Source organism: Somniosus microcephalus, chromosome 2, assembly GCF_052327205.1.
Source record: "Somniosus microcephalus isolate GS21.2 chromosome 2, FLI_Smic_1.0, whole genome shotgun sequence".
Lineage (NCBI taxonomy): Eukaryota > Metazoa > Chordata > Chondrichthyes > Squaliformes > Somniosidae > Somniosus > Somniosus microcephalus.
Window position 1 is genome coordinate 126,898,354 of NC_140988.1, and position 144,179 is coordinate 127,042,532.

Here is a 144,179-nt window from a genome sequence, read left to right on the forward strand (position 1 = left end):
GCTAATGCTCACCCGTATGGGGGAGCCTGAAGACCATTTTGGGATGGCGCAGGCGATCTCGATCGGTTACGCATGTGCCTAGGCTCCGGAGAAGCGACTGGAGAGGAAACCAGAAATGGGACCTGCCGAAGCATGTTGCCTTGCCAAGCCTGGAGCCTTGCTGCCCGGGGTGTTTGAGCTCGACAATACTGATATAACCCACAACAAAAAAAGGCAAAAATGTAGAGCAGTGGAACAGTTTGTGAAGATTTAATAAAAGGATAGGGATTATTTGATTAGAAAATAATGAGTGAGTTCTTCAACTGATTGATGCACCTCTATAAATTATCATATTACTCATTACACATTTTCCTACAATTTGACCATTTGGTAGTTTTATAATTACATACAATTATATCTAAGATGCAACATAGTTAATATGCTCCAACTACAATAAATATGGTTAGATTTCACTACTGTTATGAATCGGTGTATTGTACACCCTCCCCTTCCCCCCCCCCCTCCACACACACACCCCACGCACACAGGCACCCACAACCCACACATGTGCGCCCAGACACATGCAGTCCACAGACACGCGCCCTACAAACGCGCGCCCCCCCACACACACACCCCCCACACACCCATCCCCCGCACACTCACACACCCCCCTGCACATACATGCCCTCCTGCATGCTCGCAGGCGCATGCGCACCCCCCCCCCCCACACACGCAGGCGCCCCCACCCTCGTTGCAGACTAGTCCCTCTGATTTTTTTCTTCTTGAACTTTGAAACAATTGTTTACAACTGGGTGGTTTGCTAGGCCACTTCAGATGGCAATAAAATTCAACCACATAGTGTGGGTGAAATAAAGAATAGATTGCCTTTCAAAAGCTAGGCTTTATTAACCTTAAAAAACCAGCAAGTACATGTTGAGCACCCAGTCTCAACCAAACTGTAGAAAACTGAATTTAAGATGGCCACCACAGGTCACATGGAATCAACTAACCAATAAGTTTACAGCATATATCTCAAGGCAGGAGAACAGGCAACCAATTACAATGCTTCTTATAAAACAAGAATAATCACCACATTCACCCCTCCTTTTAAAATATACTTCAACCTAGGTAGCCTTTACAGTTTACAATTAGTTATTTATGACTAGAGCAATACATGTATAATGCCTTCAACAATTTTAAAATTTTACTATTAAATTATTAATTATTTTAAAAGTCCATTTTTAATCAGTCGACCGGATATCTTGTTCGTGTCGACCTTCTTAGCCTTGGTGGAGTTCCTTGCCCTCCCACACCAGGAGACACAGAAATATCTTCTGCAGGGAGGCTATCAATATCCCGATTATCAACGGTTTCCGGATTGGAAGTCGCATTAGAAGGTAGACTGGGAGGGTCATGAACATCCATCGGGGGCAGACTAAGAGAATTGTAAGTGTCTGCAATAGGATTGGAAATGTTCGTAGTATCTGTGACGACATCAACATTATCTGAATTATGGCTATTGTTAATGTCCTCAGGAGAGGGCTGGCCACCACAAGGAGCTAAGTCTTTAACTGAAACCGTACTTTCTTTCCCATCTTGGAATCTAATGTGAGCATATTGAGAATTTGCCTCCAATAGCTCCACCTCCTCCACTAAAGGATCATACTTTGACAGTCTAACATGGCGTCGGAGCAGCACAGGTCCCTGCATAGTCAGCCATGAAGGTACCGAATATCCCGTAGTGGATCTCCGCGGATAGTTGAAGAGCCTTTCATGGGGGGTCACATTAGTAGCCGTTGAAAGCAATGATCTAATGAAATGCAGGGCATCAGGCAGCACCATTTCCCACTGTGTATTCTTAAGGTTCCGGGATGTCAAAGCCAACATAACTGCCTTCCAGATCACCCCATTGTATCGTTCGCACTGTCCATTACCCTGGGGATTATACGGGGTAGTTCTGCTAGTAGAAATTCCCCGACTCTGGAGGTATTCCTTCAACTGGGAAGACATAAAAGAACTTCCCTGATCCGAATGGATATACGCAGGCATCCCAAAGATGACAAAAAGTTGAGTCAGACATTTAATAACTGTAGCAGCTGATACATCTGCACAAGGAAAAGCAAAAGGGAACCTTGAAAACTCATCCACAACAGTAAATATAAATCGATTCTGAGTCGTTGAAGGAAGAGGCCCCTTAAAATCAACGCTCAGGCGTTCAAAGGGAGAAGTAGCCTTTATAAGATGAGCTCGTTGAGGCTTAAAGAAATTCGGTTTACACCGGGCGCAGACAGAGCATGACGAAGTCATCCGCTTGACGTCTTCAACTGAAAAGGGCAAATTCTTACTGCGTACAAAGTGTATCATCCTCGTAACACCAGGATGGCACAAAGCATTATGAAGATTAATAAGCGTATCTCCGTGAAGCACAGAACAATAAGCCCTCGACAGCGCATCAGCGGCAACATTATCCTTCCCCGGACGATAGACTATATCGAAATGGTAGCATGCCAACTCGATCCTCCACCTCATTATTTTATCATTCTTAATCTTTCCGAAATGTTTGACATCAAACATGAAGGACACAGATTTTTGGTCAGTTATTAACGTAATCCATTAATAAATGCATCCCGTACCGACTCTTCCCTATGTTCTTCTGCAGACACGGCCTTATAATTACAGTTAGCACCAAGGCGCCGGAGTGCTTGTAAATAAGCATCCAAGGATTCTCCCGCCTGCTGCCTACAGGCAGATAAAAGGTGACGTGCAAATACCTCATTTTTGGGTTTAACAAAAAAAAATTCCAACGTAGCAATAGCCAATTCATAAGTTTCACAGTCCAAAATATACTTATACACATCCGGAGCAATGTAGTTGATTAGTATATCCAACTTATTTAGAGATTGCTGATCCAACACACCCAAAAAGTTTTTTAATGTACGATACCAATGTTTCCATTGATCATCCACTCCTGCAGAATTAGGGTCAGCATTAAATCGTTCTGGTCGAAGATATCGTTCCATTATAGCAAAAGGTTAATAAATTGAAATAAAGAATAGATTGCCTTTCAAAAGCTAGGCTTTATTAACCTTAAAAAACCAGCAAGTACATGTTGAGCACCCAGTCTCAACCAAACTGTAGAAAACTGAATTTAAGATGGCCACCACAGGTCACATGGAATCAAGTAACCAATAAGTTTACAGCATATATCTCAAGGCAGGAGAACAGGCAACCAATTACAATGCTTCTTATAAAACAAGAATAATCACCACAGTGGGGTTGGAGTCACATAGAGGCTAGACCGGGTAGAGGTGAACCAGTTGGACTTTTACAACAATCTGGGTGTTTTCATAGCTATTTTTCTGGTGCATAATTTAGCAGATTTATTAAATTCACACTTGGTGGGATTTGAACTCATGACTTTTGTGTAACTAGTCCAATACCATTACCACTAGGCTACAGTACACAAATATGGTCTTGTCCCCAGAAACTTTAATATGGCCGAAAGACACTAATGCATCTGCTCTGTAATAATACTCTTTGGGGTCTATTTTGACTTGTGGGCGACTGACTGGCAGAGTGCGCTGATCAACTGCCCATTCCGCAGTGAAGAGGACCCTGCGATTTTGAGGCTCCGGCTTCGTTTAAATCTGGCAGGCAAGCTGCAGGGCATCAATCAGGCGTCCCAATGCAACTCAACAGACTAAGGCTTCAAGATCACTCCTGCTCTTCCAAGGCCCACAAAAATAATTCAACACTTACCTTTAGCAGGTCTCTTCAGTTTCATCACCTGTGAAACTGTATTGCGCAGGCTTCAACCAGCTCCAACCTAAAATGGCAATCAGCGCTGACAAGTTTCTGGGAGGGGTCCTTAAACAGGCATTAGGCCCCTCATTAGCAAATGCAAATCTACAAGATGCACTACAGCTACTCGCCAAGTCTTCTTCGACACCTCCCAAACCCATGACCTCTACCACCTAGAAGGACAAGGGCAGCAGACGCATGGGAACACCACCACCTCCAAGTTCACCTCCAAGTCGCACACCATTCTGACTTGGAAATATATCGCCGTTCCTTCATCGTCGCTGGGTCAACATCCTGGAACTCCCTCCCTAACAGCATTGTGGGAGTACCTTCACCACACAGGCTGCAGCGGTTCAAGAAGGCAGCTGACCACCACCTTCTCAAGGGCAACTAGGGATGGGCAATAAATGCTGGCCTTGCCAGTAACGCCTACATCCCGTGAATGAATTTTTAAAAAATGGCCTGACGCCTGTTTAAGGTGGCTGTCAAGGATGTCTGAATATCATCTGAACCAAAATAGCATTGGACATCTTTCAGGCATCCTTGGGGCATGGAACTTGTTTCACATCCAAAAAATGAGTGCAACAAGGTCCAATTTCACGCTCATAGAGCTGTTCCTGATGTTCCTCAAGCTTGCATTGAGCTTCGTTGGAACAGTGTCATAGGCAAAAGACAGAGAGGTCAGAGTGGGAGTGGGGCGGGGAGTTAAAGTGCCACTGACTGCTTCTGCCACCTCCCTCCATACTGTTTGTACCATACTATTAAGGCACTCGCAAGAATCCTCCTTAATCGCCTTCTCCCACTGGCTGAAGAGCTCCTCCCAGAGTCACAATGCGGATTCCGCCCACTAAGGCGCACAATGGACATGATCTTCACCGCGCATCAACTACAAGAGAAATGCAGGGAACAGCAACAACCGCTGTACATGGCCTTCTTTGACCTGACAAAGGCCTTCAACACCGTCAACCATGTGGGATTATGGAGTGTCCTCCTCAAATTCAGCTGCCCTCAAAAGTTTGTCACCATCCTCCACCTGCTTCACGACGACATGCAAGCCGTGACCAGTGGATCTACCACAGACCCAATTCACGTACAAACCAGGGTCAAGCAAGGCTGTGTCATCGCACCAACGCTCTTCTCGATCTTCCTAGCTGCAATGCTCCATCTCACCCTCAGTAAGCTCCCCACTGGAGTGGAGCTAATCTACAGAACAAACGGGAAACTGTTCAACTTCTGTCAGCTCCAGTCCAGATCCAAGGTTGTCCCATCCTCTGTCATCGAATTACAGTATGCAGACAACGCTTGCATCTGCGCACACTCTGAAGTCGAACTCCAAACCATCATCAACACCTTCACCGAAGCGTACGAGAACATCGGCCTTGCACTAAACATCCATAAGACAAAGGTCCTCTACCAACCTGCCCCCACCACACACTACTGCTCCCTGATTATCAAAATCCATGACGAGGCCTTGGACAATGTAGACCACTTTCCATACCTCGGGAGCCTACTGTCAACAAGGGCAGACGTCGATGATGAAGTCCAACACCGCCTTCAGTGTGCCGGTACAGCCTTTGGTCGCCTGAGAAAGAGAGTGTTTGAAGACTAGGACTTCAAACCCAGCACCAAGCTCATGGTTTACAGAGCAGTAGTGATACCCGCCCTCCTGTATGCTTCAGAGACATGGACCATGTACAGCAGGCACCTCAAAGCACTGGAGAGGTACCACCAACGCTGCCTCAGCAAGATCCTGCAAATCCATTGGCAGAATAGGCGCACCAACGTCGGTGTTCTCGCTCAGACCAACATCCCCAGCATCGAAGCTTTGACCACGCTCGATCAGCTCCAATGGATGGGTCACATCGTCCGCATGCCCGATACGAGACTCCCAAAACAAGCGCTCTACTCGGAGCTCCGACACGGCAAGAGTGCCCCAGGTGGGCAGAGGAAACGCTTCAAGGACACCCTCAAAGCCTTCTTGAAAAAGTGCAACTTCCCCACCGACACCTGGGAATCCCTGGCCCAAGACCACACAAAGTGGAGGAGAAGCATCTGGGAAGGCGCCGAACACCTCGAGTCTCTTTGCCGGGAGCAAGCGGAAGCCAAGCGCAAACAGCAGAAGGAGCACACTTCAACCCAAGCACCCCACCCACCCCTTCAACCACCATCTGCCCCACCTGTGACAGAGACTGTAGGTCCCGCATTGGACTCATCAGTCACCTGAGAACTCATTTTTAGTGTGGAAGCAAGTCATCCTCAGTTCCGAGGGACTGCTTAAGAAGAAGAAGGACTTCTTATTCTCAGTCCCCAAGAGGCCAACCCTTCTAGGCCTCAGTTCTGCAAGTGGAATATCCACAAGTGCATCAGAAAACTTTGAGAATCTTCCTGCTGGCCACTGCCCCCTCTCCCAAGTCTTCTTCCTCAGTCATTTTTGTAGTGTTTCACTTCCTGTGGTGTGGTTCAAAAATGGACAAAAAGCACATATACCTTTAGTTCTGACAACGTACATGCACCATAACCCCATCCCATCCAACCCCAGACCTCCCTTCTCCACTGTTACACAATCTCCCAGGAGAGGTTAAAGAAACACAAGAAAAAAGTTTAGGCTAATTTTGGAAATTTCTCTCCAGCTGCCAAAGACAATCAAACAAGCTCTAGGAGTCCACGGTGTCACTAGTCCCTGTTTAACACACCAAACTTCTATAACTCGCGATATCTTTCACTTGTGGGAACTCATCCCACTCCTTTTTGAATACTCCGTTATAAACTAGAGCACACCGTCATTCGTTTAAATTAGAGCAAAGAGATTTGTGGTGTAAGTTTTTAGAGACTGCTTTCCCTGCGTGGAATCTCGCTCAGTGGGAATGCAGATCAAGAATTGAGCATGTTGACCTCCACATTTCTAGCAAGTAAAGCTCCGCAACGGCTGTCCAAAAATGTATTCTGTAGTGAGGTAAGCTAAAACACACTTTTAGACAAACTAGAAAATATGCGTCATGTGAATTAAGGAGATCACAGTGATGAATTAGAACAAGCTGTGTTATGTGAAAACCAGGACAGTGATCTGAAATAGAACACAAATAATTACAGACTGGCGGGCATACTGAGGCAAACTACAACGCACACTGACATAAACTGCAATGCTGTGTGAGACATACTGGAGTATATTCTGATATACTAGAATAGTGGTATAAACCAGAAACGTGATATAAATTGGACCACAAAATTCTATAGAACCACGAAGGTGCTTAAATCAATGTAGTCAGGAAGCATATCGTGATGTCCTCAAAAAAAAAAGGAAGATAATAATAAAATCTGTACTTTTAATACAAACGGAACTAACAACACACTACCTTAGCTCAATAAATAGACTGAATCCTGGATCAGTCTGCATAATATGTGCAAACACTCTTGTGATTGTGAAGTGTGGGAACATCAAACGGCACCAAGACTCCAAGGATTCTGATCTTGATTAGTTTCTCTCGTTTATGGTTGGAAGTGTACTTTTGAAGTATGGATATTAAATTGACACCAATGACAATGCAGGATAAGGTAACTGAAGCATCAATGAAATGTGAGTGGATTTTGGCAAAATGCAAGGAGCACTTGACTAATGCAGACATCAACAACGAATGCGCGGTTGCAACGGCAGAGCTTTTGTTTGACAGGAACAAGAAGGATATTGTAGAAGTTGTCAGGCAACTCCCTCCATCAGACAAAGCTGCTTTGTGTGCTTTTTGGCAGGCAACATTTTTAACCAGTTGCATCAGCAGTTAAATCAAAGAAGTTCTCAATGGCCATGGATGAATCATGTGATATGGAAATCCATCTGTTCAGGATCTACTGATGTTGCTACTGCACAGAAATTGCACAACATTTGAAGCTTTCAACAGTTGAAGCTTTCTTTCACTTGACAGCAACTTTATTGACGATTGAGGGTATCAATGTGATTCAGATGTTGTTCATCACAACCTAGTGACATACAGCAATAGAAGACTTACTTCTGAAATACTTTCAGCATGCTTTCATATCATTGCATTGTCTACCAAATTGACCTATATGAGCAGTGAGTACACTGAAATGATGATGACCCAGATGGTCAGCTCCCTGAGATCAAACTAAACTTTGAAACACAGGCAATGCAAGTCCACATACTTCATGGCAAAATGTTTGGCAAATAATTTTTTTTCATTGTTTATGAAGGGATGATCCAGTAACATAAATCGCTTTAAATGTACTGTCGTATTCATTGCTTAAAACATCATTCAGATGAAAATGATATTTGATTATTCTAGCTCGTCTCCATCCCCAAATAAAAAAACTGATTGTCAAACATATTTTCTTTAGAAGAAACTGGGCCCAAGATTCCACACGCCCTTGTAAGGCTGCATCACCAATCCCGGGGACGGGGGTCATTTTAACATTGAGGCGGGTGACTCACTTGTAGATGCAAACCAGAGGTGCCTGCCCTGAATTGCTGATGCAACATTGTAGTGGAACTCTGCTGCACTGAGATGGGAGGCCAAGGCCCTTATCAGGCCAACAATTCAAGTTTAAAAAAAACAATTATTTCCTTCAGGGAAAAGTGGGGCAGCATTCAGAAGGTAATTGATCTCTACTGCTGCTGGGATGTTGTGGGGAATGGGCAGAATAAGTCCTGCCCCCCACCCCCCCCCCAAAATCAGGATCTGCAACGTTGAGCAAATGGGGTGGTAATTTGGCAGATTCAGGTTTTACTGCAAATTGTGACCCTTCCCATTGGTATTGTGTCCTATTTCGACCCTCCCTAGCACCCGATATTTAAAAATGCATTGTCTAAAGTTATATCTAACCACAATGCACTACTGCTACACAATGGCATCTGCTAGATAAGCAAGAGGTTACCCCCACATGTGAACTGCACTCCAGAGCTCCCCCCAGGAATAAATAATTATTAACCTATACGAAAGCTGTACCCCCTATCTGATATTTTGCTTTAAGTAACCTATGTTTGAATTAATACATAGCTTATTTAGAATATTGCATGCATGTCTGGGCAACATACTTTCCAAATCAGCCATGCAAGCAATATTCTAATATAATAACAATGAGAAGGATAGTAACAGACTTCAGGAGGACATAGACAGACTGGTGAAATGGGCAGACACATGGCAGATGAAATTTAATGCAGAGAAGTGTGAAGTGATGCATTTTGGTAGGAAGTGTGAGGAGAGACAATCAATGTTCCCTTTAAGCTGCACGGCTGCACCGCACTCTGCAGCTCCCACGCAGCCAGTTCACCAGCTTTTAAATAGGAAAAGCTGCGCATGTGCAGTATTTTGAATGGGCCGTGCAACCCCTTAAAGGGGCCGCGCACCCAAAAAAATTAAAGGGAACTTTGGAGGCAATATGAATTAAATTCATATGCTGTAGATGCTGAGAGGCTGTTTCCTCTGGCTGGAAAGTCTAGAGCTAGTGGTCTAGAACTAGGGACTTTATGAAATACTGGTTAGACCTCAGCTGGAGTATTGGACAACATTCAGACTTGGGCTGACAAGTGGCAAGTAACATTCACACCACACAAGTGCCAGGCAATGACCATCTCCAACAAGCGAGACTCTAACCATCTCCCCTTGACATTCAATGGCATTACCATCGCTGAATCCCCCACTATCAACATCCTGGGGGTTACCATTGATCACAAACTGAACTGGACCAGCCATATAAATACTGTGGCTACAAGAGCAGGCCAGAGGCTGGGAATTCTGCGGCGAGTGTCTCACCTCCTGACTCCCCAAAGCCTTTCCGCCATCTACAAGGCACAAGTCAGGAGTGTGATGGAATACTCTCCACTTGCCTGGATGAGTGCAGCTCCAACAACACTCAAGAAGCTCGACACCATTCAGGATAAAGCAGCCCGCTTGATTGGCACTCCATCCACCACCTTCAACATTCACTCCCTTCACCACCGGCGCACTGTGGTTGCAGTGTGTACCATCTACAAGATGCACTGCAGCAACTCGCCAAAGCTCCTTCAACAGCACCTTCCAAACCCGCGACCTCTACCACTTAGAAGGACAAGGGCAGCAGATGCATGGGAACATCACCACCTACAAGTTCCCCTCCAAGCCACACACCATCCTGACTTGGACCTGTATCACCGTTCCTTCGCTGTCGCTGGGCCAAAATCCTGGAACTCCCTACCTAACAGCATTGTGGGTGTACCTACACCATATGGACTGCAGCAGTTCAAGAAGGCGGCTCACCACCATCTTCTCAAGGGCAATTAGGGATGGGCACTAAATGCAGGCCTAGCCAGCGACGCCCACATCCCATCAATGAATTTAAAAAAAAACATTCTGGGCACCACACTTTAGGAAGGATGTCAAGGCCTAAGAAAGGGTGCAAAGGAGATTTACTAGAATGGTACCAGGGATGAGGGACTTTAGTTATGTGGAAAGACTGGAGAACATAAGCAGATGGGGTTGTTCACCTTAGATCAGAGAAGGTTAAGAGGAGATTTGATAGAGGTGCTCAAAATCATGAAAGGTTTTGATAGAGTAAATAAGGAGAAACTGTTTCCAGTGGCAGAAGGGTCAGAAACCAGAGGAAACAGATTTAAGGTGATTGGCAAAGGAACCAGAGGTGACCTGAGAAAACATTTATTTACACAGTGAGCTGTTGTGATCGGGATTGCACTGCCTGAAAGGGTGCTGGAAGCAGATTTAATAATAACATTCGAAAGAGAATTGAATAAATACTCGAAGGGAAAGAAAAATACAGGGCTATGGGGAAAGAACAGGGGAGTGGGATTAATTGGCTAGCTCTACCAAAGAGCCGGCACAGGCACGATGGGCCGAATGGCCTCCTTCTGTGCTGTATCATGCTGATTCTAAATGAACTTGAGCTAATCAGAGAAAAGAACATTTTGATGGAACATGTTCAAGGTTTATAAAGTGCTGAAAACCATGGATTTCCAATATAGAAGGTAAATTGTTATTTAACTAGGATTATGATGAATAATAGAGTATCACAATCTCCCAGTGCCATGCTGATCATCTCAAGGGGTTAGGCAGTAATTTCCCAGATTTTTTTCCAAATTGGCTGCAGAATTTTTCTCATTTGTTTGTTTGCCTTTCCCAGGAGATTAGATGGTTAAGGAATGGGTACACGTGATTACACGGTATTTGGATGGGGTGGGCTTGATGATATTTTCCCATCTTTTTCCTATTGTTCATATGCTTCTATAATTAAATATGCCAGGTTATTTAAGTAAAGGATGTGAGTATAAAATTAACAAGCCTGAAGCAAAACAAGAGATCTAAAGATTTTTTTTTTGCCAACAGAATATAAGACATGTGAAATAGACTGCCACTGAAAAGCAATGGAATGGTAATCAACTCTTTTAAGAGGAGCCAAATAACTTTTTTCACAATGGGACTGAAAGAGATGATCATCAAATACTATATGGAGAACTATAGATCTAGTCATGGGATCAAGGAAATAGAAACATATAGAATACTCCTGGTTGGAATTGAAAAGTGTGGGTTGTAATGTCAAATTGATATCCTGATGTTTTGTTTGATTACTTTTGGGGGTGGGGGGGAGGCTGGTCAGAAAAAAACTCTCATGCCCTGAAATCCCGCAGAAGTTGAGACATTGTTTGCCATTTCCCTAGGGGACAGAATTCCTGTGGAAGACTGGTAGAATCCCTTTGGAATTTCAGGATCGAGAACTTTATCGTCTTAGAAGTTTTGTCTGCGGTTATTCACTTCCTGCAGGAAATTGATTGAATTGATAAAGCCCTCAACGGTACACGTTTGACATGGTCTGTGGAAAGAAAGAGCTTGAAAGGCCCAATAGCCTCCTCACATTCCATGCTTTCTTATGTTGTCTCAGACCTGGTTGCACACTTTTTCCATCAACCGCCACTAGTTCATCTACATCCTAGGCATCACTTGAATCATGTCGGTAGCAAAATACTGCAGATGTTGGAAATCCGAAATAACAACAGAAAATGCTGGAAAAACTCAGCAGGTCAGGCAACATCCGTGGAGAGAAATTTGAGTTGACGTTTCGGGCTTGACCCTTCTTCAAAACTGGAGAGAAAAGGAACTAGATCGAAGGCAGGGCTGCGATCGGACAAAAGAATAAAAGAACCAAAAGAAGTAAAAGAGATTAGAAGCTAGACGAGATGGTAATAGGCTGGGATTAGGTGTAAAGTGTACTGGCAGGGCAAAAGATAGCTGCCAGGTGTGAGAGAGAAACAAAAGGAAAGGGGGGGGGGGGAGGAAAGGAGTGGAAAAATATAAGTAAAAACGAAATAGGGGCCGAGGTTATGATCTGAAATTGTTGAACTCGATATTGAGACCGGAAGGCTGCAGAGTGCCTAATCGGAAGATGAGGTGCTGTTCCTCGAGTTTACGTTGAGCTTCCGTGGAACAGTACAAGAGGCCAAGGACGGTGAGGTCCGAGTGGGAATGGAGCGGTGAATTGAAATGACAGGCGACCGGAAGCTCGGGGTCACCCTTACGGACTGAACGGAGGTGTTCCGCAAAGCGGTCACCCAATCTGCGTTTGGTCTCCCCAATGTAGAGGAGACCGCATCGTGAGCAGCGAATACAGTATACTAGATTGCGAGAAGTACAAGTAAATCGCTGTTTCACCTGGAAGGGGTGTTTGGGGCCCTGGACAGTGGGGAGGGGGGAGGTATAGGGGCAGGTGTTACATCTCCTCCGCTTGCACGGGAAGGTGCCAGGCGAAGGGGAAGGGCTGTTTGGGGTGATAGAGGAGTGGACTAGGGTGTCTCGGAGAGAGCTGTCCCTGCGGAATGCTGAAAGGGGAGGGGAGGGGAAGATACGTTTGGTGGTGGGATCACTTTGGAGGTAGCGGAAATGCCGGAGGATGATCCGTTGAATGTGGAGGCTGGTGGGGTGAAAGGTGAGGACAAGGGGAACCCTATCGTGGTTCCGGGAGGGAGGGGCAGGGGTGAGGGCAGAGGTGCGGGAGATAGAACTGACACGGTCGAGGGCAGTGTCCACCACGGTAGAGGGGAATCCTCGGTTGCGGAAAAAGGAAGACATGTCTGAAGCACTGGTGTGGAAGGTGGCATCGTCGGAGCAGATACGGCGGAGGCGGAGAAACTGGGAGAATGGAATAGAGTCCTTACAGGAAGCGGGGTGGGAGGAAGTGTAGTCCAGGTAGCTGTGGGAGTCAGTGGGCTTGTAGTAAATATTGGTCGATAACCTATCCCCAGAGATGGAGACGGAGAAGTCGAGGAAGGGAAGGGAAGAGTCAGAGATGGACCATGTGAAGGTGAGGGAAGGGTGGAAATTGGAGGCAAAGTGAATGAAATTGTCAAGTTCGGGGCGAGAGCAGGAAACGGCACCGATACAGTCATCAATGTATCGGAAAAAGAGGTGAGGGAGGGGACCCGAGTAGGACTGGAACAAAGATTGTTCCACATAGCCCACGAAAAGGCAGGCATAGCTAGGACCCATGCGGGTACCCTTGAATCATGTCACTTGATCTCGCCAATCTCTTCCTCCCTCACTCCAAAAAAGTGCAAAGCATCAATCGTGCACCAAAGTTTGAGTGTTATTTAACATGTTCTGGTTTGCTCTATGAAAAAAAATGTCAATACAATATCATTATTATGTCACTCTAGAGGTCACAAACAACATTTAAAGCTATATAATGCACACTATGGGATTATTTCCAAAAGAAATTCAAAGACTTAGGCCGGAAGTTTCACATTGGAGAGTGTGCAGGTTTGGGGGCGGGTCAGCGATTAAAAGCACAGAAATTGACAGCGCATCAGGAACCCACTGTCATCCCGCCAACTTCTGCCTTTAACTCGGGTGCATTTCGAGGCACAACACAGACCCGCTCAGGAGAGACTGGTGATCTTACTGAGGTAGTTAACTGTTGATTTACAGACCCTTAACTACCTTTTTAACATCAGGTTTGAATTTTAACTTAATGTGCACGGGATTCACACACCTCAGGAATTCCCTGGGAAGGGGAGGTGGAAGCTCAGTGGCCATTGTGCGAGTTCATTAAGTGACAGCTGGAAAAAGAACATAAATACTCGCACCTTACACCTGCTTCCTTGCCTAATGGAAAGGCTTTTGCTGACAGCATTTTGTGCAGAGATTTAGCTGTCAGCAGTTTGCAGGTGATTTCTGCAACCTCTGAAGCCACTCTCATCACATTGCTAGTCACTCCCAGTACATTGGAGGATTGTGCCTCTGATCTCCACTTTACCTGCCATTTATTAGATCAGCATGGGTGCCGCTTATGCTGTCTCACCTTGGACCTCAGAATCGAACCAAGATGAGCCCCACCACCAGCCACACCAGCAGCAGCAGCAACCATACCAACAGCCTTCTCCTCACCGACCTGATGCTCCACAACATAGGGTATACATGCAGAGGATGAGCTTCCTCAACATGACTGAGCCGCAGTGTTTCAGGAGGCTCAGGCTATCGCGCCAGGTCATTGCAGACATTTGTAGCTTGCTGCAACAAGACCTGCTGCCCAGAGAACCTGGTGGACATGCCTCACCAGTGGCTGTCAAAGTCACCACCACCCTCAACTTCTTCACCTCAGGCTCCTTCCAGGGATCTGCAGCAGACATTTGCAGGATCTCGCAGTCGGCCGCCCACAGATACATCACCCAGGTGACCGATGCCATGTTACACAAGTCAGCCAATTATGTAAACTTTGCCACTGATGAAGGCAGTGTTACTGAGTGGGCGCTCGGCTTTGCGGCTCTGGTTGACTTCCCACAGGTGCAGGGCATCATCGACTGCACACATGTGGCCAACAAGGCACCCCACATAACCCAGGAGTGTTTGTGAACCGCAAGGGCTTCCACTCCCTCAATGTGCAGTTTGTCTGCAACCATAAAAAGATCATCATGCATGTGTGCGCCTGATTCCCTGGCAACTGTCATGACTCTTTCATGCTGTGCCAGTCCACCCTCCCTCAGCTCTTTGCACCTCCAAACAGACTTTCCAGCTGTCTGCTTGTAACAAATGTAATGCAATAATTGTGGGGGACTTTAATCTTCATATAGACTCAACAAATAAAATTGGCAAAGGTAGTCTGGAGGACGAGTTCATGGAATGCATTTGGGACAGTTTCCTAGAACAATATGTCATGGAACCAACCAGGGAACAGGCTATTTTAGATCTTATATTGTGTAATGAGACAGGGTTAATTAGCAATCTCATAGTAAAGAATCCTCTGGGGAAGAGTGATCATAATATGCTGGAATTTCACGTTAAGTTTGAGAGTGCCTTGCCTAAGTACGAAACTAGAGTCTTAAACTTAAATAAAGCCAAATACATAGAAATGAGGAGCGAGTTAGCTAAGGTAGATTGGAGAAATAGATTAAAAGGTATGGTGGTAGATAAGCAGTGGCTAGCATTAAAAAAAAATTTCATTATTCTCAACAAAAATACATTCTATTGAGAAACAAAAACTCCACGGGAAAAGAGATCCATCCGTGGATAACATTAGATTGAAAGAAGAAGCTTATAACATTGAGAATAATAGTAGAGGATTGGGAGAGTTTCAGAAACCAGCAAAGGATGACCAAAAATGTGATAAAAAGGGAATAAATAGAATGAGAGAAAACTAGCAAGAAATATAAAAACAGATTGTAAGAGCTTCTACAAGTATATAAAAAGGAAGAGACTGGAAGGTAACAAATGTAACACCGATATTCAAGAAAGGAGGGAGAGAGAAAACTGGGAACTGCAGGCCAGTTAGCCTGAAATCAGTCGTCGGGAAAATGCTGGAATCCATTGGAAGTGGTATCAGGGCACTTAGAAAATCATAACATGATTAGACAGAGTCAACATGGTTTTAAGAACATAAGAACATAAGAAATAGGAGCAGGAGTAGGCCAATCGGCCCCTCGAGCCTGCTCCGCCATTCAATAAGATCATGGCTGATCTGATCCTAACCGCCAATCTACTATCACAGAACCATCTCCTGAATCTAACAGAATTAGACACACGAAATAGGAGCAGGATCAGGCTACACGGCCCCTGGGCCCGCTCTGCTACCCACAGGGCCATGACCGATCCGAACCTAGACTCATGTCCAAATTCCTGCCCGCTCCCCGTAACCCTTAATTCCCTTTACTTCTAGGAAACTGTCTATTTCTGTTTTAAATTTATGTAATGATGTAGCTTCTACAGCTTTTTGAGGCAGCATATTCCATGGACCTACCACCCTCTGAGTGAAGTAGTTCCTCCTCCTCTCAGTTTTTAAAGAGCAGCCCCTTATTCTAAGACTATGCCCCCTAGTTCTAGTTTCACCCATCATCGAGAACATCCTCCCCACATCCACCCAATCCAACCCCTTCACAATCTTATATGTTTCAATAAGATCACCTCTCATTCTTCTGAACTCCAATGAGTAGAGTCCCAATCTACTCAACCTCTCCTCATATGTCCATCCCCTCATCCCCGGGATTAACCGAGTGAACCTTCTTTGTACTGACTCGAGAGCAAGTATGTCCTTTCTTAAGTATGGACACCAAAACTGTACGCAGTATTCCAGGTGCGGTCTCACCAATACCTTGTACAACTGAAGCAATACCTCCCTATTTTTATATTCTATCCCCCTAGCAATGAAAGCCAACATTCCATTGGCCTTCTTAATCACTTGCTGCACCTGCATACTAACCTTTTGAGTTTTGTGCACCAGGACCCCCAGATCCCTTTGTACTTCAGTACTTTCCAGTTTCTTGCCATTAAGATAATAACTTGCTCTACGATTTTTCCTGCCAAAGTGCATAACCTCACACTTTCCAGTATTGTATTCCATCTGCCAAATCTCTGCCCACTTACTTAACCTGTCTATGTCCCCTTGCAGGTTTTTTATGTCCTCCTCACTCACTACTTTCCCTCCCATCTTAGTATCATCTGCAAACTTTGATATGTTACACTCGGTCCCCTCCTCCAAATTGTTAATATAGATTGTAAAGAGTTGGGGACCCAGCACCGACCCCTGCGGAACACCACTAGTTACTGATTGCCATTCTGAGAATGAACCATTTATCCCAACTCTCTGCCTTCTGTTAGATAGGCAATCCTCTATCCATGCCAGAATATTACCCCCAATCCCATGATTTTTTATCTTAAGCAATAATCTTTTGTGTGGCACCTTGTCAAATGCCTTTTGAAAGTCTAAATACACTACGTCCACTGGTTCCCCTTTATCCACCCTATATGTTACTTCCTCAAAGAACTCCAGCAAATTTGTCAAACATGACTTCCCCTTCATAAAACCATGCTGACTTTGTCCTATTAAATTATGATTATCCAAATGTCCTGTTACTGTCTCCTTAATAATGGACTCCAAAATTTTACCGACCACAGATGTTAGGCTAACCGGTCTATAGTTTCCAGCCTTCTGTCTACTGCCCTTTTTAAATAAGGGCGTTACATTAGCAGTTTTCCAATCTGCCGGGACCTTTGCTGAGTCCAGGGAGTTTTGGAAAATTATTACCAATGCATCCACAATCCCTACCGCCACTTCCCTCAAGACCCTAGGATGTAAGCCATCAGGTCCAGGTGATTTATCTGCCTTGCGTGCCATTATTTTACTGAGTACCACTTCCTTAGTGATTTTGATCGTGTTTAGCTCCTCCCCCCCTTTAGCCCCCTGTTTGTCCAGTGTTGGGATATTCTTAGTGTCTTCTACTGTAAAGACTGATATAAAATATTCATTCAGTGTTTTTGCCATCTCCATGTTTCCCACCATTAATTTCCCGATCTCATCCTCTAAGGGACCAACATTTACTTTAGCCACCCTTTTTCTTTTTATATAACTATAAAAACTCTTACTATCTGTTTTTATATTTTTTGCTAATTTACTTTCATAATCTATCTTCCCTTTCTTAATCAATCTTTTTATTATTTTTTGCTGTCTTTTAAAGTTTTCCCAATCCTCTATCCTCCCACTAGATCTAGCTACCTTATATGCCCTTGTTTTTAGTCGAATACTATCCTTAATTTCTTTACTTAGCCATGGATGGCTGTCTTTTCTTTTACACCCTTTTCTTCTCAGTGGAATATATATTTTTTGGAAGTTGTAAAATAACTCCTTAAATGTACACCACTGATCATGTATCATCTTACCCTTTAATCTATTTTCCCAATCCACTCTACTCAATTCCGCTCTCATACCTTCATAGTCTCCTTTATTCAAGCTTAGCACGCTTGTTTGAGATCCAACCTTCTCACCCTCTAATTGAATATGGAATTCAACCATGTTATGGTCACTCATTCCAAGGGGATCCTTTACTAGGACATTTTTAATTAATCCTGTCTCGTTACACAGGACCAGATCTAAGGCATTGTCACCCTGCAGCCATGTTTTATGAAATGGAAATCATGTTTGACAAATTTATTCGAATTTTTTAAGGCTGTAACTAGCAGGGTAGATAAAGGGGAACAAGTGGATGTAGTACATTCGGATTTCCAAAACACATTCGATAAGGTGCCACATAAAAGGTTATTACACAAGATAAGGGCTCATGGGGTTGGGGGTAATATAGTAGCATGAATAAAGGATTGGTTAATGGACAGAAAACAGAGAGTAGGGATAAACGGGTCTTTTTCAGCTTGGCAGGCTGTAACTAGTGGGGTGCTGGAAGGATCAGTGCTTGGGCCTCAGTTAGTAACAATCTATATTAATGACCTAGATGAAGGGACCAAGTATAATGTATCCAAGTTTGCTGACAATACAAAGCTAGGTGGGACAGTAAGCTGTGAGGAGAACACAAAGAGTCTGCAGAGGGATATAGATAGACTAAGTAATGGGCAGTAAGGTGGCAGATGGAGTATAATGTGGGGAAATGTGAGGTTATTCACTTTGGTAGGAAGAATAGAAAAACAATATTTTTAAATGGTGAGAAACTTTTAAATGTTGGTGTTCAGAGAGATTTGGGTGTCCTCATGCAAGAAACACAGAAAGCTAGCATGTAGGTACAGCAAGCAATAAGGAAGGCAAATGGCATGTTGGCCTTTATTGCAAGGGGGTTGGAGTATAAGAGTAAGGAAGTCTTGTTACAATTGTACAGGGCCTTGGTGAGACCACACCTTGAGTACTGTGCACAGTTTTAGTCTCCTTATCTAAGGAAGGATATACTTGCCTTGGAGGCGGTGCAATGAAGGTTCACTAGATTGATTCCTGGGATGAGAGGGCTGTCCTATGATGAGAGATTATGTAGAATGGGCCTATACTCTCTGGAGTTTAGAAGAATGAGAGGTGATCTCATTGAAACATACAAGATTCTGAAGGGGATTGACAGGGTAGATGCTGAGGGGTTATTTCCCCTGGATGGAGTGTCTAGAACTAGGGGGCATAGTCTCAGGATAAGGGGTAGGCCATTTATAGAAACATAGAAACATAGAAGATAGGAGCAGGAGTAGGCCATTCGGCCCCTCGAGCCTGCTCCGCCATTCGATGAGATCATGGCTGATCATCCAAACTCAGTACCCCGTACCTGCCTTCTCCCCATATCGCTTGATACCTTTAGTTCTAAGAAATAGATCTAACTCCTTCTTGAATATATTTAAAGACTTGGCCTCAACCGCCTTCTGTGGTAGAGAATTCCACAGGTTCACCACTCTCTGGGTGAAGAAATTCTTCCTCATCTCTGTCCTAAATGGCTTACCCCTTATCCTTAGACTATGACCCCTGGTTCTGGACTCTCCGACCATCGGGAACATTCTACCTGCATCTAGTTTGTCCAGACCAGTCAGAATTTTATAAGTTTCGATGAGATCGCCTCTCATTCTTCTAAACTCCAGCGAGTATAAGCCCAATCGACCCAATCTCTCCTCATACGTCATTCCTGCCATCCCAGGGATCAGTCTTGTGAATCTTCGCTGAACTCCTTCCATGGCAAGAACATCCTTCCTCAGATAAGGCGACCAAAACTGCACACAGTACTCAAGGTGTGGTCTCACCAAGGCCCTGTACAACTGCAGCAGGACATCCTTGCTCCTGTACTCAAACCCTTTCGCTATGAAGGCCAACATGCCATTTGCCTTCTTCACCGCCTGCTGCACCTGCATGCTTACCTTCAGCGACTGGTGCACAAGGACACCCAGGTCTCATTGCACTTCCCCTTCTCCCAATCTATTGCCATTCAGATAATAGTCTGCCTTTCTGTTTTTGACACCAAAGTGGATAACCTCGCATTTATCCACGTTATATTGCATCTGCCACGCTTCTGCCCAATCACCCAACCTGTCCAAATCATCCTGGAGTTTCTCGGTATCCTCCTCGCAGCACACACGCCCACCCAGCTTTGTGTCATCTGCAAACTTGGAGATATTACATCTAGTTCCCTTATCTAGATCATTAATGTATATTGTGAATAGCTGGGGTCCAAGGACCAATCCCTGCGGTACCCCACTAGTCACTGCCTGCCACTCGGAAAAAGACCCATTAATTCCTACTCTCTGCTTTCTGTCCACCAAGCAGTTCTCTATCCAAGTCAATACCTTGCCCTCAATCCCATGTGCCTTAACTTTACATGCTAATCTCTTATGCGGGACCTTATCGAAAGCCTTTTGAAAGTCCAAATACACCACATCTACTGGTTCTCCCTTATCTATTTTCCCAGTTACATCCTCAAAAAATTCCAGTAGATTAGTCAAGCACGATTTACCTTTTGTAAATCCATGTTGACTTTGTCCGATCCTGTCACTGTTTTCCAAGTGCTCAGCTATTACATCCTTTATAATGGACTCTAGCATATTCCCCACTACCGATGTCAGGCTTACCGGTCTGTAATTCCCCGCTTTCTCTCTACCACCCTTTTTGAATAGTGGGGTAACATTAGCTACCCTCCAATCCATGGGTACAGTTCCAGATTCCAGTGAATTTTGGAAGATGATCAGCAATGCATCTACTATTTCTAGAGCCACCTCCTTAAATACCCTAGGATGTAGATTATCAGGCCCTGGGGATTTATCGGCCTTCAATCCCATCAATTTCCCTAACACCATTTCCCTACAAATACTGATTTCTTTCAGTTCCTCCCTCTCATCAGACCCTATGTTCTCCAACATCTCTGGGAGGTTATTTGTGTCCTCCTTTGTGAAGACAGAACCAAAATATGTATTTAATTGGTCTGTCATTTTTTTGTTCCCCATTATAACTTCCCCTGCTTTTGACTGCAAGGGACCTACACTTGATTTCACTAATCTTTTTCTCTTCACATATCTATAAAAGCTCTTACAGTCAGTTTTTATGTTCCCTGCAAGCTTACTTTCATATTCTATTTTCCCCTTCTTAATTAATCCCTTTGTCCTCCTTTGTTGAATCCTAAACTGCTCCCAATCCTCAGGGTTACCGCTTTTTCTGGCCAATTTATATGCCCTCTCCTTGGATCTTATGCTATCCCTAATTTCCCTCGTTAGCCACGGTTGAGTCACCCCTTTTGTTTTATTCTTATCCCAAACTGGGATGAACAACTTCTGCAGTTCATCCATGCGGTCTTTGAATGTTTGCCATTGCCTATCCACTGTCAACCCCTTGAGTGACATTCCCCAATCAATCCTACCCAATTCGCCCCTCATACCATCGTAGTTTCCTTTATTTAAATTCAGGACCCTAGTCTCCGAGTCAACTACTTCACTCTCCATCCGAATGAAGAATTCTATCATATTATGATCGCTCTGACCCAAGGGGCCTCATACAACAAGATTGCTAATTAATCCTCTCTCATTACATAATACCCAGTCTAAGATGGCCTGATCTTTGGTTGGTTCCTCGACATATTGTTCCAGAAAACCATCCCGTAAACATTCTAGGAATTCCTCCTCCACAGTATTTTTACTAATTTGGTTAGCCCAATCTATATGTAAATTAAAGTCACCCATGATGACTGCTGTGCCCTTACTGCATGGTTCTCTAATTTCCCTTTTAATGCCATCCCCAACCTCCGTATTACTGTTTGGAGGTCTATATACCACTCCCACTAACGTTTTCTGCCCCATGATATTTCTCAGTTCTACCCATACAGATTCCGCATCATCAGAGTTAATATCCTTCCTTTCAATTGTGTTAATCCCCTCTTTAACCAGCAATGCTACCCCACCTCCCTTTCTTTTTTGCCTATCTTTCCTAAATACTGAATATCCCTGGATGTTGAGTTCCCAGCCTTGGCCACCCTGGAGCCATGTTTTTGTAATCCCAATCAAATCATATTCGTTTACCTCTATTTGCGCAGCTAATTCATCCACCTTGTTCCGAATGCTCCTTGCATTAAGACACAAAGCCTTCAGGCTTGTTTTTTTAACGCTCTCAGACCTATATGAATTATTATTTACTGTGACCATGTTTGATTTAAACCGTTGAGTTCTTTGCCTTCTAATTTTGTTTTTCTCCTTCCTGTCTTTTGCTTTTTTCCTTGTTTCCCTTTCCTCTGTCTCCCTGCTCAGGTTCCCAACCCCCTGCCACTTTAGTTTAAACCCTCCCCAACAGCACTAGCAAACACTCCCCCTAGGACATCGGTCCCGGCCCTGCCCAGGTGCAAACCGTCCCGTTTATACTGGTCCCACCTCTCCCAGAACCGGTTCCAATGTCCAAGGAATTTGAATCCCTCCCCCTTGCACCATTCCTCTAGCCACGTATTCATTTGAAATATCCTCCTATTTCTACTCTGACTAGCACGTGGCACTGGTAGCAATCCTTAGGTTACTACCTTTGAGGTCCTATTTTTTAATTTACCTCCTAACTCCCTATATTCTGCTTTTAGGACCTCATCCCGTTTTGTACCTATATCGTTGGTGCCTATGTGCACCACGACAACTGGCTGTTCGCCCTCCCCCTCCAAAATGTTCTGCAGCCGCTCCGAGACGTCCTTGACCCTTGCACCAGGGAGGCAACACACCATCCTGGAGTCTCGATTGCGGCCGCAAAAACGCCTTTCTATTCCCCTTACAATTGAGTCCCCTATCACTATAGCTCTTCCACTCTTTTTCCTCCCAGCCTGGGCAGCAGAGCCACCCATGGTGCCAGGAAGTTGGCTGCTGCTGCCTTCCCCTGATGAGTCATCCCCCCCAACAGTATTCAAAGTGGTATATCTGTTTGAGAGGGGGAAGGCCACAGGGGATTCCTGCACTACCTGCCTGCGCCTCTTACTCTGCCTGCTGGTCACCCATTCCCTTCCTGCCTGTACACCCTTTACCTGCGGTGTGACCAACTCGCTAAATGTGATTTTCACGATGTCCTCAGCATCGCGAATGCTCCAAAATGAATCCATCCGCAGCTCCAGTGCCGCAATGCTGTGAATCTTTGGAATTCTCTGCCCCAGAGGGCTGTGAATGCTGAGTCTCTGAGTATATTCAAGGCTGAAATAGATAGATTTTGGACACTCGGGGAATTAAGGGATATGGAAATCAGGCAGGAAAGTGGAGTTGAGGTCGATGATCAGCCATAATCTTATTGAATGGCAGAGCAGGCTCAAGGGGCCGTATGGCCTACTCCTACTTCTGTTTCTTATGTATGTTTCTTATGACAAGGGCTATCCACTAAAGATGTGGTTGATGACATGGTTGAGGAGGCCAAGTATTGAGGCCAAGGAGCGCTATAATGACAGCCACATGTACACCAGATATGTCATAGACCAAGCAATCGGCATGTTGAAGATGCGCTTCAGATGCCTTGACAGATCTGGAGGAGCCCTTCAGTACGCACCAGCCAGGGTCTCCAGTATCATCGTCGTATGCTGTGCGCTGTGCTGCAGGGAGGGTTGGAGCTGCAGGAGAAGCAAGGCGCAGAGCATGCAGCCTCTTCGGAGGAGGAGGAGGAACAGGTGTAACACAAAGAGGAGGAGGAACCTGAGGTGGAGATGGCACCAGCAGCGGCACACATTGCTGTCCAGGATGGCCTCATAATAGCCCTATTTACCTAGCTTACACCAATGCACCCATTTGGCTCCCAGATACTGTACCAATTCCCCTCTGCCCCCGCAACACCACAAAGCAGTCCTACAATGACCAAGCCATTCCTGTCACCCAAACCCCCATTGCTCGAGGCTAAGTAATATCTCTCCATTCACTCTAAGTGACAAAGCCACTTCCCAGGTAGCAGACAAAAATGGAGAAGACAGGAAAATAGTGGAAATAAACAAATTTATGTGCGTCATAAATAGAACTGAAGCTTAACATTAACATTTGGAAGACATACACGTGCATACCCTTGTACATCCATGATTGTGTCTTTTTTCATTTCCGCGTGCTTCTATGAGGTGTAATCCCAGTGCCTTCAGCAGAAGTAGAGGCAGGTTGCTCACTTCCCTGCTGCGACTGCTTTGACACTTCTGGTGGACGTCCTTTGGGTTTTAGAGCCTGTGAGGGCCCCACCAAAGACTGCTCCACCTGCAGACTCGGCCATCAGGATCCAAGGCAGCATGTGGGTCTCTGACTCGGGGAGGCAACAGGGAGAAGTGGGAGTGGTTTGAGAAGCACCCCCACTTCCATGTACCCTCTCACCATCATCCCTCTCATGGGCCAGTCGCACTTCCCTGCTAGCAAGGAGCTGGAGAGCAGCTTGCTGCACATCAGTGGGGTGATGAATGTCCAAGTCTACTTGGTATCCTTCCTCGAGATGAGATCAATGAGTGTCTCCAATCTGTTGTCCACAGCAAGCATATTATCATTCAACTGGCGCATTCGCTGCTCCATGCAGGTAGCCATCCTTTCTATGGAAAAGCACATCGTCACCATCGCCTGCGAGATCATGGTGCTCATGTTGGAGATGGACTCCTCCATTCTCTGTACAGTCGCACACATCGCAGCTGCAAAAGCTGCTAGAGCCTCACACATTTATTGCTGCTCCTCCAAGATCAACCTCTTTCTTGATGGCCCCCAAGGTTCAGCATCTGCATGCAGCTGAGAAGAGCTGGGAGCATCCTGCGCCCTCTGGCGAGGAGTCTCTATTGCTGTCCCCGTCTCCAACATCTGCTCTTGCTCACTTGTGATCTGTGACAGACCAGGTGACAATACTATCTATGTCTCGCTGGTCCAACTGAGGTGTGCGTATCTGCACTGTTGCTGGGTGCGCTTGAGTCTGGTGACGGTGCAGCCTCAGAGGCTGCAGCTTCCTCTGAGGAGTCGTCTTCCTCCACTGGCTGGACAGTGGTGGTGGTGGGGAGGTGGGGGGCACTTGATGGACCTGTGGGAGAGTAAAGAGATTAATTAGACCTCTTATGATAAGAATGTGTAATGTTACCATGAAACACATGATGACATTTCACCGGCTGCTGACATCAAGTCACCATATGAATGAATGTTGCATGCCATGTGGCTGTATGAGATTTAATTATGTCACCAGGTTGCTGGGAGGTCCCCTTTTCTCCATGTCCCACCACCAGCAGCTCTGCAACTTCAGTAGTTTCAAGTGCCTCCTCCTATGCTGGAGTCAATTTGGTGAACATTGGAGGGCCACCTCCGCTTCTCTGTCTCTCGCTGTTGTTCTGCACTCTCTTCTCCTGCATGGAGGGAAAGAAGAGAACATTGAGTGAGAGTGATGGAATGAGTGTAAGGGATGGATGGGCTACATCTGCAGAGGGTGACTATGAGGGAGTGGCATGACATTGCCAAATGGCCTCCTACTGTGGCCTATGATTGCATTAGGATGAGGGTGGTTAGTCAGATGGGGATGTGAGTAGGTGCATAGAGAGAGAAGGATGGGTGCACCTTGCAAGGTAGGTTGGTGTGGGGATTGACGTGCAGGAGTCGGCTTGGGAAGGCAGAATGATGGGGTTGGGGTGACACGCACATCAGGATGTAGTTGAATGTGGCATTGCACTCATCTTTCCTGACCTCATGAGATCATTAAACCTTTTCCAGCACTGGGTCCAGGACTGCCTTACTGCTGACCTCCTCCGTGATCTCCAGCCATGCCCCCTTGGTTTCTCTGGCTGCTCTTTTGCACCCATCCCCAGGGAACAGGACCTCCGTGCATGCTCTGACTCTCTGGACCAGCACTTCCAGGGAGGCATCTGAGAATCTGGGTGCAGCCTTCTGTCTGTGTGACTCCATGACCCACAGAAATCACTGTGATAGCCAACAATTTCCACATCTCCCAACCACCTTTATCTCTCCTCCAACAACCTTCAACTGGGATGTGTGCAAGGCTGCTTTAAATATCCAAGCTGAAAACGAGTCATCAGTGATGTCAGCAGACCCGCTCCATTTAATTGGGCTGGGAAACCCGCATGACTGTTTCAATTGATGTAATTGAGTTAAACGCGCAGTGCAGAACGCGCTGTTAAAAAGTTTGGGATGGCGACCCGCCATGCGGCCCACACGCACCCGCCCTGACGCTCAGGTAAAGATTGCGGCCTTAATCCCTAAGAGATTGGGACTGAGCTGCTTGCTTCTTTTCCTCACAAATAATAATGCAAATGCACAACGGTAATAAATATTTTTATTTATTTTAATGTTTATTTTAGAGGTGTATTTCATCTTCTTTGGTTACATACACATGAATTAATACATTCATGATAAGTGGAACAGAATAAGGGACAGCAAGAAGGTTCCCAGTGTTTATGTACACAAATAAAAGCTAAATATTGGCCCTGAAATTAGGATCGGGGGCTTGCCGCGTGTGCAAGCCCCCGATCTGCACTCACCCTGCGCGCTGACATCTGAAGCCCGGGCCTGCTTGCATTTCCTGTCACTGGCCCGGTTCAGATGTCGGCGCGATGTGCTTACCTGATCCAGCGGCGTAGTTAGTGCGATGTGCCGGCTGGGATCAGGTGAGCACTGTGCAGCCAATCAGGGGAGGGAAAACTCATTCATGAGTTTGATAGTAAAGACTGTCAAACTCATGAAAAGTACGGGCGCCCAAAAGACTAGTTTAACTTTAATTAAAATTTAAAAAAACATCCCAATAATTAAATAAACTATAAATAACTTTAAAAAACTATTTAAAACAATTAATAAAATTTTTGAAAAAAATAATTTTTTATGAATTCGGGTCTAAAAATAAACTTACCTTACTGTACAGTCCTTAAAAACAATGAAGCTGTGGAAAAAATGTAATAATTTTAAATAATAGACCACTTACCTTCAAGAATCCACTACTTACGCCTCCTTTTTTCATTTCCAAAAAGTCCAGGCCCTTGCACACGCGCAAACCTGTCAAAACGAAGGAAGTTCAACGCATGCGCGCAGAGTCCTGCACGCACGCGTTGGACCTCTTAACCCCTTAGTTCGATGGAGAGGAAATGCTGGTTTCCCGCGCATGCGCTGTGCATGCTGGAATCTGGCAATTCCTCCGGCCACACGCGTGAGTACACCGTCCGTACTCACGCATTGGGAACGGAATTACTGGCCCATTGTAACGTTGATTATTCCAGTCCCGCCCTCGAGGCAGAATCAGGCATTTATTGCAGGAGTGATGGAAAAGTTCTCCAGCTTCTTCGCCATGGTGGCTGCCTGAGATGTGTCCCAGTGGTGTGGGCACCTGCCAGGGCCTTGCAACTGAAGGCATCATCCCCTGACCACACAAACCTTCATGGCATCACCAGTGGAGGTCTGCAGGGGGATGGGTAACCCAAGCATAATTGCTAAGATCGCTGGCCCACACTTTTTATGGGCTGTAACATCTGTAATACTATTTACTGATATTATTTAAGCAAATAATAATATTGTAATATTTAAGCAAATTTAGAAAATTAGTATAGATCTTAGTAACTCTGCTCTGCCCTTCCCAAAAAACTCCTTTTCTCAGTTATGTATGGTATGTAATGTATATGTTTTTTGCCCAACCTCCCACAGTGTATTTTGTTGAAATGAAAATGTTGTTTATTTGTTTACTCATCAGTTTTACCTCCCCCAAAACCTTTTTTTCCCACTTTTTTGCATGATTATAAAAGGTATTTTTGTAGTTCTTGCTGAAACGATCATTGGTATATCACTGCACCAAGAAAGTTCTCCTACTATCAAGTCTCCGATGACCAGGACCTTGAATTACTTTCATGCCTTTTCTGCCAATAACGCCTGGGCCCGTTGCATGAGCAGCCAGAGGGTCTCGAGAGTTTACGCCCCAGGTGCATCAATATTTCAGAATACCTGGGACGAAATGTTCTGCTTTGCTGCTTGTGATACAAACCAGGAGCTTTATCAAAGAGTCCCCCACCCATGGCCTCTGATTTTCTGATTACTAACTTTAATTGTCCAGGGTCGCAGATTGAGTTTGAATGGAAAATCCCAGCCTATGTTATTTTGTTGCCCATGAACTCTAATCAGAGTGTTAATATGGCCTGGACGTTATGGGAGGAGATTTCACCAGCGGAGAAGGGTACGGTAGCGCAGTAGTTATGTTACTGGGCTAGTAATCCAGAGGCCTGGACTAATGATCCGGAGATATGAGCTCAAATCCCACCACGGCAGTTGGGGAATTTAAATTCAGTTCACAATGTCCTTTAGGGAAGGAAATCTGCCACCCTTACCTGGCCTGGCCTATATGTGACTCCCGACCTACAGCAATGTGGTTGACTCTTAACTGCCCTCTGAAATGGCCACGAGCAAGCCACTGAGTTGTACCAAACTGCTACAAAAAACAATAAGAATAAAACCAGACGGACCCCATGGCATCAACCTAGGCACTGGCTTCCGACACAACAACAGCACACCCAGCCCAGTCGACCCTGCAAAGTCCTCCTCACTAACATCTGGGGACTTGTGCTAAAATTTGGAGAGCTGTCCCACAGACTAGTCAAACAACAGCCTGACATTGTCATACTCACAGAATCATACCTTTGCCAATGTCCCAGACTCCTCCATCAGCATCCCTGGGTATGTCCTGTCCCACCGGCAGGACAGACCCACCAGGGGTGGTGGTACAGTGGTATACAGTCGGGAGGGAGTGGCCCTGGGAGTCCTCAACATTGACTCTGGACCACATGGCATCTCATGGCTTCAGGTCAAGCATGGGCAAGGAAACCTCCTGTGATTACCACCTACCGCCCACCCTCAGCTGAGGAATTAGTACTCCTCCATGTTGAACACCACTTGGAAGAAGCACTGAGAGTAGCAAGGGCACAGAATGAACACTGGGTGGGGGACTTCACCAAGAGTGGCTCAGTAGCACCACTACTGACTGAGCTGACCGAGTCCTGAAGGACATAGCTGCCAGACTGGGTCTGTGGCAGGTGGTGAGAGAACCAACACAAGGGAAAAACCTACTTGACCTCGTCCTCACCAATCTATCGGTTGCAGATGCATCTGTGTTGAGTTTCTGGGTTTGATTTAATTAACCCTTTCACTCGTAGGTTATGAAAGATCTAGCAGCTCAAAACTGGGCATCCACGAGGCACTGTTGGCCATCAGCCGCAGCAGAATTGTATTCCACCACAATCTGTAACCTCAAAAGTAGAGAAGTTATGCTGAACCTTTATAAAGTGCTGGTTAGGCCACAACTGGAGTATTGCATCCAATTCTGGTCACCACACTTTAGGAAGGATGTGAAGGCCCTTGAGAGGGTGCAGAGGAGATTTACCAGAATAGTTCCGGGGATGGGGTATCTTAGCTACAAGGACAGGTTGGAGAAGCTGGATTTGTTTTCATTAGGGCAAACGAGGTTGAGGGGTGATTTGATAGAGGTGTACAAGATTATGACGGGTTTGGATAGACTAGACAGGGAAAGGCTGTTCCCACTAGTTGATGGTACAAGGACTAGGGGACACAGATTTAAGGTTTTGGGCAAGAGATACAGGGGGAACGTGAGGAAAAACTTTTTAACGCAGCGAGTGGTGAAGACCTGGAACTCGCTGCCGACAGAAGTGGTGGAAGCGGCAATATTTTCAAGGGGAGACTGGATAGGCACTTGAGGGAAGTAAACTTGCAGGGGATAGAGCGGGGGAATGGGACTGACTGGATTGCTCTACAGAGAGCCAGCACGGACTCGATGGGCCAAATGATCATCTTCTGTGCCGTTATGACTAATGGCCCAGCATAACCCTCACTCTACCATTACCATCAAGCCAGGGGACCAACCCTGGTTCAATAAGGAGTGTAGAAGAGCATGCCAGGAGCAGCATCAGGTGTACCTAAAAATGAGGTGCCAACCTGAGGAAGCTGCAACACAGGACTACATGCATGCTAAACAGTGGAAACAGCATGCTATAGACAGAGCTAAGCAATCCCACAATCAACGGATCAGATCAAAGCTCTGCAGTCCTGCCACATCCAGTCATGATTGATGGTGGACAATTAAACACCTAACAGGAGCAAGTGGATCCATGAATATCCCCATCCTCAATGAAGGCGGAGCCTAGCACATGAATGCAAAAGGCAAGGCTGAAGCATCGGCAATCATCTTCAGCCAGAAGTGCTCCTCCTGACCATCCACCAATAGAGTACCGAGAGGATGATCCATCTTAGCCTCATCCTGAGGTCCCCACCATCACAGAAGCCAGTCTTCAGCCAATTCAATTCACTCCACGTGATATCAAAAAACAGCTGAGCACACTGCATACTGTACAGGCGATGAGGCCTGACAACACCCCGGCTGTCGTGCTGAAGACTTGTGCTCCAGAACTAGCTGCGCCTCTAGCCAAGCTGTTCCAGTACAGCTACAACACTGGCATCTACCCAACAATGTGGAAAACTGCCCAGCTATTACCTGTCCACAAAAAGCAGGACAAACCAAATCTGGCAAATTACCACCCCATCAGTCTACATTCAATCATCAGCAAAGTGATGGATGATGTCGTCGACAGTGCTATCAAGCAGCACTTACTCACCAATAACCTGCTCACTGATGCCCAGTTTGGGTTCCGCCAGGACTATTTGGCTCCAGACCTCATTACAGCCTTGGTGCAAACATGGACAAAGGAGCTGAATTCCAGAGGTGAGGTGAAATTGACTGCCCTTGACATCAAGGCAGCATTTGATCGAGTGTGGCATCAAGGAGCCGTAGTAAAATTGAAGTCAATGGGAATCGGGGGGAAAACGCTCCACTGGCTGGAGCCATACCTAGCACAAAGGGAGATGGTTGTGGTTGTTGGAGGCCAATCATCATAGCCTCAGGACATCGTGGCAGGTGTTCCTCAGGGCAGTGTCCTAGGACCAACCATCTTCAGCTGCTTCATCAATGACCTTCCCTCCATCATAAGTTCAGAAGTGGGGATGTTCGCTGATGATTGCAGAGTTCAGTTCCTTTCACAACTCCTCAGATAATGAAGCAGTCCATGCCCACATGCAGCATCACCTGGACACCATTCAGGTTTGGGCTGATAAGTGGCAAGTAACATTCGTGCCACACAAGTGCCAGGCAATGACTATCTCCAACAAGAGAGAGTGTAACCACGGCCCCTTGATGTTCAACGGCATTACCATCGCTGAATCCCCCACCATCAACATCCCGGGGGTCACCATTGACCAGAAACTTAGCTGGACCAGTGTTGGGTGAAAATAAATTCACATCTAATCTGTGGTAAAGTAAAAGGTGCAGTTTATTGAAAACAGAGCTCTGGGAGAAGCGTCTCAGACTCCGCGGTCTGTTCGAGCACCTTCTCCCCGATCAACAAAATTCACAAGCTTATATACAGTACAAGACTGGAGCACATCGATAGCCTTGATTACATTACTTATTCCTTGGCCAGTCTGGCTTCGTGGCAACAGCCGCCCCCCTCCCCAATTATATTCCTTCAAAAACAACCTAATTATAACTTTACATCGTTAGCTAAGCCCCTTCTTTTAGTTCTGTCTTTTATCTAAGTTTGTCCAGTTATCTGGACAGCAGGGTCCTTTCTTACTTCATTGTGGCTTCAGCCGATCAGTGACTCGTGATTGGACATGGCTAACCTTGTTATTGCAGCTTCTCATATCTCCACATGCTTAATCACTTTTGTAGTTCAGTCCATTGTGTTTTTAAACTAGTCTTGACTGAAACTAGGTTGTCCTGCTGTGTCGCTCGACTGCAACATTCAACTGGTTCAAATCCCAATCCTTCAATCCCTCCTATTGGTCCCGGTACAAATTTAGATTTTGCCCCGGGATACCAACTTCCAATGCCGTTTCTTGCCATCCACCGGGTAGTCACCCTGTATTGAGGGTTGGGCTCAATTGTCCTGAGCTCGTCCTTCGTTGCTCATCATGTGACTCTTTACATGTGAGACTCGTTGTCCTCGTCGTCGTCTCCTGTTGCTTGCAGTTCGTCTGTCGTTGATAGCCAGGGTTTTATCGCATCTCCAGATGCTACTGGAATGCCAGCGAGGGCCAATTTACAACATACTTTCAAAATCGTTGTCATAACACAACATATTGTCATCACTACAACAACAATTATAAATCCATGTATCAAATACGATCCCCTTGATCCTCCGAAGAGCCAGTCCAACCAACCCTCCCCTGAGGTTTGGTGTAATTTCTTTACCTCCTTTTGTATATGCTCGGCCAAATTGGTTATATTCTCTGAGCTATCTGGTATGTAGGTGCAGCACTCAGCGCCTATCATTGCGCATGTGCCACCTTCTTTAGCTAGGAGATAATCAAGGGCCATCCTATTCTGGAGAACTATTGTTCTCATAGCCACCATTTCTGCACTTATTTCAGACAGGGCTTCAGCTGTGTCATTAGCTACTTTCTCTAATACCGATGCTACGAGTCGAATTTCCTTTATTGCCCTAGCCATCCCATACCCGGGGAATAAAATAGCGAAGAACTGCTCTGTTTCTGTAATTGCCCTTTTGGAGCGATAATGGTGATGATCTGCTAGGGAGGGCAAGTGATGGATGTATGGCACCACACATCCCAAATAGCAGGACCCAGTCCAATTTCGTGGAAGCCATGGGTATGCCTTATGTCCGCAAATAAAATAGGTCCCATTATAGGCAGTTAGGTTCATATTCGTTGTGAATGTGGAAAAGCCAGACTCGCCGTTACTCCCTGTGATTCCGTTCCATTTCCTCCCACTAGTGAGGTTTGTTAAACCAGTTGTGTTAAACCACCAAACTTCTAAGGGTGAACCTTGTTCGAGGGTTGTCCAATTATGTTTACAACGACTGTTTCCTGCTTCCAGATTCCCCTCTTCCCCTCTGCTTACATTCCTTATCCAACATATCGCCCCAACGGGTCTTCCTACCCCAGTTGTGTTTGTGAGGATAAGTGGCTTTTCGCTTATATTATACACGGGTTTGTACCATCCTTCAAACATGTTTAAGAGATATCCTGCACTCCTGAACTGTACTCTTTGTTCCTCCCATTTTCTGCTCTGGGTGTCCTTACCATTAGTACTACTGCTCGTATTGTTTCTACTAACTAACCACTCAGCCATTTGAATTACATTCAATGGTATTGGTCTAAGAGGGATTCCCCCTCTGGAGTGGATTGGGATATGGCTACATACCCAACATGCACTTTCTCCCTTGTCCCTTGCATACACATAACTCATATACAAAAAGGTGTTAACATGTAATTCTCGCTTTTCCCATGCTGGGTGGCATGTCACTTTGGTCAATGCCACACATATTCCACAAAACAATACTATAGTCAAATACATTTTAAAGACGTATTTGTGGCGACACGCCACCACTGGACATAATCCGCTCACGGCGGCGCGGACAGTTTAAGCAGACGCCCCCAGCCGGGGGCCCTTTCCTCCAGCAACTTGTTTCCCGCAGGGACAGGCTGCCGGGAGCACTTCCTGTCTGGGGAGTATTTAAGTGGTTGCGCAGGCTTTTCCAGTTCCTCTTTGCCATGAGGTTGATTAAAGCAGTTGTGTTTCACTAACTCTGGTCTCGACTCCCACGTTTGCCGCGGCATCTCAACACTAGTGACCCCGACACTCAGGACGAATCCTAAGCTAGCATGGCGGATACAAACGCAGTCACGGTTAAACTACCGGACTTTTGGGAGAACCTGGCCGAAGCCTGGTTTGTTCAAGCCAAGTCCAGATTCCGGCTGAAAAACATTACAGTCGACGCCACGAAGTACGACTACCTCGTCGCCTCTCTCACCTACACCACAGGCCCCAAGGTTTGGGCAGCGCTGCAGGAGCCACCAGTGGAAGGCAAGTACGAACATCTGAAGGCTGCGCTCCTTAAAAAATTTCAAACGTCCTCTTACCAGCGCAACTGCCAACTCCTCGACCTCCCCGGCCTTGGTGACGCTTCACCGTCGGATCTGCTTTCCCACATGCTGCCCCTCTCAGACGACAAAAACACCGGCGCCCTCTTTCGCACGCTTTTCATTCGGCAGCTCCCCGCCAGCATCCGCCCGCTCATTGTGGAATCTGGCTCCACGGACCTGAATGAGATAGCCGAAAAGGCCGACCGGCTGCTCTCTGCGCAGTCCGCCCGCGACATCACGCCCGACCTCACGGCAACGACCACGCGGTCTTCCCGGCCCACTAGGCCCGACCGCCCTACCACTCCGGGTCACTGCTACTACCACACCCGTTTTGGCACTAGGGCCCAACGCTGCACGCCACCGTGCACTTTCAAACCCCCCCCCGCACCGGCCCCCACGATGGCCGCGGGGCAAAAGGGGCCTCTACTGTACATCACCGACGACAGCACCAACCGCCGATTTCTGTGCGACACAGGGGCCCAGCACAGCATCAACCCCGCCTCCGCCCTTGAAATCCAACGCAGCGCACGGGGTATCACGCTGGCCGCAGCCAATGGCTCTGACATCCGCACATATGGCACCCGCATGGTCACGCTTGACCTCGCAGGCCGCCGCTACCGCTGGGAGTTCCTCACAGCCAGGGTCCTCTGCCTACTCATCGGCGCCGACTTCCTACGCGCCCACGGCCTCCTTGTCGACATTCCGAGGCACCGCCTCATTGACATCAACACTATGGCCCCCATCCCTGGCGCATTCACCCCGGCCCGTTCGGCTGGCCTGATGACCTACTCCCTCGCCAGAGCCATGGACGACTACTCGGCACTTCTAGCCGAGTTCCCCGCCCTCACTAACCCGACCTTTTCGGCCAAAGCTGCCAAACACGGTGTGGAGCACTATATCCCCACCACCGGCCCCCCGGTTTCTGCCCACGCCCGCAGACTCAACCTGGCCAAGCTGGAAATCGCACAGGCCGAGTTCACCACCATGGAACAACTCGGCATCATCCGCCGCTCCAGCAGCCCTTGGGCCTCGCCCCTCCACATCGCCCCCAAGCCCGGCGGAGGCTGGCGCCCTTGCAGGGACTACCGCCGCCTCAACGACGCCACCACCCCTGACCGATACCTGGTGCCACACATCCAGGACTTCTCGGCCCGACTGGCTGGACGAACTGTCTTTTCCAAGGTCGACCTGGTGCGCGGTTACCACCAAGTCCCCGTACACACCGCGGACATCCCCAAAACGGCCGTCATCACCCCATTCGGCCTGTTCGAGTTCTTGAGGATGCCCTTCGGCCTCAAGAATGCAGCCCAGGCTTTCCAGCGCCTTATGGACTCAGTCCTCCGGGACCTGAACTTCCTATTCGTCTATCTAGACGACATTCTCGTGGCCAGCTCCTCCAAACAGGAACACCTCGAACACCTTCGCATCCTGTTCGGGCGCCTAGCCCAACACGGGCTCATCCTCAGCCCGGCGAAGTGCCAATTCGGCCTAACCGAGATCGATTTTCTCGGTCACCACATCAACCCTGCTGGGGCCGTCTCCCTGCCCAACAAGGTGCAGGCCGTCCAGCAATTCCCCCGCCCCAAAACCATCAAGGGCCTCCAGGAGTTCCTCGGGATGGTGAACTTCTACAACAGGTTCATCCCCAGAGCTGCAGCCCTCATGAAGCCCCTATATGACTCCCTCCGAGGTAAATCCGGCAAGATGGCCGTAGCCTGGACCACTGACACGTCAGCCGCCTTCGACGCCACCAAAAACGCGCTCGCCGACACCACCCTGCTCGCGCACCCGAGGGCCGATGCCCGGGTCGCGCTCACCACCGACGCCTCCGACCACGCGGTCGGAGCCGTGTTCGAGCAGTGGGTCAATGGCGCGTGGCAGCCACTTGCCTTCTACAGCTGCCAACTGCGCCCCCTGGAGGTCAAATACTCTACTTTCGACCACGAGCTTCTCGCGCTCCACCTGTTGGTCCGCCATTTCAGTTTCCTCCTGGAGGGCCGCCCCTTCACCGCGTACGTGGACCACAAGCCGCTCACATACGCGATGGCCAAGCACACCGAACCCTGGTCCGCTAGGCAGCAACGCCAGCTCGCGGCCATGTCCGAGTTTACTACGGACATCCAGCACGTCTCCGGTAGAGACAACGTTGTCGACGACTGCCTTTCCCGTCCCGCCATCTGCGCGAATCACCTCACGGTCGACTACGCGCAACTAGCAGCGGCCCAGCTCACGGACCCAGACCTCCTCTCGGCGGCTACCAGCCTGCCAGGGCTACGCCTAGCCAAGGTCGCGCACGGGCCCGAAGCCACGGCAGTCACTTGCGACGTCTCACTCGGCCAACCAGGCCGGTCGTCCCTGCAACCTGGCATCTTCGACGCGCTACACGTGCTCTCCCATCCGGGTGCCCGCGCATCCGTCAAACTCCTCTCCCAGCGTTTCCTCTGGCGCGGCCTCAGCAAAGATGTTCGGACTTGGGCCACCTCCTGCCTCACCTGCCAATGGGCTAACGTACAGCTACACACAAAAGCACCCCTGGGAGACTTCGAGGTACCCAGCCGCCGCTTCGACCACGTACACGTCGACATCGTCGGTCCTCTGCCGCCATCGCAAGGCCAAACTTATCTCCTCACGATGGTCGACCGCTACACACGCTGGCCTGAGGCAGTGCCGCTGCCCTCCACCACCACAGCCGACATCGCCAGGGCGTTCGTTAACACCTGGGTCGCAAGGTTCGGCGTACCAGCCGACATAACCTCTGACAGAGGCGCCCAGTTCACCTCCGAACTCTGGACGGCCACAGCACGCAACCTCGGGGTGACGCTCCACCGAACCACGGCGTACCACCCGCAGGCCAATGGGCTGTGTGAACGCTTCCACAGGTCACTCAAGGCCTCACTCCGCGCCGGCCTGCAGGACAGTACCTGGACTGACCGCCTACCGTGGGTGCTACTAGGCCTACGCACCGCGGTCAAGGAAGACCTCCAGTCCTCGGCAGCGAAGTTAGTCTACGGACAACCGCTGCGCGTCCCAGGCGAATTCCTTCTGGAGGCTACCACGCCTTGGTCGGATGAACAGCAGAGGCTCAACTCTTTCTCTTCCGCTCAACAGTTCGCCCCACTTCCGGTCAACCGACACGGCGAACTCGCACCTCACGTCCCGCCAAACTTACAGCAGGCACGCTTCGTCTTCGTGCGACACGACGCGCATCGCGGACCCCTGTGACCCCTGTACGACGGACCATACGAGGTACTACAAACCGGGGACAAGGTCTTCAAGCTGCGACTCGGGGACAGGGTCGACACAGTCTCCATCGACCGGCTCAAACCAGCACACACAGAACCAGGGGAACAGGTCCCCGTGGCCCGACCTCCAACTAGAGGCCGTCCCGCCAGCAAGCCAGCACAGTCGGCAGCGAACCGCCCAGCCCCACCAACTAGACCGGCGACCACTCAGAGCCGCTCCGGCAGAACCATTAGACCACCGTCACGACTTGTCCGCTCCTCCTAAGCGGATTCTGGGGGGAACTCTGTGGCGACACGCCACCACTGGACATAATCTGCTCACGGCGGCACGGACAGTTTAAGCAGACGCCCCCAGCCGGGGGCCCTTTCCTCCAGCAACTTGTTTCCCACAGGGACAGGCTGCCGGGAGCACTTCCTGTCTGGGGAGTATTTAAGTGGTTGCGCGGGCTTTTCCAGTTCCTCTTTGCCATGAGGTTGATTAAAGCAGTTGTGTTTCACTAACTCTGGTCTCGACTCCCACGTTTGCCGCGGTATCTCAACATATTAACAATTTTCCAAAGGGTTATTGAGATTGATTGCAGGTATCACCTGTTAGATATACAAATATGTATTTTAGTCCTTGTAGACCTTCAGTTGAGTCCAATGTTTCCACCGCCCCATCCCCTTTATATCTATACATGCGCACGTATCCCCACTAATAAGGACTTGATGCGGTCCTGACCATTTTGGGGCAAAGCCTGGTTTTTCTGGTAAAATTTTAACCATTACCTTAGTTCCCGCTGGAGGGATATGTGGAAGTGCAGTCAATTCCAAATCTTTATCTCTTTCCTCCTGTCTATCCCTAGTTTGCTGTCTCATTTCCTTTAACTGGTTACTTAGTTCCAAGACGTACCTACGGACTCTATCTCTCAGAAGGCCTATATCCTCTCCTCCTGTTATTATTCCATGGGGGAGTTGCATCGCTCTCCCCGTCATTAATTCGTAAGGGGACAAACCCGTCGTTCGGTTTGGGCTCGCCCTTAACTTCATTAACACGGTTGGTAATACATTTACCCATTGCTGTTGCTTTTCCCCTAACGCCTTGGCTAAGGCTGTTTTCAAAGTCCGGTTCATTCGTTCCACCATTCCTGAACTCTGGGGATGGTAGGGAATATGGAATTTTTGCTTTATTCCCATCCATTCGCATATCTTTTTCATTACTATCCCTGTAAAATGTGTCCCCTGATCTGAATCGATTTGGATTGGTACTCCCCATCGGGGAATTATTTCTTCTGCCATTATTCTTGCCACTGTGGTGGCTGTGCAGTCCCTAGTAGGGAAGGCCTCGACCCATCGAGTAAACTGGTCTATAATTACCAACAATATCTCTTCCCCCTGGAACTTGGTAATGGTCCGGTGAAATCTATTTGTATCTTTTCCCAAGGGCCTCTAGGTCTCGGCTGGTGGGCCGTTCGTATTTTTACTGGCCGTCCTGGGTTATGCTGGGCGCATGTCAGACACTTTTGACAATACTTTGCTACATCCCTTCCTACACCTGGCCACCACCATTCTTGTCCTACCAGATGGGTCATCGCCCCTCTGCCCACATGATCTATGCCATGGTGTAACTCCAAGAGTGTTTGTCGAATACAAGCGGGGGCTATTACCTTCCCGTTCTTTCGCCAAACCCCCTGATCATCTGCTCTACCTCCTACCCGATACCATTCCTGCCTTTCTCCCGGCGCGGTATCCTGGTGCAACCTTCCGATGTCTATCTGGTCTACCTGTGTACTTGCTACCGGTAGTTCCTGTTCTAATGCCTGCTGCGCTGCCAAATCCGCAGCCCGATTGCCCTCTTGTTGGCGGGTTTCTACCTTCTGATGGGCTTTAATTTTTACTACTGCTGCCTGCTTTGGTGCTTTTGCAGCTTCCAAGAGGGCCCCTATTCGCTGTTGATGTCTGATAAGATCTCCTCCTGCAGTGACAAATCCCCTTCTTCCCCAAGCTATCATATAATCGTGCACCACTCCAAACGCATATCTACTATCTGTGTAAATATTTACTGTTTTTCCTTCTGCCAGGGTCAAGGCCTCAGTGAGTGCTACTAATTCTGCCACTTGGGCTGATAATGCCCCGTCAAATCTGCCGGACAATACTGTTTCTAATTTTTCATTTACTGCCCACCCAGTTCGGGGAGACCCGTCAACATATTTTCTGGAGCCGTCCACGTACAGGGTAAGCTGTGGGTCTTCCAGAGGATCTTCCTCCAAAGGATCTCCGTCTACTTCCTCATCTACTTCTGCACATACGTGGGGTTCCCCTGATCCCAGGATCCCTTCCGCGGGATTCTCCCCCGTATCCCTAACAATTACCACTGATTCGTCCTTAGATATTAGGACCATCTCCCAACGTGCCCTTCGCATGTTAGATACTGACCGTAGCTTATTATTATTTAACATTTCTACTATCGTGTGTCTGGTATGGAGGATAATGTCCCCGGTCATTACTGTGGGCTCGCTAACCTTTACCGCCCACGCTGCGCAATCCAGTGCTGCTACACATCGTGATAATCCAGCGGCTACGGATGACTGTTTAGTGGAGTAATATGCTACCGGCCGTCGCCTGTCCCCATGTTGTTGGGTTGTCACGGCGGCGTAGAACCCCCCTTTGTTTTCACAATGAATGTGGAATGGTTTCCTCATGTCGGGTAGACCGAGGCCAGGGGCCACTATCAGCGCTTGTTTTAAACTCCCATATGCCTGCTCCTGTTCTGGTCCCCACTTTACCGGGGTATTACCGGGACTCCCCCCTTTCACCAATTTCTGGATGGGTTCCGCTATAGCTGCAAAGTTCGCTATAAAATTCCTACTATAATTAAAGAGACCTAAAACCTTCCTGACTCCTCGTACTGAGACCGGTCGGGGCATCTCTTGTATGGCCTTCCGTCGGTCACCTGGCATGGCTCTGGTCCCCTGTGACAATTGTTGTCCCAGGTAAATAACTGTGCTCTGCCCGATTTGAGCTTTCTTAGGGTTTATCTTGAACCCTCCTATTTCCAGGGCTTGTAGGACTTCAGTTAATGCAGCTGCATGTCCATGCTCATCTTCCGAGGCAATTAACAGGTCATCCACGTATTGCAATACAGTGCTGCGGTACGGGTTGAGGTTCACTGTTTCTAACAGTGAATTCATTACCCGGTGGAATACCGCCGGGCTGTTATGGAACCCCTGAGGTAGCCTAGTCCATGTATACTGTCTTTCCCCGACCGTAAAGGCAAACTTATTCTGGGATTCCTGGTCTAAAGGTAAAGACCAGAATCCATTAGTTATGTCCAAAACTGTAAAAATCTTGAGCTCCGAGTTCAAGGTATTTAAGATTGTGGATGGGCTGGCCACTATTGGGTGCAATTTGGGCATTACCTTGTTTAATTCCGTATAATCAATAGTCAGTCGGAATGATTTATCCGGTTTGGTGACTGGCCATACGGGCGAGTTGGTCGTGCTTTCGGTAATCCTAATTATGACCCTTTCTTCCAGATCACGGACTATTTCTTGTACCGCTTCCCGGGCTTCTGGTTTAATAGGGTATTGCTTATGGGGCTTGTGTTCCGGACCTGGAACCGTGATTGGCTCCATTTTTACCTGTCCGGTGTCCTGTTTTGTCTTAGCCCAAATCCCTTTCATAATTTTGCATATGGTCTCGTATGGTTTCCGTTCTAGTTCCCAATCCCTGCTCAAAGATGCTGCACTCCCTACCCTAGCCAAATTGGTGCATGGTTTATCTATACTGACCTTGGACCCATCTCCTTTGGACCAAACAATTTTATTTTGCGCGGAGTCCACCAATATGTTAAATTCTTTTCGCAAGTCTATTCCTAATATGGTACCTTCGTTATTTGGACACACATAAAAGTGGGATGGGAGGAGTTTTCCTGTTAACTCTAAAACTTGTACCTCACTTTTATAAGCCTTAATTTTTATACCCCCTAATCCTACTATATATATATATTCCTTGGTTGTTGGAAGGGGCAAATCAGTCAAGGATACTGATGCTCCTGTGTCAACTAACATTTCACATGGTCGGCCCCCTAATAATGCTGCTACATAGACTCGGTTATCCGAGCCTCCTTTTACAGGGGCCGCCTCCCGTCATTCACTCTTCCCTTTCGACTTGAGGTACTCAAGAAAGTCCCTTCTATCCTCCGGACTGAGATAAGCACCCTGTGTCTGGTCCACGTTTCCTTTCTTCTGCCAACAGCTGTAACTCTGGTGTCCTGGCTTACCGCAATAGTCACATCCCCCTTTCTTTCCACTCCTGCAATCCTTTGCCATATGTCCCATCTTCCCACAATTATAACAGTTCCCCTGAATCCTCTTGTTTGATTGTGATGCCTCCCCTGCTGCTACCCTTTCCTGTTTAACTTTTACACCTCCCTTTTCGGTGTGTTCAGATTCCTTTGCGTCTATCTGACATGCCCATTGAACTGCGAGATCATACGTAGGGGCGGCTACTACCCCCATTTTTAGGATGGCTTGGTGTGCTGATGAGAGTCCATCCTTAAACATCTGGATGAAGGGCTGGTCTGTTCATTGTGGGTTTGCTTGCCCTGACGATTCGCAATAGGCGTCAAACAATCGTTCTCCGTAATCACTACTAGATTCTCCCTTTCTTTGCTTTATTGATTGGATTTTTCCCCAGTTTATAGTAGGGGCCCCAAGTGCCGTTTCTACTGCGATCTTAAAGGGCCCGTATGCTGCCCGCTGTGCCGCCAGTGCGGCACCCGCAGGGACTACATCCGCCCACGCTCCGTCTTGCATGCCTGCAGCGGGGTTTACATTTCTCCATTTGTCGGCTGGGCATTTCGCCCTAACTAACTGGTGGATGTCTCGAGGATGTAAATCATGGATTTCCCATATTTCCTCTAAATTCCTCCAGAACTCTGAGTTCTGACTACGGGGTTTAAGGGTTCCTAAATCTTTAAGAATGGCTTGTTTTTCAAGAGGGGAGAAAGCCCGATATCGACTTTGAGCTGGCACTGGGTGTCGTATTACGGGTGCCATCGGCACTACTGGAATATCATTTTCGTCTCTAGGTGGAGCCGAGGCATACGGCGGGGGGTTTTCTTTATCCCGTTCGTCTCCTTTTCCCTTGCCTGTCAATTCCATCCTTTCTACTAAAGTTTCTAATTCTGCTATTCTTATTTCTTGTTCTTCCATCTTACTGGTTTGTGTCTTAACCCTTTTTGTTAACATTACTACCTGATGTATTAAAATTACTCCTGCTTTCTTAGTTTTCTTTTGTTTCTGCTTTTCCCACCACTCCCGCTGTGTTATTGGTTTTTCTAGTGGATCCCACCCATCTTTCTTCATTTTATCGATCAAACCCTTTTGGTCGTCAGCATAGAGCCGACTCATCGATCCTGGCGGACCCCAGTCTGGGCCTCCGCCTTCCGCCATAATGTATTAATTTTTTTTTTTCACTAGTTTACCGCGTTCCGGTCCACCCTAGTAACTCATTCTCAGAGGTCTTACCTATCGTCCACCACTAGATGGTGGCAGTCTTGACTTGTAACTATCCCTGTCAGAGGTGCTCGTCTGGCACTTGCAGGCTCTAATACATTGGCACAATACGTCGCTTAATGCAATCCAACAGATCCCGCAATGCAACACAGCAGAGAGACTTTTAGTCTGTCTCGGATTCCCAACTAACTCTGGCCTTCACGTGGGGCCCAGTCGCCCTCTTAATTCTGGCTCAGTATGGGTCCTCGAGACATTTACATTCCAAAATAACACATCAGGTTTCAATCAACTTAACTACTATTTAAACTGCATCTCTCACCCGTCACGGGTACCAGATTCTTTCGAGACTGCGTTGCTGTCACACCGCCCTTCCGAGTGATCCAATTTCTGGACGGTCAAAGGTCTGACTACTCGCCCCGCTCACTGGTGCAGGCGGTCTTCCAGCTCTGCAGTACCCTGCTTGCAGCGCCAATTTGTTGGGTGAAAATAAATTCACATCTAATCTGTGGTAAAGTAAAAGGTGCAGTTTATTGAAAACAGAGCTCTGGGAGAAGCGTCTCAGACCCCGCGGTCTGTTCGAGCACCTTCTCCCCGATCAACAAAATTCACAAGCTTATATACAGTACAAGACTGGAGCACATCGATAGCCTTGATTACATTACTTATTCCTTGGCCAGTCTGGCTTCGTGGCAACAGCCGCCCCCTCCCCAATTATATTCCTTCAAAAACAACCTAATTACAACTTTACATCGTTAGCTAAGCCCCTTCTTTTAGTTCTGTCTTTTATCTAAGTTTGTCCAGTTATCTGGACAGCAGGGTCCTTTCTTACTTCATTGTGGCTTCGGCCAATCAGTGACTCGTGATTGGACATGGCTAACCTTGTTATTGCAGCTTCTCATATCTCCACATGCTTAATCACTTTTGTAGTTCAGTCCATTGTGTTTTTAAACTAGACTCGACTGAAACTAGGTTGTCCTGCTGTGTCGCTCGACTGCAACATTCAACTGGTTCAAATCCCAATCCTTCAACCAGCCACATAAATACTGTGGCTACAAGAGCAGGTCAGATGCTGGGTATTATGTGGCAAGTGTCTCATCTCCTGACTCCCTAAAGCCTTGCCACCATCCACAAGGCACAAGTTAGGTGTGTGATGGAATACTGTCCATTTGCCTGGATGAGTGCAGCTCCAACAACACTCAAGAAGCTCAACACCATCCAGGACAAAGCAGTCCGCTTAATTGACACCCCATCCACCACCTAAACATTCACTCCCTCCACCACTGGCACACCGTGGCTGCAGTGTGTACCATCTACAAGATGCACTACAGGAACTCGCCAAGGCTTCTTCGACAGCACCTCCCAAACCTACGACCTCTTCCACCTAGAAGGACAAGGCAGCAGGTGCATGGGAACACCATCACCTCCAAGTTCCCCTCCAAGTCACACCCCATCCTGACTTAGAAGTATATCGCTGATCCTTCATCGTCGCTGGGTCAAAATCCTGGAACTCCCTACCTAACAGCACTGTGGGAGTATCTTCACCACACGGACTGCAGCAGTTCAAGAAGGGGGCTCACCACCACCTTCTCAAGTGCAATTAGGGGGTGGGCAATAAATGCTGCCCTTGCCAGTGATGCGCACATCCCAGGAACGAATAAAGAATAAAAAGATCCCACAGCTGGCAGCTTATTTCGGGTTTATTGATGATCATTTTCCCTCCATTAATGCCAACGAATGGGAAATCGCGGGTACTGAGTCTGCCAGTTTCTGATGAGCTGTCCCACGTGCAGGGCCTTACTGGTGACATAGTGTCTTGGAAAAGCCTGCCCATGGAATTTTGCGATCAGAAAAGGTCATTAGTTCTAAACAAGCCAGCGCCACTACCGTTGCTTGCAAGATTTGTAGAAATATCACTAAAATACATTTGGGATGGTGAGAGTGTTTAAAATTAGACTCCTATGTTAAATGAATTTAGTGCATCTTGATTGGTTATCACTACAAGTGACACACAACACAGCAATACTGAAGATTTAGTGCTAATTTGGCACTCTCACTCAGCAAAGCAATGGACAGATGGAGAGTGTGAGAATATAATACTGAGTATCATAGGAGATCCCAACACATTGTTGGGAGAGTGCAAGGAAAGCATTTCCTTATGCTGATCCATCCTTTACTATGTTAAGTCAATGACATGGGAACCATTCCCAATACAGTCATTCCTTAAAATGCTTAGTAAATCGCACCAAATGAAATGAAATTAGCTCGTTTGTTATCTGCAGAGGAAGATATATCTCTCTTCACAAACTTTCCCCCAGCATCGAAAAGTGTGATGTGTTAAATGGAAATTCCGGTCGGGGGCTTCCAGCGGGTGCAAGCCCCCGACCTGCACTGACCTTGCGCGCCGGCGTTGAGCTGTGGGCCCCCGTGGAATTCCGATCCTGGACCTCCTCCAACTGCCGGCGCGCAGTGCTTGCGTATCCCAGGGGCGCAGTTAGTTCGATGCGTCCCCTGGGATCACGTGGGCCATGGAGAGCCAATGGTAGCAGGGAATGCTTCATTCATAAGTTTGACAGGAAGAGCTGTCAAACCTATAAATACTATAAGCCCCAAAACATCACTAAAACCTCAAATAATTTTTTTTTTAAATCACATTTTTAAAATAAACTATAAATTACATGAAATAACTATGTTAAACAATAATTTAAATTTTTGAAAAAATTAATTACATTTTCTAACGGGACTAAAAATAAACTTACCTTTCTTTAAAGTATTTAAAAATAATAAACCTGTGGAAAAAATGTTTTAATTTTAATTAATTCACCACTCACCTTGTTAAAAGCAGGCCTTGCGCCTGCTTTTTAAAAGTGTAACTGCTGGAGACTTGCCCTCCCGGAAAAACCTGCAAAAAAAACGTAAGTTCGATGCGTACGCGCTGCCTCTCCAGCGCACGTGTTCCATCTATCAACCCTTTCTTTCAGGAGAACGGAAGTGCCGGTTTCCCACATATGCGCAGTGCATGCAGGAAACTGGGACTTCCATTGGGCTTACGGGTGAGTACCCCATGCGTACTCACCCGTGGAGACCCGAATTTCTGGGCCATAATAACTGGTGGTCTGGCTGGTGCTGAAGTACTTTTCGTGACTTAAAGGCTTGTGCACAAAACAGTTGCTTCCAAACATGGGTGAGGAAGATAGTTGTAGATTGCTGGAAAATAACAATAGACTGGTTAGGTGGGCAGAAAAGTGGCAAATGGAATTCAATCCAGAGAAGTGTGAAGTAATGCATTTGGGGAGGGCTAACAAGGCAAGGGAATACACAATAAATGGTAAGATATGAGAAATGTGGAGGAACAGAGGGACCTTGGAGTGCATGTCCACAGATCCCTGAAGGTAGCAGGACAGGTAGATAAGGGGGTTAAGAAGGCATACAGGATACTTTCTTTTAGTAGCTGAGGCATAGAATATAAGAGCAGAGAGGTTATGCTTGAACTGTATAAAACACTAGTTAGGCCATAGCTAGAGTACTGAGTACAGTTCTAGTCACCACCTTACAGGAAAGATGTGATTACACTAGAGAGGGTACAGAGGAGATTTACGAGGATGTTGCCAGGACTGGTGAATTTTAGCTCTGAGGAACGATTGGATAGGCTGGGGTTGTTTTCTTTGGAACAGAGGAGGCTGAGGGGAGACTTGATTGAAGTGTATAAAATTATGAGGGGCCTAGATAGAGTGGATAGGAAGGACCTATTTCCCCATAGCAGAGAGGTCACTACCCAGGGCGCATAGATTTCAAGTAATTGGTAGAAGGATTAGAGAGGAGTTGAGGAGAACTTGTTTCACCCAGAGGGTGGAGGGGGTCTGGAACTCACTGCCTGAAAGGGTGGTAGAGGCAGAAACCCTCATCACATTTAAAAAGTACTTGGATATGCACCCGAAGTGCTGTAACGTACAAGGCTACAGACCAAGAGCTGGAAAGTGGGATTAGGCTGGATAGCTCTTTTTCGACTGGCGCAGACATGATGGGCCAAATGGCCTCCTTCTGTGCCGCAAATTTCTATGATTCTATGGATTGTTGCTCTTCAAAGCTGAATTCAACTCTGAATTTCAAAGGTAATTTACAAACTTTGAATAGCTGGAGTTAGGTTCAGGGTTTCTGTTAGAAAGTTGAAATCTGACTGAACTTTCATGATAAATGTTTGACTTCCTGCTGAGCATGGATGGGACACTGATTATAGTGTTGTTAAATTTAACTAGTATTGTGATTTCACCAAGTCTAAACTGCACATATTTAGTGCCCAAACATAGTGAAGATAATTTGCAAATGTTATTTGGCAAGATTTTAACTGGGAAGAATTTCAGGTTGATTTCCATTAAGGTGATGCTATGAAGTTACATTCAACTCACAAGAAGGTAAATCCACACAACACAGAATCTTCTGGGGTTACATTACAGATTAGATTCAGGTGGTGTCTGTCCAGAATGGTGCTTTTTTGTATACCACATCAGTTTGAGACAATGGGGTAGATTTTGCCGAACCTATCGGGAAGAAGGCGGGACTTCCCCTTTCGGGTTTTTGACCCGCCTACTTCGACGTCCAGCCAATCCGCGCGATTTTCCCTTGATTAACCTTGTTGAGCCCGCCCAGCGGGCACAGCAGGCCAATTAAGGGCCACCCGGCAACAGGTGATGTCACAGACTGAAATTTCATCTGTCAAGAGTTCTTTGTTTGAATCTGTGAAACACTGATACTCTGAGTTCTAAGCTAAGTCATTCTGTACAGGCTCAGTTAGAACTCTTACCGGCACTCAAAGCTGAAGGCTGTCACTTTTGACAGATCGCAGCCGTTCAGCTTTCAGTTCCGGCTGAGTGATGGGCTCCCGACGGCTACAGGAAGAAAGGCTGTTAAGGTAAGTACAGGTAAGTAAAAGTTCTTTACACACTTTAGACACACCAAACACTTACTTTTGCACTCATGCACCCATCACTCACCTGAGCACCGACATCGTGACCCCTCCAACTCCTTCAACCCGACGGCCCGCCTGCTCTAACCTGGCGTGGTTTGGAGCCGTCGGGAAACCCACACGAAACCCCTCAAAATAGGGATTAGGCTAAAAACTGCCTGTTAACTACCTGTTAACAGGCAGTTAATTGGCACTAATCCCTTCCCTCCTGGTTTCGGCGGGTCCCAGTGCGGGGCAGGTACCCGCCGCCCCTGAAACTTACGTGGGGCGGGATTTTGGGCAGGATGGTGTCGGGACCCCCAAATTTGGGATTTCCCCCCCCCACATGCCTGAAACCCCACCTGACAGCTCCCCGAAAATCTAGCCCAATGGGATTAATCCATTTCAGCATCATTCACATGTCATATTTTGGAATTGCCCATTCCTTGGAGACCAACTATGTAGCTGCCAAAGGAGCCCACGCCTAGACAGGTGGTAGGGACAAAGCAGACTGATGTGTTGTCATGTTATGGGTTTGATAATTGATTCAGGGAGAGGTATGTAATGGGCAGCCAACCAATTTTATTGGTACACGTTAAAATTATCCCCATTGTGACTAATTATATTGCAGCTTTCTGTGCCTTAGCTGAAAGCAGCTAATTCAGGTCAGAGTGCAGACTGATCCTGGGACCTTCTCGACCTGTAAAGTCTGCCCACACAGGGACAAATCACTGTGGGATTGGTTATGTTAATTACTTTTATCCGTGCACACAGATAATGATTCAGAACAGAACCAGTTAAGTTATTTTATTAAACATGTTCTATGCACTTCTAAACAACAGGCACACATTTAACAAAGCTATATCACATATTGACTTTAATTTGCAATTGTCGTCCAAACCCTGCCAGAACAATCTGTTAAAATAACTATTTACTGAGTCTTTATCTGACCAATCGATTGTCCTGATCTCTCTCTTATACTAGCAGTGCTACCATTTTGAACTCAGACTCTAAACAGACAATCTCAATATGCAGTTAGTATGACCCTACAGTAACCTATATTTTTATTTTTTTTAATTGTGATTTATAAAATTGCTAAAAGAGAAAGAAAGAACTTGCATTTATATAGCACCTTTCATGACCTCAGGACGTCCCAAAGCGCTTTACAGCCAATGAAGTACTTTTGAAGTGTAGGAAACATGGCAGCCAATTTGTGCAGAGCAAGGCCCCACAAACAGCAATGTGATGAAGACTAAATAATCTGGGGTTTTTTGGTGATGTTGATTGAGAGATATATATTAGCCAAGACACCGGGGAGAAATCTCCTACTTTTCTTCGAAATAATGCCATGGGATCTTTTACGACCACCTGCGAGGGCAGACAGTGCCACGGTTTAACATTTCATCCGAAAGACGGAATGGACTTCTTAAGATAGAAAATACTTAGGATGAAAAAAGTCTGCATTTACAGCATCCAGCCCCTCTAACAGGAGTCCAGATCGTTTCCAAAAAAATGTAAAACTCGCCTAAGCTTTTACCAATTTGAGCATCTTTTGTCAGTAAATATAAAACATTTAGTTAACAGTAGGCTTCACTTGACTGCAGCCTCTATAGTGTCATTATTGTATTTGTCTTTAAAAGCTTTTTTATTCTGACATTGTAGGGTTTAAGTGATCATGCACAAAGAAGGAATGAAAAATCAGAGGGAATTGTCCTTTTAAAGTTCTGTAATAATGGAAAATGCGACAGCCTCCATGTAAAACCCCAGTAAAGCCCTGCTCTATCTGCAGCTAGATTCAGGACCAAGAAACCATAAGTGCCAGGGTAATCCGTGGATGTGACATCTGATACATGGCATTAGTAGTAATTGTAAGGATTTGGAAAGTAAAACACGCATCTGGTGGGAGACTATAATTACTCTGGCAAGGTAGTCCTTTCTAGTGATGTGAGATAAATGGAAGATTTGCTCCACACTCTTGCTCTCCTTGTCTACTTATTTGTGGTATTCGGTGCAGCTTTTAGTGTAAAAGTGACGGGGCACTACCTTCCCTTCTAAATATCCAAAAGCTTGATCATTCTCCTCAGTGTAATCCACATCAGAGTTAACTGCTTTGCTCTGGCATTTACTGAGGCTTTTAATAAAATGAATACAATGATCTACTGAAACTGGCCCTATCCTGGTTCTTTGAAAATACAATTTTTCCATCAGTATAATCCATTTAGTTATTATAGCGCGGAGTCTATTTATAACTACAGATCTACTCGGTTACAGCTCCAAGCCTCATTTGAAGACCAATTCTTTAAAGCGAAACAAGACCACACTTTACATGTCGCCTGTCACGTTAATTCACCGCTCCATTCCCATTCAGACTTCACCATCCTCGGCTTCTTGCATTGTTCCACGGAAGTTCAGCGTAAGCTCGAGGAACAGCACCTGATCTTTCGATTAGGCTCTTTACAGCCCTCTGGACTCAACATCGAGTTCAACAATTTCAGATCATACCCTCAGCCCCTATCATATATATTTTTTATCCACACTTTTTGTTTGTGCCTTTTTTCTTCCCTCCCACATGGCAGCTGTTTTTCACTCTGCCAGCGCAATTCACACTTCATCTAGAGCCATCCTTTGTTTCTTAACCTGTCCCATTACCACCTCCTCTTGCCTTGAATATCTCTTAATGCCTCGTTACTTCTCCTACCTTCCATCCTATCACTGACCTTCCCTTTTGTTCTTTCATCCCCTCCCCCATTTCCCAGCCCCTAAACTTGCTTTCCATTTCCTGCTTTTTTCCAATTCTGAAGAAAGGTCTTCGACCTGAAACGTTAACTCTGTTTCTCTCTCCACGGATGCTGCCTGGCCTGCTGAGTTTTTCCAGCATTTTCTGTTGTTATTTCACACTTTACATGTATTGTGTTCTTTCGCCTCAGCTGTTACGATCAAGTAATTAAAGCAACAAGAGTCATTTGCTCTATTAGCGCAGAAATAAACACATTACCGGTCAATTGACAGTCTGAAAAATTGCCTCACATTTACTTTGTGTGATAAAGTTCAACCATTGTCTAAACTTGTTTGCAGGTGTGTTGGAACAAGTCACAGTAATGGGTGGTTTCAATCATTTACATTTCTGATTGACATACAGTGACAACTGAGCCGGTCCCATCCTGTGGCTTTGTAAACCTACAATAATAGAAATGCAAAAAGTGACAGGTGGACAAAGTTGAATGTTTTGCAACCCAGCAATAAATTCAATGGTGTCACATGATCTTGGGTTACCACCATATTTATATTGTAATAATCTTTATACTTTACTTTTATATAACTCTCATAATTACCTGCAGAACAAATACAATGGCAGACTTGAAGGCAGGGGTGGGGAGGGAGGAGAGTTGGAGAAATTCAAATCACAGCCATCCATTTTACACCTAACAATCGGTGGGGGCGTGCCTCAGCTGTCCCATTGATGCCCAAGGCCCGCTTGGTACCATAATCAGACGATCTGTAAATGGGAAAACAGCATGCCTGCCTGAAACAGGCGTAAAGCTGCTTTACGATGCAAATCGGAGTCGTACACAGGTTGTAGAAACCTGATGCAAAGTTCAGGTACAAATGCGCGGAGATTGCCATTTGGAGACGCAAGTTCCGTCTAGTTATACAAGATTTTGAGTGGCCTAACCAGCAGTCCAACCACAAAAATATTGGGGGTCGCTGCTAGCCCTGGCTTTCCCCCCTCTGCTTCGCCCCCCTCCCATGACCTACCTGCAGGCCAGCTTGGTATTGGAGTCAGCCAGAATTGATCAGGCTTGTTTGGCGCCTGTAGCTCACTGCTTCCATTCAAATGAGGCCTCGTGCCAAATTTGGCTTGGTCCTCAAGCCAGCACAGACTGTTGCACAGAGCAATCACTGCACCAATTTGCTGCCTGTTTTGGAACAATACTATATAGGTAATGACTTAACAGTGGTGAAAGTTGGTGGAAGAGTAAAACAGTAGTGATCAATGGTAAGTAAAACTAGGCAGTGTGTATAACAGGCGTCCGATCCACTAATGTACATTTGCACCCCCTCCCGCTCCCTCCCGCCCCTTTTCCTCAACTCCGTCTCCCCACACCCCCGCTCCCCCCCCCTTTTCCTCAACTCCGTCTCCCCACACCCCCGCTCCCCCCGCCCCCCCTCCCACCCCCAGCCAAAGTTGAATTTCACCCCCAGTTAATCTTTGGTGGCTGTGGGATTTTTGGCTTAAAAATTGGATCTCACAGCTCCCATTTAACAGGCAAAAAACAGCCGCTGAAGAGTTTAGTACAGTGTGCTCAGACTGCACTGCAAGTGCGCCACATGCCTTATTGGTTAGGGTGCACTGCAAATCGGTGACCTAACGCCTAATTCAGGCCGCTTTGTGAAATTAGTTTGCAACAGATTGCAGCATGTTTTTTTATTCGTTCCTGGGATGTGGGCGTCACTGGCAAGGCCAGCATTTATTGCCCATCCCTAACTGCCCTTAGAAAGGTGGTGGTGAGCCGCCTTCTTGAACCACTGCAGTCTGTGTGGTGAAGGTACTCCCACAGTGCTGTTAGGTAGGGAGTTCCAGGACTTTGACCCAGCGACAATGAAGGATGGCGATATGCTTCTAAGTCAGGACGGTGTGTTACTTGGAGGGTAACTTGGAGATGGTGATGTTCCCATGCACCTGCTGTTTGGGAGGTGCTGCCGAAGGAGCCTTGGTGAGTTGCTGCAGTGCATCTTGTAGATGGTACACACTGCAGCCACTGTCACCACTGGTGGAGGGAGTGAATGTTTAAGGTGGTGGATGGGGTGCCAATCAAGCGGGCTGCTTTGTCTTGGATGGTGTCGAGCTTCTTGAGTGTTGTTGGAGCTGCACTCATCCAGGCAAGTGGGAGTATTCCATCACACTCCTGACTTGTGCCTTGTAGATGGTGGAGAGGCTTTGGGGAGTCAGGAGGTGAGACACTCGCCACCGAATACCTAGCCTCTGACCTGCTCTTGTTGACACAGTATTTATGTGGCTGGTCCACTTAAATTTCTGGTCAATGGTGACACCCAGGATATTGATGGTGGGGAATTCAGTGATGGTAATGCTGTTGAATGTCAAGGGGCGGTGGTTAGACGCTCGCTTGTTGGAGATAGTCATTGCCTGGCACTTGTGTGGCACGAAAGTTACCTGCCACGTATCAGCCCAAGCCTAAACGTCATCCAGGTCTTGCTGCTTGCGGGCAAGGGCTGCTTCATTATCTGAAGAGTTGCCAATGGCACTGTGTTAAGTCTGTGTGTTATAGTGAGAATTACTACACAGACCACAAGAGTAAATTTAAACAGGTCTTTACTAGTCGAAGGTCCGGGCTGAACTGCCCAATAAATCATTACACAGCACTTATATACCGGTGTGGTCACCACCGGTATTACAGTATACAGCAGCCAAGATAAAGTAGTGCAACCCTTAAAATAGTTCTCTTAAAGGTGGAACGGTTACATACACTACAATCCTCCCTTTTTAGCTTAACAGTCTATATTCCCCATTAAACATAACATCATAACATATATACACAACTTCATGTAAAAACAGTTCACAGATTCAGTCTCTGAGGCGGCGCCTCCTGCGTCTCCTGACTCGGTCTGGATAACGCCTCGGTGGTGTAGTAGTTCTCGGTGGTGTAGTAGGTTCTCGTTGCTGGGGTGACTCATCTAATAGTCCTTCACTGGACTTAACAGCTTGAACTTACGTAACTTCAGAACCAGCATTGCTGATTCTAAAGGCTCGAGTACCTTGGGAAGTTTTTCTACTTCCAGACTGATTTGGCTCAGTTCGGAGGGACCACGTGTGTGACCTGGTAGGGGTGATAATGGTTCAGATGAGTCATCATCTTCTGCTTCTTCTCTATTGTCTTCTATTTCCTCCATCACTTCAGCTTTTGCCTCTGCCACCAATTCCCTGAGTGGCTTATTACTGCTGACACTGCTCACAAAAGGGTGCTCATTCTTCTTAGCTTTCAACTGATCGATGAATGTGACATATTCCCTTTCTTGCTCAGCTTTGATTCGTTTGGCCTCATCGTGCAGACGGTTTGTGTGTTCCTGATCCATTTTCTCAATCAGCTGCTTCTGCTGTCTTCCCAGATTCTCCAACTCTGTGTCAAAGAACTTTTTCTTTGCATTCATCTCTTGCTCAAAATGGCGAATCATTTGTTCTAATTGCTGTTGTAGTTTGAAATGGAGTTGAGTTCGAGCCCAGTGTTCCTCAGAAATGTGCATGTCTGTAGACTGGACAGACTCAGAATTCTCTGTCAAACTATGTTGTTGTTGTTCAGTGGAATTCTGTTCTGATACTTTGTTCTCTTCTGAAGCATTTATGCACTCCTTCGTTTTTCCATCATTAGTCTGCAAGTCCATTTTAGACTTGTCTTTTGCACATGGGCTGGTCTTACCATCATCAGTTCCAGAGTCTGAGCTGATTGTCTTCACCGAGTTCTCACTCTCTGCTTTGTCACTGTCACTGCTGCCTATGTCCTCATCCAATATTCTGGACAATCGTTCAGGTTTGACATCTTTTCCTTTTCCGGAATCTACCGTCATTGCTTTTAGGGAGTGCCAGTCCATATTTATTTTCCTGATCCACTCCCGTCCCAGGAGTGGTGGACCTCCCTCAGGTAGTACATATAAGTCCATTCCTTTGTGTTCTTTGCCCTTGTGTCTCACCTTGACTTTTATCTTTCCGATGGGGTATACTCTTTGCCCCGTATATGTCTGCAATACTATCTCCGTATCCCGTAGGGGAATATGTGTGAATAACCTTTTGTAATCTTGTTTATTCATGACCGTCAATGCCGATCCGGTGTCCAATTCCATCTTCACTTGGACTCCTGCTATCTGCAGTGTGACCCAGATAGTTTGTCGGTCAGCTTCCTTACTCACATTGTGAATTCTCAGACTACCCAGTTCCTGGCTGTTGGAGTCTGAATCCGAATTCTGTTCATCCGAACTCTTCTCAGCCACCTTATGTACCTTTCTGTACTTTTCCTGCGGTGACTTTTTGTTGCTGGTCTTCTTTCCTGACCGGCATACTTTAGCTATGTGACCAAGCTTGCCACATTTTCTACATTCCTGGTTTTTAAACCAGCATTGGTTCTGATCGTGTGTTGTCTTTCCACAACGATAACATTTCGTTGTACCCAAAGCCATTTGATCTACGCTGAGTACCGCTGCCTTCAGCTGCATTTCCGCAGTGCCTCTCGCCGCGGCTTCGTGCGATGCTGCAATAGTGACAGCCTTATCAAGTGTAAGATCATTCTCTTCAAGTAGCCGCTTTTGTGTTCCTTCTTTCGACAATCCACACACGAATTTGTCTCTCAGTGCCTCTGTCAGACTTTCCCCAAACTGACAGTATTTCGCTAGCTTAGGCAGTTCAATCAAATACTCCGCGTTGCTTTCCTCTTCCCGTTGCGTTCTCGCATAAAATTTAAATCGTTCCACTAACATCAGCGGTGTGGGGTTCAAATGATTTCTCAGGACAGCAACAATATTAGCGAAAGTCTGATCCGCTGGTTTAGCTGGTGATAGAAGATGCTTCAATAGCCTGTATGTCTTCGCACCCATTGAGTTTAGTAAGGTTAGTGCTTTATCATTCTTTGATATTTTATTTGCCTTACGATAAATCTCTATGCGTTCTACATACGTGGCCCAATCTTCAACAGCGGGATCGAAATCATTGATGTTACCACGCTTAGGCATCCTCGCAATCTTCTTGAGAAACAAAAAGAAATTTTCCTTTTATTTTTTTTTCCAAAATGGCGGTTTCCCGCGCTTGTCTTCTTCCCCCGCCTACGAAAATGGCGGCTTCCCGCGTTTGCCTTTCTCCCCCGCTGGCTGTAATGGCGATTGCCGTATTGCTGCGTTCGCCCTCCCCAGCGGTTTTCAAATCATGCCTCCCAGCCCCTCTTGCAGTCCGGTCCTTTCCCCCCCCCCGGCTGCGGCTGAGTTCTCTGCGTTTTTTTTATTTTCTCCCGCGCCTTACAATCGTGCCTCCCAGCCCCTCTTGCAGTCCGGTCCTTTCCCCCCCCGGCTGCGGCTGAGTTCTCCGTGTTTTTTTTTTTTAATTTTCTCCCGCGCCTTACGCTGTCCTGGTCGCTGCGCCTCGCGGCCTCGGTAGCTGCCCGGCCTTTTTCACCGGTCGTGGTCGAGTTCTCTCTCGATGCTGTTGCGTCTCCCAGCCCGCTTGCAGCCCGGTCTCTCACACCGGCTGCGTTTGCATTCACCGCGGCTTCCGTGCCTTACGCTGCCCCAGTCTCAGCGCCTCTGGCCCCGACTTCTGTCCGGCTCTTTTCCCCAGCCGTGGTCGAGTTCTCCGCCCTTATATCCTCCGTTTTTCCCTCCCCTACTTCACAGCCAACGTGGCCGACTTGCTGCTCGTCGCTGATCGGCTTACCCACCACCGTGATAGAAGGGATGATCACTGCCTGTTGCTGATGGAAAGCTTCGTGTCAGAATTCTTCCTTTGCTCTGCAGACCCGAGTCTTTTCTCAGCAGAATGATGAGGGTGGATGCCTCTTCTTGACGCCCGTTAAACTGCCTTGGATGTATCTCTGCTGCAGGGTAAGATCGTACTCGTCGCCACTGTTAAGTCTGTGTGTTATAGTGAGAATTACTACACAGACCACAAGAGTAAATTTAAACAGGTCTTTACTAGTCGAAGGTCCGGGCTGAACTGCCCAATAAATCATTACACAGCACTTATATACCGGTGTGGTCACCACCGGTATTACAGTATACAGCAGCCAAGATAAAGTAGTGCAACCCTTAAAATAGTTCTCTTAAAGGTGGAACGGTTACATACACTACACACTGAACATTGTGCAATCATCAACGAACATCCTCACCTCTGACCTTGTGATGGAGGGAAGGTCATTGATGAAGCAGCTGAAGATGGTTCGGCTTAGGACACTGCCCTGAGGAACTCCTGCAGTGATGTCCTGGGGCTGTGATGATTGACCTCCAACCATCACAACCATCGTCCTTTGTGCTGGGTATGATTCCAGTCAGTGGAGAGTTTTCCCCCCCGATTCCCATTGACTTCAATTTTACTAGGGCTCCTTGATGCCACACTTGGTCAAATGCTGCCTTGATGTCAATGGCAGTCACTCTCACCTCACCTCTGGAATTCAGCTCTTTTGTCCATGTTTGGACTAAGGCTATAATGAGGTCTGGAGCCGAGTGGTCCTGGCAGAACCCAAACTGAGCATCAGTGAGCAGGTTATTGGTGTGTAAGTGCTGTTTGATAGCACTGTCGATGACACCTTCCATCACTTTGCTGATGATTGAGAGTAGACTGGTGGGGTGGTAATTAGCCGGATTGGATTTGTCCTGCTTTTTGTGGACAGGACATACCTGGGCAGTTTTCCGCATTGTCGGATAGATGCCAGTGTTGTAGCTGTACTGGAACAGCTTGGCTAGAGGCGCGGCTAGTTCTGGAGCACAAGTCTTCAGCACAATAGCCGGGATGTTGTCAGGGCCCATAGCCTCTGCTGTATCCAGTGCGCTCAGCCGTTTCTTGATATCACGTGGAGTGAATCGAATTGGCTGAAGACTGGCTTCTGTGATGGTGGGGACCTCAGTAGGAGACCGAGATGGATCATCCACTCGGCACTTCTGGCTGAAGATGGTTGCTAACGCTTCAGCCTTGTCTTTTGCACTCACATGCTGGGCTGCACCATCATTGAGGATGGGGATATTCATGGAGCATCCTCCTCCCGTTAGTTGTTTAATGGTCCACCACCATTCACGACTGGATGTGGCAGGACTGCAGAGCTTTGAGCTGATCCGTTGATTGTGGGGTCGCTTAGCTCTGTTTATAGCATGCTGCTTCCACTTTTTAGCATGTAGTCCTGTGTTGCAGCTTCCCCAGGTTGGCACCTCATTTTTAGCTAAGCCGGGTGCTGCTCCTGGCATGCTCTTCTACACTCCTTATTAGAGTCATAGAGTCATAGAGTAATACAGCACGGATAGAGGCCCTTCGGCCCATCGTGTCCGCGCCGGCCATCAAGCCCTGTCTAATCTAATCCCATATTCCAGCATTTGGCCCGTAGCCTTGTATGCTATGGCATTTCAAGTGCACATCCAAATGCTTCTTAAATGTTGTGAGGGTTTCTGCCTCCACAACCCTTTCAGGCAGTGAGTTCCAGACTCCAACCACCCTCTGGGTGAAAAAGTTCTTTCTCAAATCCCCTCTAAACCTCCCGCCCTTTACCTTGAATCTATGCCCCCTAGTTATTGACCCCTCTACTAAGGGAAAAAGCTCCTCAGCATCCATCCTATCTATGCCCCTCATAATTTTGTACACCTCAATCATGTCCCCCCTCAGCCTCCTCAGCTCCAAGGAAAACAAACCCAATCTGCCCAGTCTCTCTTCATAGCTGAAGCGCTCCAGCCCTGGTAACATCCTGGTGAACCTCCTCTGCACCCTCTCTAACGCGATCACATCCTTCCTGTAGTGTGGCGACCAGAACTGCACACAGTATTCCAGCTGTGGCCTAACCAGTGTTTTATACAGCTCCATCATAACCTCCTTGCTCTTATATTCAATGCCTCGGCTAATGAAGGCAAGTATCCCATATGCCTTTTTTACCACCTTATCCACCTGTTCCACCGCCTTCAGGGATCTGTGTACTTGCACACCCAGATCCCTCTGACCCTCCGTCTTGCCTAGGGTCTTTCCATTCATTGTGTATTCCTTTGCCTTGTTAGTCCCCCCAAAGTGCATCACCTCGCACTTTTCCGGGTTAAATTCCATTTGCCACTGTTCCGCCCATCTGACCAACCCATCTATATCGTCCTGCAGACTGAGGCTACCCTCCTCGCTATTTACCACCCTACCAATTTTTGTATCATCTGCGAACTTACTGATCATACCCTTTACATTCATATCCAAGTCATTAATGTGGACCACAAACAGCAAGGGACCCAGCACCGATCCCTGTGGTACCCCACTGGCCACAGGCTTCCAGTCACAAAAACAACCTTCGACCATCACCCTCTGCCTTCTGCCACTAAGCCAGTTTTGTATCCAATGTGCCAAGGCACCCTGGATTCCATGGGCTCTTACCTTCTTGACCAGTCTCCTGTGCGGGACTTTATCGAAGGCCTTACTGAAATCCATGTATACCACATCCACTGCGTTACCCTTATCCACACACCTAGTCACCCCCTCAAAAAATTCAATCAAATTAGTCAGACATGATCTTCCCTTGACAAAGCCATGTTGACTATCCCTGATTAATCCTTGCCTCTCCAAGTGGAGACAAATTTTGTCCCTCAGGATTTTTTCCAATAATTTTCCTACCACTGATGTTAGGCTCACTGGCCTGTAGTTCCCCGGTTTTTCCCTACTACCCTTCTTGAATAATGGTACTACATTAGCGGTTCTCCAGTCCTCTGGCACATCCCCTGTGGCCAGAGAGGTCCTGAATATATGTGTTAGAGCCCCCGCAATCTCCTCCTTTGCCTCACACAGCAGCCTGGGATACATTTCATCCGGGCCTGGGGATTTATCCATTTTTAGGCCAGCTAAAACCGCCAATACCTCCTCCCTCTCGATGTTAATATGTTCGAGCATATCACAGTCCCCCCGCCCTATTTCTATGTCTACATCGTCCTTCTCCATAGTGAAAACAGATGCAAAAAATTCATTTAGAACCCCTCCTACATCTTCCGGCTCCACACACAGATTGCCACTTTTGTCCCTAATGGGCCCTATTTTTTCCCTAGTTATCCTCTTACCCTTAATATACTTATAAAACATCTTCGGATTTTCCTTTATTTTGCTCGCCAGTGTTATTTCATGGCCCCTCCTTGTTCTCCTAATTTCTTTTTTAAGTATCCCCCTGCACTTTTTGTACTCCTCTAGGGCTTCCTCCGTCTTTAGCCTTTTGTATCTACCAAAAGCCCTCCTTTTTTTCCTAATCCATTCTCGTATATCCCCTGACATCCAAGGTTCCCTGTGGTTTTTGGAACCACCCTTGACCTTTACAGGAACATGTTGCCATTGTATGATCTCAATCTCCCTTCTGAAAGCCTTCCATTGCTCCGATGCGGATTTTCCTACAAGTAGCTGATCCCAGTCCATTTTGGCCAGATCCTGCCTTATCCTATTAAAATCGGCCTTCCCCCAATTTAGAACCTTTATTTCCGGCCCATCCCTGTCCTTTTCCATGGCCACCTTAAATCTTACCATATTATGGTCACTATCACCAAAGTGCTCACCTACTAGCACTTTTTCCACTTGGCCGGCCACATTCCCTAGAATTAGGTCCAGTACCGCCCCCTCTCTTGTAGGACTTTCTACATGCTGGCTCAAAAAGCTCTCCTGGATGCACTTTAAGAATTCTACACCCTCTGAGCCTTTCACACTCTGACTATCCCAGTTAATATTGGGGAAGTTGAAATCCCCCATTATTATTACCCTATTATTTGCACATTTCTCTGAGATTTGCCTACATATCTGTTCCTCTATCTCCCCCTGACTGTTTGGAGGCCTATAGTACACTCCCAGCAAAGTGCTTGCCCCCTTTTTGTTTTTAAGCTCCACCCATATGGCCTCATTAGAGGACCCTGCTAATATATCATCCCTCCTTACTGCAGTAATTGACTCCTTAATTAATATTGCGACACCCCCTCCTCTTATACCTCCCCCTCTGTCTCGCCTGAAGATTCTGTACCCCGGAATATTGAGCTGCCAGTCTTGCCCTTCCCTCAACCATGTCTCCGTGGCTTGATGGTAATGGTGGAGTGAGGGATATGCCAGGCCATGAGGTTACAGATTGTGGTGGAATACAATTCTGCTGCTGCTGATGGCCCACAGCGCTTCATGGATGCCCAGTTTTGAGCTGCTAGATCTGTTCTGAATCTATCCCATTTAGCACGGTGGTAGTGCCACACAACACAATGGAGGGTGTCCTCAGTGTGAAGATAGGATTTCGTCTCCACAATGACTGCTGTGGTCACTGCTACCAATGCTGTCATGGACAGATGCATCTGTGACAGGTAGATTAGTGAGGATGAGGTCAAGTAGGTTTTTCCCTCGTGTTGGTTCTTTCACCAGCTGTCGCAGGCCCAGACTGTCAGCAATGTCCTTCAGGACTCAGCCGTGCATTCTGCAATCAGTTTTCTCAGATGAACATCTGCCAAACCAACGGTCTTTATAGGGACTGCTTGAGGCTGCCTTCAAAAAGTAAAAATGATTTCACTTCTTGAATGTGGAGTCAAGAGGAGCTCACACCCCTCCCGTTCTTCTCCTCCCTGGACACACCCTGGGCCCGGTGTTGGCATCTTCACCGGCCGATCTTCGTCTTCTTCATAACCACTGCATTGCCTCTTTGAATACGACTGGCTGCCCCAGCACTTCAGGTATGTCCTGATTTGCAAGAGGACAATTTCAAACAGTCTTCTTGTGCATCAGTTTTGGGGCTGCCGTTCACGGTTGCCATTTGGTTTTGCTATGTGTATCCTACTGGAATCACTGAAAGAATAATACACAGTTTTAACGTTTGTTAATAGCTCCACCTTGTGGCAATGTGGTGCTTTTCCATTATTATTATAAGTTATTATTATATACTCGCTAAAAATTTGCTTTCTCTGACTGATTGGCAAGCTTTGAATGAATAATCCAGCCTGCATTTATCCATGCACACCACCAGTTTATTACTGAGCAGTATGTTTGCACTAACAAGCGATCTTTGTTAATTCCCTGCCAGGCCCTTTCATAATGGGTCAGATTTTAACTGCAGGTTTTGTGTGGCTGAGCCTGTTAGAAACTCGCCCACTAGAGCAGAAAACAGGCCCAGGGTATTTTAACACAGGCTTCGTTAACATGCTGCTGGAATGGACAGCAAGCGGCTGCTGGCCTCTAGAAAATTGGGCATCCCTTAGCCACCTGCCAGCATGAAGGTAGGTGAGGGAAAACAGGTTCCAGAGGGTCTAGAAGCAGAGAAGTGGGGGGAGTCCAGGGCAGGGGAGACAGCAACTTTTCTTGAGGGGCCCAGAGGAGCACTCCTGCTCCTCCTGGCCCCACAAAGGAACATAAAATGCTTACTTACTTGGGGCTCTTCCTCGTTAAAATCACTGTCAGGGCACGATAGAAACATAGAAACATAGAAGATAGGAGCAGGAGTAGGCCATTCGGCCCCTCGAACCTGCTCCGCCATTCAATGCGATCATGGCTGATCATCCAATTTCAGTACCCGGTCCCTGCTTTCTCCCCATACTCCTTGATCCCTTTAGCCTTAAGAAATATATCCAACTCCTTCTTGAATATATTTAATGAATTGGCCTCTACTGCCTTCTGTGGTAGAGAATTCCACAGGTTCACCACTCTTTGGGTGAAGAAATTCCTCCTCATTTCTGTCCTAAATGGCTTACCCCTTATCCTTAGACTGTGACCCCTGGTTCTGGACTCCCCGACCATCGGGAACATCCTTCCTGCATCTAGTCTGTTTAGTCCTGTCAGAATTTTATAAGTTTCAATAAGATCCCCTCTCATTCTTCTAAACTCCAGCGAGTACAAGCCCAATCGTCCCAATCTCTCCTCATACGTCATTCCTGCCATCCCAGGTATCAGCCTGGTGAATCTTCACTGAACTCCTTCCATGGCAAGAACATCCTTCCTTAGATAAGGCGACCAAAACTGCACACAATACTCAAGATGTGGTCTCACCAAGGCCCTGTACAACTGCAGCAAGACATCCTTGTTCCTGTACTCAAACCCTCTCGCCACGAAGGCCAACATACCATTTGCCTTCTTAACCGCCTGCTGCACCTGCATGCTTACCTTCAGCGACTGGTGCACAAGGACACCCAGGTCTCGTTGCACTTCCCCTTCTCCCAATCCATTGCCATTTAGATAATAATCTGCCTTCCTGTTTTTGCCACCAAAGTGGATAACCTCACATTTATCCACGTTATATGATGTCATTGGACTACGATTTTTATAATTGAAGAAGGACCCCGCTGGCTTTGGGCAGGTGGCTTAGCCTGAGAGAAATTGCGATCAGGGGATCCAGGCTTCATCTCCACAAGGACTGTGCGGTGGTCCCTCCTACCAATGCTGTCATGGACAAATGCATCTGTGACAGGTAGATTGGTGAGGATGAGGCCATGTAAGTTTTTCCATTGTGTTGATTCTCTCACCACCTGCCACAGGCCCAGTCTGGCAGCTATGTCCTTCAGGACTCGGCCAGCTCAGTCAGTAGAGGTGCTACTGAGCCACTCTTGGTGATGGACATTGAGTTCCCCCAATCAGAGTAAATTCTGTGCCCTTGCTGCCCTGAGTGCTTCATCCAAGTGGTGTTCAACATGGAGGAGTACTGATTCATCAGCTGAGGGAGGGCGGTAGATGGTAATTAGCCCATGTTTGAACTGATGCCATGAGACTTAATGGGGTCCGGAGGCAATGTTGTGGACTGCCGACTGTATACCACTGTGCCGCCACCTCTGGTGGGTCTGTCCTGCCGATGGGACCGGACATGCCCAGGGATGTTGATGGAGGAGTTTGGGATGTTGGCTGAAAGATATGATTCTGTGAGTATGACTATTTCAGGCTGTTGCTTGATTAGTCTGTGGGACAGCTCTCCCGATGTTGGCACAAGTCCCCAGATGTCCAGATGTTAGTGAGGAGGACTTTGTAGGTTCAACTGGGCTTCGTGTGCATTTGTTGTGTCCGAATCTGCTGCCTAGGTCGATGCCGGGTCGTCTGTCCAGTTTTATTCTTATTATACTTTGGTACAATTGAGTGCGGCTTCCTAGGCCACTTCATAGGGCAGTTAAGAATCACATGTAGGCCAGACCGGGTAAGGACAGCAGGTTTCCTTCCCTAAAGGACTTTAGTGAACCAGATGGGTTTTTACGACAATCCAGTAGTTTCATTGTCACCATTACTGATACTAACTTTTTATTCCAGATTTTTTTTAATTAACTGAATTTAAATTCCCCAGCTGCTGTGGTGGGATTTGAATTCATGTCTCCAGATCATTAGTCCAGGACTCTGGATCACTACAAAAGCAAAATACTGCAAATGCTGGAAATCTGAAATAAAAACAGAAAATGCTGGAAATACTCAACAGGTCAGGCAGCATCTGTGGAGAGAGAAACAAAGTTAACGTTTCAGGTCGATGACCCTTCGTCAGAACCGAATTACTAGTCCAGTAATATAACCACTATGCTACCATACCCCATAATACTAATAACTAGCACTAAATATCTGTGGCAGGTTTAGTTTGTATCTACCGTGCAAATACAGCAACTTCACGACATTCAATGCATTTCATTGGTGAGGCAGACAGCGAAATGCCCTCTTTGTGACGCTAACAGCGGGTCCAGCACGACAAGTTGGACTGCAACTTTGGGATATTCGCATTTAACCGCGCATCTGCTCCTCGCCTGAAATTGCTGTACCATTTACGCGTAAATAACAGCGAGCGCCATTACCCTCACCGTTATTTTCACAGCAAATTCTGGACCAATATTTCATAGATAAGTCCATGGAGTAATTTTAACTTTCAGCGGTGGGGTAAAAAGGGTAATGTCAGATCAGTCTCCCACTGTACATACTGCCTGATTTCTCCTTTGAGTGAAGTCAATGGAAAGGAAAATCAGGCGGGGTGTCTAATAGTCAGCAGATCCAATATTACCCGTTTGACATCACCGCTGAAAGTTAAAATTGCCCCCTTCAGAATTGTTGAAAATCTAATATATTCCATTTTTTTTTGTTTAAAATGATATACTTCTCCAACGTTTTGCCTTGGTGATGGGCATAAGGTGTTGAGGAGTGCGGTCCTCTCTGAGTTGCTGTTAACAGTGCTCTATAATCAGTGGATGGCAGGTGGAATTGGATTGTGGAGAGCTGCATAATAAATGCTCTGCTGTTTCTAGGCATGTGAAAGTTTTTTTTCTTCTTTAATAGAGACCGTCACCCAGTTGGCCACCAAGTCCAAATGTCCGGCTGCCTAGTTCCCATGAGCAACAATATTTACTGGTCTTGCCTCTCCTTAACTCTAACCTCCTCCAGCTCTACAACCCTGTGTTCCTTCAAATCTGGCCTCTTGAGCATCCCCCACTTCCTTCACTCCGCCATTGACAGTGGTGCCTTCAGCTGTCTTGGCACCTAAACTCTGGAATTCCCTCTCTTTCCTCCTTTAAGACGCTGCTTAAAACCTAGCTCTTTGACTAAGCGTATGGTCGCCTCTCCTAATGTCCCCTTCTTTGGCTCAGTGTCAACTTTTGTCTGATTACTCTCCTGTGAAGTGCCTTGGGACATTTTACTACATTAAAGGCGCATGTTGTTGTTGTTGTTATTGGTGGTGTAGTTGATCTGTGACCATCGGAACAGGATCGTACAGCTTTCATGATTCATTCGTCCTACAGCAATAAACAGTGAAGACTCTAATGGTTGGCTTATGGGGGGACAACGGATATGCCCCACAGCCATGGCTAATGACACCAATGCAAGGACAAGAGCTGAGGAAAGTACAGTGTGGCCCAGGCATCCACTGGGTCATAGTGGAGCAGTGTGCTCCATTGCCTGGATCAATCAGGGGGAGCACTACAGTGCAATCCAGTCAAAGGCTGTAAAATTGTTGTTCCCTGCTGTGGTTCCTCCACATCTGTGCCCTGCAAAGGCTCCTAATATTGGAGCAGCCAGGAGAAGGAAGTCAGCAAGAAGCGGAAGAAGATGAGCCTGATCACAAGGGAGAAGAATTGCCTGCTGAACACGTTGCTCAGACTGCTGCAGTCATCAGACAGCATCTAATCATCCAATCTAGTGAAAGTTTGGTGGAGCAAATTTGCGGTCACCCATATCTAATGATATAAACACAGTCCCAAAATGTGCGTCAGGGTTATTTGAATGGTTGGGGCAGGTTGCCAGCGCTTGTAAGAACGTTTCATTGGTGCCCACCTCAATCCACACTACATCAGTAGGACAGGATTTCACTCTCTCAATGTGCAGCTCACATCATGGATGTGATTACTTGCTTCCCTGTCAGCTGCTACAATTGGGTTTTCAACCCTTCCGGAATGTCCCAGAGCCTCCGGAATAAGAACATAAGAACATAAGAAATAGGAGCAGGAGTAGGCCAATCGGCCCCTCGAGCCTGCTCCACCATTCAATAAGATCATGGCTGATCTGATCCTAACCTCAAATCTTCTATCACTCTGCATCCACCCGAACCCATGTGATCTCCCGGGAGAGGCGAAAAACCAGATAAAGACCCAATGGCCAATTTGGGAGAAAAAAATCTGGGAAATTCCTCTCCGACCCATCTAGGCGATCGAAATTCTTCCAGGAGATCACTCTGTCCCTATATTTTCTACAGTACTTACCTTCTGTAAAGGCGATCTCCACCCCAGCCAGGAACAGGAATAAAACCATCTCCTGAAATCTAACAGAATTAGAACACAGTAGGAGCAGAACAAGGCTACACGGCCCCTGGGCCCACTCCACTACCCACAGGGCCATGACCATTCCGAACCTAGACTCATGTCCAATTTCCTGCCCGCTCCCCGTAACCCTTAATTCCCTTTACTTCTAGGAAACTATCTATTTCTGTTTTAAATTTATTTAATGATGTAGCTTCCACAGCTTTCTGGGGCAGCAAATTCCACAAACCTACCACCCTCTGAGTGAAGAAGTTTCTCCTCATCTCAGTTTTGAATGAGCAGCCCCTTATTTTAAGATTATGCCCCCTAGTTCTAGTTTCACCCATCATTGGGAACATCCTCACCGCATCCACCCGATCAAGCCCCTTCACAATCTTATATGTTTCAATAAGATCGCCTCTCATTCTTCTGAACTCCAATGAGTAGAGTCCCAATCTACTCAACCTCTCCTCATATGACCACCCCCTCATCCCCGGGATTAACCGAGTGAACCTTCTTTGTACTGACTCGAGAGCAAGTATGTCTTTTCTTAAGTATGGACACCAAAACTGTATGCAGTATTCCAGGTGCGGCCTCACCAATACCTTGTACAACTGCAGCAATACCTCCCTGTTTTTATATTCCAACCCCCTAGCAATAAAAGCCAACATTCCATTGGCCTTCTTAATCACTTGCTGCACCTGCATACTAACTTTTTGAGTTTCGTGCACCAGGACCCCCAGATCCCTTTGTACTACAGTACTTTCCAGTTTCTTGCCATTAAGATAATAACTTGCTCTATGATTTTTCCTGCCAAAGTGCATAACCTCACACTTTCCAGTATTGTATTCCATCTGCCAAATCTCTGCCCACTTACTTAGCCTGTCTATGTCCCTGGAATGGAAGATGCTAGCAGCCCGAGAGAGAAGTAGAGCTTCAATCCTGTGGCTTGCGCCTGCATACTTTGTTCCCCACTGATGACACTGATCTAGCATTGGAAGTGGATTATCCTGTGAGAAGACCTATTCCTCCCCCCCACACCCCCACTCCACCAATAGCTAGTAAAATGATATCCTCCCAGATATGCAGTGCTTCATCTCTACAGGGGGTGCGAGGTCAGAGATCAGGGAGGCCGCTACATTTTACAGAACTCTCCCAGCTGCTATAAGCTGTCTTGTTCTTGAAAAAGAAAGCAAAATCATGATGTGCAGCAATCTGCAGTTATCAGCATGCAGTTCATAATGGTGTCAGCTGTGGCTCAGTGGTAACACTCTTGCTTCTGAGTCAGAAGGTTGTGGGTTTTCCCCGGTGTCCTGGCCAATATGTATCGCTCAGCCAACATCGTTAAAAGCAGATAATCTGGTCATTATCACAGTGCTCTTTGTGGGACCTTGCTGTGCACAAATTGACTGTTGCGTTTCCCACATTACAACAGTAACTACACTTCAAAAGTACTTAATTGGCTGTAAAGTGCTTTGGTACATCCTGAGGTCGTGAAAGATGCGATATAAATGCAAGTTCTTTCTTCATTTTAATGGGTGTGATGACATGTAAATTGCAGCAGACACACGATGGAAGCATGTAAGGATGTGACTGGAGGAAAACTCACATCTGAAGGCTGGGGATTTGAAGTGCACTGTGCTACCAAATGAGCATTGATGATAACCAATTCAAGTACTTTAACAGAGTCTGAGGAGGAGGACATGCTTTGTACAGTGTATTCCTGGAAGATGCAGCTGGCTCCTTTTACCTTGCTTGACCCAGCAAGGTCGTTAAACTTTTTGCAGCTTTGAGTGGCTGCGCGTGGAGTACCGGAGTTTGCATTCACTACCCTGCCCACCTCCTTCCACTGCCATTGATCAGCTTTCCTTGAGAGCCTGCACCATTCTATTCCAAAGAGAGCTTCCCTCATCTACCTGACATCCTGCAGCGACACTTCCACAACTACATCGAAGAAGCAGGGGGTGTTCTGCCATTTTTAGCATTTGGGCATAGCAAAAATGATGATGATAATGACTGGCCCTTTAAGCTGCTGGAGGCCTTTAAGCAGAGCTCTATTTCCCACTTCCCCCAATTGGCAAGCTCCGAATCAATGGCTGTTCTAATGCCTAGAGCTCACCTACAATCACGTAAGGAAGCTGGCCTTGGAAATGACTGTATGGTCAGCATTCCTGGCCACAGGCTCTCTGCAGTACTTCCAGTCAGGATTACATTGATCAGAAATCATAGGCTTTAATGTCTAATTAATGTTCACAATATATTGTTCTTTAATATGTTTTTGAACTGTTTGCAATAATAAAAGAGCATAACTTAATGAAAGATGGAGGGAGAAGAAAGCTGTTTCAATGATGTGATCAATTTACAGTCAGAAGGCTTGTTCCCACTGCAATAGAGAGATGTTCACATCCACTGCATTTTTATTGCCCTCACCTGTACCAGGAACAAATATATTAAAACATTCACTTCCTTTTTGTTAAATGAAAGTTTGTGAAGTTTACACTGTACACATCTCAAATGCTAAGCTTGAAATAAAGCAGATGGACACATCCACAGCTTATTACAGTAACAGTACAATCATTATTAGCTGAAAAGAAGTACAATTGTGTGCTATTTGACTTGTAATATTTGGATAATACTGCACGCACAGCTAAAGAGAATGAACCTCTTTGTAGTCCTTTGTGGGTTATATTTGGGAAGAAAAAATCGTACAAACATCTCTTGGTGACCTTATCACCAGTTGCAATTTGATCACATTTAATCGAGGTGACAGTAAGAACAAAAAGAACCTTTAGACAAATGGGCTTGAAATGTAAAAGAGCTGAAAAGGGAACTGCTCTAGGAAACTATTGACTTTTCCAGTGAGCAGTAACTTCTGAGTGGACTTAATTGGTCTCCATTGGATGAACTCATTTTGTACTTTGTGCCCAGAATATATAGGGATAAAGTGGGGGAAATAGCAACCCCATTCGCCAACTGTAATTTTCTTTCTCTCGGGTTCAACTGGAGCCGTTTTTCTCAGTGGAGCAGGACCCATGCGTGCTCACATTGTTTGCTGCTTGGTTAGATGTCCAATTCCCCACTTCAAACTATAGTCACCATTTCAGGAGGTAATGCAATTAAATACCACAAGGCTTACCAAAAGAAGGCAAATAGCAGTGGTGAAAGCAGTCACTATTTCCTACTAATAGTATCATCTACTGAAGAACGATGCTGTTCTTTGTATAACTATTGGAACTTGTACATTTTGGATTTTGAAAAATATAGAAGTTTCAATTTATTTACTGTTTATTACAAGTATATTATAAGCTGAAAATTGCTTCATGGTTCAATGCATTTTCGTAATTACATTTTATGATCTGCATTAGAAAAATCGCAGTAAGTAATTTGTGCAGATGGTTTCTGACAGAAGAGATATGTGTGTTTTGAAAGCTGGAAAGGTCTTTCAGAATTTGATTAAATAGTCAATAGAATAGCCTACTTCAAGCAAGGAAATAGGGACAAGGTCAGTTTACTGCTCTCCTTGGTACATAATATTTATGGGAAAGGTTTAGCAGATCATTTACATGACTACAGAGCATTTAGTTTGATGGCACTGTAACATCAACATTTCAAGGTTATCATCTTTATCTTCGGAGCAGCTGTCTGTTTGTTTGGGTTATAGAGAAATTAACTGATTTGTTTGACTCACATTGGAGTTAGCTTAAAGATCTTGGGGCCAAAAATCCTTGGACCTTTCCAGCGCACTCCCAACATAATTCCGGGAGGAGTGGGGGAGTGCTCCGGAAGATCCAAAATAAAGCCACGACGTGGATGTCATACACGACCTTATATTGGAGCCTCAGCCCCCGCTTACAAGGCCAGAAGCATCAGAGGGCCAGGAATGGGGCTCGAGGCAGGGACTGCCAACACTGCGACTTCCTGCATCTCTGGTCCTCACAGGTAGGATTGATGGCAGTAAAGCCAAAGGGCAGAAGTGGGCCCCACCTGGGGCTCCAGGTTAGGGTCATGACCTGGACTCTCAGAGAAAAAGTAGGCAATTAAAAAAAAATTATTGAACTGTGGCCCCTTACAAAGGTGGTGACTGTGGATAGGTCACAGGTTTTTACCAGAGGGGCAGAACCACCACATTGGGCATGCCAGACCGGGCACTCTACACTGCATATTGCAGTCTCCATGGGTAGGCTGTTGCCAAAAAGCACCCAGAGGTGCAAGTGCCTGTAACTGATATGAGGAAACCTTCTGCTGATGCACGGCCAGTGGTAAAAGTTCCTAACAGGTGCATTCCCAATGTAATTGCCGGAATGCCCAAGTTCTTTTAGGGCCTTTGGGTGTTGGCATCAGACAATGACATTGGGTATATCAAATTAAAACATCAGTAGAGTATTTCAATAAATCTATAAATGAAACCTTATGGTGAATTATCAATGCGGTTGATCCCTCGGAGATAATGTTGTAGAGCAGGCCATTAGCTTGACTGCTTTTGTACAGCAGTTCCCACTGTAACTTCTGGCTTCAGCCCTCACACGTAACCACAGTGGGCTCCTACCTGCTGAGTCTGGTTCTTTTACGAACTCGCAGGCAGGGAAGCAGAATTTCCTGTGCTGCAGTGGCCCTTTGAAGGCAAGTTGCCATGGGGAGCACAGTAAACATTTTTAGCCAAAGAGTCTCTGCACAATTGATGGAGTGCAGCACAAACCGAATCCCCCATTTTACAGACGCAGCAGTGGAGGTGCTGCTGAATGAAGTGGGCACAAGAATGGTTGCTTGTTTGGCACTCCAGGGCACCCGCCCCAGAGTACAGCAGTGTAGCATGCCTCGGAGAACACTGAAGCGAGAATAAACATTGCCTACATCACCAGAGGACATGGGAAGAGATACAGACTATGGGATTGATTTTCGTTCAGGTACGGGGAATTGACGGTTTCCCCGAATTTAGTGATTCTGACACGATTGTAAATGGGTCAGTGAGATTGATGCAAATTTAACACAATTGGCCAATTGATTCCCAGCATGTGGGAAGCCTTGGCAATTGAGTATTTCCAGTCAGAAAGTCGCAGAATATGACGTCATCATTGCTGCTGCTTCTAAGGTCCACAGCAAGCCTTGCTTCCTCTGCAGGCTCCCAAACTTCATCATTAAGATGGCACAGGAGCCTGCAGGAGCAAAGGCCAGCGAGAGGGCCAGATCTGCCCCCAATTTGATGAGGCTTCACTCCAGGCATTACTGGATGGTGCTAGGGCCCACAGGGAGGCCCTGTTCCCTTCTTCAGGGAGGGAGAGGCTTCCCAGTCAGACCAAGGCTGTGTGGCTACAGGTGGCAGGTCAAGTCAACTCCTTGGGGCTCACACGAAGAACGTGGTTGCTGTGCAGGAAAAGAGAGCTAACAATAAAAGAGAACAAGCGAGGACAGGAGGAGAGCCACCATCAGTAGCCCACCTCACCCCTGGGAGGAGGCGATCCTGGAGATCGTAGGACTGGAGGATGAGGCGCAAGTGGGGGACGGACAGACGGGTGCATCACAGCAAGCTGTTGGCAGATAGTTTTCCATCTCTCTCATTGACATTGCATGAGTCGCTGATAATGATTCTGAAACTATAACAGATGGACCCATGATCATCTGCAATATGCAATGTGCATGTAACCTTGACCTCACATCTCCAACTCTTTCCTTCACTCCCCCACAGGACCATCGAGAGCCCCCGTCCCCACTGTCCAAAAGGAAGAGCCTGAGCTTCCAGACTCCTCAGAGGAATCTGCAACCTCTGAGGGCACAGCATCATCAGAATTCAGCGCACCCAGCACCAGCACAGACACTCACACCTCGGTGGGACCTTCGGGACATAGAGCAGTGTTGTCACCTGGTGTATCATAGCTCACAAGTGAGCATCAGCAGATTGTGGAGACAGGGATAGCAGTGGAGAGTCCTCGTCAGAGGGCGCAGGACTCTGCCAGCTCGGCTCAGCTGCATGTCGACCCTCTGCCTTTGGGTCCATCCATAAGATCAGCGGGACTCCAGGAACAGATGCAGGAGTCTCTGGCAGGTTTTGTCTCTAGGATCGATGTGAGTGTGGAGCGAATGGAGGAGTCCATAGCGACCATGAGCAGAGCCTTTGTGGAGTCATTGGCTCCTGACCGCATCACCATGGAAAGGATGGCAGCCTCCATGGAGGAGGTAAGTCGCCAGGGCATGGAAAACATGGTGAGTGCTCATAATAGAATGACATCTCTTGAGGAGCGATGGGCATGTATTGAACAGAGAAACCAGACCTTAATGGAAGTCCTTCTGAGTAGGACTGCCAGTGCAGATACAGGTCCCCATGGCCCCCTGATGTGCAGCAAGGTGCTCTCAAGCCACTTCCAAGCGCTGGCCCCTTCTGGCCTGTACAGCTTCAGGTGGGTGAGCAGCAGCTTGGCGCTCCTGCTGGCGCTCCTGCTGGTGCTGCTGCTGGTGCTGCTGCTGTTGGTGCTGCTGTTGGTGCTGGTTCTGCTGGTGCCGCAGCTGGTCTTCTTCCTCATCTAATGCCCAGAAGGGAAGGAAATAAATTGCTCCCATGCTTCTGGTGTATGACTCCGTTGAGGAAGCGTTGAGTGAGGGTGGCGAGAGGGGTCTTGCAGGAGGTCACACTGGAGAAGTGTGTGAGGATACAACCTTCCACAGGTGTGGCTAGGCCTGGTAAAAGTTCCCCCAGACCTGAGACAACAAAGTCCTGCCACCTGCAAATGATGACTGATCAAATATCCTCTTTAATGTTGGACCTGCAGCTGATAGTCAACAAGCCAATAGTGTTCACGCCAAGTTTCACAGGCGTCATCCCCACCAGGCGCGTTTTGCATGGGAAAAGGGTTAAACAGGCAAGGGCCTGTTAAAATGGGATTATAAAGGCCAATTAGTGCTGTTTAAAGGCCCTAAAGACCAGTCCCGCCTGTTACACGCAGGACTGATTCGGGTCAATCAGACACACCTAGGTTAAAATAGCGTGGAGGCGGGAACCAGGCGGGGGGGGTCACGACCCCTAGGTTTTGCGATTTTAACCCCCCGCACGCCTAAAAGCCCGCCTCACGGCCCAATGAAAATCGAGGCCGATGTCTGCAAAGCTGAATAAAGCTATCCAGTAGTTTGTTATACCAAGTAAATGGCCCAAGTAATCTTACCACAAAATATTTTCTCTCATCCTAACACACATTGACTGTTTCCCCATGCAAAGCAATCAGACAACCTATAGCTCTTTGATTGTTTACCTGCATGACCATGCTACAACAGGTGCATATTTCAGTTGCAACTTGCAGTTCTTGTAACACTGACATCTTAAAAGGACTCCCCATAAAAAAAATCCTACATAGACACACAAGCACACACACATATGCAAACACAAACACACACGTGTAAACACACAAACACACACATATACACTGGATGTTGGGTGGGCACTTGTGTGTCAGTGTATCAGCTCCTGAAACTTCCATCATCACAAAACTACTCTATTTGCAGAATAACATGACACATAACAGAAGGATACAGGGGAACCAGGAATTTCAGGCCATTGAGGCAGTAGAGCAGAGTGAAGCAGGGGACCAGAGGGCTAATACCATCATTCGCCTGTTACTTCTTCTCCACTCACTCATTTCCTCAATCACTCATATAGATGTACCTGTCCTGTTTAATATACACACTTTTTCCTATTCCTGTGATTATACCAAGCATACCGAGTCCACCAATGGACTGTAACAGTCCAGCTGGTAGTGGCGATCAAAGTAACGTTAATCCAGCAAATTTGTGATTACCATTGATTTTAATGGGAGGCAGAGCTATTATAATTCATTTTCAAGTGCTTTAGCGAGAGTCTCAGCAGAGCAGCTCAAAAATCCCAGGAAATTATGATGTGCAAAAGTAATGCAGTAAGTCACTTATGCCATAATTTCCTGGGACTTTGTGCTGTAGAATGGGCCATACGACGTATATGTCATTACAATGGCACGTCTCCAGGAAATTCTGTGCCATTATAAAACGTGTAAATCTCACAGCTTACAGCTTGACCCCTGAAGCTTATAAGCTTACAAACATTTGAACGATTGCTGAAAGTTTTGAATCATACTTACCAAGAAGTGGCAATAGGATTAGAGGATATTTAAAGAGGGGATGGGCAAAGGTCACAGGTTATAAGAAACTAAGGGAGAGAAATTCGGTATCGCCCTGTCTGGGGCGCAATTATTGGCCGGGCGCAAAGTTTAGTGCCTGGCGCTAATTATCGCCTCCGACTGCAAATTTGGCTTTTATCGCCCCTGGAGGTGATTAGAGCGCTAAATCAGGCGCTACACACCTGTCTTAAGACGCAAAGGCCGAGGAGCGAGGCGCTAACTCAGAGCACGGGCGAAGCGCAGGTGATGTCAGTTAGCGATGGAACACAGACAGACTGGCGCCGGCCAGTTCTTAAATAGGAGGGTCGATCTTGCTTTCCAGCCACACCCTGCTCATTGCAAACTTGAATCTCGTCATGGACAGACCTGTGCCTAAATTTTCCAGCCAAGGACTATGGCGAGGGTGAGAGAATGAGCTCAGCGCTTCAGCGACCAGGCCTTGAAGGCTCTGGTTGGTGCGGTGAAGCACAGAAGAGCTATACTGTACCCTGAGAGTAGCAGGCCATTGCCGCACGACTACAGAAGAGTGTGGAGGGAGGTGGCTCAGCACGTTTCCTCCAGGAGCATGGTGCCCAGGACCCATACACAATGTCGCAAAAAGTTCAACGACCTCACTCGGATCGTCAGGGTGAGTGGCTGTTTTTCAATACCTCTCCATCCCTCCATTTCAACCTCACTCTATGGCCAGAGAGTAGAAACATAGAAAAATAGGAGCAGGAGTAGGCCATTCGGCCCTTCAAGCCTGCTCCGCCATTCAATATGATCATGGCTGATCCTCTACCTCAATACCATATTCCCGCTCTCTCCCCATACCCCTTGATGCCTTTTGTGTCGAGAAATCTATCTATCTCCTTAAATATATTCAGTGACTTGGCCTCCACAGCCTTCTGTGGTAGAGAATTCCACAGGTTCCCCACCCTCTGAGTGAAGAAATTTCTCCTCATCTCAGTCCTAAATGTCCTACCCTGTAACCTGAGACTGTGTCCCCTCATTCTAGACCCCCCAGACAAGGGAAACATCCTCCCTGCATCCAGTCTGTCAAGCCCTGTCAGAATTTTATACATTTCAATGAGATCCCCTCTCATTCTTCTAAACTCTAGTGAATACAGGCCTAGTTGACCCAATCTCTCCTCATCTGACAGTCCTGCCATCCCAGGAATCAGTCTGGTGAACCTTCGCTGCACTCCCTCTATGGCAAGTATATCCTTTCTTAGGTAAGGAGACCAAAACTGCACACAGTACTTCAGGTGTGGTCTCACCAAGGCCCTGTACAACTGTAGTAAGACATCCTTGCTCCTGTACTCAAATCCTCTTGCAATGAAGGCCAACATACCATTTACCTTCCTAACTACTTGCTGCACCTGCATGTTTGCTTTCAGTGACTGGTGTACAAGGACACCCAGGTCCCTTTGTCCATCAGCATTTCCCAATCTATCACCATTTAAATATTCTGCCTTTCTGTTTTTCCTACCGAAGTGGATAACTTCACATTTATCCACATTATACTGCATCTGCCATGTATTTGCCCACTCACTCAACTTGTCTAAATAGCCTTGAAGCCTCTTTGCATCCTCCTCACAACTCACAATCCCACCTAGTTTTGTGTCGTCAACAAACTTGGGAAATATTACATTTGGTTCCCTCATCCAAATCATTGATATATATTGTGAATAGCTGGGGCCCAAGCACTGAGCCCTGCAGTACCCCACTAGTCACCGCCTGCCACCCCGAAAAAGACCCATTTATTCCTACTCTGTTTCCTGTCTGTTAACCAATTTTCAATCCATGCCAGTATATTACCCTCCAATCCCATGTGCTTTAATTTTGCACACTAACCTCTTATGTGGGACTTTATCAAAGGCCTTCTGAAAATCCAAATACACCACATCCACTGGTTCTCCCTTATCTATTCTACCAGTTACATCCTCAAAAAACTCCAGTCGGTTTGTCAAACACGATTTCCCTTTCATAAATCCATGTTGACTTTGTCTAATCCTGTTGATATTTTCTAAGTGTCCTGTTATCACATCCTTTATAATAGACTCTAGCATTTTCCCTACTACTGATGTCAGGCTTGCCGGTCTGTAGTTCCCTGTTTTCTCGCTCCCTCCTTTTTTAAATAGAGGGGTTACATTTGCCACCCTCCAATCTGCAGGAACTGTTCCATAATCTATAGAATTTTGGAAGATGACAACCAATGCTTCCACTATTTCCATGGCTACCTCTTTTAGTTCTCTGGGATGCAGATTATTAGGCTCTGGGGATTTATCAGCTTTTAGTCCCATTAATTTCTCCAGCACGATTTCTTTTACTAATACTAATTTCCTTTAATTCCTCCTTCTCACTAGACCCTTGGTTCCCTCGCATTTCTGGGAAGTTATTTGTGTCCTCTTCCGTGAAGACAGAATCAAAGTATTTGTTTAATTGCTCTGCCATTTCCTTGTTCCCCATTATAAATTCTCCCATTTCTGACTGTAAGGGACCTACATTTGTCTTCACTAATCTTTTTCTTTTTACATACTTGTAGAAGCTTTTACAATCCGCTTTTATGTTCCTTGCAAGTTTACTCTCATACTCTATTTTTCCCCTCTTAATCAATCTCTTGGTCCTTTTTTGCTGAACTCTAAACTGCTCCCACCCTCAGGCTTGCTACTTTTTCTGGCAACTTTATATGACTCCTCTTTGGATCTAATACTATCCTTAATTTCTTTTGTTATATACTATCCTTAATTTCTTTTGTTAGCCATGGTTGGGCCATTTTTCCTTTTGTGTTTTTGTGCCAGAAAGGAATGTATAACTATTGCAATTCATGCATTCGTTCCTTAAATGTGAGCCATTGCCTATCCACCATCATGCCTTTTAATGAAGCTTTCCAATCTATCATAGCCAACTCACTCTTCGTACCATCGTAGTTTCCTTTGTTTAGAGTTAGGACGCTAGTTTCGGATTGGACTTCTTCACTTTCTATTTTAATGAAGAATTCTATCATGTTATGGTTACTCTTCCCTAAAGCACCCCGCACAACAAGATTATTAATTAACCCCTTCTCATTGTACAATACCCAATCTAGGATAGTCTGTTCCCTAGTTGGCTCCTCAACGTACTGGTCTAAAAAAACATCTCCTCCACAGTATTATTGCTAATTTGGTTTGGCCAGTCTATATGTAGATTAAAGTCACCCATGATTACTGTAGTACCCCTGTTACATGCATCTCTAATTTCCTGTTTGATGCCATCCCCTACATTACCACTACTGTTTGGAGGTCTTTAGACAACTCCCACCAATGTTTTCTGCCCCTTGGTGCTTCTTAGCTCCACCCAAACTGATTCTACATCCTGATTTTCTGAGCCAATATCCTCTCACTATTGCTCTGATTTCATCCTTTACTAACAAGGCCACCCCACCTCCTTTTCCTTTTCGCCTATCCTTCCTAAATATCAAATATCCTTGGATATTCAGCTCCCAGCCTTGGTCACCCTGCAGCCATGTCTCCGTAATCGCAATTATATCATATCCGTTTACATCTATTTGTGCTGTTAATTCATCTACTTTATTACAAATGCTTCATGCATTCAGATACAGTACCTTTAGATTTGTCTTAACATTTTTTGACATCTTAACATTTTTTTGTACTATGGCCCTAATTGTCTTATTACCATTTTTTCTTACCCGGAACCCATTTGTCAGTTTACTCCTTTGTTTGTACGCTCTGACCCTTCCTGACACAATCTGGTTATCCTTACCTCAATCACTTTCCTGCACTGCTTCCTTGTCTTTTCTCTTTAGCATTCTAGATTTCTCTCCACCGGGACCCTCCCCCCCACTTATTTAATTTAAAGCCCTATCTACCTCCCTGGTTATTCGATTCACTAGAACTCTGGTCCCAGCATGGTTCAGGTGTAGTCCGTCCCAGCGGAACAGCCCTCTCTTTCCCCAGTGCCAGTGCCCCACGAATCGAAACCCACTTCTCTCACACCAATCTTTGAGCCACGCATTCATCTCCCTGATCCTATTAATCCTATGCCAATTTGCTCATGGCTCCAGTAATAATCCAGAGAATATGACCTTTGTGGTTCTGCTTTTTAATTTAGTCCCTAGTGTGGTAAACCACTGTTTGTATTCCACTGTGTACATGCCTGTACATGCCTCGGCTGACTCCTCCCACGAATCCAGGTATAAAGGTGACTGCTCCACAGCCCCTTTGTATTCTGGACCGGTCGACCACTCGAGGCACACCTTCATTCTCTTGTTAATAAAAGCCTGTTAATTACTCGCTTAATCTCAGTCTTTTGAGTTATTGATAGCGCATCAATTTTATTAACAAGATTTTTATAATGGAGAAGATCCTCACACCAGCATGCCTGGACTTAGATCATCGGGAGGCGGACTCATCCACCAAGTTTACTCACTGGCTTAGGGGTTTCGAAAAATTCCTGACCGCCTCCGCTGCAATCAAATCGGACGAGGACAAACTGGATGTCCTGACCTCCAAAGTGAACCACCGAGTGTACTCGGTCATCCAAGACGCGACCTCGTACGCGGATGCTATCAAGCTCCTCAAGGACCAGTACACGCGCCCAGTGAACGAAGTGTACGCCAGACACCTTCTGGGGAGTCGTAAACAACAACCTGGGGAATCGACCGAGGAATACCTTCAGGCACTGTCTGTGCTTGGCCGGGCCTGTGGTTGTAAGGATGTAAAGGCCGCCGTGTACACAGAGGAACTTATCCGGGATGCTTTTGTAGCGGGCCACAAGTCCAATTACACCCGACAGCGACTGTTGGAGCAGAGTGACCTCGACCTCATCAAGGCCTCTGAACTCGCACTATCATTGGACGCAGCCTACCGGGGCATGGATGCCTACTCCTCTGCACCGTGGACGCCGCGGGGAACGACAGCCTGGGACACGGTAGGACCGTCTCATAGCGCCGTGCCACCCCAGCCACATCCCAGCAACGGCCCAACTACTGCAGCAGTGTCCCAAGGCCAGAAATGCTACTTCTGTGGCCAGGCCAAACACCCCAGAGCGCGCTGCCCGGCGAAAAATGCGGTCTGCTCGGGCTGTGGGAAGAAGGGACACTACGCCAGCATCTGCAGGGCCAAAGCCACCCCGAACCCCAGCAGCGCCGCGTGTGGGCCGTGCGGGCCGCCATCTTGGGCCTCCCCAGCCATGTGCGAACCACCGGAACAGCAGCCATTTTGGACGCCTCCAGCCACATGGGGATCATGGACGCCGCCATCTTGGACGACAGCCGGGACGCAGCAGGCCCCCAACACCGCCTCATCTGATACCCACAGCGACACACCGACCCCTACGCTGGCCTCCGTTACACTGGACCAAGCAAGACCGCACCAGCTGGCCAGTTCCACAATGGACATTAAGGTAAATGGTCACGAAACAATCTGCCTTTTTGACTCTGGGAGCACGGAGAGCGTACCACCAGCTCCCTATCCGCCCTGAGGACCGCCAGTATACTGCCTTTGAGGCAAACGGCCGCCTCTATCACTTCCTTAGGGTTCCCTTTGGCGTCACCAACGGGGTCTCCGTCTTCCAAAGGGAGATGGACCGGATGGACGATCAAAATGCGTTGCAGGCCACTTTCCCATATCTGGACAATGTGACCATCTGCGGCCATGACTTGCAGGACCATGACGCAAACCTCGAAAAATTCCTCTGCACCGCCAAACTCCTCAACCTGACGTATAACAAGGAGAAGTGCATATTCCGCACAACCCGCCTCGCCATCCTTGGCTGTGTTGTGGAACACGGAGTCATCGGCCCCGACCCCGACCGGATGCGGCCCCTTATGGAACTCCCACTGCCCCACTGCCTCAAGGCCCTGAAGAGGTGCCTAGGGTTTTTCTCTTATTACGCCCAGTGGGTCCCCTACTATGCGGACAAGGCCCGTCCGCTGATCAAGTCCACCTCTTTTCCCGTGACAGCAGAGGCCCGCTTAGCCTTCCACCGTATCAAGGAAGGCATTGCCAAAGCCACCATGCACGCAGTGGACAAATCCATCCCCTTCCAGGTGGAAAGCGACGCGTCCGACTTTGCCCTGGCCGCTACCCTCAATCAGGCGGGGAGACCCGTGGCCTTCTTTTCACGAACCCTCCAGGGCCCGGAGACCAGACACTCCGCTGTTGAGAAGGAGGCCCAGGCTATTGTGGAGGCTGTGCGTCATTGGAGGCACTACCTGGCCGGAAAACGATTTACCCTGCTCACTGACCAGCGTTCAGTTGCTTTCATGTTTAACAACAAGCAGAGGGACAAAATCAAAAACGACAAGATCTTGAGGTGGAGAATCGAACTTTCCACCTACAATTACGAGATCTTGTACCGGCCCGGGAAGCTCAATGGACCCCCGGATGCTCTATCGCGTGGCACCTGCGCCAGCGCGCAGATCGATAGACTGCGGGCCCTCCACAATGACCTCTGCCACCCGGGGGTCACCAGGTTCTTCCACTTCATCAAGGCCCGCAACCTGCCTTATTCCATTGAGGAGGTCAGGACCATGACCAGGAACTGCCAAGTCTGCGCTGAGTGCAAACCGCACTTTTATAGACCAGACAGGGCTCACCTGATAAAAGCCACTCGCCCCTTCGAGCGCCTGAGCGTTGATTTTAAAGGGCCTCTCCCCTCCTCCGACCGCAATGTGTACTTCCTCAATATTATTGATGAGTACTCCCGTTTCCCGTTCGCCATCCCCTGCCCGGACATGACCAGTGCCGCGGTCATTAAATGTCTGAACGACCTCTTCACCCTGTTCGGTTTCCCCAGCTATATCCATAGCGACCGGGGCTCATCGTTTATGAGCGACGAACTCCGTCAGTACCTGCTAGCTAGGGGTATTGCCACAAGCAGGACCACCAGTTACAACCCCCGGGGGAACGGACAGGTGGAAAGAGAGAATGCGACAGTTTGGAAGGCCGCCCTGCTAGCCTTAAAGTCTAGGGGCCTTCCGACCTCCCACTGGCAGGATGTGCTCCCCGATGCGCTCCACTCTATTCGGTCACTGCTCTGCACTGCCACTAACGCCACCCCTCATGAGAAAATGTTTGTCTTCCCAAGGAAGTCCACATCGGGGACATCGCTACCGCCATGGCTGACGTCCCCAGGGCCGGTCCTACTGAGAAGACACGCGAGGACCCATAAAACGGACCCCCTGGTCGAGAGGGTCGACCTCCTCCACGCCAACCCCCAGTATGCTTACATTGCGTACCCGGACGGGCGGGAGGACACAGTCTCCATAAGAGACCTCGCACCCTCGGGGGCCGCAGTAACCCACTACCCACTATCACCCCCCCCCCCCACGATCCGATATCCAGCCCCAGCAGATGGCAGGCCTGGGCCCCGCGACCCGCTCGACATCTACGAGGACTACACACCAGTGCCCCAGCCTACGCGGGACTCGACGCCGGAAGCTTCACTACCCCTGCCATCGCCACGTCGATCACAGCGGCAGACAAGACCTCTGGAGAGACTCCAATACACTAACTTTTAATACACTTCACCCCGCCGGACTCAATTTTAAACAAGGGGTGAATGTGGTAAACCACTGTTTGTATTCCACTGTGTACATGCCTGTACATGCCTCGGCTGACTCCTCCCACGAATCCAGGTATAAAGGTGACTGCTCCACAGCCCCTTTGTATTCTGGACCGGTCGACCACTCGAGGCACACCTTCATTCTCTTGTTAATAAAAGCCTGTTAATTACTCGCTTAATCTCAGTCTTTTGAGTTATTGATAGCGCATCACCTAGCTGCTCAAACTCTCTCAGCAGAACCGCTTTCTTTGTCCTACCTATGTCGTTGGTACCTACGTGGACCATGACAACTGGATCCTCCCCCTCCCACTCCAAGTTCTTCTCCAGCCCGGAGGAGATGTCCTTTACCCTGGCACTGGGTAGGCAACATAGCCTTCGGGGCTCATGCTCCTGGCTGCAGAGAACAGTGTCTATCCCCCTAACTATACTGTCACCTACTACAACCACCTTCCTTTTTACTCCCCCCACTTGAATGGTTTCCTGTACCACCGTGCCACGGTCAGTTTGCTCGTCCTCCCCTCAGTCCTCACACTGGTCCACAAGGGTTGCAAGAACCTCGAATCTATTGGACAAGTGCAGAGACTGAGGCTCCTGCAATACTACCGCCTGGATCCCCGTACCTGCCTCACTCGCAGTCACACCCTCCTGTCCCTGACCACGTGTCAATTCTAAAGTATTTAATCTAAGGGGTGTGGCTGCCTCCTGGAGCAAAAGGTCCAGGTAACTTTCTCCCTCCCTGATGTCTCGCAATGTCTGTAGCTCAGACTCCAGCTCCTCAACTCGGAGCTGAAGTTCCTCGAGCCGCAGACACTTTCTGCAGATGTAGTGGCCCTGGACAAAAATATTCACAAGCTCCCACATATTGCAGCAGCAACACATCTCCTGTTCTCCCATTATTTTATTTGTTTAAATAATTAGTTTACTATTAATCAAATAATTTACCTCATTTAGTTTATTAAATTAAGTTTCATTTTTAAAATTTAGTTATATGTTAACTTAAAACTTAGCCCACAGTCACTATCTTAAAACTTTGCCCACAGTCACTACCAATCACTTACCTGCCTTACCTGTAGCATCACACTGCCGTTTTCTCTTGTTGATGCAGGTCTGTTGCTGCTTTTATCCCCACTCTCGGACCTCAGTCTGCTCCCGCTCAGGACCGCCGCCACTCTGAGGGAAAAGTTAAGAAAAGCAAGCACTTCCTTCCCCCATTTCACCGAACTCCCCCACTTCACCGAACTCCCACACTTATCAAACTCGCAGTTGTTCACTCTGTGCTGCTGCACTCACAGGCCCCTGTATTTATACTGTTTGTGACTCAGATGTGTCACCACTGCTATGCTACTGTTTCAGGAACCAGTTTAATCCAGTTAGCTAATTAACTAACTACAGCAGTATTGCGTTTGCAAAGATAATCCAGAGGCCGTAAGTAGAGTTCAGTTCATGTTGCTTTTTAATGGCTGCTCCACACACACACTCCCAGGCAAAAGCAATCGAATACCTATACACAATACAATGATAACAGCACTATCAAACTCCATGTGCTCAGGCCAAGGCAATCGAGTACCTATTACCAATGTCAGACATAACAAGCAGCTCTCCAGCAGGAGAACTTGCTTGTTTGTCTCTGCTTAAGCCTGAAGAAACTTAAAAATTTAAAGTCTTAAAACCCCAATGCCCAACACTCATCCAAGACCTATGGTCCTCTCATAAAACACACACGCACATTCCACACCTTGCATAGAGTAACGGCTATTCAACTATGGGAGGCACATCATGCAAGACCATGGCTGCATACATTAAGGGCTATTTAACTATGGGAGGCACATCAGGCAAGACCATGGCTGTATATTTACTCAGACGCCATCCTTTTTCTTGCAGGCCAAGCTATCTCATAACAGGAGATAGCAGCAACGGATGGGTGGAGGGCAGCCTCAGCTGCAACCCCTCAGCGATCTTGAGGCGGGCGTCCACAGGATTGTGGCAAGCCAGGTGATCGGTCCCGTCGCCCCTGGAGAGGTCGACCCCGTTTGGGACAGCAATGGTAAGGTCATCAGCTTTCTCTCCTCTCTCAGCCCACTTGTCCCTCACAACACCAGCCTTTTACACTTTCAATCCAACTTATTAAATTGCTCCACTCCTTCCTCCCTTACTGCCCCCCTGTCCTCACGCTAAAGCCACTCTTGTACCTCCCTGCTTTCAGATGGTGATTCACCAGCTGAGGAGACGGGCCTTCAAGCAGCCAGTGGAAGCGAAGCCGCAGGCGAGGAGGAAGAGGAAGCCGAAGTCTCAGCGCCACCCTCTCCTGAGGAAGCGCATGTCCACACTGGGATCACGTCTTCCCTGGAGGGGAGCAGGGGGGAAGGGTCTGATGAGGGTGAAGCTCCAGGACCCAGCGGGCTGCAGCAATGCGATGTGGCTAGGGAGTAGGCCAGCGAGTCCTGCTGCACTGGACGCAGAGGAGGAGCGGCTCATTGCTGAAATAAACACCCAGGCGGTGGACATGCACACTCATGCCCGAAAGTATTGATGCACTGGCAAGGTGTGTGGAGCACAGGCGGATGCCACGCAAATGCTTAATGCTGCAATTCAGTCACTGGCTGCCGTGATCCAATCTCAGACTGGTCTCATGCAGTCTCAGATTGAGGCCACACAAGCACTGACTGTTGCCATCGTCGCTGGTTCGGACACATTTCCCCGGGGCTCTCATGGCGCCGCAGCAGGCCAGCAATCTGTGCTCCAGCAGATTGCTCCGGATGTTGAGGTGCTGTCCCATGGGAGTGCCAGTGTGTCGGTCGAGCAGGGAGATGCTGTCCTCTCTCAAGATGACAGTATTCCTGCTGCCACCACTGTCACTTCCCCATTGCACTTGCCACCGCCTGTAGCCCAGACTGCTGCCGCCCATGCAGAGTTGGTGCAGACTGCAGCCGGACCCTCTAGGCCCAGAGCTGGTCGAGGGCATCCTTCAAGGGCATCTGTAGTCTCAGGATCTGACATTCAGCAGTCTTTCACCAGCCTTGCTGCAGCCACTGGGGCCCCATTACGGAGGAGCAGTAGGGTGGGAAGGGGGCAAGTGGGCAAGGGAAGGAGATCACCCTCGAAGGGCAAAAAGTAGGAGGTCTGACGAAATGTTGGGAATGCTTTTATTAAAGGCCGAGTTTCATGTAATAACTTTTGTTTAGTGTTTTGGCCATTATCTCCAGGTTGTGAGAACCAGTTAAGTTAATTAATTATTTTTTGTGTTTGTTTCTATTAGTTTGTCATGAATAAATGACACACACAGAGTTTGTAAAATAAAAAAGTTGTTGTATTCAAAATGTACATGTTTGGCCTTTGGAATCATTGCTGCCTTGGCCGGCTTAGGGGTTGCGGGTTGCTTTCCATGATGTTGTTCTCCATGCCAGAAGCCATTTCCTGAGTAGGGGCCTAGAAGCAGCTTGTTAATATTCTTTGACGGACGGACCTTGCAGCTTCAACATTGTGGGCCTCCCTCCCACCTTGGTGCTGCTGCTGATCATCCTTCTCCTCTTCCTCCTCCTCTTCCTCCTCCTCCTCCCGTGGTGCACCAAGGCCTAGTGACATTGGCTGGGTCCTGAGGATTGCAAGGTTATGAAGAATGCAGCACACAACTATGAAGAGGGAGGCTTGCTCAGGCCAGTACTGCAGGGCTCCTCCTGTGTGGTCCAGACAGTGGAACCGTTGCTTCAGCACGCCAATCATCTGCTCAACGATGTTCCTGGTGGTGAGATGGCTCTCATTGTACTGCAGCTCAGCAGCATTGTTGGGGTTACGGAGCGGTGTCATCAGCCAGGTGCAGAGTGGATAACCCTTGTCCCCGAGGAGCCAACCACTTGGCTGATACGCTGCCTGGAAAAGCTCTGGCACACCAATCTGGCACAGGATGAAAGGATCGTGGCTGCTGCTAGATTAGTGGGCATTTACAGCGAGTATCAGCTGTCTGTGGTCACAGACCAACTGAACATTTAAGGAGTTTCGGAAAACCTCTGCATTCTCCTGCGGTGCCCGCAATGCCACATGTGTGCAGTCAATGGCGCCCTGCACCATGGGGAAGCCCACTATCCTCGCAAAGCCCAATGCGCGTTCATGCTGTTTGACCCAGGTCATGGGGAAAGAGATGTACTGGCATCTCCTTTTATAGAGGGCATTTGTGACCTGCCGGATACAGCAATGGACCGCGAACGGGGAGATATTGGCGATGTCTCCAGTAGTTGCTTGAAAGGAGTCGGTGGCATAAAAATTCAGAGCCACTGTGACCTTCACTGCCACCAACAGAGACGTCCTGGTCCTCAGTTGAGGCTGCAGATCTGGCTGCAGCAGGTAGCAGAGCTCAGTGACCACCTCCTTGCTGAAGCACAGCCCGCACAAACACTGCTCCTCAGACAAATTAATGTAGGAGAATTGTTCCCGGAATACCTTGGTAGGGTAAGTTCTCCTGTGCTTCTTCTTCTTACTTCTTAGGCAGTCCCTCGGAAAGGCATGTTGGCCCTCCTCCGTCTGGCCATGATTGCCACTCTCTCTTTGCGTCTCTGATGCCTCTGATTCTGCAGGCACAGGACGACACCCCGAATCAGTGCAGCCCCCATAGTCTCTTGATAATCGAAGTAATGAAGGTCAAATCCAGAAGAACCTGCAAAGTGATGCTCAGTAGCCAAAACTACTTCACACAGCGTTGACTCTATGCAGAAGTCTCTCCCTCCCTCTCTCAGAATCTCTCTGTCAGAATGAGTGGTGCAAAAATGTCTCCCACAAAAAAAGGCAGGAAGAGGGTGCCTTTAAATAGCGCCCCCTCAGCCACTCACCGACTGGTAAACGATCCAGTCTCCCTGTCGTTTCTTGCGGCAGGCGGAAAGGAGGGGGGCGCCACTCAATATCCGGTCCGGGCTGCCACCGGGGCATTACACGCTCGACTGACATCACGATCTGCGGGCGCAGGAGATTGGGGCAGTAGAGTTTTGCACCGCCGCATAAACTCTGGTCAATTTCGCAAGCGGTGCAAACATTGCCGCGCCCGGACGCTAGTTGCGTTGCGCCCCATTAGCGACTTCTTAGGGCGCTAACGGGAGGCGCTAAGCAACCGAATTTTTCCCCCTAAGTCAATTAATATTAAAGGGGTCATTTTCTGGAAGCAGTTCCAGAAAATTTCCGGGTAACTTGATCAGGAGTGCAACGCAAGGATTATTTAATGGCAAACAGCAGTTATGTAAAGCAGTAGGCAGATTAGAGAAAATAACCTACCATAGACCTCTAAACTGTTTTGACTGGATAAATGAGGAAATTGGCTGAGTGTGAATCTAAATGAAGCAAAAGCTATTTTGAAAAGATTATTGTTCAAACCTACCTATTACTGTATTGTGGCGCATAATTTTCACAAATATCATTTATTGTGAAATAATCTTTGACAACTAGTGGAAAAACCCCAACCATCAAATGTTATCAAGGTGTAGACATATAGCCCGATATGTATATTTTAAAACACAATACTCAATTTTTCTGACATCTTTATAGAAAGGTTAACCATATGGGGTATGGTAGCATAGTGGTTATGGTACTGGACTAGTAATCCAGAGGCTTGGACTAGTAATCCAGATATATGAGTTCAAATGGCAGCTGGGGAAATTAAATTCAGTTAATTAAATAAAACTGGAATAAAAAGCTAGCATCAGTAATGGTAACCATGAAAAACCCATCTGGTTCACTACTGCCCTTTTAGGGAAGGAAATCTGCTGTTCTGGTCTGACCTATATGTGACTCCAGTCCCACAGCAATGTGGTTGACTTCTAACTGCCCTCTGAAATGGCCTAGCAAGCCACTCAGTTGTACCAAAGCACTACAAAAAAGTATACTAAGAATAAAACCAGATGGACCACCCGGCATCGACCTAGGCACTGGATATGACAAAGACACACCCAGCCCAGTTGACCCTGCAAACATCTGGGGACTTGTGCTGTCCCAAAAACTAATCAAGCAACAGCCTGATATACAAAAATGAGGTGCCAACCCAGTGAAGCTATAACACAGGACTGCATACATGTTAAACAGCAGAAACAACATGCTATAGACAGGGCTAAGCGATGCCACAACCAACGGATCAGATCAAAGCTCTGCAATCCTGCCACGTCCAGTCGTTAATGGTGGTGGACAATTAAACAGCTAACGAGAGGAGGGGCTCCATGAACATCCCATCCTCAACGATGGCAGAGCCCAGCATGTGAGTGCAAAAGACAAGGCTGAAACGTTTGCAACCATCTTCAGCCAGAAGTGCTGAGTGGATGATCCATATCGGCCTCCTCCTGAGGTCGCCAACATCACAGAAGCCAGTCTTCAGCCAATTCGATTCACTCCATGTGATATCAAGAAACGGCTCAGTGCACTGGACACAGCAAAGGCTATGGGCCCTGACAACACCCCGGCTATCGTGCTGAAGACTTGTGCTCCAGAACTAGCTGCACCTCTAGCCAAGCTGTTCCAGTACAGCTACAACACTGGCATCTGTCCGACAATGTGGAAAACTGCCCAGGTATGTCCTGTCCACAAAAAGTCAGACAAATCCAATCTGGCCAATTACCACCCCATCAGTCTACTCTAAATCATCAGCAAAGTGATGGAAGGTGTCATTGACAGTGCTATCAAGCAGCACTTACTCACCAATAACCTGCTCAGTTTGGATTCTGCCGGAACCATTTGGCTCCAGACCTCATTACAGCCTTGGTCCAAACATGGACAAAAAAGCTGAATTCCAGAGGTGAGGTGAGAGTGACTGCCCTTGACATCAAGGCAGCATTTGACCGAGTGTAGCATTAAAGAGCCCTAGTAAAATTGAAGTTAATGGGAATCAAGGAGAAACTCTCCACTGGCTGGAGTCATACCTAGCACAAAGGAAGATGGTTGTGGTTGTTGGAGGTCAATCATCTCAACCCCAGGACATCATTGCAGGAGTTCCTCAGGGCATTGTCCTAGGCCCAACCATCTTCAGCTGCTTCATCTATGACCTTCCCACCATCATAAGGTCAAAAATGGGGATGTTCGTTGATAATTGCACAGTGTTCAGTTCCATTGGCAACTCCTCAGATAATGAAGCAGTCTGTGCCCACATCAGCAAGACCTGGATGACATTCAGGCTTGGGCTGATAGTAACATTCGCACCACACAAGTGTTAGGTGTTGACCATCTCCAACAAGAGAGAGTGTAACCACCACCCCTTGACATTCAATGGCATTACCAATGCCGATTCCCCCAACATCAATATCCTGGGGGGTCACCATTGACCAGAAACTTAACTGGACCAGCCACATAAATACTGTGGCTGGTCAGAGGCTGGGTATTCTGCGGCGAGTGACTCACCTCCTGACTCCCCAAAGCCTTTCCACCATCTACAAGGCATAAGTAAGAAGTGTGATGGAATACTCTCCACTTGCCTGGATGAGTGCAGCTCCAAGAACACTCAAGGAGCTCAACACCATTCAGGACAAATGAGCCCGCTTGATTAGCGCCCCATCCACCACCTTAAGCATTCACTCCCTCCACCGTGGCTGCAGCGTGTACCATCTACGAGATGCACTGCAGCAACTCGCCAAGGCTTCTTCAGCAACACCTCCCGAACCTGCGACCTCTACCGCCTAGAAGGACAAGGGTAGCAGGTGCATGGGAACACCATCACCTCCAAGTTTCCCTACAAGTCACACACCAACCTGACTTGGAAATATATCGTCACTGGGTCAAAATCCTGGAACTCCCTCCCTAACAGCACTGTGGGAGTACCTTCACCACACGGACTGCAGCGGTTCAAGAAGGCAGCTCACCACCACCTTCTCAAAGGCAATTAGGGATGGGCAATAAATTCTGGCTATGCCAGCGATGCCCACATCCCATGAACAAATAAAAAAAAGTTATCTTTCCACTGTGATCTCTCACACTGATGTTTACACTTTAGACACATAGTGGCCCAGAACTTGGTGTCGGGGGCTTGCCGCGCGTGCAAGCCCCCGATCTGCACTCACCCTGCGCGCTGACATCTGAAGCCCGGGCCTGCTTGCATTTCCTGTCACAGGCCCGGTTCAGATGTCAGCGCGCAGTGCTTACCTGATCCAGCGGCGTAGTTAGTGCGATGTGCCGGCTGGGATCAGGTGAGCACTGTACAACCAATCAGGGAGGGGAAGGTTCATTCATGAGTTTAAGAGTAAGAACTGTCAAACTCATGAAAACTACGGGGGCCCAAAACACTATTTAAACTTTAAATAAAAATTTAAAAAACATCCCAATCATTAAATTAAGTATAAATAAGTTTAAAAAAATAATTTAAACAATAATTTTTTTTTTGAAAAAAATACATTTTTAATAAAAAGGGTCTAAAACTAAACTTACCTTATTGTAGAGTCTTTAAAATAATAAACCTGTGGGAAAAAAAATTCTAAATTGCACTAAAACACCACTTACCTGTAAAAATAAACACGTGTGCTTTTTACAAGCGTAAAGACCGGAGGCCTTTACACATGCGCAAATCCCCCAAAACAGAGGAAATCCAAGACGCACGCGCTGCCCCCTACAGCGCACGCGCTAGTCTCTTCAACTCTTGGGTTAGAGGAGAGGAAATGCCGGTTTTCAGCGCATGCACTGTGCATGCTGAAAACCGGCATTTCCTCCGGCCAGACGCGTGAGTACCCCTTCCGTACTCACGCGTTTGGGGAGGAATTACTGCCCCAATAAATTAGTGCGGTGCATATGCAGACACAAAGCTATGTTGATTTTTTAATTTCTCTCTATTTCACAAGGAATAATAAATTGTACCAATTAACTCTCCCCGTTTTTTGTTATTGCCTCAACAAGCTCTCAGTGTACTGGTCTGGCTCCCAGTTCAATTTGCTCTCAAGGTCTTAAGGATTTTAACAGAGTAGCAGGATTAACTACCAGAATATTAGACCATTGATACCATGTTTTTCTGGGTCTGCGCAGAGTCAATTCACTCTGTTGTAGCTGGAGATTATGCTCTGTGAACAAATCACAGTGGTGGGTGGGAGGAATTTTTACTTTTATTGCTGGGTGAAAAAGGGGGGATAGCAAATTGGCAGCCCAAATGGAAAAGAAAATTGGGTGGGGTGTTAATGGCTTGCTGATTCCCTATTACCCAAATTTCACTGGTGACTATAGTTAAAATTACCCCAGTTAGTTAGAATATTCAGTAGTGTGCAATCTGACAGTCAGGACTTAAGTAACCAAACATCCTGCCATTGAACATAGAGTTCTATATTATAAAGTAGATTTTATGAATTCACACCCCTGGCATGGAGGGTCATCTGCCAGCAGCACATATCAGGAATTCAGGTATAGAATTCAGTGGACCAAACAGGATTTTCCATCCATTTATTTTAATCACCAGAAAAATGGGTGTGCCACAAATCAGGCCTGCTGATTCCAATCTACACTTCTTGGAGCAGCACCTTCCAGAATTTACCTCACTGACTTTTGCCATGAGGATTTTCTATTTATGGCACTTCATAAAAATGCATATCCTGCTAATAAAAACAAATCAAACTACCCACATCTCAACATACAGCTAAGCAATGTAATTGTACATTAACTTAATTCCCTTACATGATTAGGTTCACTAGCGCCTCCAACCCCGTTCACCAGTGATATTACTATTCATTTATAAAAATCTTCAAAGTAACAAAAAAGCATGGGAAATACTTTTAAAATTAACCACCGTTTCATAAAACAAATTTTTTTAATGATTCTGATGGAAATTCTCTATGAAGAAAACAGTTTCACGTGTCTGTTTTTGTCCATGTGCATGTCTTATTTTGTAGCTATATATGAGATTGTGGAACATTAGAAGGCTCAGGAGAACCTCATTTTAACCGTGTGACTCATGGGGTAGATTTTCAACTTATTACGGATCGATTGCCTGTTAGAGAAACCTACTGACTTCATTCTCACTGAAATCAATGGAAAAGAAAACTGGGCGGTTTCTATAATGGGACGGCTGATCCGTAATGCCAGTTTTACGCCTGGGTGGTAAGTTAAAAATCTACCCCGTGCAGTCCTCATGAACAAACAGGAAGTTTTGAGATAACACGAGCATTCCTGGATTTTATCCAGGATGTTCATTCCAACTGCAAGATCCATATAGAGAAAGGTGAGAAACACACTGAATAATGAGTGAGGTAAAATGTCCACTATCACACATTCTATTTAATACCTTCATCAGTGATAAGTTTGATAGCATCACAAGTATTTTGTCTCAGTATATCAATGCTGAGCACTTCTAAAAAGATTGCAGAGCTTCTTTTCCCATCTTTCTACAATGACTACAAAGTCCCAGTGCAAATATCAGACCTGTACCAAACAGTTCTCCTTCATGGTTCAGAATTCCTAAGCATCTAGCGGAAGGTGATACAGTATGTGGCAAAAAGGGAAAATGGTTAAAGGGAGTTCCCCAGGGATCTGTATTGGGGCCTCAGTTTTTCACCATATATGTTAATGTCCCAGATGAAGGAATAGAGGGCTAGAAATTCATGGCCTTAGCGGCACTCCGTAGCACCATTAAATGGCGTTAAAACAGCGGCCGCTGCGCTCCCATGGCGGCCACCATTTTCATCCCTACCTTTGCGCTGCCAGTAACTGGCAGTGCCATCCCCAAGAAAATGGCGGCGTTGTGACGAAATCAGCATGCAACGCCCACTTTACATCACAAGCGCAAACTTCGACCCTAGCGCTGAATTCAGTGCTGGGTCCTAAGCACACCAGGTTAATCTGGCATACAAACAGGCTGACAGTGGCAATGTCTACTCCTCTTAAAGGGACACACACATCGTTCAGGTAAATTTGAATGTAAGGTTTTGGACTGTTGTTTTTTTATTTTATTGAAGTGGTGGCTTGCTGCGATAGATGTGAAAAGTTTTTTAAGTGTGTAGGGAGTGCTGCTGAATGCTTGCAAGGGCTCGGATGGTAAATGAAGGCCTTTGAAAAGACAGAACATGCTGCAAATACTCAGCAGGTCACGCAACATCTGTGTAGAGAAAAACAGAGTTCACATCTCAGGTTGAGATGCTGTCTGACCAGCTGAGTATTTCCAGCATTTTATGCTGTCATTGCACATTTACAGCATCCGCTTGCAGAGGGAAGAGGAAGACACAGAAAAAGAGGAAGCAGAAGAGGATAAATCAAAAGGAAGGATGCATCCCAGACAGCCCCTTTCTGGCTGGGATATCCAGGATGGAATCATCCATCTCCGGTCCCAGTGACCACAACCCCAATTCCCCATTCAACATTAGTCCCACATCTTACCTTCCATCTGTTACTGACCATCACAACATCCTCTTGGCCACGATGCTGAAATAAAAGCTACCACAAGCGTAGGTCCCTTGCAGTCAGAATCAGGGGAATTTATAATGGGGAACAAAGAAAAGGCAGACCAATTAAATACATTCTGAGGATGAAACTGGTAAAATAGATAAGGGAGAACCAGTGGATGTGGTGTATTTGGACTTTCAGAAGGCTTTTGATAAGGTCCCGCATAAGAGATTAGCGTGTAAAGTTAAGGCACATGGGATTGGGGGCAAGGTATTGACTTGGATAGAGAACTGGTTGGCAGACAGAAAGCAAAGAGTTGGAATAAACGGGTCTTTTTCCGAGTGGCAAGCAGTGACTAGTGGGGTACCGCAAGGATCGGTCCTAGGACCCCAGCTGTTCACAATATATATTAATGATCTGGACAAGGGAATTGGATGTAATATCTCCAAATTTGCAGATGACACAAAGCTGGGTGGGAGGGTATGCTGTGAGGAGGATGTCGTGAAACTCCAGTACGATTTGGACAGGTTGGGTGATTGGGCAGAAACATGGCAAATGCACTATAATGTGGATAAATGTGAGGTTATCCACTTTGGTGGCAAAAACAGGAAGGCAGACTATTATTTGAATGGCAATAGATTGGGAGAAGGGGAAGTGCAAAGAGACCTGGGTGTTCTTGTGCACCAGTCGCTGAAGGTAAGCATGCAGGTGCAGCAGGCGGTTAAGAAGGCAAATGGTATGTTGGCCTTCGTAGCAAGAGGGTTCGAGTACAGGAACAAGGATGTCTTGCTGCAGTTGTACAGGGCCTTGGTGAGCCCGCACCTTGAGTATTGTGTGCAGTTTTGGTCGCCTTATCTGAGGAAGGACGTTCTTGCCATGGAGGGAGTGCAGCGAAGATTCACCAGGCTGATACCTGGGATGGCAGGAATGACATATGAGGAGAGATTGTGTCGATTGGGCTTATACTCACTGGAGTTTAGAAGATTGAGAGGGGATCTCATCGAAACCTATAAAATTCTGTCAGGCCTGGACAGACTAGATGCAGGAAGGATGTTTCCGATGGCCGGGGAGTCCAGAACCAGGGCTCACAGTCTAAGGATAAGAGGTAAGCCATTTAGGACTGAAATGAGGAGGAATTTCTTCACCCAGAGAGTGGTGCACCTGTGGAATTCTCTGCCACAGAGGGCGGTGGAGGCCAGTTCATTAAATATATTCAAGAAGGAGTTGGATATATTTCTTAAGGCTAATGGGATCAAAGGATATGGGGAGAAGGCAGGGACAGGGTACTGAATTTGGATGATCAGCCATGATCTCACTGAATGGCGGAGCAGGCTCGAGGGGCCGAATGGCCTACTCCTGCTCCTATCTTCTATGTTTCTATGGCAGGAATGACGTATGAGGAGAGATTGGGTCGATTGGGCTTGTACTCACTGGAGTTTAGAAGAATGAGAGGAGATCTCATTGAAACTTATAAAATTCTGACAGGACTGGACAGACTAGATGCAGGAAGGATGTTCCCGATGGTCGGGGAGTCCAGAACCAGGGGTCACAGTCTAAGGATAAGGGGTAGGCCATTTAGGACAGAAATGAGGAGGAATTTCTTCGCCCAGAGAGTGGTGAACCTGTGGAATTCTCTAGCACAGAAGGCAGTAGAGGCCAATACATTAAATATATTCAAGAAGGAGTTAGATATATTTCTTAAGGCTAAAAGGGATCAAGGGATATGGGGAGAAAGCAGGGACAGGGTACTGAATTTGGAGGATCAGTCATGATCGCATTGAATGGCGGGGCAGGCTCGAGGGGCCAAATGGCCTACTCCTGCTCCTATCTTCTATGTAGCTATGTTACTTTCCAATCCATCTATATACATCAATCCATCTAATGTGGCATTGGGAAATCAACTCATCATTCTATGCATTCTCTTAGTGACTGTCTTATGTGCCTTTGCCTATCCTACTGATGTCATGCAGTGCTACACCAGTGGTTGCAGCATGGCTGGTGAAAGGCTGTTGACTTTCTGTGGGGGGCACTGCAAATGGCCTTGATGGTCGACCTTGAGGAGCTGGTGGCTGGGAGTGTCAAATCAATCTTCTTTTTCTTATTCTTCTTCACTCTCCTCTCCCTCTTCTTGGTCAGCCACTGGGCAGGCTGCATTTCTTGGGTGTGTGAAGTGAGGAAGGCACAAGGGTGGAGTTGTGGTGATGGGAGGGCGGGAAAGCAAAAGGTGCAAGCCAGAAGGAGGATAACGTATGGATACCAGCATCTTTTATCCTTTCAGCCTCGCCACTGGCCAAGGGCTCAGCGACGCCCCTGCCAAGAATGGCCTGCACCGTCTGCAAGGGGGTGAGGTGAGGCTAGGAATGGGAGATGTGCCTCATGATTGGTGCATATTATTGGTAGGTGAGTGATTGGGGATGGGGGTCATGCATTGTGCAGTGTGTGAGACTAGTGGTGCAGTTGGTAGGAGATGGCTTTTGAAGATGCATTCACTGACCTTGACCACTGGTCTGAGGTCATGAAGCTTCTTTGGGCATTGGAGCCAGGTGGTGGGGGTGACACTGCTGGCAGTGATGGCCTGGGTGATGTACTCCCACGTCGTTCTTTCTGGAGGGCCTCCTGGTCCCTGTGGGTAGAGGACCTGTCTTGCAGTGTTGACCCCCTGCACAAAGCTGGAGTGCTGTGTGTGAGACCCTGGGTACCCCTTCCCTGGCTTGCTGAGCCATTTGTGTTAGTGCTGAGGCATTTTTCCAATTTTTTGTGGTTAGGAAAGGAATTCAGCTTTAAGAGCTGAATATTCACATTTTGGACTTCTTTTTAATGTTATTTATTTTTACATGCCAAACGGGCTGAAAACTTCGTTGTCTCACTTCATTTTAATTTGTACTGCTTCAGTGTGCATGGTCCCTTTAATTTTCAGACCGCTTCATTACCCACAATTCCTTGTGAGCTCCTGGAGCAGCACTGCAGCTTCCCACAGCTGCAACACTGCTTCTGGACAGGAACTTCACCTCGGCTGCCTCCAACAACGCTAATAGGACAGGGTTGCATGGAAGCGCTCTGCCAACAATCTCCTGCCCCCAGACCAATTTTGCCCCATTAGCGTTGCGGCCATTTTCAGCGGCCGTTAACTCCAGTTGCTGGTGACACCGACAACTTTACTGGCGAACATGAATTTCTCCCCCAGAGAGTTATATATCCAAGTTTTCAGATGACACTAAGTTAGGAGCTACAATAAATTGTGCAGATGGGAGAAGGAAGTTACAAAGGGATATAGACAGTCTCAGTGAATGCGCAAAACTATGGCAGATGAAGCTCAATGTGAGGTCATCCACTTTAGATTTGAGAAAGGCAAATCAGCATATTTTCTTAATGATGACAGACTAGGAGCTGTGTAGAAGCCAAGGGATTTAGGTGTCTATGTACACAAATTACTAAAAGCTACCGGTGCAAAAGGGCAAATGGGATGCTGGCCTTTATCACAATGGGGATTGGAATTCCAAAGTGAGGAGCTGATGCTTCAGTTGTACGGAGCCTTGGTCAGACCCTATATGTAGTACAGCATTCAATTTTGGGCACCGACGCTAAGGAAAGATATACCGAGAAATCAACTCAGCTAAAGTTTCCATTTGTCTGAAATAGAAGATACATTTGCTCCCTATAGCGACGCACCCTACTTACCTAAGTCCAGTAAGCTTAGGCACAGATTGATGAGATGAAATTCCCTCTCTCTCCAAGTTGTAATGATTGAAGTGGGATGACTTTGGAAAGTCTTTCAACCCAACACAAATGTTGGGACACAAATCAACACCAATGGCCCTAACATATGCTTTGTGTCACAGTTATATAAGAACAATGCATTATTTCTGTCAGCCTCTCTCAGAGAGGCCACATGCATGGCTAGTTTAGGAAATGGAAATGTCACATTGGCACAATAGGAAGTGACCTTCTGAAGTCTGGCATATTGTATCAGCCCAAAAATTCAGGAATGGATATGAACAGTGAAGTTTCACACATCTCTTTTCCTGCCTGTAGAACTTTCTCCAAGCAATGCTGTCGGGATGGAGAGGTTTAAACATAGAGGGCTAAAGATTCGGTTGTGTAGCGCCCGTTGGTGTGCACTACAGATGCCATTTTGGGTCAAAAATGGCATCCGAGCAGAAAGACACATGGGTAGAGTTCTGGTGAGTGGGGTGGGAGTAGAAAACAAGAGGTGCATGCTTACACCATGTGCAGCTTGTAAATCAGAAGAGATTGTGGGATGAGGGGGAATTGGAATGTGAGAAGGAGGCTTACATATGAGGATACCGGCATTTTGTATTCTTTCAGCCCCGTCGCTGGCCACGGGCTCAGCGATGCCCCTCCCAACAATGACCAGCACCATCTTCTCCATGAGGGTGAGGATGTACACAAATTACTAAAAGCTACCAGTGCAAAAGGGCAAATGGGATGCTGGCCTTTATCACAATGGGGATTGGAATTCCAAAGTGAGGAGCTGATGCTTCAGCCTGCTCCCCGTCGGTTAGCTACTGCTGGCACCAGTTATGAGCCATCTTTCCCTGCAAGAGAAAGGGAAGTGTGTCAGTGAGTGTGGTGCCATGTGTTTGGGTGATGTGCCTGTCATGGTTGAATAGCTGACATTGTGTGCAAGGTGTGAGATGTGGGTGTGAGGCTTACAGCAGTGGTAAGTGTGTGAGGGTGAGATAAAGTTATGAATGTGAGGTATGAGTGGTGATAGGTAGAGATTGTTGGTAGGTGAGTGATGAGGGTGTGGTGCATTGAGCAGTGTGTGAGGCTAGTGGTGCAGATGGTGGGATATGGCATTTGAAGATGAATTCACTGGCCTTGACAACTTGTACGAGGTCATTAAACTTCTTCCTGAACTGCGTCCACGTCCTCGAGGTTACACTGCTGGACTTCACCACAGTGGCTCTCTGCTCTCACTGCACATTGCAATGTTGCCTGGTGGGCCTCCTGGCCCCCAGTGGAAAGAGGACCTCTCTCCTCCTATCTACCTCCTGCACCAAGGCCTCCAGTGCTGCATTCGATAGCCTTGATACACGTTCTCTCCACTGTTTTGCCATCACTAGTTTTTTTGCACTGTCTTCCTCATTCAGTTCAATTATCTGCTGCAGGCAGGATGCACCTCCGCTTTAAGAGGTGACAGACTGCCTTTAAGTAGTGCAGGCTAGCTTTAAGTGGTGCTAGCCTCACACGAACATAGATCCCCTGCTGAGCATTCAGCCACTCAGCAGCGCATTGAGCGCTGGGCTGAACGCCACAATCATGGAAATGAGAGGCCACTCGAAGATCATGTGCTGCCTGCATTCCTCTGAACAGGCACGGGTTGATCACGTATCGCGATCCCCACGCCCGTTTTCGGGGGGGAAAACCAATTTCTAGGCCAGAGTTAACTAGTAGTTGTGAATCACAGTAATACAACATAAATTAAACTATCGCAAATCTGCAGTAGTGCAATTTGTTTTGCACACTAGAATCAAGTATTGTAGTAGAAAAGTGCTGGAATCTTTATCTTACATTGAACCTTCCATGGGTGTATATGATGCTAACACTAGGTCCAAATCCTGACTTGGAAATATATCGCCGATCCTTCATCGTCGCTGGGTCAAAATCCTGGAACTCCCTCCCTAACAGCACTGTGGGAGTACCTCCACCACACAGACTGCAGCGGTTCAAGAAGGCGGCTCACCACCACCTTCTCAAGAGCAATTAGGGATGGGCAATAAATGCTGGGCTCGCCAGCAACGCCCACATCCCATTAAACAAATGTTTTTAAAATATTGAAGGAAAAATGCCCCATCTATAGGAAACAAAGGAACAGGAGTTCAGCCCATATGTTCTGCCATTTTGTTAACCATGGTAGCTCTATCCTTTAATCCCAATTCCCTGCCCTTTCTCCATATCCTTTAATATCCTTCCTTCCCAAGTAAGGATATTAGCTCACTTTTAAATAACTCAATTGATTCTGCATCTATGACTTTCTGGTGAATTGTATTCCACATTCTCACAAACATTTGTGTGAAGAATGTTTTCCTGCATTTAGCTGGCATGATTCTAATCTCCTTGTTCTAGCTTTCCCTACTAAAGGGAAGAGTCGTTTCTATCTCCCTTGATAATTCTCTTAATTCTTGTAAATATCTCAGTCAGATCACCCTTCAACCATCTCATCACCAGGGAATCTCACAGCTAAGTCTCTTCATCCCAGGTCTCATCCTGGTGAACCATAACTGGACTCCCTCACACTGACATCTTTCATGAGCATGAACTCTAACCTTCCCTCCACTATTTTAAAAACAAGAGCAACTCATAAAAATGAAGGCAGCAGGATGTGTGATATAAACAAAATATATGAAACATTCTCTCTCGGAAATAAAACACACATAATTTATATAGCCATGTGCCCCTCGCTGCTTTATTTTCTGTACTGCACCACTTTCTAATGTGTACCATCTATTTATCCAACTAAAGAGGCCACAACATTGTCCCAATGTATACATTTTGTCACATTTACATAATTCTGGAGAGTTTATTGCATGCCTTTATTTATTCTCACTGCATTATATGGTTTTTTTTTACATTTAAGATAGTTTCTGGTTCCCTTCATCACACTCTTGCTGAATGGTAATCTGGCAAAGGACAGGAAGATCATTACTGTTCATTATTTGGCAGAACCCTTTTCAACAGTAACTGTCGGCATGTATGAATGAATGAAGCCAGAGATTTACTTCAATAAATAATGAAAAAGAACTGCATCCCGTTAGAATTAGAGATAGAAGTGCCCAGGTGCTTCCCCTTCCCAAGATGACTTCAGTGTTTGAGCGTTGAACAGCACCATCTTGTGGTAAAAGGACATCATTTTTGTTTTAAATTTATCAGTAAATTTACTTTTTATGTACATGTAATGTACAATATAATGTCAGGATAACTGGTTTATGGTGAGTGAATAAGTTAAATTGTGTTTGTATTACAAAGTGTTGCAGGATAGTTAGTTATCTTCAGAATTCTATGATTATGAGGCTGAAATCCTATTGGAACGTGATCCCGGCAGTTACGTCAGGATTGCAGCCATTCATGACCTCCACGGGAGTATGTGGGTCAGTGGGAGGTCACCAGGTCTGCTCTTAGTGGCTGTTCGGCATGGAGGGCATTAACTAAGCTCCGATCCTACTGTGGCAATGATCTATTGTGTTTCCAAACTCACAGATTGAGGTAAACCACAGAGGTGTACTATAATGCAACCTTTTCTTAACTCACTCATTGAAAACTCAATGGCCTAGAAATTCGACAACGCTAAAAACCTGCCGGTGCCACCGTGGGTCAGTGTTAATGGCCACCGAAAATGGTTGCATTGGCAGGACCGGTAAATTGGCACTGGGGACTAATTAACATTAGCCCAGCGCTAAACTCACTGTGCAACGCCATCCTGGTGGCGTTCGTCCTGGCAGGAGGCCCCAATGTAGCATGGCCATAGCATCATTGCAGCAAGAATAGCAAAGCTGTCATTTCAGAAAGTAGTTTGGTCTCTGAAATGAAAAAAATAAAAATCATGTAAAAATAGGCAGTCTTTAGCCCTTATAGCTCAACTGCCTTCTGGAAAAAAAAAAAATTTTAATTCCCAAATGGCAGTCTTCAGCTCTTAAAGCTAAATTCCCTTCCGTATCTAAAAAAATGGGAAAAGTGCTTCAGCACTAACACAAATGGCTCAGCAAGCCAGGGAAGGGACACCCAGGGTCTCGCACGCAGAACTCCAGCTTTGTGCAGGGGGTTAACATTGCAAGAGAGGCCCTCCAAAAAGGAATGGGACCAGATCACAGAGGCCATCAATGCCAGCAGGGACACCACACGACCTGGCTCCAGTGCCCAAAGAAACTTCATGACCTCAGACCACTGGTCAAGGGCAGTGAATGCATCTTCAAAAGCCGTCTCCTACCAACTGCACCATTAGCCTCACACACTTCTCATTGCACAACTTTTCCCCCCAACTCACCTACCAACAATCTGTACCAATCACGAGGCACACCTCCCATTCCTAGCTTCACCTCACCCCCTTGGAGGAGACAGTGCAGGCCATTCTTGGCAGGGGCATGGCTGAGCCCTTGGCAAGTGGTGAAGCAGAAAAGATGCTGGTATCCTCATACGTTATCCTCCTTCTCACATGCATCTCTTGCTTTCCCACCCTCCCCTCACCACAACTCCACCCTTGTGCCTTCCTCATGCAAGAAATGCAGCCTGCCCAGCCAGTGGAGGAGGAGGAGGAGGCAGAAGAAGGAAGAAGGAGGAAGGAGGAAGAAGAAGAAGAATTTTAAATTTATCAGTAAATTTACTTTTTATGAACATGTAATGTACAATATAATGTCAGGGCAACTGGTTTATGGTGAGTGAATAAGTTAAGTTGTGTTTGTATTACATAGTATTGCAGGATAGTTAGTTATTTTCAGAATTCTATGATTTTGAGGCTGAAATCCTATTGGAACGTGATCCCAACAGTTACGTCAGGATTGCAACCACTCATGACCTCCATGGGAGTATGTGGGTCAGTGGGAGGTCACCTGGTCTGCTCTTAGTGGTTGTTCAGCGTGGAGGGCACTAACTGAGCTCCAATGCTACTGTGGCAATGATCAATTGTGTTTCCAAACTCACAGATTGAGATAAACCACAGAGGTGTACTATAATGCAACCTTTTCTTAACGCACTCATTGAAAACTCAACGGCCTAGAAATTCGACAACTCTAAAAACCTGCCGGTGCCACTGTGGGCCAGTGTTAATGGCCACCGAAAATGGTAGCATTGGCAGGACCGGTAAATTGGCACTGGGGATTAATTAATATTAGCCCAGCGCTAAACTCATTGTGCAATGCCGTCCTGGTGGAAACATAGAAACATAGAAACATAGAAGGTAGGAGCAGGAGTAGGCCATTCGGCCCTTCGAGCCTGCTCCACCATTCAATGAGATCATGGCTGATCATCCAAATTCAGTACCCGGTCCCTGCCTTCTCCCCATATCCCTTGATCCCTTTAGCCTTAAGAAATATATCCAACTCTTTCTTGAATATACTTAATGAACTGGCCTCCACCGCGCTCTGTGGCAGAGAATTCCACAGGTTCACCACTCTCTGGGTGAAGAAATTCCTCCTCATTTCAGTCCTAAATGGCTTACCCCTTATCCTTAGACTATGACCCCTGGTTCTGGACTCCCCGGCCATCAGAAACATCCTTCCTGCATCTAGTCTGTCCAGGCCTGACAGAATTTTATAGGTTTCGATGAGATCCCCTCTCAATCTTCTAAACTCCAGTGAGTATAAGCCCAATCGACACAATCTCTCCTCATACGTCATTCCTGCCATCCCAGGCATCTGCCTGGTGAATCTTCGCTGCACTCCCTCCATGGCAAGAACGTCCTTCCTCAGGTAAGGCGACCAAAACTGCACACAATACTCAAGGTGTGGTCTCACCAAGGCCCTGTACAACTGCAGCAAGACATCCTTGTTCTTGTACTCGAACCCTCTTGCTACGAAGGCCAACATACCATTTGCCTTCTTAACCGCCTGCTGCACCTGCATGCTTACCTTCAGCGACTGGTGTGCAAGAACACCCAGGTCTCTTCGCACTTCCCCTTCTCCCAATCTATTGCCATTCAAAAAATAATCTGCCTTCCTGTTTTTGCCACCAAAGTGGATAACCTCACATTTATCCACATTATAGTGCATTTGCCATGTTTCTGCCCAATCACCCAACCTGTCCAAATCGTGCTGGAGTTTCACGACATCCTCCTCACAGCATACCCTCCCACCCAGCTTTGTGTCGTCTGCAAATTTGGAGATATTACATCCAATTCCCTCGTCCAGATCATTAATATATATTGTGAACAGCTGGGGTCCTAGGACTGATCCTTGCGGTACCCCACTAGTCACTGGCTGCCACTCGGAAAACGACCCGTTTATTCCAACTCTTTGCTTTCTGTCCGCCAACCAGTTCTCTATCCAAGTCAATACCTTGCCCCCAATCCCATGTGCCTTAATTTTGCACGCTAATCTCTTATGCGGGACCTTATCGAAAGCCTTCTGAAAGTCCAAATACACCACATCCACTGGTTCTCCCTTATCTATTTTACCAGTAACATCCTCAAAAAATTCCAGTAGATTAGTCAAGCATGATTTACCTTTTGTAAATCCATGTTGACTTTGTCCGATCCAGTCATTGCTTTCCAAGTGCTCTGCTATTACATCTTTTATAATGGACTCTAGCATTTTCCCCACTACCGATGTCAAGCTTACCGGTCTATAATTCCCCACCTTTTCTCTACCACCTTTTTTGAATAGTGGGGTAACATTAGCTACCCGCCAATCCATGGGTACCGTTCCAGAGTCTATCGAGTTCTGGAAGATGACCAGCAATGCATCTACTATTTCTAGGGCCACTTCCTTAAGTACCCTGGGATGTAGATTATCAGGCCCTGGGGATTTATCGCCCTTCAGTCCCATCAATTTTCCTAACACCATTTCCCTGCAAATACTGATTTCTTTCAGTTCCACCCTTTCATCAGACCCTATGTTCCCCGGCATCTCTGGGAGGTTATTTGTGTCCTCCTTTGTGAAGACAGAACCAAAATATGTATTTAGTTGGTCTGCCATTTCTTTGTTCCCCATTATAAATTCCCCCGATTCTGACTGCAAGGGACCTACGCTTGACTTCACCAATCTTTTTCTCTTCACATATCTATAAAAGCTTTTACAGTCAGTTTTTATGTTCTCTGCAAGCTTACTCTCATATTCTATTTTCCCTTTCTTAATTAATCCCTTTGTCCTCCTTTGTTGAATCCTAAACTGCTCCCAATCCTCAGAATTATTGCTTTTTCTGGCCAATTTATATGCCCTCTCCTTGGACCTTATGCTATCCCTAATTTCCCTTGTTAGCCACGGTTGGGTCACCTTTTTTGTTTTATTTTTATGCCAAACTGGGATGAACAAATTCTGTAGTTCATCCATTCTGTCTTTGAATGTTTGCCATTGCCTATCCACCGTCAACCCTTTAAGTGCCATTCCCTAATCAATCCTACCCAACTCGCTCCTCAGACCATCGTAGTTTCCTTTATTTAAATTGAGGACCCTAGTCTCCGAGTCAACTACTTCATTCTCCATCTTAATGAAGAATTCGATCATATTATGATCGCTCCGACCGAAGGGGCCTCAAACAACAAGATTGCTAATTAATCCTTTCTCATTACATAATACCCAGTCTAAGATGGCCTGATCTCTGGTTGGTTCCTCGACATATTGGTCCAGGAAACCATCCCGTAAACACTCCAGGAATTCCTCCTCCACAGTATTGTTAATCATTTGGTTGGCCCAATCTATATGTAGATTAAAGTCACCCATGATGACTGCTGTGCCCTTATTGCACGCTTCTTTAATTTCTCTTTTAATGCCATCCCCAACCTCCGCTTACTGTTTGGAGGTCTATAAACCACTCCCACTAATGTTTTTTTCCCCTTAGTATTTCTCAATTCTACCCATACAGATTCCACCTCATCAGAGCTAATATCCTTCATTACAATTGTGTTAATCCCTTCTTTAACCAGTAATGCTACCCCACCTCCCTTTCCTTTTTGCCTATCTTTCCTGAATATCGAATACCCCTGGATGTTGAGTTCCCAGTCCTGGCCTTCCTTGAGCCACGTTTCCGTAATCCCAACCAAATCGTATTTGTTTACTTCTATTTGCGCAGCCAATTCATCCACCTTGTTACAAATGCTCCTCACATTAAGACACAAAGCCTTCAGGCTTGTTTTTTTAACGCTCTTAGACCTATTAGAATTATTATTTACTGTGGCCATGTTTGATTTAAACCGTTGATTTCTCTGACTGCCACCTTTGTTTTTCTCCTTCCTATCTTTTGCTTTTATCCTTGTTTCCCTTTCCTCTGTCTCCCTGCTCAGGTTCCCAACCCCCTGCCATTTTAGTTTAAACCCTCCCCCACAGCACTAGCAAACACTCCCCCTAGGACATTGGTTCCAGCCCTGCCCAGGTGCAAACCGTCCGGTTTGAACTGGTCCCACCTCCCCCAGAACCGGTTCCAATGTCCCAGGAACTTGAATCCCTCCCCCTGGCACCATTCCTCTAGCCACGTATTCATCTGAAGTATCCTTCTATTTCTACTCTGACTAGCACGTGGCACTGGTAGCAATCCTGAGATTACTACCTTTGAGGTCCTGTTTTTTAATTTATCTCCTAACTCCCTATATTCCGCTTTTAGGACCTCATCCCGCTTTTTACCTATATCGTTGGTGCCTATATGCACCACGACAACTGGCTGTTCACCCTCCCCTTCCAAGATGTTCTGCAGCCGCTCGGAGACATCCTTGACCCTTGCACCAGGGAGGCAACACACCATCCTGGAGTCTCGTTTGCGGCCGCAGAAACGCCTATCTATTCCCCTTACAATTGAATCCCCTATTACTATAGCTCTACCCCTCTTTTTCCTCCCATTCTGTGCAGCAGAGCCACCCCTGGTGCCAGGAAGTTGGCTGCTGCTGCCTTCCTCTGATAAGCCATCCCCCCCAACAGTACTCAAAGTGGTGTATCTGTTGGCGAGGGGGATGGCCACAGGGGACCCCTGCACTACCTGCCTGCGCCTAGTACTCTGCCTGTTGGTCACCCGTTCCCTTTCTTCCTGTCCAACCTCTACCTGCGGTGTGTCCAACTCCGTAAATATGCTATTCACGATGTCCTGAGCATCGTGAACGCTCCAGTATGCATCCAATTGCAGCTCCAGCGCCGCAATGCGGTCTGTCAGTAGCTGCAGCTGAATGCACTTCCTGCACATGTAGTTGTCAGGGACACAGGAAGTGTCCCTGATTTCCCACATATCGCAGGAGGAGCAGATCACAGGGCCCGGCTGTCCTGCCATGACTTACCCTTTAATTAATTGAATTTAAATTAAATCAATCAATCCCACTAATTACACTACAGTTAACTGGTTTACCAACAGTCCCTGCTACACCAGAGAGAACTTAGAAACTATAAACCAGAGTTAAAGTTTTTTAAAAAAGAGAGAAATACTCACCAGCCAATCACTTACCTGCTTCCTGGTTACGTCACACTTTGATTACTTTTTACCTCTCTCCCCTGCTGTTGAACTAGTATGCTGCTCCTGACTCACTGCCGCCGGTTTGAACTGCCGCCGATGCTCAGTGTTCCCACGCAGGCCCGCTCTGGTCAGGCTGCTCCTGACTCACTGCCGCCGGTTTGAACTGCCGCCGATGCTCAGTGTTCCCACACAGGCCCGCTCTGGTCAGGCTGCTCCTGACTCACTGCCGCCGGTTTGAACTGCCGCCGATGCTCAGTGTTCCCACGCAGGCCCGCTCTGGTCGGGCTGCTCCTGACTCACTGCCGCCGGTTTGAACTGCCGCCGATGCTCAGTGTTCCCACGCAGGCCCGCTCTGGTCGGGCTGCTCCTGACTCACTGCCGCCAGTTTGAACTGCCGCCGATGCTCAGTGTTCCCACGCAAGCCCACTCTGGTCAGGCTGCTCCTGACTCACTGCCGCCGGTTTGAACTGCCGCCGATGCTCAGTGTTCCCACGCAGGCCCGCTCTGGTCGGGCTGCTCCTGGCTCACTGCTCCAGTTGGAGGAAGAAGGAAGGAGGAAGAAGGAAGAGAAGAAGAAGAAAAAGAAGAAGAAGAAGAAGTGGAAGAAGATCCTCAAGGTCGACCAGCAAGGCCATTTGCAGTGCCCCCCACTGAAAGTCAGCAGCCTCCCACCAGCCATGCTGCAGCCACTGGGGTAGCACTGCATGACATCAGTAGGATAGGAAAAGGCAAGACAGTCACTAAGGGAATGCACAAGGGGGATGAGTTGCTTTCTTGATGTCACATTGGATGGATAGATATATGGGGCCGTATTTTCCGATGCCTACGGGTGTGGTACGGGCTGTGTACACACCCGTTGGGACATCGGAAATGCCAGTTTCAGGCATGCACAGCGCATACGCTGAAAACCGGCATTTCTGATCTGTCAAGAATGCTCTTGACAGATCGGATGCCTGCCCTGGAGAAGGGCCTCTGCAGGTGGATAGTTCCGCTTTCTGGAGACCCTCCGCCCGCAGAAAATCTTTAGAATTCTTACGCCTGGTAAAAGTAGGCGTAAGGCATGCTTTTACCAGGATAAGGGATGAAAAAAAGTTTAAAAAATTTTTTTCAGTCATTTATCATTTGAAAATACTTTAACAAAAGGTAAGTTTATTTTTAGCCCTGTACAAAACTTTAATTATTTTTTTCAAAAAATTAATTTTTTGTTTAAAATATTTAATTTATTGTAATTTCAACTAATTTTAAAAATGTGATTTTTTTTTTTTTTTAATGTTTTACTGTGTTTTTGGGGTGATCTCCATTCATATATTTGACAGGTCTATCTGTCAAGTGTATGAAGGGAGATTCCCTTCTTTGATTGGCTCCCCATGGCCCACGTGACCCCAGGGATGCTTGTGAACTGCATGTGCCTCTGGGATACATAGACCCTGCACACTTGGGGCAGGATTTTCATTCAGGAGTCGGGTTGGAGGCGGGACTACAACTTTCCGGGTTGTAGTCCCGCCTTCATTGAGATGCGGCCAATCCATGCAATTTTAACTTGATTGACCTTGTTGAGCCCGCCCAGCGGGCTCAGCAGGCCAATTAAGGGCCACCCAGCAACAGGTGACATCACAGACTGAAATTTCATCTGTCAAGAGTTTTTGACAGATGAAATATCAGCGTTTCACAGCTGTTTGAAGCTGTCAAACACTGACAGTCTTACTTCTAACATTAGCCCTTCTCCACAGACTCAGTTAGAAATCTCTCCTGCACAGAAAGCTGCAGGCTATCGCTTTTGGCAGTTCGCAGCCATTCTGCTTTCTGTGCCGGTGAGATGAGGGACTCACGAGACCGAAAGGAAGGAAGGCTGAAAAGGTAAGAAAAGGTATGTAAAACTTCTTTAATCACTTTAGACACACCAAACACACTTACCTTGCACTCATGCACACATCGCTCACCTGAACACCAACATCTCGACCCCTGCATATCCTTCAACCCGACGGCCCGACTCCTCTAGCTTGGCGTGGTTTGGAGTCATCGGGAATCCCACACTTCAACCTTAAAAATAGGAATTAGGCTAAAAACTGCCTGTTAACGACATGTTAACAGGCAGTTAATTGGCACTAATCCCTCCCCGCCTCGGGTAGGCGGGTCCCAGTGCAGGGCGGGTACCTGCCTCCTTTGAAACTGGCATGGAGGCGGGTTTGGGTGCGGGATGGGGTTGGGACCCCCGATTTTGGGATTTTAAACCCCGCACGCCTCCAATCCCGACTCCACGGCCCAATGAAAATCCTGCCCATGGAGTTCAAGAGGCCCAGCATCGGAACTATACACACCTTGGGAGCCCTCAGGTAAGTGCGTAGATTTTTTCCAGATCGGGGGCTTCCAGACACGGGAAGCCTCCGATCGGAAAATATGGCCCATAAAGTTGGATTGGAAAGTTTGCTTTGTGGTGGATTTTATTTCAGCATTGTGGCTAAGAGGACGCTGTGATGATCAGTAACAAATGGAAGGTAAGGTGTAGGACTAATGTTGAAAGGGGAATTGGGGTTGTGGTCAGTAGGACTGCAGCTGGATGATTCCATCCCGGATATCCCGGCCAGAAAGTGGCTGTCTGGGTTGCATCCTTTTTTCCTGCTTCCTCCTCTTCTGCTTCTTCCTCTCCTGCTTCCTCCTCTTCTGTGTCTTCCTCTTCCCTCTGCAAGCAGATGCTGTAAATCTGAAATAAAAGCATAAGATGCTGGAAATACTCAGCAGGTCAGGCAGCATCTCGACCTGAGATTTGAAAACCGTTTCTCTCTCCACGGTCGCTGCCTGACCTGCTGAGTATTTCCAGCATTTTCTGACTTCTCAGAGGCCTTCTTTTACCATCCGAGGCCTTGCAAGCAGCAGCAACACTTAAAAAAACTTTTAACATGTATTGCACCAAGCCACTGCTTCAATAAAATTTAAAAAAATCTAGTCCAGAAGCATAAATACAAACTTTCCTGAAAGATGTGTGTGTCCCTTTAAGAGGTGCTGACAGCGTCTCAGTCAGTCTGCTGAACGCTCACTTTTCAGAGTGAGCTTCGGACCCTTAGCGCTGAACTCACCGCTAAGGTCAAAGTTTGCAGACATGGCGTCGAGTCGGCATTGCACACCGACTGACGTCACGCTCTATTCATATACATCTCCAGGGCCAGCGCTGCTATTGGCAGCACTAAGGAGCTCACCAAAATGGCGGCCTCTGAGTCCCGCACCAGAGAAAGGCACTAGAGTGGTGGCCGCCATTTTTCATCAGGATAGCAGCGCAAATGGGTGGTGGTAAGAAGCCCAATTTCTAGGCCAGTAGTTCTTAACTATGAGATTTGTCAGTCAATCAGTATAACTATACTGTCCCACAATACTTCACCATCACACTGTCCCTCTGATAGATCCAGCATATGTCTACTTGTTGTCATTTCCATTACATTTAGGGCTTCCCGTGCACAGGTTAATATTTTGGTTACCAATTTTCACAATTTGATTTTCTATGCAAATATTTTAATTACATTTTTGTTTTTTAAATTGCTCTACACTTTCTGTAAATGTGCTTTGCATGTTCAGGCTTGGTAACGACATGCCTGATATTATAAATGACCAAAAAAGGAACAAGTTACCTTTACTGGCAAAATTATTGGTCATTTTGTTAAACACAAATAAGATGAAAAAAGAGTCATCGGTATAGCAAATGAATACATAAATATTTGAATTACTTGTTCCAAATGGATTTGTCACCACAAAGAAAATTGCCAAATCAAAGAAGTAATAAATCCAAGGAGGTGGACTAGGTTTTTTAAAATGAGGCATTGACAAACTCTTCGCATTTCCTCTGGAGACATAAAGGGGTAATTTTAACATGGGCGAGCAGGTGGGAGTGGGGGTTAAATGGGCACAAAAGGGACAAGGGGCAGGTTGGCATTTTAAATATGTTGCTGAAGCTGAAAGCCAGGTTTTACTGCGGCCATCTGGGTTTCCCGGGCACTACCGGATCCCCCACCATCCAAATTGAAGGTACAAAAAAAGAAATTAAAAGAAGAAGAAAAAGAGGCATTAGAAATTAGAAATTAGCAAGTTGTTTCAGTTTCCTTCTATCCTGGATATTATGACTCATACTCAGGTATAGTTTCATCCCCGTTGGCAACCAGGAGACTATTTTATGGGTTCGAGCCTGCTGACCCAAAAATGTCAGTTTACGCTAAGAATAGGATCGGCCAAGCTCATGTAAACTGTCAGCCACAGCAGCAGAAAATTGGTGACTATAATATCACACTGTTCACTTGTCTGTGAAATAAAGCAGTTTAATGTACTGTAGTCAATTTCAATGCTAAACTAGACTAAAAGCAAATATAATTTAGCCTACTTATCGAGATAGCACTGCATAGATTATTATTTTCTTATTTACAAGGAGGGCTTTAAAGTTAAGTGGAGTAAGTGAGTTTTGACTATAATATCACACTGTGTGTTCACTTCTTTGTGAAATAAAGCACTTTAATGATTCATATTTGACATTATCTCAATGAAAGGCAAATTTTACAAACTCGATCTTTTGGCAGAAGACCTCACCCACTGAGAGCAAATATCAGGAAATCGTGCACATGCTCCCAACTATTTTCAGTCCATTAAAATTAATGAATGGAAATTAGTGGGGACCGTGTGCCTGAATTCCCAATCAGTGCTCCCAGCACACAAGGCAGTAGAAAGTTGTCTGGGGAAGTAGCCCAAAATGGATGGTATCGCCTGTTATACTCTCCGCCCGATATTGACTTCAATGCAACTGAATGTCGGACAGGGTGCATAACGGGCATCCGATGCAATACCGCCTGTTTTGCGCTATTACCCAAGACAAAATTCTACCCCAAGTTTTCCTGCTGAGAGCATGAATTTGTAAAATCAGACTCAGTGAGTCTCCTGAGACTTTTAAATTATCGGGAGTAATCAAGGCCAAATTCACCTAATTAACAATCAGGCACTTTCCAACAGTGTGTGGGAGCAGGAACCCTCCAGATTCCGTGCTCTAGCCCAGGGATATTGAGGCCAATTGTATTACCCTTTCTGCTGCTGTGGCTGACATTAACAAATCAACACAGGCCATGCTCAAAACTTAGTGCCTTCCAGGTCTGTATGGCTCAGTACTACACCAAGGGGGAAAAATTCAGTTGCTTTGCACCTCCTGTTAGTGCCCTGGTTGGCTGTCCATCCGAATTCTTCCACTTTCAGTGATTTGCCAGTAGGCCTGCCAATAACAATAGCTAACTCCCCTACCCCCCGCACCCCACCCCCCACCCAAAAAAGAGTGGATACTTGACAGACAACCATCCTGGGCTCAAATGATTACATCATCCCATTGATAATAGGTGACGCCCGTGCTGAGAGTTATGAAACAAATCCAACAATGAAGACTGCTGAATTCCAATGTCCAGTGCCCGTGTTAGCATTAAGTAAGGTACTGAACAAAGCTCAAATCTTTCAAAATGACATTTTCTAGTTAATTTATTTTATAAGGAGTGCTTCAAATGATGCATGATGCATTTTTCCTGGGGTTTCGGGGGGGTGGGGGTGGGGGGGAGTGTGGAAATGGCTACTAAAGGTTCAAAAGGAGATTGATATTTCATATTTCTGTCAATACCCATTAAAGGGGGATGGAAGAGGGAGGAAGAGCCTTCAAAGCACACAGGGCACTTCAGCAGGCGAATTGGATCTCGACGAGGTGGCAAATCAGATCTTGGAGGCATTAACATAGAGGATGTTATGGACAAGCGTAAGGAAAATATTTTCAAAATTCTCAGCTGCTCTTTGACACTGTTTTCAAGATGTCACTGTCCACTCTGTGGCCAGAATTGTCTTTACCTGGGTGGGTCAGGTGCAGACGGTCAGGGTGGCGGGTCGCAACCCAGTTGTTGCTTCAATCCCACTGCAGAAATCGACTTTGCATTAATGTGGCTTATTAAGCCCTCCCTGCACGTTACCCGGCCCTATTAAATGCTGTGGGTCTGATGACGTCATCGATGACGTATTTTCAGCCGGGATATTTAACGGAGCCATGACCACTTTGCATTTGAAGGTTCATCTAGGACTGTGCAGTCACCGCATTGGAGACTTTGATTGCTCCAAACATTGGGGGGGGGAATTCGTCCCCTTAGCACCACTCCTGTCGAATCCAGCGGCACATGCCAAATTGGGACCTCCTGTAGTGTTGCCGGGATTTCAACGCCAGGGAGATCATGACATCAGTGAGTGTGTAACGCTCACTGAACACCCAATCTGCCACATTGCTTCTCGGCACTTACCTCACTGCCTGGAGATAGCAACGACAGGGCGAGCTGGCGTGCCGCACCAGGAAGCCGCCTGCAGGGACGTTATTTAAAGGGATCAGCCCCAATCACTCGCACCTGACAGGTTAATGAAGTTTCAGTGCCTGTGTGTTAGGTCCTGATACAGCAACCGTTTTATTTAGTGATTTGAATGTTCTTTGGTATCAGGAGTGTTGTGTCAAGTAGAAAAGTACAACATTTATTCTTGAAAGTTTCAATCTACAACACTTGCTAAAAGTCATAGGGCTATACTGGCAGTCTACCTCACCCTCCAGGATCTGCGATGGAAGGAGCAGAGGCAATGCGGAAAACGGAAACATCTCCAAATTTGCAGATGACACAAAGCTGGGTGGGCGTGTGTGCTGTCAGGAGGATGCTGAGAAACTCCAGGATGATTTGGACAGGTTGGGTGATTGGGCAAAAGCATGGCAGATGTAATATAACGTGGATAAATGCGAGGTTATCCACTTTGGTGGCAAAAACAGGAAGGCAGATTATTATCTGAATGGCAATAGATTGGGAGAAGGGGGAGTGCAAAGAGACCTGGGTGTCCTTGTGCACCAGTCGCTGAAGGTAAGCATGCAGGTGCAGCAGGCGGTTAAGAAGGCAAATGGCATGTTGGCCTTCGTAGCGAGAGGGTTTGAGTACAGGAACAAGGATGTCTTGCTGCAGTTGTACAGGGCCTTGGTGAGACCACATCTTGAGTATTGTGTACAGTTTTGGTCGCCTTATCTGAGGAAGGATGTTCTTGCCATGGAAGGAGTTCAGCGAAGATTCACCAGGCTGATACCTGGGATGGCAGGAATGACGTATGAGGAGAGATTGGGTCGATTGGGCTTGTACTCGCTGGAGTTTAGAAGAATGAGAGGGGATCTCATTGAAACTTATAAAATTCTGACAGGACTGGACAGACTAGATGCAGGAAGGATGTTCCCGATGGCGGGGGAGTCCAGAACCAGGGGTCACAGTCTAAGGATAAGGGGTAAGCCATTTAGGACTGAGATGAGGAGGAATTCACCCAGAGAGTGGTGAACCTGTGGAATTCTCTACCACAGAAGGCAGTTGGGGCCAATTCATTAAATATATTCAAGAAGAAGTTAGATATATTTCTTAAGGCTAAAGGGATCAAGGGATATGGGGAGAAAGCAGGGACAGGGTACTGAATTTGGATGATCAGCCATGGTCTCATTAAATGGTGGAACAGGCTCGAGGGGCCGAATGGCCTACTCCTGCTCCTATCTTCTATGTATCTATAATGTGGGAAAGTGCGAGGGTACACACTTTGGCAGGAAAAATAAAAAAGCAAACTATTATTTAAATGGAGAGAGATTACAAAATGTTGCAGTTCAGAGGGTCCTGGGGTTCCTTGTGCATGAAACACAAAAAGTTAGCATGCAGGTACAGCAAGTAATCAAAAAGGCAAATAGAATGTTGGCCTTTATTTCAAGGGGGTTGGAGTATAAAAGCAGGGAAGTCCTGCTACAACTGTACAAGGTATTGGTGAGACCACACTTTGAGTACTGCGTACAGTTTTGGTCTCCTTATTTAAGGAAGGATATACTTGCATTGGAGGCAGTTCAGAGACGATTCACTAGCTTCATTCCAGAGATGAGGGGTTTGACTTATGAGGAAAGGTTGAGCAGGCTGGGCCTATACTCATTGGAATTTAGAAGAATGAGAGGTGATCTTATCAAAACATATAAGATACTGAGGGGGCTCAACAAGGTAGATGCAGAGAGGATGTTTCCCCTCGTAGGGAAATCTAGAACTCGGGGGCATAGTTTCAGAATAAAGGGTCACCCTTTTAGAACTGAGGGTCGTAAATTTGTGGAATTCTCTGCCCCAGAGAGCTGTGGAGGCTGGGTCATTAAATACATCTAAGGTGGAGGTAGGCAAATTTTTGCAAGATAAGGGAGTGAAGGGTTATGGGCAGCGGGCTGGGAAGTGTCTTTGATCTTATTGAATGGCGGAGCAGGCTCGAGGGGCCAAGTGGCCTATTCCTGCTCCTATTTCTTATGTTCTTATGCTGCGGATGTGGTGCATTGAGCAATGTGTGAAGCTTGTGGTACAGATGGTGCTATGTAACATTTGTTGGTGCCTTCACTCACCCTGACCACCCATGTGAGCTCATTAAACTTCCTCCTGCACTGTGTGCGGGTCCTGGGGACCACAGTGCTGCCATGACGTGGTGTACCACCTCCCACCACATAGTCTGGCAGACTTGTTGCGAGGGCCTCCTGGCAGTTGGTACAGGACCACCCACCTTCTCTACACCGCTAATACCAATGCCTCCAAAGCTTCCTCAGAAAATATCCAGGCTCTCTCCCTGGGGCATCGCTCTGCCATCAGTATTTGTAAATAAGTGCTCCTTCTCTTTGTCTTTTTTCTCATGGTGGTTGAGGCAGCTGCACACCCAACAATGCTGAGAATGAGGTGCTGCAGCATCAATGCACCTCCCCTTCAAGCAGCTAAAAAAGCCTGTGGCAATCATTGTTTGTGTTTAAACTACACCCGATATTGGTCCATCTTTTCAGTGTAATGCCAATGCTTGGGTTTTTAGACTAGATTTATGGCTCCAATCATTTTAATGAGGAGTGAGGACGAATTTTGTGTGCAGTCTAGATGATTTTCACCTGGCGCTAATTCACCATTTTTAGTCTAAACACTGCCCATTCCTTGGCTATAACAAATTAATAGCCCTTGGAGACAAGCCTACACAGAGGCAGAGGGCTGCACCCAGGTTCTCCAATGACTCCCACCATATGCTTGTGGAGGGAGTCAGAGCACACAGGGAGGTTCTCTTCCCTTCGATTGGGCAGAAGACACCTCCCCAGGAGACAAAAAGAGCCTGGCTCCAAATTGCAGAGGAGGTGAACAGCAGGGATGTGTGCAGGAGGACCTGGGTGTAGTGCTGGAAACGTTTCAATGATCTCATTAGATCAGGAAAGGTGAGTACAAAGCCACACCCAACTTCATCCTGCTGTGCCTCTCATCACATCCCCTTCACTCTACCTTCCCAAGCCTGCTCCTGCAAATCCTTACTCACACCAACATAGCTTGCACATCCACCCATCCCTCTCTCTATCTACATTATCACATCCCCATCTTACTAGACAAGCCTCACACTCACCCTCATCCTAATGCAATCATACCAACTAACAGCACACAAGGCCACATGACATTGCCACCCCACTCCATCATAGTCTCCCTCTAAAGATGTAACCCATCCATTCCTTACACTCATTCCATCACTCTCACACCACTTTCTCTTCTTTCCCTCCTTGCAGGAAAAGAGAGCACACAATAAGAGGGAGAGGGAGAGAACTGGAGGTGGGCCTCCATCATTTTCCACCATCACAACAGCAGAGGAGGCTGCGTTGGAAGTATTGGGAGTAGCTGAGAAGCTGGAGGTGGGAGACGGAGAGAGGGGGACATCTCAGCAATCTGGTGGCAGAATTACATATCATACAGCTACATGGCATTAGTCACTCATATGGGGACTGATGTCATCAGCCACTGGATGGTTATCATGTGCATAATGGTATCTGTACCCATTCTTCATATAGCATATCTAACTCATCTGTTTACTCTCCCACAGGTCCATCAAGAGCCACTGCCCCCCACCCCCACCACTGTCCAGGAGGAAGAGGTAGACGACTCTTCAGAGGAGCCTCCAGCTTCTGAGGGCGCTTGGTCACCAGACATAAGCGCACACCTGGGTGGGTGTCACGCGAGATCGAGTAGTGTCACTGGATCTGTCACAAGTCACAAGTGAGCAAGAGCAGATGGTGGAGACAGGGACAGCAGTGGAGACTCATCACCAGAGCGCGTAGGACCCTCCCAGCTCTGCTCAGGTACATGCTGATGCTGAGCCTCGGGGGCCATCCAGAAAGAGCGTAATCCTGGAGGTGCAGGAAGAAGTGCAGGGAGCTCTGACAGGTTTTGCGACCGCGATGTCTGCAAATGTGCAGAGGATGGAGGAGTCCATCTCCAACATGAGCACCACTGTGTCGCAGGCAATGGTGACTGTAGGCTCTTGCTTGGATGGGATGGACACCTGCATGGAGCAGCTAATGCGCCACTCACAGGAGCACATGGTTTCTATGGAGAATAGATGGCTATCTATGGAGCATAGATGGCAGAGGCACAGAGACCTCCTGTCTAGGAGGGATGTCAGTGTAGATGTGGGTCCTCATGGCCCTACTGCTGTGCAGCAAGGTGCTCTCCAGATCCTTGTTAGCAGGGAAGTGCGGTTGGCCCATGAGAGGTATGACAGTGAGAGGGGACATGGAAGTGTGGACTCCTCTCAAAGTGCTTACACTTTTTCCCCATTGCCCCCTGCCCCCTCAGTTAGAGCCCCAGATGCCTCCTCAGACAGCTATGGCCGAGTCTGCCCCTCCACAGTCACAGGAGGAGCAGACTTTGGCGGGTCCATCACAGGCTCCAAAACCCAGAGGACATCTGCCAAGAGTGTCTAAGCAGTCGCAGCAGGGAAGTGAGCAGGCTGCCTCTATCTCTGCTGAAGCCACAGGGGTAGCACCTCATAGAAACACGTGTAAGAGAAAGATGACACACGAGTAGATTCACAAGGGTATCCACTTGGGTGTTTTATTCAATGACTAGCTGGGGGGGCCCGGCGTTGCCAGGGCAGTTTAAAGGGCCGTGCGGTTGACGGCTGGCCGCTGCCGCTCCCCTGCTCTGTATCTCGGGCCGCGCGGTTGACGGCCGGCCGCTGCCGCTCCCCCGCTCTGTGTCTCGGGCCGAGCGGTTGTCAGGCCCGGCCCGAGTGACCCCATGGGCCCGAGTGACCCCAACTCACCTCCCGCTCCGGCAGGCCGCCACAGCTGGTAAAAGCAGGGGAAAAAATGGCGGCAACATTTCGGGAGGCTGCAGGATTAGGTCCCGCCTGTGATGCACTGATTGGTCAACCATCAGGTCACTGAACTGTAGGATTGGTCAACCATCACGTCACTCAACGCTAATGAGCGGTAGGATTGGTCAACCGCTATTGAGCGGATTTTTGAACTTTTTTGTATACTGTCCTAACAATTTTTGTCTGGCCAAAAAGTAAACATGCCTATGACACTCCCCTAATCATAACCTTTCTTTTGATATAACATATGTGTAGGTACGCTCTATAACTTTTGAGTGTATAGCAGACAGACAGACATACAGACAGACATACAGACGTACAGACAGACATACAGACAGACATACAGACAGACATACAGACAGACATACAGACGGACGGATCCTTTTATATATATAAAAATAATAGATAATGTCAAGTTTCCGTTAATGTAATGTCAACCATAAAAAAAAATATTTTCACCACTTCCCGGTCTTTGGAAGTGGCTTAGCGAGTTGGAGTGAATGGTGAGACATAACGGTACTTCCAGCAATAGTGGCCAGTGTGAAAGGAATGGCATGGTCATTCTGGGGATCCTTTATGGTGTTGATGTGGGTTGGTACCAACCTGGCGCAGCATGTGGCAGCCATATATGTGTACTGCGTAAAGTTAAGTAAATCTGGCCACGATGAGGCCATTCCTGGCCTCCTGAACAGCAATGTGCTCGGGTGCTGGTGGGATCTGGCCTGCTGGTTCCTTCTGCTCCTCCTCCTCCTCATCTTCCAGCTGATGCTCCTCCTCCTGTGAAGAGGTTGTGCGCTCAGTGCCTTGCATCTCATGCAGCGCTAATCCTCGCTGCTGCACTATGTTGTGCAGGGCGCAGCAGACCACAACAATTCTGGAGACACTGGCTGGTGCGTACTGAAGGGCTCCTCCAGATCTGTCAAGGCATCTGAAGCGCATTTTGAGCAACCCTATTGCCTGCTCTATGACACATCTGGTGGAAATGTGGATTTCATTATATCTCTCCTGGGCCTTAGTACTTGGTCTCAAGGGTGTCATGAGCCACTTCTTCAGTGGATAGCCCTTGTCTCCAAGCAGCCAGCAGGAAAGTCTGTTTGGAGGATCGAAGAGCTGAGGGAGGGTGAACTGGCAAAGAATGAATGAGTCATGGCAGCTGCCAGGGAATCTGGTGCACACATGCATGATTATCTTTTTATGGTTGCAGACGAACTGTACATTGAGGGAGTGGCAGCCCTTGCGGTTCACAAACACTCCTGGGTGATGAGCGGGTGCCTTGACAGCCACTGCTGCTGGTCTTGCTGGTACTGTTGGTGCTGCTCCTCATCTTGGTCCAATTCTGAGGTCCAAGGAGAGAGAGCATAAGAGGCACCCATGCTGATCTAATAGATGGCATGTGAAGGGGTTAAAATGAACCCTCTCAGAATTCAGACAGCCGAGGTAACCACTAATTAAGTGGTGCCAGCAGAATTAAAATCAGAACAAAGGAGTGGGGTCATGTGAAGATGAACAAGAGCTAAAAGGAACCAGGTGGCGATAAGAAGTCTCATACTAACAACTTTCTTATGTGAAAAAAACAGAGATAAGACAGTACAGACTGAAAAGTGCTACTTTCTTATGTGAAAAAGCAGAACTATACAAAGGGCAGTGTGTAGGGAAGCTTTGCAAAACAAAGATAAGACGCAGCTGTGGGACAAGACAGAATGTGTGTTCTGAGTAAGTGATAAAAAATGTGCTGCTTTAGCTAAAAATTGTAGACACAGCATAATATAGGGGTCATGGGAATTTGACCTGTGACCAAAGGCATAGTAAGATGTAACTAACCTTTACTAATACTGAAAAGAATAAATAAGCCATATGTGATCAGGTGATTATTGTAATACAATGTGATTGGATAAAAATAGAATAAAAAGCTGTACCAACCAAGAGAGAATGAGAAGGGTATCACTAGACCGCGGGGTCTATGATCTTCTCCCAGAACGTTCTGTTAATAAACTGTGTACTTTTACTTTAAGACAGACTCGAGTGAATTTATTTTTCACCAACAAATTGGCATAGTCGGCAGGATGCTACGGAACTGAAAGACCTCCCGTACCAGTGAACCCGGATGAGATGTCAAATTTTGACCATCCAGAAATTGAGTCATCTGGGAAGGCGGAGGGACAGTGCCGTAGCATCACGAATCAAGTGAAAGTCTGTAAGAGGTGAGAGAACACAGTTGTGTGAGTGTGGATCGCATGAACTAAGGGAACACCGTGCAGCAATAGAGGTCGCGAAGGAATGAGTGATTGACTGATCGACAAGGACAAGGAGGGTGCCTGTCTCATCGACCCTAGCCTGAGCCGGAATTAAGAGGGCGATTGGGCCCCATGTGATGGCCAGGATCAAGTAGGCTGAGAGACTCCAAAGTACCCTGGGATCGTGAAGTCAATGAATGTATGTGTGCTTAATTGTGATTAATTAGCCACTTAAAAAGTCTTTTACCAGAGGTAAGACGGAGGGGAGAAATCCCAGGTCACGGACGTACCACGAATAAAGACAGGATCACGGCAAACCCGCACAGAGAAACGCAGCGGAGTAGGTAAGACTGATGTAGGACTGGATATGGCGTCGGGAAAGAGATGGAATGGGGACCCCCTGGGTCCCTTACCAGGCTCTATGCAGACGACCGGAAAAGGGAAGTAAGACAAAGAAAGCAGGAGTTATATTGATACAGCAATTAGTAATGGTCATTCAAAAGACCGAGGAAATTAAAACGAAAATGGAGAAAAAGGATAAGGAGATTGGCGATCTACAAGAGCAAGTGACAAAATTAGAGAAAAAATTGGCAAAACTAAAGGATAAACAATGGTCCTTAGAGGGGGTCACGACATTGCCATTGCCATCATATGAGAAGGCCGTAGCCAGCGCCCCTCCAATGGATGAACAGGAAAAAGGGGTAGAAGTGGTTAAGGTAGCCCCTGTGCGCTGGATCACACACGCGAATCCTAATAATCCTGGGGGCCCCCATTGTTGTCATATAAAGCATTCACACCAGCCAAAAAACAAATGATTAATCAAGATCACGGGGATCTTTTACCCCGAACCAGGAACATCCAGTTCTGGCAGAAATTGGAAGAATTATATGAAACTCATGATATGCATGAGAGAGATATTCACCACATAGTCAGGGCCAAATGTCCTCAGGATAGATGGGAGCGTCTGGCCCAGAATATAAAGGATGGGACTGGATCCCTGGGATTCAAGAAACAGTCGCGAATAGAACAACAGCTAGGAATCTATTTAACGATGCGGTTCAACTAGGGATGGGGGCCACCGGCCCGAATTGGGGATTGATTATGCAAATTAGACAGAAGAAGGGCGAAAATTCCAACGTCTACGGGGAACGGTTGTGGTATCAATACCAGGAATCGTCTGGATCAAACGATCCTCAGAGAAATGATCCAGTATTTGTAAAAATAAGAACATAACATAAGAACATAAGAAATAGGAGCAGGAGTAGGCCAATCGGCCCCTCGAGCCTGCTCCACCATTCAATAAGATCATGGCTGATCTGATCCTAACCTCAAATCCACTATCACTCTACATCCCTCCCGAACCCATGTGATCTCCTGGGAGAGGCGAAAAACCAAATAAAAAACCCAATGGCCAATTTGGGAGAAAAAAATCTAGGAAATTCCTCTCCGACCCATCTAGGCAATCGAAACTCGTCCAGGAGATCACTGTCCCTATATTTTCTACAGTACTTACCTTTTGTAAAAGGTGATCTCCACCCCAGCCAGGAACAGGAATAGACAATCTCCTGAAATCTAACACATAATTAGAACACAAGAAGTAGGAGCAGAACCAGGCTACACGGCCCCTGGGCCCGCTCCGTTACCCACAGGGCCATGACCGTTCCGAACATAGACTCATGTCCAGTTTCCTGCCCGCTCCCCGTAACCCCTAATTCCCTTTACTTCTAAGAAACTGTCTATTTCTGTTTTTAATTTATTTAATGATGTAGCATCCACAGCTTTCTGGGGCAGCAAATTCCACAGACCTACCACCCTCTGAGTGAAGAAGTTTCTCCTCATCTCAGTTTTGAAAGAGCAGCCCCTTATTCTAAGATTATGCCCCCTAGTTCTAGTTTCACCCATCATTGGGAACATCCTTACCACATCCACCTGATCAAGCCCCTTCACAATCTTATATGTTTCAATAAGATCGCCTCTCATTCTTCTGAACTCCAGTGAGTAGAGTCCCAATCTACTCAACCTCTCCTCATATGTCCACCCCCTCATCCCCGGGATTAACCGAGTGAACCTTCTTTGTACTGACTCGAGAGCAAGTGTGTCTTTTCTTAAGTATGGACACCAAAACTGTATGCAGTATTCCAGGTGCGGTCTCACCAATACCTTGTACAACTGAAGCAATACCTCCCTATTTTTATATTCTATCCCCCTAGCAATAAAAGCCAACATTCCATTGGCCTTCTTGATCACTTGCTGCACCTGCATACTAACTTTTTGAGTTTCGTGCACCAGGACCCCAGATCCCTTTGTACCACAGTACTTTCCAGTTTCTTGCCATTAAGATAATAACTTGCTCTATGATTTTCCCTGCCAAAATGCATAACCTCACACTTTCCAGTATTGTATTCCATCTGCCAAATTTCTGCCCACTTACTTAGCCTGTCTATGTCCCTTTGCAGGTTTTTTATGTCCTCCTCACTCACTACTTTCCTTCCCATCTTTGTATCATCTGCAAACTTTGATATGTTACACTCGGTCCCCTCCTCCAAATCATTAATATAGATTGTAAAGAGTTGGGGACCCAGCACTGACCCCTGCAGAACATCACTAGTTACTGACTGCCAGTCTGAGAACGAACCATTTATCCCAACTCCCTGCTTTCTGTTAGATAGCCAATCCTCCACCCATGCCAGAATATTACCCCCAATCCCATGATTTTTTATCTTGAGCAATAATCTTTTGTGTGGCACCTTGTCAAATGCCTTTTGGAAGTCTAAATACACTACGTCCACTGGTTCCCCTTTATCCACCCTGTATGTTACTTCCTCAAAGAACTCAAGCAAATTTGTCAAACATGACTTCCCCTTCATAAAACCATGCTGACTTTGTCCTATTAAATTATGTTTATCCAAATGTCCCATTACTGTCTGTTAAGTCCGTGAATGATTGAGACATGGACTAGCAGGAGAGAAACAAACAAGTCTTTACTGGTGAAAGGCATAAACGAAACTAACCAACAGAGGCTCTCTAGCGCCTTTTATACAGGGGTGGTCACTGCCGGTACTGCAGTCTGAGACCAGTTATTCTCTTAAAGGTACATACACAACAATTCCTCCCCTTTTAGATAAACAGTACATAACATTCATTTAACAACTAATGATAACGAATTACAATCACAATTACTGTTGCTAGATACATTGGTTAAGTTTAAGCAATTATAAGTTCAGTCATTGAGGAGGCTTCCTGATTCTGTCTGGATAACGCCTCTTTGGAGTATCAGGTTCTTCTGGCAATGTTGAGTCGGAATCAATGTCGTTGTTTGGTTCATCTGCTTCCAATATTACCGGTTCTGCGGTAGCTGCAATTGGAACGTCGATTTCATTACCAGGTGTATCAGATCGTGGTGTGGAGTTGACGTTTTCCAGTGACTCTAGAATCTGGTCAGCATGGCGTCTTACAATGCTCTCCCCAACGTCCACGGTATACATGAGAGGTCCTTGTCGTGTACAAATCGTTCCTGGCTGCCATTTCTCAGTGCGGTAGTCCCGGGCCAAAACTGGTTGACCTATCTTAAAACTCCTGGTCGGCCTTTCATTCATATTCTGAAACTGCCTGTTCTCCACATCTCTTCGGACGTTTGGCTTAACCAAATCCAAGCGGCATCGTAGTCTTCGATTGAAGAACATCATGGCTGGAGTTTGGTTGGTAACCGCATGTGTCGCATTCCGGTAGGCAAACAAGAAGTTGTCCACCTTGTGTTGTAGGGGTATATCTTCATTACACATTGCCTTGATAGCCTTCTTGAATATTTGGACAAACCTCTCGGCCAATCCATTAGTGGCTGGATGATATGGGGCAGATGTGTAATGCTTAACACCATTGTTCTTTAAGAACCTCCGGAACTCTTCAGACACAAACTGTGGTCCATTGTCAGAGCAAATCTGTTCAGGCAGCCCATTCCTGGTGAATATGGTTCGTAAAACTGCGATAGTTTTTTCCGTGGTGGTTGAGGACATTTTTATTACCTCTGGCCACTTTGAATGTGCATCCACCGCAATTAAAAACATCGAGTCCATGAAGGGACCAGCAAAATCAATGTGCACCCTTTGCCATGGAGATGAGGGCCACTCCCATGGATGCAGAGGAGCTTGTGGTGGGGCGTTTTGGACCTTCTGGCATCCTGCACAGCTCTTGGTCATCTCTTCGATTTCTCTATCGATTCCCGGCCACCACACAAACGCTCTGGCTAAGCTCTTCATTTTTACCCCACCCAGATGACCCTCATGAAGCTCATTGAGCACTCTATCTGTCAACTTAGGTGGAATTACTACTCTGGATCCACACATCAAGGTTCCTCTGCACACTGACAGCTGTTCTCTTCTTGGCGAAAATGCTGGCAGCAGTGGTTCGCCATGTGCTGGCCATCCCTTCACCGTTAAATCATAGACCCGTGATAGTGTCGGGTCATTCCGTGTTTCCTTTTCTATGTTTGCATTCGTCACAGGGAGACATTCGACTATGGTCGAGTGGAATAACTCCATTGGATCCACTGCAAGGTCTTCTTCTTCCACCGTCGGCAATGGTAGACGTGACAATCCATCAGCATTTCCATGCTGTTTAGTTCCCCTGTACTCGATGTCATATTGGTGTGCCCCTAGGAAAAGGGACCATCTCTGCAGCCGTTGTGCCGTCATTATCGGTACGCCCTTCTGAGGGTTGAAAATGGAGACAAGAGGTTGATGATCGGTTAGTAGAGTACATTTTTGACCGTGCAGATAGTGATTGAACTTCTTCACCCCCCACACTAGGCTGAGGGCCTCTCTGTCAATCTGGGCGTAGTTACGCTCGGCAGAAGTTAACGAACGTGACGCAAAAGCTATCGGCCTCTCCAAACCATCAAGGAATTTATGTGACAGTTCCGCCCCAATGCCGTAGGGAGACGCATCACACGCCAGCCTGATTGGCAGTGCTGGGTTGTACTGAGCCAATACTTCCTTCGAAGTGATTAAGTCCTTACTCTTCTGAAAAGCACGTTTACAATCATCGCTCCATTTCCATGCTACCCCCGTTCGTAGCAGGGCGTTCAGTGGATGCAGAATTGTCGACAAATTCGGCAAAAACTTATGATAGTAATTCACCAACCCGAGGAATGACCTCAGTTGCGACACATTTTCAGGCGCTGGGGCCTTAACAACCGCTTCAATTTTGTCAGGGGACTTATGTAACCCCTCCTCATCAATCACGTGGCCACAATACGATATCTGTTTCTTTAAAAATTCGCACTTGGGGCGGTTGGCTCGCAGCCCATGTTCCCGTAGTCTAGTGAGCACCTGCTCTAGGTTGTTAAGGTGTTCACTGTCATCTTCACCTGTTACAAGGATGTCGTCCAAGTAACACTGAGTCCCCGGAATCCCTTGCAGGACTTGTTCCATCGCTCTTTGCCATATCGCCGGAGCTGATGCTACTCCGAATACCAATCGATGATACTGGTAAAGACCTTTGTGAGTGTTTATCGTGAGATACTTCCTAGAGGACTCTTCAACCTCCATCTGCAAATATGCTTGTGCTAGGTCAATTTTTGTAAAACGCTTCCCTCCAGACAGTGAGGCGAAGATGTCTTCTATCCTTGGAAGAGGATATTGTACTGTGTGAAGGACAGGGTTCACCATCACCTTGAAATCCCCACAGATGCGAATCTTCCTTGGCTCTCCGGACTTATTGCTTAACGTTTTCTTCATGACAGGAATGATGGGTGTCGCCCACTCGCTCCAGTCGACCTTAGACAACACGCCCGCCTTCTCCAGATTCTCCAGCTCTGCCTCGACGGCTGGACGAATTGCATATGGTACCGGTCTCGCTTTGAAAAACTTGGGAACTGCATTCTCTTCTATTTTTAACGAGGCGGTTACGCCTTTAAGCGTGCCCAGTTCTTGTTGAAATACCTCTTTGGCGTTAGCTAAGATTGTTGACAATCGTCCAGGAGTGACGTCTTCATTTTTTTTAAAGTCCACCATCATTGCATGAATGGAATGCCAATCTATGTTTATCTTCCTGATCCATTCCCGTCCCAATAACGGTGGTCCACCATTTGGCAGTATGTAGAGATACAATTTCCGTATTTTCTTGCCATTGTATTCGACAGGCACCCTTATTTTTCCTCTGGGGTATACTTTTTGCCCCGTATACGTCGTCAAGACGATGGATGTCTCTCTCAAGGGTATGTGTGAAAATAGCCGCTCATAGTCTCGTCGATTCATGACGGTTAGCGCTGATCCTGTATCCAATTCCATTTTAACTTGGGATCCTGCTATCGTGAGGGTGACCCAAATGGTTCGGTGATCCTCTTTTGCGATTACATTGTGAAGTTTGAGACAGCTTAATCTCCTGTTCTCGGATTCACTATCGCTCATCTTTTGTACTTTCTTGTACGGTTCCTTAGTAGCCTTTTTGTTGTCGCTGGTCTTCTTCCCAGACCTACAAACTCGTGCAATGTGTCCAATCTTCCCGCATTGTCTGCATATTTTGTCTTTGGACCAGCAGTCCTTCTGGTCATGGTTAGTTCTGCCGCAGCAATAACATTTTGCAAATCCCCGTGTCATTTCGTGGGTGCCGTATTCCTGTGGTTTTTGTTGAATTTCTGCAGCTCCCCTGGCTGCTGCTTCATACGATACTGCCACGCTGAAAGCCTTATCTAGCGTCAGCTCTTTTTCTGCGAGTAACTTCTTCTGTGTTCCTTCACTCAGGAGTCCACAGACAAATTTGTCCCGTAGGGTATCTGCCAGTCCTGCTCCGAACTGGCAGTGCTTTGATAGCTTGCGTAGTTCCGTAAGATACTCAGCATTGCTCTCATCTTTGTGCTGAGTTCTCCTGTGGAATTTAAATCTTTCTGCTATCAACAGCGGTGCAGGGTTTAAGTGCTCCTGTAGAACAGCAACAATTTCGTTAAAACTCTTCGCCTTCGGTTTGGCTGGAGTAATCAGATCCCGCAATAGGCCGTACGTTCTAGCGCCCATTACGTTTAGCAATATTGATGCCTTTTTCCCCTCCGCTATTTCATTTGCCTCGAAATATACCTCGACTCTTTCCACATACGTGGTCCAGTCCTCTAATGTATTATCAAAAGCAGTGATACAGCCAGTCTTCGGCATCTTGCAAATCTAAAATGGCACCTCCCGCACTTTGCCTTCTTCTCCGATTTAACAAAATGGCGCCTCCCGCGCTTTTCCTTCTTCCCCGCTGTTGTTAGCGCTGCTTTCCACGGTTTCTTGCGCGTATTCTTTTTCTTTTATTATTTTCCCGTCGTGGCGCGGGCCCTCTGGAACACTTCCCTCCCTCTTCTGAGGTCCGAACGCTGCCCAGCTTCGAAACACCGGCCGCGCCCTGTATGCTCCACCCTCTCTCTCTCTCCTTCCTTCCCGACTCGCTGCCCGGCCCCGTTGCAGCCCAGGAAGGATCAGAGCACTACCTGCCACCAGCCCGATTAGCTGGGAAACCACGGACCGAGGAACCCAGCCTTGCTCTGGACAGTCTCTCCTGCAAGTTTTGAAATCGATGATTGACGGTCGACGCCCGTTTCTCGAGTTTCAATGGCCTATTTTTTTTTTTTCTTCTGGCTCCGACCTTCAACACGTCGTCGGAGCTGCTGCTGAGTTGCAGGTAAGTTCGTTTCTAACTCGTCACCAGTGTTAAGTCCGTGAATGATTGAGACACGGACTAGCAGGAGAGAAACAAACAAGTCTTTACTGGTGAAAGGCATAAACGAAACTAACCAACAGAGGCTCTCTAGCGCCTTTTATACAGGGGTGGTCACTGCCGGTACTGCAGTCTGAGACCAGTTATTCTCTTAAAGGTACATACACAACACTGTCTCCTTAATAATGGACTCTAAAATTTTACCAACCACAGATGTTAGGCTAACAGGTCTATAGTTTCCAGCCTTCTGCCTACTACCCTTTTTAAATAAGGGTGTTACATTAGCAGTTTTCCAATCTGCCGGGACCTTTGCTGAGTCCAGGGAGTTTTGGAAAATTATTACCAATGCATCCACAATCCCTACCACCACTTCCCTCAAGACCCTAGGATGTAAGCCATCAGGTCCAGGGGATTTATCCACCTTGAGTCCCATTATTTTACCAAGTACCACTTCCTTAGTGTTTAAAGATGGGTTGTCATTGGAACACCAGAAAATTTTGAAAATGGGAGTAGTAGCCGCAGACACATATGACGATGCACTGAGATGGGCATTCCAGGTAGATGGTAAGGATGAACAAAAACCAGAGTAGGGGATAAAAACAGAAAGGGCCGCAGCCGGGACCACCCAGAAACCGTGGCAACAGCGGAAAGGGTGTTATAACTGTGGAAAGCCCGGACATTTGGCCAAAGACTGCCGTGGTCCGAAACAAAATGTTTTACAGTGCTGGCATTGCGGTAGGAATGGCCATCCGTCGGAGAAATTTTGGGAGCGGCAAGATAATCCAGGTAAACCAAAGCATACATTAGATGAAGAAGAGTACCAAAAATTCATGGACTACTTAAAGAAACGGGGTCAGTGACGGGCGGCGGCCCCCGGGGTCGCAGGAAATGGGGATAATCGGGTCCATGTGACAGCACTGTTAGGGGGCCGGCAGTGTGATATGTTAGTGGACACCGGAGCCACCGTGTCTTTTACGAACTTACCTCTCCCCGTGACCAAACATAAATTGTATATAATGGGACTTGGGGGAATCAAGTTCAAAAGCGAGGTACAAGTGTTAGAAATAGCTGGCAGGTTACTACCTGCACAATTCTATGTATGCCCAAATTCGGAAGGAACAGTGTTAGGAATCGATCTGTTAAAAGAATTTAATTTGTTAATAGACCCCCGAAATGGGAAGATAATCTGGTCTCAGGCTGATGGTAAGAAAATAAAGTTATCCGAACCAGCAAATAATTTGGCAAGGGTCGGCAGTGCGGGAGTTCTAGCTAGAGACTGGGAGAAAGAGAAAGGGAAGTACAGGATTGTATGCGAAGGTGTTAAGGGAGTATGGGCAGTATCAAAACAAGATACAGGACCAGTTGATATGGAACCCCTCGTGATTCCAGGTCCTGTACACAGACCACATAAACAATACCCAATTAAGCCCGAAGCACGAGAAGCAGTAGTACGGATTATACGAGATTTGGAAGAAAAAGGGATAGTTAGGACCACTGAAAGTACAACTAACTCACCAGTATGGCCGGTCACTAAACCAGACGGCTCATTCCGATTGACTATTGATTATACGGAACTTAACAAAGTAACTGCGAAACTGCATCCTATAGTAGCTAGCCCTGCCACCATTCTAAACGGACTGAGTCCGGAACACAAAGTGTTCACGGTCTTGGATATAGCAAATGGATTCTGGTCACTACCACTGGACCCAGAATCACAGGAGAAATTCGCCTTCACAGTCGGGGACAAACAATATACCTGGACCCGGTTACCCCAGGGATTCCACAATAGCCCAGCGATATTCCACCGAGTAATGAGTTCCCTATTAGAACCAATAGATCTCACCCCGTACCGAAGCATGATTCTACAATACGTGGACGATTTATTAATAGCTTCGGAAGATGAGAGAGGGCACATAGCGGCTCTGATTATAATCTTACAAGCGCTAGAAAAGGGAGGATTCAAGGTGAACCCTAAGAAAGCTCAGATTGGACAGGCTACCGTCACCTATCTGGGGCAACAGTTGTCTCAGGGCATAAGGACAATGTCCGCAGACCGACGAAAGGCAATCCAAGAAATGCCGAGACCCGTGTCAGTCAGAGGGGTTAGGAAAGTGATGGGGCTCTTTAATTACAGTAGGAACTTTATACCTAACTTTGCCGCAATAGCAGAGCCAATACAAAGACTAGTAAAAGGGGGAAACCCGGGTAACGCCCTTATTGACTGGGGTCCGGAACAGGAGGATGCGTACGACAAACTAAAGCAATCCTTAATTTCGGCACCGGAACTCGGGTTACTGTATATGAGAAAGCCCTTTCACATCCATTGTGAGAATGAGGGAGGATTTTATGCTGCGGTGGTGACTCAGCAACATGGGGATAGGAGACGACCGATGGCATACTACTCTACCCAACAATCACCGGTCGCTGCAGGGTTGTCCCGATGTGTAGCGGCATTAGATTGTGCAGCATGGGCAGTGAAGGTCAGTGAGCCCACTGTCATGACAGGTGAGATAGTCCTCCACACCAAACATACTTTGGTGGAGATGGTAAACAACCATAAACAAAGAGCGGTATCAAACGTGCGAAGGGCGTGATGGGAAGCGGTGCTATTGCCTGCAGACAAGTCAGTACAGATAGTTAGGGATACCGGGGAAAACCCGGCCGAAGGGATATTAGGAATGGGGGAGCCTCACCATTGTACCAACATAGATGAGGAGATAGAAAGCCACCAGCTGGAAGAAGAGCCACTAGAAGAGGCCCAATTCACTCTCTATGTGGATGGGTCCCGGAAATATATTGATGGGGCACCACGAACCGGGTGGGCAGTTGTAAATGATCAGCTGGAAACAGAATTATCAGGGAGGCTGGATGGAGGGCTCTCAGCGCAAGTGGCGGAGATAATAGCCCTAACGAAAGCTTTGGAGCTAGCTAAAGAAAAAAATGTAAATATATATACAGACAGTCGATACGCATTCGGGGTGGTGCATAACTACATGACCGCCTGAGGGAGACGAGGATTTGTGACCTCAGGCGGAAATCACATTAAACATCAGAAATTAATAGAGGAACTCCTCGAAGCTGCTAAAGCCCCAAAGTGCGCAGCGGTAATAAAAATTAAGGCCCACCAAAAGGTAGAAACCCGACAACAGGAGGGCAACCGAGCCATGGATGTGGCCGCACAACAAGCCCTAGAACAAGATGCTATAACAGAAATGGTAGCAAGCACCCAGGTGGAAAAGATAGATATTAAAAAATTACAGACAGGCACGTCCACGAGGGAAAAGCAAGAATGGTACCAAAAGGGTGGCAGACAGGATGAGGAGGGGATATGGCGAAAGGATAAAAAGGTGGTTGCCCCTGCCTGCATCCGTCGGATACTCCTGGAATTACACCATGGTGCCGATCATGTAGGAAGGGGAGCCATGATCCATCTGTTGGGAACAGACTGGTGGTGGCCGGGGCTAGGAAGGGATGTGGCACAATATTGCCAGCAATGTTTGGTATGTGCTCAACACAACCCTGGGCGCCCCGTAAAAATACGCATGGCTCATCAGCCAAGACCAAGGGGTCCGTGGGAGAAAATACAGATAGATTTTACCGGGCCACTCCCCACGTCAAGGGGGAAGAAGTACTGTTTAGTAATAATAGATCAGTTTACCTGATGGGTAGAGGCTTTCCCCACGCGAAATTGTACCGCTACCACGGTGGCGCGGATACTGGCAGAAGAAGTAATTCCCAGATGGGGAGTACCGATCCAAATAGATTCAGATCAGGGAACCCACTTTACAGGTGCGGTCATGAAGGGTATGTGTGAATGGATGGGAATAAAACAAAAATTCCACATTCCCTATCACCCCCAAAGTTCCGGGATGGTGGAACAGATAAACAGAACCCTAAAGGCCGCATTGGCCAAAGCGTTGGGTGAGAAACATCAAGGTTGGGTAGATGTGTTGCCCGTTGTATTAATTAAGTTAAGAGCCATCCCAAACCGCACCACAGGATTGTCGCCCTATGAGTTAACGACAGGGCGAGCAATGCAACTCCCCCATGGAATAATCACGGGAGGAGAGGAGCTAGGACCTTTGCATGACAGGCTCCGCCGGTATGTCCTTGAGTTAAGCAAACAGTTGAAAGAAATGAGACAGCAGGTTAGGGAACGACAGGAAGAAAAAGACAAAGATTTAGAATTGACTGTGTTATCGTGCATTCCTCCTGCGGGAATGAAGGTAATGGTTAAGGTCCTACCAGAAAAACCAGGGTTTGCCCCAAAATGGTCTGGACCTTATCAAGTCCTTATCAGCAGCGATACGTGTGCTTGTGTTGATATAAAGGGCATGGGACGGTGGAAGCACTGGACACAGTTAAATGTCTACAACCCCTCACCAGTACAGAGATGACTACACCAGAGCAAATACCATTTACAGAAAGCGAGTAATATTGGAGACAGTATAAGGAATAGGAATAGGCGCTGGTACGGGTACTGGTCTGGACTATATGCATTATTCTAATGGGATACACTTTGGGGTGGATTTTGAAGTACGTCTGGGAACAATCCCACCAACCTCGACGGCGGCCAGTTGAGAGAGAGGAAGGAATCCAAATGATTGTGATGGGAGAGCCGAATTAATGATTATGTATCTATGTATTCCTGCAGGAAAAACAGAATCTACAAGCAACAAATAGTTAGGTTGGCGATATAGCCTTTGGGACGTTGTTAACATAGAGTAAAAAGATTAAAATGCTTATATATATTAGTGTAGTTGCGGTATGCGTGATGAACATTACCCCGTTCAAATACAAGTGCCTTCCCTGGTGACGGAATCCCATAAGACTGTGTAACCAAGACACAGTTCGATGTTCAGCTTCTAACGATGAAAGCCGAGAGGATTGGAGGCTGGAACAAGAAACCGAGACGACAGCCTGGTTGATCAGAGGTCTGAAGACTCAATTGACTGGCAGGAGTGATTGGACTGTCCTATGCGGGGACACTCCTTGCCCCATTAACTTGCGGTGCTCAGCAGCCCGGGAATATCGAAAGGGGAGATCATTATGGAAAAGAGAGTTACACGTAAATAGGTTCTTGTATATGTCTTATGTCTATGCAAAGAATATGAACCTAAGTTCGTGTTGGGTGTGCTCACATGTGCCAATACATAGAAAAGGGGGAATTCCCTTGCGACTGGTCCCCTTTAATGAATCGGAGATGGCCGAGTGGTTAATTCCCCAAAACTATACCGATGGGACCCTTGAAGGGAAAGGGTTTAGACAGAAGTTAGAAGCAGGGGACTGGAGAAGTGCAGGTTACAGCCTCACCGCTTTCAAGGGATGGTACCAGCCTAAATATAATCGGACTCAACAACCCCCATTCTTGGTCCTCACTAACACCTCGGGAGCCGGAAGGCCCCGAGGACCGGTATGTTTAGAACAAAATAAAAAAGGACAGGGGGTGGGATGGAGCCACTGTGAACAGCGATATACCTTGCAGACGGTTAACAGTAGTAACCAAGGTGACCTGATGACCTTTGGAAAATGGGACGTTAGCCAGACCCCGAACAAAACCAGTGGGGGTCCCTGGGAGGGCAAGATCACCAAGATGAACAACGTATGGACAAACTGTATGGCATACAACGGCACATATTTTATTTGTGGACACAAAGCTTACCCCTGGCTGCCCCAAGACTGGACGGGCTCATGCTATCTGGGATATGTGGTGCCCTATATACGTCACTTTGACAGCCTCAGGGGACACCCTGGAATTGGGACAAAATCCCGAGGCAAAAGGGAAATAACGGAAGCCGAAAGGTTCAGAGCTATACTGTTCCCTATGTATGGAGTAGCCAGGGCGATAAAAGAAATAAAGCTAGTAGCGGACATATTGGAACAAGTTGTAAACGATACGGCGGACGCCCTGGTAGAGATGAGCGCAGAAATGGTGGCCATACGAACGGTAGCTCTCCAGAATAGAATGGCCCTTGATTATCTACTGGCTAACGAGGGCGGGACATGTGCAATGATCGGCGCTGAGTACTGCACTTATATCCCGGACAGTTCAGAAAATATAACTAGTCTGGCTGAGCACATACAAAAGGAGGTGAAGAAATTGCACGAAACCCCAGGGGAAGGTTGGTGGAGTTGGCTATTTGGAGGATCTTGGGGTTCATATCTGACGCATGGACTTATAATTGTTATTATAGTTGTAGTATTATTTTGTGTTATGATGACGGTTTTGAATGCATGTTGTAGGGCAGCTGTGTCCCAAATAGTGCCGGTTGCTACAGTTGATATAATCGATATTGAGCCAGAAACCAAACAGTTAATGCGGGATAATGAACTGACAGAAGTAGGTACATACATGTAAAGCTCTTCGGTCATTTGCACAGACTACCACGCCCAGCACAACAAGATAGACAGAGGGGAAAGATGAATTTAGGTACTAAGTTTAAGCCATCAGTATAGGAATAATCCCGGGGATGGTAAAAGTGGAAAAGAAGTTGGTATCCCTAGCCAAAGTCTAAATTTGGTGCGGGACCAACAGGAGGGACTGAAGGGGTTAAAATGAACCCTCTCAGAATCCAGACAGCCGAGGTAACCACTAATTAAGTGGTGCCAGCAGAATTAAAATCAGAACAAAGGAGTGGGGTCATGTGAAGATGAACAAGAGCTAAAAGGAACCAGGTGGCGATAAGAAGTCTCATACTAACAACTTTCTTATGTGAAAAAACAAAGATAAGACAGTACAGACTGGAAAAGTGCTACTCTCGCTAGTCTTGCACAAAGGACAGTGTGTAGAGAAGCTTTGCAAAACAAAGATAAGACGCAGCTGTGGGACAAGACAGAATGTGTGTTCTGAGTAAGCGATAAAAAATGTGCTGCTTTAGCTAAAAATTGTAGACACAGCATAATATAGGGGTCATGGGAATTTGACCTGTGACCAAAGGCATAGTAAGATGTAACTAACCTTTACTAATACTGAAAAGAATAAATAAGCCATATGTGATCAGGTGATTATTGTAATACAATGTGATTGGATGAAAATAGAATAAAAAGCTGTACCAACCAGGAGAGAACGAGAAGGGTATCACTAGACCGCGGGGTCTATGATCTTCTCCCAGAACGTTCTGTTAATAAACTGTGTACTTTTACTTTAAGACAGACTCGAGTGAATTTATTTTTCACCAACAGCATGTAAAGTGGAGATCAGAGGGCCAATCCCTCAGTATTGTGATAGTGACTAGTGATATACCTATCAATTCATTCAATGAAAAGCGACGAGTTAAGATAGTAACTATAGGTTTTTATTGGCTAAATAACAGAGCCCACCCTCGTGGGTGATTGGGTCCAACAAGGAGGAATACCAGCCAGTCGACCACCTTTATACCTGGGCAAGCAGGCGGAGCCATGGGCGGAGTCAGCTGTGGTCAGCCCAGGTATAACAGCGTGACAAGAGGTGACCTTGTGTAGTGATACAACAGTGTAAACAGTGATAACCATAGTGTAACGATATAAACATAGTGTAACGATAGTGAACGATAAAAGTGGTTTACCACAACTAGCAATGTGGTGAGAGTGGCTTCCGGGTTTGCAGAAATGACCTGCAAACTCTGCACAAAATGGAGTCAGCAAGATCCTTTCCATTAGCAAAGTAATCAGGTCTAATGTGGGAGTATTTATGTGTTTTTCCCAGCTCTTAATTAATGGACTCACACAATGGCCACTGAGCTTCCGACTACTCTTCAAAGGCGAGGTTCCCGAGGTGTGTGAATCCCGTGCTCCTGAAGTTAAAGTCAAAAGCTACTGTTAAAAACAGGGGGGGCGGGGCGAGCTGCGATACAGGCTCAACATCATTGGAGGGGAAGTCACCGAGGCCGTGGCAATGTGTGCAGTTGAAGCCCTTGGGGACAACGACGGTATGTTCATTCCTAACCCTTCTTCTCACATCCCACTTCCCCTTCATCCCACAATCTCTTCTCACTTACAAGTTGCTGATGCTGTATGCAGCATACCTTGATTCCGCCCCCTCCCCTCACCATAACCCGACTCTTGTGTCTTTCTGCTTTCAGATAACCAAGGCCAAGCACCCGAGCAGCCTGTTCCTGAGTCGATGGAGGAGAGCGATGGGTGAGAAGTAGAAGACTCAGCATCACTGCATCTGTCACTCGTAGACACCAGCTCAGAAATTGGCACTGCGCGTACTTTAGAGGATAGTGTAGATGCGGGATCTGCACAGGGTGAGGCACCTGGCATGAGTGGGCTGCAGCAAGGCCAGGGGGATAGGGTAGCTTGGGGGCTAGCTCTCCGGTGGATGAGTTCTGCTGCTCAGGACTCAGATGAGGACCTCGATGGGGCGGCCTTTAAAAGAAGGGTGATGGGCTTACACACCGAATTGATAGGTGCAATTACAAGCCTGCCAGAGAGCCTCTTGGCAATGTCAAGGAGCATGAGGAGTCTGCCTCCAACATTGGCCGGGGCTTTGCGCAGAGCTTGGAGCCCAGGATTTCCAGGCTGGAATTGATGGAAAATTCCAGGAGAGACCGTGTTGACCCAGACGTGATGGTGCGTGTGATGGACGATGTCGCGGCTGCCACTGCAGCACAGCAGAAGTGACCCAATGTCTTAGTGCTGCAGTGGAAGAACAGACCACTCTCATGAAGTCTCAGCTTGCTGCCACCCAAGTTCAGAGTGCTGCCATAGTGGTTGGGTTTACCACTGTCGAAAGGGGCTTGCAGGGTGTCACAGCAGGCCAGCAATCTGTCCTCCACCACATTGCTAGGATTGCTGAGGTGCTGCCCTGGGGGAGTGGCAGTGGGTCAGTAGAGCAGAACCCTGCTGTCCTCTCTCAGGATGACAGCATTCCTGTTCCCACCACTGCCACTCCACTATTGCCCTTGCTGCTGCCTGTCAGTCAGCCAGCCCAGACTGTTGCCCATGCCAAGGTGGTGCAGTCTACAGCCGGGCCTTCTAGGTCCGGAGCTGCTCGAGGTCGACCTGCAAGGCCATCTGAAGTCTCCCCCATGGAATCTCAGCAGCTTTCCACTAGTCATGCTGCAGCCACTGAGGGAGCACTTTTTAGGAGCACTAGAGCAAGAAAGAGCACCCAAACGACAGGCACTAAGGGATTGCACAAGGGTGATTAGTTGACATAGTATGTGTGAATTGATTCTTGATGAATTTAATAATTTTGTTTGGTATCTTTGTTTTGTGGTGGCTCTCATTTTAGCTTTATATCCAGGAGGACGCTGTGATATTCCATGACAGGAGACGTAGTTGATGAGGACGTGGTGAGCAACGGGGATCTGGGATTTTATTCACTGATGAGGCGTTCACGGATAGCCCATGCCGAAAGGGGATTTGCTGCCTGCCTCCTCCCTTCCTCCTTGTCCTCCTCCTCTTCCTCTTCCTCCTCCTCCTCCTTTCCCTCTTCCTATTCCTGAGGTGGTCCTGCAATCCCTACTGACAAGGGCTGTGCTCTCATGATGGCCAAGTTGTGAAGCATACAATGGGACACCCGCTCAGCCGAGTACTGAAGGGCTCCTCCTGAACAGTCAAGGCAGCGGAACCATTGCATCAACAGCTCAATGGTCTGCTTGATGATGTTCCTGGTGGCAACGTGGTTCTTGTTATATGAGTGCTGGGCACGAGTGTTGCAGTTGCAGAGGGGAGTCATCAGCCAGGTGGAGAGCGGATAGCCCTTGTCTCCGAGCAGCCACACTCGGGTTTGACGTGATGACTGGCATATTGCTGGCACACCGGACTGGCACAGCATGGAGGCATTGACATTGAGGAATCGCTGGGCGTAGTCGCACACCACCTGCACATTAAGTGAGTGGTAGCCTTTGCGGTTAAGGAAGATCTCAGGATTGTTATGTGGCACCCGCAAAGCCACGTGTGTGCAGTCGATGGCGCCCTGCACCATGGGGAAGAAATTGAGGGCCATGGTGACCTTGCAGGTCATTGGGAGAGCCGTGGTCATCCTGCTCTCAGGCTACAGGTCTGATTGCAGGAGGTGGCAGAGTTCTGTGATCACCTCCTTAGTGAAGCATAGCCTCCTAATACACAGCTCCTTGATTAAGTGTATATAAAAGAAGTGCTCCCTTAATACCCTAGGTGGGTAAGGCCTCCTGTGAGAGCCCTCCTCTTCCTCCCTCTGCACACATCTTCTTCTCTTCTTCACTGCCTCCGTTCCCTCTCCCTAAGATACTCGCGCGCGAGGGGACTGCCAGTAGAGCCCCCATGACTGTGAGCAAATGTTGTGAGCAGAAGCCTTTAAATAAGAATGACGGCGTTCTCCACTTGCAGCAACACTCCCTGTTACCTTAGAACCGTGAAAGAAGTTTATAAAGTTGTTAGTGTTGCAGAAAGTTCCACAGAGCCAGTCACACTGAACAAACATGTCAGGTGCAGGTTGTTTCTGATGATCCTTTTAAATCCCACTGCTGGAGCCTCCTTCCTGCTTGTCAACGCTTGCTCAGCTGGTCGCAGTTGAAGCATGCCGATAAGTGGAGTGCCGAAGTTAAAACTCGCAGATCCGGCATCAAGTGGGCATTGCACATTCACTGGTGTCACCATCTGTGTAATCTATATAACTTTCATGAGCGCGGACATCAGCAGCACAAAATGGCAGCAGGCGGAAATCTGGCGACCACCATTTATTTCCCTGAATCGGGCGGTAACAGTCTGTGCTAAACCCCTGAATTTTCAGCCCAGATCTGTTCTGCAAAATAATTGGGCTGCTTTTGTCAGCTATAAATAACGAGGTATTGTACTGCCTATAGTCTGTATACCTGTGCTGACTGTGATTACATGGCAGCAATAACAACAACAACAACAACTTGTATTTATATAGCGCCTTTAACGTAGTAAATCCTCCCAAGGCGTTTCACAGGAGCTTTATCAAATAAAATTTGACACCGAGCCACATAAGGAGAAATTAGGGCAGATAACCAAAAGCTTGATCAAAGAGACAGGGCCAGAAATTCGGTATAGCCAAGGAATGGGAGGTGTTTTGACGAAAAATGGTTAAGTAACGCCAGTTGAAAATCGTCTAGACTGCACGCAAAATTTATCCTCACTCCTCATTAAAATGATTGCAGTCACGATTCTAATCCAAAAACCCAAGCTCATTGGCATTACACTGAAAACATGGACCAATATCAGGTGTAGTTTAAAGGCAAGTAATGATTGCCACAGGCTTTTTTCACCATGTAAAGGGGAGTTCCTTGATGTTGCAGCACCTCATTCTCAGCATTGTTGGGTGTGCAGCTGCCTCAACAACCATAAGACATTTACAAATGCTGATGGCAGGTCGCCGCCCCAGGGAGAGAGCCCGGGGGTTTTCCAAGGAAGCTTTGGAGGCATTGGTTTTAGCAGTGGAGAGAAGGCGGGTGGTCCTGTACCAACTGCCAGGAGGCCCTCGCTACAAGTCTGCCGGACTATGTAGAGGAAGGTAGCACACCACGTCACGGCAGCACTGTGGTCCCCAGGACTCACACACAGTGCAAGAGGAAGTTTAATGAGCTCACACGGGTGGTCAGGATGAGTGAAGGCTTCAACAAATGCTACATAGCACCATCAGTACCACAAGCTTCACACACTGCTCAACACCCACAGCACTCACCCACCGACAAGCTCTACCTAGCAACACTCACACCCACATCTCATACCTTGCATACAATGACAGCTATTCAACTATGGCAGGCACAAGAGTCATCAGTTATTAGAATTCATGTGATATGTTTATAGATAAATTTATTAATGGTGTTTGGAATATGTTGTGGTCTCTCTCATTTCACCTTTGCGCCAAGGAGGATGCTGTGATACACCATGAGACAGCGATTGTATGATGGGGATGTGGTGAACTACGGGGATCTGGGGTTTCATTCATGTGAATCGGAGTCTGATGAGCCAGTCACGGACAGCCTGTTCAGAAGGCCGATTGTCTCGCTGCATCCGCTCTCCCTCCTGTTCCTCCTGCTCCTCACCCTCTTCCTCCTCTGCCTCATCATTCTCCTGAGTTAATACCGCAATCTCGCAATCCCACAGCCTCCATGACTGTGAGGAAGTGTTGTGAGCAGAAACCTTTAAAAAATAATCAATGACTTCTGCACTTCCTGTCACCAAAAAAAACTTGAAAGAGCTGTTTCAGTTGCAGGAAGTAGCAAACAGGCATTGAAATTGCAAAACCCTGTCATAAGAACATAAGAATATAAGAAGTAGGAGCAGGAGCAGGAGTAGGCCATAAGACCCCTCAAGCCTGCTCCGCCATTCAATAAGATCATGGCTGATCATCGAACTCGACTCCACTTTCCCGCCCAATCTCCATATCTCTTGATTCCCCCAGAGTCCCAACATCTATCTATCTCAGCCTTGCATATACTCAAAGACTCAGCATTCACAGCCCTCTGGGACAGAGAACTCCAAAGATTCACAACCCTCTGAGTGAAGAAATTCCTCCTCATCTGGGTCTTAAATGGCATCTACCCTGTCAATCCCCTTCAAAATCTTGTATGTTTCAATGAGATCACCTCTCATTCTTCTAAACTCCAGAGAATATAGGCCTATTCTACACAATCTCTCATCGTCGGACAGCCCTCTTACCCCAGGAATCAATCTAATGAACCTTCATTGCACCACCTCCAAGGCAAGTATATCCTTTCTTAGATAAAGAGACCAAAACTGTGCCCAGTACTGCAGGTGTGGTCTCACCAAGGCCCTGTACAATTGTAGCAAGACTTCCTTACTCTTATACTCCAACCCCCTTGCAATAAAGGACAACATGCCATTTGTCTTCCTTATTGCTTGCTGTACCTGCATGCTAGCTTTCTGTGTTTCTTGCACGAGGACACCCAAATCTCTCTGAACACCAACATTTGAAAGTTTCTCACCGGTACTGGACCTAATTCTGGGGAATGTAGCCGGGCAAGTGGTGGAAGTATCAGTAGGAGAGCATTTTGGCGACAGTGACCATAATTCGGTGAGATTTAAGGTGGTCATGGAAAAAGACAAAGACGGCCCGGAAATAAGGGTTCTAAATTGGGGGAAGGCCGATTTTAATATGATAAGGCAGGATCTGGCCAAAGTGGACTGGGAGCAGCTACTTATAGGAAAATCCACATCAAAACAGTGGGAGACTTTCAGAAGGGAAATAGAGAGAGTACAACGCCAACATGTTCCTGTAAAGGTCAAGGGTGGGACCAACAAGCAAAGGGAACCTTGGATGACAAGGGATATACAAAAATGCATTAGAAATAAAAGGGGGGCTTTTGGCAGTTACAAAAGACTAAAGGCGGAAGAAGCCCTAGAGGAGTATAAAAAGTGCAGGGGCATACTTAAAAAAGAAATTAGGAGGGCGAGGAGGGGCCATGAAATAACACTGGCGAGCAAAATAAAGGAAAATCCTAAGATGTTTTATAAGTATATTAAGGGCAAGAGGATAACCAGGGAAAGGGTAGGGCCCATTAGGGACCAAAGTGGCAATCTGTGTGTAGAGCCAGATGATGTAGGCGGGGTTTTAAATGAATTTTTTGCATCTGTGTTCACTATGGAGAAAGACGATGCAGACATAGAAATCGGGCAAGGGGACTGTGACATACTTGAACATATTAGCATCGAGAGGGAGGAGGTGCTAGCGGTTTTAGCAGGCCAAAAAGTGGATAAATCCCCAGGCCCGGACTAGATGTATCCCAGGCTGCTGTGGGAGGCAAAGGAGGAGATTGCAGGGGCTCTGACACAAATTTTCAGAACCTCTCTGGCCACAGGGGATGTACCAGAGGACTGGAGAACAGCTAATGTAGTACCATTATACAAGAAGGGTAGCAGGGATAAACCAGGGAATTACAGGCCAGTGAGCCTAACATCTGTGGTAGGGAAATTATTGGAAAAAATTCTGAGGGACAAAATTAGTCTCCACTTGGAGAGGCAAGGATTAATCGGGGATAGTCAGCATGGCTTTGTCAAGGGTAAATCATGTCTGACAAATCTGATTGAATTTTTCGAGGGGGTGACTAGGGGGGTGGATGAGGGAAATGCTGTGGATGTGGTTTACATGGACTTCAGTAAAGCTTTTGACAAAGTCCCGCATAGGAGACTGGTCAAGAAGGTAAGAGCCCATGGGATCCAGGGTGCCTTGGCGCGTTGGATCCTAAACTGGCTGAGTGGCAGGAGGCAGAGGGTGATGGTCGAAGGTTGCTTTTGTGACTGGAAGCCTGTGTCCAGTGGGGTACCTCAGGGATCGGTGCTGGGTCCCTTGTTGTTTGTGATCTACATAAATGATTTGGATGAGAATGTAAAAGGTATGATCAGTAAGTTCGCAGATGACACGAAAATTGGTGGGGTGGTAAATTGCGAGGAGGAAAGCCTCAGGCTACAGGACGATATAAACGGGTTGGTCAGATGGGCGGAAAAGTGGCAAATGGAATTTAACCCTGAAAAGTGTGAGGTGATGCATTTTGGACGGACAAATAAGGCAAGGGAATACACAATGAGTGGTAGGACCCTAGGAAGTACAGAGGGTCAGAGGGACCTTGGTGTACATGTACATAGATCCCTGAAGGCAGCGGAACAGGTAGATAAGGTGGTTAAAAAGGCATATGGGATACTTGCCTTCATTAGCCGAGGCATAGAATATAAGAGCAGGGAGGTTATGATGGAGCTGTACAAAACGCTGGTGAGGCCACAGCTGGAGTACTGTGTGCAGTTCTGGTCGCCTCACTATAGGAAGGATGTGATTGCTTTGGAGAGGGTGCAGAGAAGATTCACCAGGATGTTACCTGGGATGGAGCGCCTCAGCTATGAAGAAAGACTAAACAGGCTGGGGTTGTTTTCCTTGGAGCAAAGAAGGCTGAGGGGGGACCTGATTGAGGTGTACAAAATGATGAGGGGCATAGATAGGGTAGACAAAGAGGAACTTTTCCCCTTAGTAGGGGGGTCAATAACAAGGGGGCATAGATTCAGGGTAAGGGGCAGGAGATTTAGAGGGGATTTGAGGAGGAACTTTTTCACCCAGAGGGTGGTTGGAATGTGGAACTCAATGCCTAAAAGGGTGGTAGAGGCAGGAACCCTCACAACATTCAAGAAGCATTTGGATGAGCACTTGAAATGCCATTGCATACAAGGCTATGGACCAAATGCTGGAAAATGGGATTAGACTGGACAGGGATGGATGGGCGGCGCAGACACGATGGGCCAAAGGGCCTCTTTCTGTGCTGTAAAACTCTATGACTCTATGATTTAAAAAATATTCTGTTTTTCTATTCTTCCTACCAAAGTGAATAACTTCACATTTCCCTACATTATCCACCATCTGCCACCTTACTGCCCACTCACTTAGTCTATCTATGTCCCTTTGTAGACTCTTTGGGGGAAAAATTCAGTTGTTTGCGCCTCCCGTTAGCGCCTTAAGAGGGCGCTAATGGGGCGCAAAGCAACTAGCGCCCAGGCGCGGCGATGTTTGGCGCCGCTTGCGAAATTAACTAGACATTTTGCGCTGGCGCTAAACACTACCGCCACGATCTCCTGCGCCGGCAGATTGTGACATCAGTCGAGTGCGCAATGCCCCGTTAGCGCCCTGGACCCGATATTGAGTGGCGCCCGCTGCCTTACCGCCTGCCACTAGCAATGACAGGTTGAGGGGAGCGTTATGCTGTCAGAAAGGGACTGGGGGAGCGCTATTTAAAGGCGACCGCTTCCTGCCTTTTTTTGTCGGTGACATTTTTGCATCACGCATTCTGAGAGAGAGAGAGACTTCTGGAGAGATTCAACGCTTTGTGAAGGAGTTTTGGGTACTGAGCAGCATTTTGCAGGTTTATTTTGATTTGCCCTTCCTTGCTTCACCAGCGCTCTGAGGTAGCACCTCGCTCCTCGGCCTTTGCGCCTTAAGACAGGTGTGAAGCGCCTGATTTAGCACTCCAATCACCTACAGGGTGATAAAAGCCAAGTTTGCTGTTGGAGGCGATAATTAGCGCCAGGCGTTAAACTTTGCGCACGGCCAAAAATGGCGCCCCAAATGGGGCGATACCGAATTTTTCCCCCTTTGTGTTCTCCTCACAGCTTACTGTCCCACCTAGCTTTGTATCATCAGCAAACTTGGATACATTACACTCGGTCCCTTCATCTGGGTCATTAATATAGATTGTTACTAGCTGAGGCCCCAACACTGATCCTTGTGGCACCCCATTAGTTACAGCCTGCCAACCTGAAAAAGATCTGTTTATCCCTACTCTCTGTTTTCTGTCCATTAACCAATCCTCTATCCATGTTACTCTATTACCCCCAACCCCATGAGCCCTAATCTTGTGTAATAACCTTTTATGTGGCAGCTTAGCGAATGCCTTTTGGAAATCCAAATATACTACATCCATTGGTTCCCCTTTATCTACCCTGCTAGTTACATCCTCAAAAAACTCCATTAAATTTGTCAAACATGATTTCCCTTTCATAAAACAACGTTGACTCTGCCTAATCATGTTATAATTTTCTAAGTGCCCTGATACCACTTCCTTAACAATGGATTCCAGCATTTTCCCAATGACTGATGTCAGGCTAACTGGCCTGTAGTTTGATGTTTTTTCTCTCCCTCCTTTCTTGAATAGCGGTGTTACATTTGCGACCTTCCAATCCGCTGGGACAATTATAGAATCTAGGGAATTTTGGAAGATCAAAACCAATGCATCAACTATCTCTTCAGCCACCTCTTTTAGAACCCTAGGATGTAGGCTGTCAAGTCCAGGGGATTTGTCGGCTTTTAGTCCCATTAGTTTCTCTAGTACTTTTTCTCTACTTATATTAATTATGTTAAGTTCCTCACCCTCATTAGACCCTTGGTTCCCCACCATTTTTGGTATGCTTTTTGTGTCTTCTACTGTGAAGACAGATACAAAATATTTGTTTAATGTTTCTGCCATTTCCTTATTCCCCATAATAATTCTCCTGTCTCAGCCTCTAAGGGACCAACGTTTACTTTTGCTACTCTCTTCCTTTTTACATACACTCTTATAATCTGCCTTT